A 144,179-nucleotide genomic window follows, 5' to 3' on the forward strand; every position below is an offset into this window, starting at 1 on the left:
CCGTTCATACGGTAAGAAGGTATACCTTTCTATTTCTTTTCCGGATAAAAGACTATCTTCACCAACTTTGAAAGCAGAACGATCGGAGGTACGTGCTTCAATTACTTTATAGCCGCTTAGACGGTAAGAAGTTGTCTATTACGTGCCGAATCCGATATTAGCCTCAAACATTGGACTGAATTTAAATATGATTATTTCTGGAGGCAAACCCATCGGAGGTATTTGATTCAACCATTTATTAGCCGCTCAGGCGGTAAGAAGTTGTTTTATATGTGTTTAGTCCGTGATTAGCCTCAGGCATTTGATTCATTACGGACGTTATAAATATACTTGTGATATACAAATTAAGATATTTGATACATAACCCTGAAGGATTTGGATTCGAAGAAATCTAACTTTACTCTGGACTGCAAATATATATTTATATATGTCAATTTATTTTGATATTATAACATTAGTACATCAGCTGGATAATATTATATATCCATTACCATCTCAGGCTCAAGGGGTATTTATGAGTAAAAAAAATTATTACATTATCTGTATCAACACCTGTGGTTTAACTGTGGCTTGAACATCTATTCAATTGATCTTTTTTATTGCATTATATATTGTGCACTTATTTTATATGTTTTATCTATCCTCATTGATCCATCGAATAAATATTAGGAGATTCTGCGCAACTTTTTGTTCTTTATTTGCCAACAGGTGTGTAAAAATGGTATAAATGGGGCAATAGAGCCCTATGTAATGTATATATCATCGGTACTTCTGATCCAAAGTAAGCAGTCAGAAGGAACCAGCCAGGAGTTGATATCCTCTTCCAGCAACCAGAGGCGAGATGACAAAGGTACTGATAAGATGGGATGGACAGCACAGGTCAGTGGTGGAAAAAGCAGACGGCGGCAGTGACCAAGGGGATAGCTCAGCAGCAACCATACTGGGGCCTGTAAGAACCTCCCAGAGCCCAGCAGCTGCTCTTCTCCATATCGTGGAACAGAAGCACTGGTTCTTCAAAAGCCTAATGATGGCGGGCTGTTTGGAGCAGATGTTGGTCAATAAGATGCACCTGTTAAACAGCCAGCCCTAAAGGACTGTAAGAACAGTGGTGCAACCCTCCATTATTCACACAGGACGTCACTACCGGGGCCAGCCCGACCATTGCCGTAGCAATGGTCGGACGCTAATTAGTTCAGCTCCGCGTCCCGGCACTATGGGGCAGCCGGGCGCGTGCGCAGTATGCCAGCAAACCTGCGGGCTATTTAATTAATCAGTGGCCAGTCTGAGTGCAATTAGAGAGCTAGGCTCTCATTGGTTCATTCCTGTATTTAAGGCAGGGAGGGCTTAGCCGGTTATAACTTCCAGACTTCTGTTTTCTGCCTGCAGTTGTGCTGTTGGTGTGAAAACCTTTGGACTTCCGTTTGCCGTGTATAACCCCTGCCTGTACCTGGATTTGCCTTTTTGCCTGTGGCCTTGACCTTTCTGGCTTGAACCTTGGATACTGGTAATTTGCTCGTGACCCTGACCCTTGGCGTGTTTTCTGACTATTCTACCAAGCAAGTGACCCCTGACCTCGCCTTGTTCTCTGGATACGCTGTCTGCCATAACTCTCTGTTCCTGGGTTCTCCACAGTCGGTACACATCACACGGCCCTCCGTTTGTCTGCGGCCAAGTCTGTCCCCACCACTAGGGGCAACAGTGAACACCATACTTTCGGAGCAAACTCCGGGTGTTGTTGTACTGGCTGGAGGGGTTCCTAACACCCAGCCAACTCTTTGACTCTGGAAAGACAAAATCCCCAAGTAAAACAGATGTTGTTGTTTCCAGAAAGTCTGATTATGTGAGATTGCCCACTGATACTTTTGTTCCTAATAGCTCCAGCAGTGGGTAGCGACGACTACCATGACCTCCCTATGACTGACCCCATCAGCAAAAGGGAGCAACTGGAGTCAGTGTTGCAGTCCTCTGAGGCCAGGTCAGTAGGAAGACCACACAGACTTCCTTGGTGATGCATCACTTGGATACTGGTGAGCATAGTCCAATTAGGAAACATGGGGTGATTGAAGGGATATTGAGGTGGGGCAGTAATAGCAAAGGAGAAAGCTAGACTGCAAGTATACAGAAGAAAGTGCACAGATTATGAATAATCAGTAGTGAATAGGAGAAGGCGCACCTGTGGTGGGAAGGGATAAGTAGTCTACAATGACCAGCAATAAAGGTAAGGTCCATAGTAATAAAGCAGGTAAACAAACAGTTCTGTAGACTGTCCAGGCAGTGAATGCAGCAGTAGTATAATGACCAGCAACATGGGCATAGGTGTTTTAGATTGAGGTACAGTTGCTTGGAGGATTAGGCATGGAGATTCTGATGAGGTGTATCAGATTAGAAATAGGAGTCCCGGATAGCAGGCAAAGATGATGCATACAGACATCACTGAATCAGGTTCTGGTGCTCTGTTAGGCCATTTAATGTGACTGTCTTAGCAGTGGTGGAAGGCTGAAGATGGCAATTGTCCAGTGGGGTCACATGGTGAAATGTGTGAAAACAGCTATTTATCGAGGTCACAAATCGGTCCGTAAGCAGAACTTGACTAATGTAATAGTGATTGGTGCCAGGTTTTAAGGTGTGCAAATGGGGTCTGTAGTGTAAAATTAAATGGTGTCAGGTCTTAAAGGGTCTGTACAGAGTAGTCACACCATCAGAGCTCACAGATTACCACGCTTGCCATGAAGTTGTGCTGGTATCCTGGGTATCCTTTCCAGATCCCCGCCACTTGTGTCCCGCCTGTCCAGTGGTAAGGTAGACCACATGTAAATCTCACACCACCACTATAGCATGTTGCTGAGCGGTATACTGTTGCTTATGGCCAGGCCCAGGAAGAGCCACTTCTGGTGCCTAATAGGCACTCGATTGTAATGAGGGGTCCAATTCGAGCCAGAGATTTCTACTGTGCTAGGATTCAAATCCCCGCTCTGAGGGGGAAAGAGTTGGCGGTGCACACAATAGCACAGGGATTATGTGCTCAGTACATTTAGCAGCAACATACTGCCAAAATGTTTAGAGCAGGTAGTAGCTGCAATGCAAGCATGACAAGCCATGGTTTTATTGAGATTTAGAATGTAGAAGGCAATAGAAAGCCAACAAATCGTTAAAAAATGTGTAAAATAACATGTATCAGGCAGTAATCTATGACATGATGGTATCAATCACTACCAGTGCTAAGTAACAGATTAACATGTGGAAGTTAATAATATATGGATGTTCATGTGTATATGCATTCCCAATGTCTATTATTATTTTTTTTTAAAAGAGATGGTCTGGAGTTGTTAATAATGCCATTGTACATAACTCATTGCATAGAAAAGCCAGATACCCTAGAGTGGTACATACCTCTATTGATCATGACATTTGTGGTATGATTGAGCTATTGATGTTTTACATAACAAATAGGGCACATACAGACAATGAGGAGGGCATTTCATGAAACCAACACATGGTTCTCTAAATGGTAAAACTCCTGCAGTTCCATAAAGAAATGTGCCATTATTACCATTATTTTTTTTTAGAAATGTTCTTCATTCTTCATTGTTTAGTTTATATTGTTTTAAAAAGTTGTGACACAGCAGCAACCATGTACCCATATAACTGAATTTACTTTGAACCCTTGGGCAGCATTGGAGTGATGGGTTCAATTCCAGCTAGGACCTGTCTGAGTGGACTTTGTATGTTCTCCCCATTTTGTTGGTTTCCTCCGATTTCTTCCCACAGTCCAAAAACACATTTTTAGATTAATTGGCTTGTGATAAAATGGAACGGTGTGTGGGATAGGTAGTTTAGAATGTAAGATCCAATGGGGGCAGGGACAGATTTGAATGAGTGCATATTCTTTGCACAGCTCTGCTTAGTGTTTGGTGATATATAAACCATAATATTAACCCTAAAAGGAAATCGCTATCTAACAAAGATTACAGGATGAACCATTTAAATCCATAAACAGAACATACACATCTTACAATGTAATTTTGCAGTTGCTGGATAACTGGAACAGATACTATGGAGTAAGCTTGCTTCCGGTTTCTGATTTTAAATGGCTGACCTGGCAATCCAGGTGACTAAATCAACAGAATAGCGGATACACTGGGTTGGGACCTAGCTTGAAAGTGTCCTGAGGCATCTCCAGGTGTTTTATTACTGTACTACTTGTGAGTATTGTATTCACTTTTGAAATTGGCTTTCTTATGACCCAAGAAATGTGAAATTTGTTTTACAGTTGTGACCAGCATAAGATGTCCTTTCTATAACGGCACAATTTTAGGATAGATTTATTCAATAAAAATATTCTCTATTTACATTTATGTATACAGGATCCTGACTGAAACAGTGGCCAAAAGCAACATGGCTGTGTGGGTAATATTTTGCTGCAAAGTTCCTGGCATTATTCATATACTAATGGGAATATGTCAGGACTGATTGAATTGAAGCATTGTACAAAGAATCTCAACATGTCTAATCGGGGGAACCTATAATTTGTCAGTTATGACCAAGTCCCCTTTACAGATTTATAAAAAAAATGCATTATATGAATACTGGTGACCCTGAAGAAATAATTTTCCATAAATATCCTAAAATGCTGATGCGGTCACATCCATCAATCAGTTAAATTACATACGGTAACACTATTATTTAAGATGAGATTGTTTCAAGATTCAATGCAGGTTTGTCACCTTCTGTTCAGCTGAAAACTGAATGCATTATGTTAGTGATTTGTAAGACTTCTAGCCCAGCTAGTAATTCTTCTGGTATTTCTGTCGTGGCAAGCAGTATTTTGTATGTATAAAATGACTAACAATGACTAACTAGGAGGTGTATCTTTGCAGTTCCCAGTTGATGATGGCTGCATTTTTGGATGTTTCTATTGGCTAGATTTGAAGTTGCACGTATTTTAAGATATGCAGAAATATAAGTGTATGGATACAATTGGTTGTTTACACAAAAGTAGCCATTTTAAGTTTAACTTTTAAAGCTGGCCTAAAGTGTGTATGTACAGATAAGAGGGGAAAATATTTATTTTGTCCAGTATAGGTGATGCATTCATGGGATTTTTGCACATTCATTTTTAATCAAACTTGCAATGACTCAGCAAGAGCATGTTTATGGAAGTTTTATCCAAAAGTGATCAATGCCTCCATTGCATTTAGGTGAAAGATGTTCTTTGAAAAGGGGTCTTTGAACAATATTCCAGATTAACTGTTTTAATAGTAAAATGATATTCTACATTTGCATTGATGTTTCAATCCAGAAAAAGGTTGTCTCCATGTTGTTTAGGTAAAAAGAGCACTTGAAATGTCTGAACAAAATTACTTGTGTTTTAATACCCACCACAACACACACACACACACGGGTGTTTAGCACATGTCCCCTCTGTTTCAACAGACTGAAAGCTGCATGCTTTTGTCACGCATTCATCTTGCTCTGCCCTGGGTGGCTGTGGGAATGGCATTGCAAACCCTAGTGGGTTTTATGATACATTTCTAAAATTTCATTTGTGCCATATTCTGTTCTTGCCAAATATTTAATTCATGAAAATAAGGTGATCTCATAAATCTACCCCATAGATTTCCAGAGCAGACGGATAACGAATTTGTTACTTTTTTCACCTTAAAGGGATAACCTAGTGATGTCATCACATGATGTATCTTTCTAATGCTGCAGAAGTGTGAACGCATACAACATCCAGATAAACATTGTATGTTGCAATTGGGGTGGGGGGCTGAGAATCGGGAAGAATATTTTGTGGACCCACAAGCTATCATTATCTTCTTTAATGGCCATTTCAAAATGACTATTTGTATATATGGTATCTCCAGGGTTACAGCACTAAGAAGGTGTTAATTGTGTTTTGTTTCTTTTGATGATGGAAAGAATATATATGTATATAAACAAATGAACACAGCAGAAAATACAATTTTCAGTTTATATTGTAAGCAATATACCTTATATGTTATACAATTGTCTGTTTTTACCTACATTTTTACAGTGAATGCATGTTAATTTAAAAAAAATCAGAGGATTTCAGTTTAACAAACAAAAAATGAAATTAGCATAGTATCAGGTGTTATTTCCAATGTGTCCTCTAAACAAATGACAGATATAGATTAATAGTGTGGAAGTCGAATAATTGGATGGAGTCGTTTCAATTAATAATCAATTTCATTTTTGCTTTATGTGAAAATATGCGAATAGCACGCTACAGTGTGGAATGGCGTATTTAGCAATAACACTTGCAAACACTTCTGCATACACATACATTCACTTGTAAATAGTTCACTTTAATAACGTTCCAACACAGTCATTTATAATCGAATGTAATAGATTTAAAAGTTTAATATAATAATGTTAAAATCACTTTGTTACTATCTAAGGTTTGGTATTTAGAAAACATATCATGTTTAGTGTCACTTTAATCCACTTTTCCCCATCAGACATCAACTATTATTGGCTAAGCGGTCGCATCTTGCGTATGCAACTTATGGATGATAGAGGATTAATGATCAGAATGATATTGAGTGTGTAATGCAAATAGACCAGTTTAAACTAGCTTTTCGGCGGCAAGACACGTATACAGCTGTTGGAGATTTGACCCCCACCCTTGGAGGACATTGTTTGAACCTACCCATGACCTACATTATACTGGACTATCCTGAACCTATGGAAAAACGCCAAGACATCACTACTGTTTTTTTTTTAATGTATCACAAACTATATAAACCAGGCTCTGGGTCCACTATACAGTCTACTTGACCACAGACTTCAGGATTGAATGACTGTATGCTGGATCCAGGGCGCTTGCGTATGTATCGGCTGTACTTATTCTATTGAACTGTTATATATTGCATCTTGCTATTAAATTACTTTGCGCATTGGAACCACACCAAATCGCAGCGGACAATCTTCATTGATTGCGACTAAACGAACATAACAATTGATATAGCACAGTGTTTGTGGTATGAAATTCTTTTATTCATGAAGGAAAGTACACAATAGTTGGCACAGGTTAAATTAAAAAAGAAAAAAAAAATACTGTTTTAATGAATGGGAAATTCTCTTCAAGATCAATCCCGATATACATTATAAAGCTCCATTTCCAGTGTCTCAGGTGACATTCACTTACTGAGGTGACTGGAGCACTGCATCAGGTTCTTGTATACATACTAGCAAGAATCGTAATTACTCTACATCGATATTTTATATACACTGCATTTTGAGATTTTTATTTATTGCTGGTAATATTCCAGAAATACTTCCCACTTTTTGGCGAATACTTTCATGGCATTAGAAAACATTTTTGTTACATTTCTACTAAGAACTTCAATTTACAGCAGTTGTGCATGCAGGATAAAGACCCATTATCGCTTAGAAACTGTTGTGCTGATTAAAAAAAAACAAAAACTAAGCACACAGTCAAAACTGCTTTTTTATTATTCAGAATCCCCCTCCTCTTTCCTACACCGTTGATAGAAAACACACTAGTTCACACACGTTTTCGTCATGAAATTACTCCAATACACAGTTTGTGTAAATCAGCAAAGGTAACTGTAGAACAGTGTGGGCAGGCGTTTGGCATTTAAAAGGTCATTTTAGTACAAGATTCATTTTTGTTGCTTCACTAAAACTCCAGGATGTAGCAATAACAAGACGCTCGCACTCATGCTGTGTGAGATTCACTTTCATCACTAACTTCAGAATTGTTTTTTGCAACAAGGCTGGCGCCTGAAGGTACAGAGTCCACATGAACGTCCTCATCATCTGACTGAACAACAGGTGACTCCCCTCCATCTTCACTGTTTTCCAGACTAGCCGAATCAGTGCATGTGGAGGACAGAGAGGAAAGTTTGTGTCTGAGCTCTGCTTGACTGGGAACCTGAAGCGTTATCTCATTTCGACAGGCATCAAATTCTGGACCTACACCATTCGACATGAGGAAAGAAGATGAAAAAGATTAAAAAAGGTTTGACGTCTGCTCTATGGAGTAAAGAGTAAACTACTATTAGACAGGTCTTGTGATTTCTGGTTTAAATGAATGTAGTTAGATATTCAAACAATGATATTGGCAGTGGCACCCAAAAGATACTTGGCTTGGTTATAGTGGGAAATCAAGTATATTGTACCAGTAACGTTACAAAATCAATCTATTCAAATGCAACACCCTCTGTTTTGACCCACCATAACTTGCTGCGGCCACAGATCAAAATGACAGCAGTTACCATATGGTATTAGCTATACTATTAGCAAAATGTCAGAAATGATTGCAGGTCAGAAAATCACAAACTATCTGTCTGAATCCTGCAATCACATATGAGCATCTATAGCTCGGCTCCTCAACACTGATAGAACACTGCATTTTTTCACATGTTCTGTCATTAGTGCATATTCTCAACAACTAGTGCTCAATCAATATAAAATCGGGTTGTAGAACTGGATTAGGAGTCCCCTAGTGTAGAACAGATTTTTCAGAGACGTCTGCAATTCTACTAGTGTCCCATATACCAACCAACATTGTAGAAACTGAAGAGCTTAGATAAGGCAGGAGGTCAATATGCAGAAACACTAACCTTATGGTGACACTTACCCTCCCCCCTCTGCGATCCTACATTTTACATAAACATATAACTTCATGGTACACATGAACACACATCTTCATTTTATTAGAATAGGGAATATTGATACCGCTTTCACACTGCCACCCTGGGTATATGAATCCAGGATATTGCCAGGGGAAAAATTCCTGGTTTGACCGGGTTCACACTGAACCCGGGCAGACCCGGGTCTGCCAAAAATAAATAAATAGATAAGTTGGAAAAAAGAATAGAAGAGTCCTCTTAATACCTTAGTATTTCCTCCACGCTGACTGTCCGGCAGTTTACATGAAGAAATTACATCATTCCTATTGGCCAGGGAGAAAATTATGCATTTAAAGTGGCAATAGCGGACCTCATGCCTGTATAATGTAATCCAGGCGTAGGGTCCGCTGTTGCCGCTTTAAATGCATAATTTTCTCCCTGCCCAATTTCTCCTTGTAACCAACTGGACAGTCACCGTGGAGGATATACTAAGGTAGTAAGAGGACTTTTTTTTTTTTTTTTTTTTTTTTACACTAGTCGGTGTGACCCGGGTTGAAAAACCTGGTCTCACTGTTCATAGTGAGGGCGACCCGGGTCGGACACAAGAATTACCCCATCAAAAGACCTGGGAATTAGACCTGGCAAAAACCCGGGTTAAGGCTGCAGTATGGAAGGGGTATGACAAGATATTTAACACTAAAAGCCAATAATGTAAAAGATACATAACAGAAAGATTTAAAAAAGTAATTCCTGCGGCTACACAGCTGTCAGTAAAAGATCATATATGGCCTAATGCCCAGCGATTTGTAACAGTAGCTTGGGTTAATTTTTTTCTGTCAAATTTACAAAACTCAACACCTACTATAAAAATAAGCTTAAAGGGTTTGTGAAAAAGATTTAATATTCTAAATGTACAAAAATGTGGCAATTACTTTCTATTCTCTCTCATGTGGTAGCTGTTTTTTGCTTTTGTAACAATCCCATCAACAACATTGTGGCTAAATTGCACAGACCATTAAACATTGCTTTATGGATAGTATATCTGTGTAGTTACAATTCTACACAAGTTTCTTTTTATTGTTGTAACATGTATCCCTCTAATGTAATAATTACATAAAATTAAATATATATATATATATATATATATATAATTAGTTATAACTAATACAATACGACTACCTGATTAATATAACTATTGCCCAATTACTGTTCATATTACTAATGATAGTTACATAGAAAGAAAAAGTATATTGAGAGGCAGAATTAGGCTGAGAAACGGATGGCGGTGAACATTTTAGTATTTTTAAAATCACTGACAAGTGAAGTGAATAACATTCTTTATCTTGTTACAATGGCACCTGTCAAGGAATGAGATATATCAGGCAGCAAGTGAACAGTCAGTTCTTGAAGTTGATGTGTTGGAAGCAGGACAAATGGGCAAGCGTAAGGATCAGAGAGACTTTGACAAGGACCAAATTGTGATGGCTTTACAACTGGGTCAAAGCATCTCCAAAATGGCTCGTCTTTTGGGGTGCTCCTGCTACGCAGTGGTTAGTACAGTGGCTCCCAAACTGTACTACCTGGCTTCCTGGGATGCCACAGCGGTGGTAAGCTGGGTAAGTAAGACTACTTGCTAATTATTTTGGCTTAGGGGTGCCTTGAAAAAAAAAAAAAATATGGAGACCCTAAATGTGCCTTGAACTGATACGGTTCGGGATCCACTGGATTAGTACCTGCAAAAGTGGTCTAAGGAAGGACAACCAGTGAACCAGCAACAGTGTCATGTGCACCCAAGACTCATTGATGCGCGTAGGGAGCAAAGGCTAGCCCGTCTGGTCCAATCCCACAGAAGAGCTACTGTAGCACGCATTGCTGAAAAAGTTAATGCTGACTCTGATAGAAAGGTATGAGAACACACAATGAATCGCAGCGTGCTGTGTATTGGGCTGCATAGCGCAGACTGTTCAGTGTGCCCATGCTGACTCATGTCCACCACTGAAAGCACCTACAACGGACATGTGATCGCCCAACTGGGCTGTGGAGCAATGGAAGAAGGTGGCTTGGTCTAATAAATCACGTTTTCTTTTACATCATGTGAACGCTCAGGTGCGTGTGCGTTGTTTACCTGGGGAAGAGATGGCACCAGATGCACTCTAGGAAGAAGGCAAGCCAGCGGAGGCAGTGTGATGCTCTGGACAATGTTCAGCTGGGAGACCTTGGGTCCTGGCATTCCTGTGGATGTTACTTTGACACATACCACCTACCTAAACATTACTTCAGACTAAGTTCACCTCTTCATGTCAACAGTACTCCTTGAAGGCAGTGGCCTCTTTCAGCATGATAATGCGCCCTGCCACTCTGCAAAAATTGTTCAGGAATGACAAAGAGGTCAAGGTGTTGACTTGACCTTCAAGTTCCCCAGATCTCAATCCAATGGAGCATCTGTGGGATATGCTAGAAAAACAAGTCAGAGACATGGAGGCCCCACCTCGCAACTTAGAGCACTTAAAGTATCTGCTGCTAACATCTTGGACACCACAGAACACCTTCAGAGATCTTGTGGAGTCCGTGCCTAGATGGTACAGAGCCGTTTTGTCAGCACAAGGAGGACCATACACAATATTAGGCAGGTGTTTTTAATTTTGTGGCTGCATGTCTACATTATTAAGTACACTTGCTCGTTAATGCAAATATATAATCAACCAATCATGTGGTAGCAACTCGATGCATAAAAGCATACAGATATGGACAAGAGGTTCAACTGTTCCCCATTCTGATGTTTGGCCAGATCTAAGTGACTCTGACCAGGGATTGACTGTTGGTGCCATATGGTGGTTTGAGTATCTCAAATACAGAAAATGGAGGCTACAGTGGGCACAGGTTAACCATACCTGCACAGTAGAAGAATGGAAAAGGTCACCTGGTCTGAAGAATCTTGATTTCTGCTGTGACATGCAGATGGTAGGATCCATCCCGTCTTGCATCAACAGTGCAGGCTCATGGTGTTATTACCAACTAAGCATGATTTAAATGCCACTGCCTACCTGAGTATTGTTGTTGACTACATGCATCCCTTTATGGCCACAATCTACCCATCTTCTAATGGCTACTTAGAGCAGGACAACGTGTCATCTCAAACTTGTTCCTTGAACATGACAATGAGTTCAATGTACTCCAATGGCCTCCAGAGTAACCAAATCTCAATCCAATAGATCACCATTAAGATGTGATAGAATGCGGAATTCACTGTATGAATATGCAGCCGACAAATCTGCCGCAGTTGTGTGATGCTATCGTGTCAACATGGACCAGCATATCTAAAGAATGTTTCCAGCACCTTGTTGAATCCATGCTAAGAAGAATTCAGGCTGTCCTGGGGCAAATGGGGGGGGATTTCTACACAATATTAGAAAGGTAATAATAAAGTGGACACCGCGTTCATATGTGCAAGATTTTATAGGTGTAATTGATGAAATATGTGTATTATAAGTAAAGTACTTTGAATAATATACAGTATCTATATACATGCTGAGTGTGAGTTATGTATAACAGGTATACTGCATGCGATTGGTTATGTATCAGCGATGCTCTAAAATCCAACAGGGTTTATTCACTTAACCTGCGGGGTCCAGACACTGCCGCTTTAAATTAACCATCATCTAAGTTGCGTTGACATCAAAGTGAAGTGCCAGAGTCCTGTGTCTTCAGAATCACTGCCTGTCAGCATGACGCTTCCAGCGGAGATTCAGGTAAGTCTCTTTAGTTTCTATTCATTTTTCTCACATTTCATTTTTTTTTTTTTTGTAGGAATAAACCCTGTTGAATTTTTGAGCAACGGTGGTACGATTACCACTGACTGTATGGGTATACTGTGAAATACCACTTTGATACAGCAACTATTGAGCTTGAACTCTGAGGCGTGAATGTTATTTAATGTGGTTTAAAAGACTGAAATAGGCATGGATTTCTAAGGAAAAGTGTGAAAAAGGCATAAGCAACGAGACGATCTAGAAACAGTATTATAGCAATAACAGGCACATAATAACATTTAATATGCGCTATTTCCCTTTTACACAGCAGTTCAAGTGGAACGGTAGTGGTGGTTTACAATGGCACCAGTATAATTAACATGTACCACATTTTATGTTAGTTTTCACAATACTCCAATAACAGTGGTAGCCGTATTATCAACAAGTACCTTATAGAGCTGCCAGTAAGCTAGGCAGCTGATGCCTAAGAGTGAATGGAGGTAAATAGCTCATTGTGAGAAAATTAACATACAAACACCGTAAACTCAAATAAAATAGAAATATACAGGAAAAAAAAAATAGGAATTAGACTTGAATTGAGCTGCATTTGCTCTTTCCATAAATATTCATGGAGCTATGTATAACAATTTCATGTCTGCTCATCTTGAATAACAACACATTAACACTTTGGATATCGCTAAGCATTTGACAGTATTTTCCCAACACCGTACTTTAATAATTTCCAATGCATGATTTCTATGGCTGGCATGACCTAGCCATGGATGGTCAGTGTGGTGTGTCTTAATACTTGACTAGCTGATAAGATTTTAAGCTTATTTTATAGCCCACATATGTTGCAATTTGATTGAAAACAATGAAAGATCAAACCGACTGGCAAAATCTGAATATGTGTGCACCTCTGTAGAACTTGTACACATTGTGACTGGATCGCTGATAAATAGCTTTTGGTATAAATGTATTTATAGGAAATAGCGCAGGGCGCTTATTTATATAATTGAACATGCACTTATTTTTGATATTGTGAGATAGGAAATTGTTATTTCTGAGACCAGGGTAGAAAATTTGTTTTTTCTCTTTTAACCTTTCAAAAGCAAATACCTTATTTCTGATGCATATCTGATACAATAAGTCTGTTTTGAAAGCCTTTTGCATATCTTGGTGCAAGGAAATGCTTTGCTGTACCTGTCTTTGGGAATGTGTATCCTGCTACTGTCTAAAGAAAGGATTCATGTTGATTGGACCTTTTGATATGCGAGGCCTTTTGAAGGCAGGAAGGGTTAATTAAGACCTTGTTACTAGATTTTCTGTGTCTAAAAACAAAGATGCAGGACATCACTGAATTTTTAAGATCTCACAGATAAGTATAAATAGTGTTAGCTTTGCAATGCATGTAAATCTATGTTTTGGTAAACAAGTTACAGCCTGATTCTAAAAATAGCCTGCGTCCAAATATGTATTATTATTATTATTATTATTATTATTAATATTTATAAGGCGCCACAAGGCATCCGCAGCGCCGTACAGAGACAAACAAAATCACAATACAATGGGAGACAGCACAGTACAGTAAACACAGCAACTCAGTACGCTCAATGCACAGCTAGAGAGGGCGGGGAAGGGGGAGGGAGGATCCGCAAACGACGGGGCCCAAGAAGGAGGGCGCGGAAGACAGGGAGACCCCCAGGGGGGAGGAGGGAGCGAGAGTGGACATGGGGTGGAGGACCCTCGAGGAGGAGGGCTAAGTAGCTGGAGAGCAGAGTTAGAAGTGGTGGAAACAGGAGGAGAGATGGTTCTGCTCAGAGGAGCGTACAATCTAATCTAATGTATAAAATGCATTGACTTGTACACTGAAATGTATCATTCTGATGTTCCATCTGACCTGACCACTGATACCTCTAATCACTGGAACTGTCCTTGTCAGGACACTTCAGAAATAAACATCACTCTGCTTCAAAGACCTGCTTGACAACCTCTTCAATATTGCTGTAATCCTGTGACCTGCAGATTAGACCCTAAATCTAATTTGTTATCTGGCTGATTCTGAGGTTGGACCCAGCTCTCCAGTACCACCCCTCTGCCTGTTACCCATGCAGCCCTGGTCAGTGTGATAGGCCAGGGGGGATCCATCCACAGCAACCCTGATCTAAAGTAAGAGGTCAGGAGTACCAGCCCAGGTACACCAGCAAGGAAGTACGGTAACAGCGTCAGTTACCCAGAAGGAACGTAGTTCTGAGTGTCAAAGGAGCTCAGTGGTGGCAGGAGGGGGCGTATTCGGAATAACGAAAGGGGACGGTGGCAGAGTAAGCCTAGCCGGTTCCCAGCAACAACAGACAGGGTGGCATAGGCGGTCCATCCTGTCACACACATTATTTGGTTTCATTAGACCTTCTGATAATGTATATACTGTGATTGTTGTGCAGTCTTTGGACACCAGGTAATAATCATTTTGCATATTAGGAATGTCACAAGATAGGTCTCTGTGTCTTAGTCATTGCACCATATACGGTGCTGCATATAATTTAGCTATATTACCAGGTGTTTTGTGCAATATATTGCTGCCAATATGTCATGCAAAAGTGCTTTTAACTCCTGTTTCAGAATTCACCATATAGGAGGGTCCACCATGATTTCTGCCCACTTCCCCATTTAGTCTAACATGATCACAAACTCCATAGGCAGAAAATTGGCATCTTCAGTCCTGAGGGAGAATAAAAGCAATCCACAACATACACGCTTGCTCTAAGACACAAAGCCTGTGCACACACTGGATGAGGTAGCAGATTTCTAATAAGAAATAATAGAAAGAAAATGTAAAATATTTCTGGCACTACATTCTTTGCCATTTGCCGAACTTTTCTTCTTTCCCCGCTTGAAAATCTAACTTGCACAACTCCTAGTTGACAGGGTTCCAGGTGTCTCAGTTTTTTCAGTTTGCCCACTGGGAATGCTTAGATCAACATTTATTTTACATTTCAGATCATTTAGAATGTGGTTTGCCCTACATTAAAGAAAATAACAGTGAAAGTTGCCATTAAAATTGTTGCTGTATATGGCACTCAAGAAATCACAGACCGTTTTCCTTCACATTCATGTCCATTTTTCCCTTTTCAAAATCCTGGGAGCACCAAGTATGCTGAACATTGTAGATTCTAATCTAAATCAATTGGAGGGCCGCGTTGGGGGAAAATATTAATTTGAAGGCGTCACATAGAATTTACTACTGGAAAATAGGAACCTCTTGGTAGCTATGACATATACAGCTCAATATTGTTAAGCCTTAATCAGGATAGAAATGTGTGCACTGCAGCAAAGCAATGGTGAGCCACCAGATGGGGCATGGCCATTCCAGTTAGTATATGGTCACGTCCACTGGGAGCAGGCCCTGCACACCACACCTTTAGTAACACATTTCTCCCCTCACGTCTGCAGTAATATTTGTTCCCAGCCCTCCTCTAACACATTTCACACCCCCCCCCCCCCCATACTGTTGTAGAATATCTTTCCAGCAACACCTTCCCTTGCACAATTTCTACCTTTCCATCCTAGTCTCTTACACGAGGCAAAACTCCACAATTGCACAGGCACATTCTGGCTGCAAAGCAGAGTGAAGCTCATTCCTTCCAATTCCAGACAAACGCCCATTCTCACTGCGGTGATGGTCGACCTGATACAATGAAGGACAGATAAAAGGGTGACCAAAGGATGACAAGACAGAAATACTGCAGTATGTTTTGGCCAGATTTCCCCATCAGTCCTGCTACCAGCGGACCAGAAAAAATGGCCTTGCATATCGTGTACCTCTGCAGATATTGGAGACTCTTGGTGTATAGATCAAAGTACTGATTTCACTGCAATGTCTATACTGGCTGTACAAACTGGATTGTATATAACAAGACTTAAGTATATGCTTGTCTGCAGGGCTGCAAATACAGTCATGGATAAAAGTTTTGAGAATGACACAAGTATTGATTTTCACAAAGTTTGCTGTTTCAGTGTTTTTAGACCTTTAAGTCAGATGTTGCTATGGTATACTGAAGTAGAATTACAAGCATTTCATGACTGTCTCAGACTTTTATGAACAATTACATTAAATTTATGCAGAGTCAATATTTGCAGTGTTAACCATTCATTTTTGAAGACCTCTGCAATTTTCCATGGCATTCTGTAAATCAATGTCTGGGCCACATAGTGACTGATGGCCGCCCATTCTTGCCTAATCAATGCTTTGAGTTTGTCAGAATTTGTGGGTTTTTGTTTGTCAGGCCGCCTCTTGAGGATTGACTACAAGTTCTCAATGGGATTAAGGTCTGGGGAGTATCCTGGCCACAGACCCAAAATTTTTATGTTTTGATCCCTGAGTCACTTATTTATCACTTTTGTCTTATGGCAAGGTGCTCCATCATGCTGGAAAACACATTGTTTATCACCAAACTGTTCTTGAAAGGTTGTGAGAACTTGCTCTTAGAGGATGTTTTGGTACCATTCTTTTTTCATGGCTGCGTTCTTAGGCAAAATTGTGAGTGAGCCCACTCTCTTGGCTGAGAAGCATCCACACTCATGAATGGTCTCAGGATGCTTTACTGTTGGCATGACTCAGGACTGATGGTAGCGCTCACCTTTCCTTCTCTGGACAAGCGTTTTTTCAGATGCCCCAAACAATCTGAAAGGGGATTCATCAGAGAAAATGACTTTACCCCAGACCTCAGCAGTCCAATCCCTGTACCTTTTGCAGAATATCAGTCTGTCCCTGATGTTTTCTTGGAAAGAAGTGGCTTATTTGTTGGCCTTCTTGACACCAGACCACCCTCCAAAAATCTTCGCCTCACTGTGTGTGCAGTTGCACTCACACCTGCCTGCTGCCATTCCTGAGCAAGCTCTGCACTGGTAGTGCCCCGATCCTGCAGATGAATCAACTTTAGGAGATGGTCCTGGCGCTTGCTGGACACTCTTGGATGCCCTGAAGCTTTCTTTACAACTATTGAACCTCTCTGCTTGAAGTTCTTGATAATACGATAAATGGTTGATTTAGGTGCAATCTTACTAGCAGCAATATTCTTGCCTGTGAAGCCCTTTTTGTACAAAGCGATGACTGCACATGTTTCCTTGCAGATAACCTTGGTTAACAGAGGAAGAACAAATGATTTCAAGCACCTCCTTTTAAAGCTTCCAGTCTGTTATTCTAACTCAATCAGCATGACAGAGTGATCTCTAGCCTTGTCCTTGTCAACACTCTCACCTGTGTTAACGAGAGAATCACTGACCTGATGTCAGCTGGTCCTTTTGTGGCAGGGCTGAAATGCAGTGGAAATGTTGTTTTTGGGATAAAGTTAATTGTCATGCAAAGAGGGACTTTGAAATTATTTGCAATTCATCTGATCACTCTTCATTACATTCTGGAGTAGATACAAACTGCCATCATAAAAATTGAGGCAGCAGACTTTTGTCCATGATTGTAGAGGTAGTCCCTTATGGTTCATTGAGATGCCTATTAAATATGTTGCTGATATTAAAGGATTCAACACTGTTTTAAAAATATTATACACCAAGGCAAATCAGGGAGATCCTCTGAGGCTAGACACCCAAGACAAATGCCCTCATCTTTATCTTAAAACTAGTCCTGCTGGGTTGATTAGCTTGCAATGTGATGGAGGAAGTATAAATGATTTAGTAGGAAAGCATGCAGTACTCTTTTTCTGTCCTGCATAACGGCATTGACTTTATAACATTTTATTTAGCACTTTCAAACATGTATTTTTATTTTAATATAACTAGAAAAAAAGACCCATTAATGTCTGTTTTCATCCAAAACACAACAAAATACAGTTCACAGGTTTTACAGAGATGGGCATGGATTTGGTGATATTCAGGCAGATTTCCATCTGCAGTTCTTCACTATTCAGAAAAGATCTAACTCACTGGTGATGTCTAGTGGTCCATGCGACTAGGGTGTAGAGACTATTCCTACAAATGTAGCAGAATCCAGGCCTGATTAAATCATAATATACATTCTTAATGCATACATTATATATCTAATATCTAAATAAATTAATGCTAAAAAGAGGAAGAGAGGACTGGTATGAATGTCGAGTGCTGTAATACACTTACACATCTATAGGACTACTAACGTCAGCAATGTTTCAGACATGTTAACACCCATCCAGAAAAAGCGGGAGTACTTACAGTCTGTCATCACATACCCCAATTCTCTGCCCATATTTATATTGGATTACTGGATTTGCAGATCCAGCATGGTAAGAGTGTGTGGAATATTAGCCTGATACATAAGACGTATAGACAGTAATGCCCTACTGCAGTGGTTTAGGCTATCCAAGCAAGCTAGGACTACATGGTAAGTAAAGTGAGAACAGGAGGAAGGAAGAGGACAATAGTGGAGAGACTGAAATGGAGATTAAAATGTGGGTGTAACAAGAAGATATAGATGAAGAAACAAGGTCCTGCTTGGTATAACTTTGTAGCACATGAAAAATTATTACAATTGTTTTCAAATGATACACTCTATAAGCACACCAAACTTCCAGTAAAAGGATACTGTAAAACTATGATTATAGGTGTACAAGGTATACAAAATCTGGCATTACCTATCATAGGAGACAGCACACTGTTGTCTTCTCCTCCAGAATTTAAGAAGACATCTAGTGCCTCCTGGTCAGACATATCCATCAGGTCCATCTGCTCCAACATGTCCACGTTGACTTCCATGGAAGACATGCTTCCAATTGGTTCTTTAAAAAAAAAAAAAAAACAAGACCATATTTAGGGTACACAATTCTGTAAATAGATATCGCTCATTTTGAGGGCCTGTTCCACGTGTCAATAAATTACTTATTTTGCTAAGCTGGCACCAATTATGCCATAAAAAAAAGATAATATATGTGACAAATACAGGAAGCTCATATTTTCAGGTCAAAACAAAGTCAGTGTCTTTGTTTCGCATAGACAGAAAAGTGGATTTATGTGTGTGTCTTATTAACCTTGCTGTATTAGGATTTCTCTAAACCTGTGTGTCAGACCTTTATAACACAGTTACATTATTTACAGCAGTAATATAGTCCACAATACAGAATCCAGCTTCGACTTATCATAAATGTTGGGTGAAAAAGTGGAAGGGAGTATATATCTAATGCACACTGTGCATAAGCAAAATGTGCTGGTGACAGTGCACAGGAGGATGCAGGATTTTCGTTTAGGATCCAGGCTAGACAAGTTGTATTGTAATTTTAATATAAATCACTTGATAAAAATCTTTTAAACATTGCAACTACTATTTTTTTTCTTCAGACAACCCAAACAAACATTGACTCAATGCGTAAAAGAAACAAATCACTGGGTAGAAGTCAGTGTTTTATGGTCACTTGCCTCGTCTCTCGGTTATCTGCAGGTATCCAGTAGAGAGGTACTGCTCCATGTCCTGCTGGAAAGCCTCTTCAAAGAACTTCTGCCGTTCCTTTAGCTTCATCTGCTGGGCATATTCCATGTCCAGGACTCTCTGTGTGTGCTCTGCATCTAGCTCAGCTATATAATATGGAGCAAAATGATCCCATATAAACTCCATGGAAAAGACCACATGCAGCATTATTCAAAACTTCTACATATCACGATCATTCCAGAAAATTAAAGCAGCAGCTGTGTCACTGGGTGGGGTACGGCATATCGATGCCGAGAAGAGCAAGACAAGACTTACCCCGACCTGTGGATTCTAAAGGGGCTGCTTCCCGACCTTGACCGATGACGACTCCTCTTCACCCCGACTTCAGCCAATGACGATGAAACAAGAAGGCGGCTGCAGTTGATGACGTTATTGAACATGCCGACGCGATTATCACTGTTGTTAAGGGGGTAATGTAAGTATGCACAATGTACAATCCTTTGTAAACTCCTTCTTGCTTCATCGTCATTGGCTGAAGTCGGGGTGAAGAGGAGTCGTCATCGGTCAAGATCGGGAAGCAGCCCCTTCGGAATCCTCAGGTCGGGGTAAGTCTTGTTGGGGTAGTCAGCATCGATATTCTGACTACCACCGGTTTCATTATAGGGTGATGCTCTCAACTAGCATACAGCAGACCAAACAAGGGGATTGTCCACGGAAGATGCAAGGCTCACTAAGTGGTCTGGAAAAACACAGCATGAAAAGTAGTATTCATAAGTTGATGTCCTGCATTTTCCCTGGCAGCATCAGAACAAAAAAAAAATCTAGATTCTGAAGTGTGTATTGGGTTAAGCGTCTTTATAAAACACTTGTAGTTTGACATTTGTGACCAAAAATTCTACAACACAACACCTTACAATTGTAAGATATGAACATTTATACAGTAAAGTAGTCTTGTTAAACCATCCAATTCATTAAGCATATCCACCCATATTCTACCATGGCTTTGAGACTCTTGAGTGCAAAGTTCCCACTTAAACATACTGTAGACAGTAACTGGACGATTTCATTTAAAAACATTTTTATCAGCTGCATTGTCACATGACTATCATTCACAGCACCATAATCCCAGTACACAACAACTAAATGTAGACAAGGGGCATTTCATGGTACCGGATTACAAAATACATAGATTCTAAGGGGTGGGCTTTCTAAACTATGTTGTAGTAGTGGTCTGTAATCCATCATCATCATCATTTATATAGCGCCAAAAAATTCTGTAGCGCTTTACAATTGGGAATATACATTAATAAAAATACTGGGTATCACATACAGAGAGAGGTAAGAGGGCCCTGTTCGCCAGCTTACAATCTATGGGACAATGGGAGTTTGAAACAGAAGGGCACGTGCTACATCATATTGCACATTGGACCATCTAGAATGCAAAGCTATAAAGTATTGAGTGGGCTGTATGATTAGTCACCAGGGCCGGACTGGTCATCTGGCACAGCCGATGGCTGTATGGGCCGGTTCGATACTCTGCGCTTCCGAGACCCGCAGCTTTTCTTCTTTTTTTTTTTAAACCTTCATGTGACTGCGTGGTGCGACGTCATGCACAGCCGCGTAGGAGCCTTCACAATGCGCGGTCTGTTGGGGGCGCAGAGTGTTGAGGTAAGTTGGTGTTCTTTGCATTCTGTTTGGGGGATAGGTAAAATGGTGCAGGGGGGCGGGGGGATAGAAGTAAAAGACAGTGAGTGATAATGTCTGCAGGGGGGGAAGAAAGTGAAAAAAACTGCATGGGTGGGGCAATGGTTGTAGGAGGGGGGAAATAAAAATGGCCAATGTGTGTGGGGGATAGTATATGACTATAGTGTGTGTGTGTGTGTGTGTGTGTGTGTGTGTGTGTCTGGGGGGGGGGGTGCAGGTAGGGGCTAATTATTGGGTGCTATATTATTTGTGGGGTGATGGTGGGGCAATTTAATATTTATAGTGGGGCCTATCAATTTAAGATGGGTTGATTGGGTCTTTAATTTAATGCTGGGGTGGGTTGGGAGCTATTAAGTGAATGTGGGGCTGTTTGGGGAAAATGAGTTCTATTTATTAAATGTGATTATGAATTATTTAATGCCTGGGATGGTTGTGGGGAATGGTTATATTTATTAAACGTAAATGCTATTTAATTTCTTGCTGGGGTTGTTTGGAGGGAGGGAAATAGATTTATTTATTAAATGGGAATACTATTAATTTAATGTTGGGGCTGGATGTAGGGAAATAAGAGGAGATTATATATATATATATATATACTTACGTTAAATCCGTTTCTCTGATTCCGTCTGGGGGACACTGCTTACCATGGGTTGTGGAGGGGAGCATGGGAGTTGGCACCTAGCTAGTTAATCTTTAGTACTGCTGACAGACCCCTCCCCTCTACAATCCCCCCCGCCTCTTCCTCCTCCGTTAATTCAAAAAGCCCCGAGAAAGGTCAATCAACCAAGAGCATACAGAGGAAAGGCAGAAGGGAGGACATCGCAGTGTCCCCCAGACGGAATCAGAGAAACAGATTTAACGTAAGTATATAAATCCTCTTTTCTCTTTCATCCAGTCTAGGGGACACTGCTTACCATGGGGACGTTCTAAAGCAGCCCCCTAAGGGTGGGACCGCTCTGAAAGCCCCGCTCGTAGAGCACTACGAGCGAAATTTGCATTCGCGGATGCGAATACATTAAATTTATAGAATTTGGTAAATGTATGGACAGAAGACCAGGTGGCTGCTCTGCAAAGCTGGTCAGCAGAAGCCCCATTTCTCACTGCCCACGACGCCCCTACCGATCTGGTGGAATGGGCCGTAAGTCTCTCTGGCACAGGACGGTTAGCCCTTATGTAAGCTTGCTTAATGCTTGCCGTAATCCATCTTGCAATGGACTGTTTTGAGGCTGGCCAGCCTCTTTTGTTAGAATCATAAAGAACAGACAGAGAATCGGTATGTCTAATCTGAGATGTTCTTTTGACATAAATACGGAGAGCCCTAACCATATCTAACTTTTCCATAGACTGCTCATCAGAATGAGAAGTAGATGAAAAAACCGGAACTACAATTTCCTGGTTCAAATGGAAGGAGGACACTACTTTAGGAACAAAAGAGGGGAGTGTTCTCAATACCGCTCTGTCCTTGTGAAAAAACAGATATGGTTCCCGGCAAGACAGAGCTCCCAATTCCGACATCCTACGTGACGATGCAATTGGCAAAAGAAAAACAACCTTCCAGGTCAAACACCTAAAATCTGCCTCAAGTAAAGGCTCAAAAAGGAGGCCCTTTAAGCATATCCAGTACCAGGTTAAGATCCCATGGTGCTGTAGGCGGAACATAGGGAGGTTGAATATGTAAGACTCCTTGAAGAAAAGTCTTGATATCTGGCAACTCCGCTAATTTCAGGTGAAAGAAGACTGAAAGTGCTGATACCTGAACCTTTAGGGAACCTAAACGAAGCCCTGCTTCCAGCCCATCCTGAAGAAAAGCTAATAAGCGAGGGAGACGAAAGGAAGACGTGTGACATGTCCTATTTTCGCACCATCTGATATAGGCTCGCCAAATCCGATGATAGATGCGAGCTGAAACTGGCTTTCGAGCTCGCATCATAGTGTCCACTACACTGGAGGAAAAACCCCTAGCCCTCCAGAGGCTGGCTTCAACAGCCATGCCGTTAAACTGAGCCGAGGTAAATTCTGGTGACGAAAGGGACCTTGAAGAAGAAGGTCGTCTCGTGATGGAAGACGAATCCTTGTCCTTCCGCCATTAAAATTATGTCCGCGTACCACACTTGACGCGGCCATGAGGGAGCTATTAGAATTACTGGCAGACCGCGCCTTGCCTTACTCATCTGAGCACGCGAGGAAGCATGGGAATCGGAGGAAACAGGTATCACAACTTGAATTCCCATGACATCGTCATTACGTCCACTGCTACCGCTAAGGGGTCTCTTGCCCTTGCGCAAAACCTGTGAACTTTTTTGTTGTGTCTGGAGGCCATGAGATCTATATCCGGAAGACCCAATCTCTGAACTAGAGACTGAAATACTTCCGGATGGAGTGACCACTCCCCCGGCATCATTTGATTTCGACTTAGGTAATCGGCCTCCCAATTCTTTATTCCCGGAATGAACACTGCCGAGATTGCTGGAACATATTCCTGAAAAAGAGAGAGACATCCCCCCACCAGCGCCACCTCTTGGAGAATAGAGTGGGAGTCAGGATGCAGGCTTCTCCTGAGTCTTGGAGGACTGGCGCCTAGCTGCAAACGAGGACCTGCCTCTGACAGATGAGCCTCAAAAATTTGGTTGTCTATCCTTAAACGACTGTCCCCTGGGCAAGGATGTTCCCCGAAAGGACTGACGAAAGGAGCTAAACCGTGGGGTCCGGCCTCTACCGGAGAGAACCGGCAAAGAGGTGCTCTTGCCCCCCGTTGCCTGGGAAATCATATTATCTAATTCCGGGCCGAACAGACCTGCTGCAGAAAAAGGAATGGATTCCATGGATTTCTTTGATTCTGAATCCCCTTCCCAGGATTTCAGCCATAACGTTCTTCTTGCTGAAACTGACGCAGCCTGAATAGAGGAGGCTACAGATGCTGTGCTCTGAGTCGCCTCATAAATGTACCCCGACGCCTCCTTTAAACGTAAAGCTAGGGTAATCAATTCTGGGTCCTGTAAGGTCTGTGCCAGTTGCTCTGCCCATGCTTCCATGGCTTTAGCAACCCAAGCTGAAGCAAAAGTGGGTCTAAAGGAAGAACCCGCTGTTACAAATATAGATTTTAACTGGGATTCCACTCTGCGGTCAGTGGTATCTTGCAGAGTTGCTGAGCCCGGGGCTGGAAGGAGAGTGTGTTGGGCCAAACGGGCTACTGGAGTATCTACTTTCGGAATTTCCTCCCAGCGAGCCACGTCCTCCTCCTGTAATGGATACAGGGAAGAGAACCTCTTTGGAACAGAGACATTTTTATCAGGCCGTTTCCAGGCTCCCTCAGCAATATCTTTGAGTTCTACAGAAGGGGGAAACCGAATAACCTTCCTTTTGGCCTTCTTAAAGAGACTTCTGTCTCTAGGACTAGGATCCTCCCTTTCTGGGAGGTCCAACACTTGCCTCACCGCTAAAACCAAATCATCAAAAAATGATATTTAGTGTTTTCTTCCTGTTCCAAGGATTGAACCTGGTCAGAATCCAAATTTGATTCTCTTTCCTCTTCTGAAAATACCTCTGAATCTGAAAGGACCATGAGAGGATTAGCGGATCTAAGCCGCTTTCTTTTAGGCAGGTTTGGGGATTCAAGTAACTGGTTAAGGCTGTCCAAACCCTTTATAAATGCTGAGGACCATGCAGGTTCTGTGGGTACAGGTGGCTGGTCCGTAAGCAAAGAGGAAGGTCCTGCTATAGCAATTTCAGTAGAAACCGTGGCAGCAGGGAGCACCACAGGCTTAATAGCATCATTAGTCACAGAGGCTACCACACTAGATAACAATTGAGTAGATTGGGAGATCATTTGTGCTAAAGAGAACACCGACTGTGTCAGGGAAGCTACCCAGGCCGGTTCCTCCGTCAGTGGGGCTGGAAGGAGCTGGGTTTGCGCAGAGGGGACCTCTCCTTCGCAGACTGAGCAGAGCGCCAACGGGTCTTTCTGCCCATTTGGTAATTTAACTTTACATCTGGAACATGTAAACTATTTTGCCATAGGGCCTTTTCCCTTTTCTGACATTTTAAAAAGGAAAAGCACACCAAACACACTTAGATAAAGATATTTTGAGAGAGACAGAGTAGACAACAAGTAACAGACTAATGTGTAATAAAAGCTGTACTTCTATGTGTGTAACAGATTAAAAAAGGTATATGTGCAAGTAAGAAGATTTCAACAATCCTACTAGCCTCCCTCCTGTAACCACAAAAACAGTCTGTAAATGGTTAAAGAAAGGTTTTGGTACTTAGCCAAAATGGCCACTCAGAGGAGAAGTCCAACAGCAGTGTCCTGGTGCCTGCTCCCTTGAAGATAAGTTCCTTCCCGGGCTTCTGTTTGGCGCCAGAGGACCGGACTGTACCATCTGTGCTGAAGAGCAGGGGAGCTCTTGTGATAGTTCCCCCTCTGCAGCTTTCTGTCTCTCCTACTTTTTTTTTTTTTTGGAACTTATGGTTATTTCTGGAGGCCTCTTGAAGAGGTCTCCTGCAGCGTGAAATACCCCAATGCCCCCTCCTATTCACCTGAGGGGGGATCTTGGTATGGCCCCCAACTCTACTCCTTTTTTCGTGTACCTCCGCGGTCCGTTGATGTAATCATGGCCGCCGGCGAGGTAATACAATAAGCGGCGCTCTATGCCTAATGGCAGTGTCGGTTATCGTTGGAGCCTGCAAGAGTGACAGCGGTCCTGAGACCGCTTGTCCCTCTATACTGTGACCGTTAATGCTCTGCCATTGAGAGCAGTCTGCTCTCTCTGACAGAGTCCGGCCACCGCTGCCCAGCTTCTGTGAGTGTGTTCTCTATATACAGAACACACTCCCAGCTCTGCCCTAACCTAATTCTATTGTAAAAAATAAAATAAAAGTTAAAGTTATATAAAAATAAATTACTAGCTATTTCTAATAAGCCCAACTCCTTTGGGCACCTAGAAAAAAACTGAGGAAGAGGCGGGGGGATTGTAGAGGGGAGGGGTTTGTCAGCAGTGTTAAAGATTAACTAGCTAGGTGCCAACTCCCGTGGCCCCCTCCACAACCCATGGTAAGCAGTGTCCCCCAGACTGGATGAAAGAGAAAGATGTATTTATCAAATGTGAATACTATTATTTTAATGTTGGGGCTGGAGTGAGGCCTAATTTTAAAACGTGGGTGCTATAATGATTTAACACCGTGCTGGTTGGAGTTTTCTAAATTTTATGTACCCATTTTTTTTTCCAAATAGGGCCCACAACATTTCAGGATCTGGACAAGCAGCAACTGATCTAAAGACACCAGCAGCCACAAGTGGTGAAAGTGACAAGACAGGTAGCAGAGAGCAGGACAGTCTGCCAACTATCCTCAATCTGGTGGGTGACTGTCCCGCTTAGTCAGGATTTGGTCTGACTGCAAGGATAGTTGGAAAGTATGTCCTGCATCACATTGTACTGCTTGTGAAGGCAGAACTGTGTGCACCTAACAGTAGTGCTCACAGTATTGCTTGTGTATTTGTTGAAAATGTGTCTAATAACCATATTACATCATAGGAGCCCCCCTGTCTTAAGTGCCCTGGGCCCCTCGAGCCTTAATCCAGCTCTGGTTAGCAGGAGAAATCTGATAGTTACTCTCAGTCCCCGGACAGGACACAGCCTGCAGAGAAAGATTGAGATTTATTAATCTTGTGAGACTAAGAGCTTCCCTGCTCACTCTACAGGAAGTTCCCACCCTGATGGATGTCAGCAGCATTAGAAGCATAGTGGACTGGGGGTGTTGTAATGTGTTTCTGTGGATGGGGAGGGCCTGATAAATGTAATGTTTTATTGAGGTATATTATAAGCTTTTCTAAAGAGGTGGGTTTTCAGAGAACGCTTGAAGGTTTGAAGACTAGAGGAAAGTCTTACTGTGCGAGGTAGGGAATTCCACAAAGTGGGTGCACAAAAACAGTCCTGTAACCGGGAATGGGAGGATGTGATGAGAGTAAGAGACGCAGATCTTGTGCAGAATGGAGGTGTCGAGTTGAGATGTATGTCGGAGTAATTTTGTTGACGGCCTTGTATGTTAGTAGTAGAATTTTGCATTGGATTTGTTGAAAAACAGACAACCAATGTAGAGACTGACAGAGTGGCTCAGCAGAGCAAGAATGGTTTGCAAGGAAAATCAATCTAGCTGCTGCGTGCAAAATAGATTGTAGGGGTTCAAATCTAATTTTGGGAAGACCAGTAAGGATGGAATTGCAATAGTCGATCCAGACTGAACATTTACAATGTCGAACACAAAATCAGACAAGGGTTTAATACACATGATACAAAAGTTATTTTAATACGCTTAGATGGTGAGATTACTTACCTAGGGACCCAGGTCAAAGTGTGGTATAGGCTGGTTGCATAAACCCAAGTAAAAGTCTCAAACCAATTTTAGTAATTCCAAAAGTGCACACAAGGGATCGGATACAACATCTGTAGGAAGACAATTGTCTCCCTTGACAGCAGAGGAAACCGTATGCTTATGGGACAACCCCTCTGGTTGTATATGAGAAGGCATGAAATTAAACCACTGGGAATACAAATTTAACAAGTTGGGCTGGTGCAGTGTGGCACATATATTGGGAGGGGTTGAGTAACAGTAATGGGGGCAGAGGGGTGGCTGGGGCAGTGTGATGGGAGGGGACAAGAAGTTGGCGCTGTATGATGGAGGAGGTGGGCACAGGAGAGGCTGAGAAAGTGTGATGGGGTTCACATTAGAGGTTGGTGTAGCATCAATGGGGTACAGGAGAGGCTGAGGCAGTGTAATGGGGATGCTTGTCCAAATACCTCTATTGAAGCATTATGCATGTCTTTTGGTGTGCTCCTTTTCCATGCAGGGCTGGATATGTTAAAAAAGGGGTTGCGCAAAAGTGTATTGCCCCATTGATTGTTTTTTTGTTATAGGGTTCGCATGTTGCCTATGATTCTGACAAATCCAGTGTTATCCCATCAGAAATGTAAACAGCAAGATGAATTGTCAGCTATGTTTAGACCGTTTAGTTATAAAGAAACCAGCTGCAAATATGTTGGGAAAAAATAGAATATAGCAATCATGTGCAGCTTGACTGTATCAATACTAGCAATGTTGATAGCAGAGGAGCAGAGTCCCCAGTAACCCTGCAGTGATGGGAGACTCCTGTCTGATGCAGGAAGACTGTGCACATCTATATGAAACAACGTTATTGATTCCAATTTGTTTTAGTGTGGCCTCATGGAATTGCCTAGCAACAGTTCTTTGAAATAAAAGCATCATTGACAAATGGAATTGATGTGTTCCATTAAATGTATGTTATTTAAAAGCTGACAAGGATGAAGTATAAGGCCTCTCAACAAATGTCTTGTGAATTAAGTCACTAGATAATTTGAATCATATTTCCCTTTTAATAATTGTATCACGAAGAAACCAAACAGGACGCTGAACAGATGGAAGTGCATATAGAACACTGACAATATTTGCTCCAATCTGGGAGATAGAGGACAGGAAACAAGAATGACAGAAAAATATAGATTAAAAAAAAAAAAGATCCTGTACATCTCTTACATAAACAACTGCCAGATGACAATACAGTGTAGGTGAAATAGCAGAACAAATGCTGCTAATATTAAGCACCAGTGGGAAAGTCTGCACATATCAATGAAGATAAGCAGAGCAGTGATGGAGGAAAATCATGTATAATTAATCCTCTGTCCTGAACAGGTCTAAATTACTCCAATGTGTAATCACTTTATTTATATAATGAATTTATCTCAGTAGGACCCAAAGCACTTTAAATTTTCAAAATAATATTATAATTTCAGAATAAAACACATGATACAAAATAAACACATTAAGGATTAACAGAATACAGAAAATAGAGCTAAGCATTGGATATTACGACAGTAGAGGTGCATTAATGAAATGCTGAAGGGAGAGTATGAACGGGGGAAAATTCTAAGAAGAAATAAAAATAAAAAAAAAATAGGAGAGGGGAATATACAGTGGGGTAAGAGATGAGGTTTTAGAGACTTGACACTTGATTGAGGTGTTGGGGGAGCAAGAATAGAAATGATAACAGATTATAAAGCTTGTAAATGAGATAATATTGTACATAGTAAGAGACTGCAGAGTGCAACACAGATGAAATAGGGCATCAGGACCAGAGTTTCCACTTTTAAGGACAGTATAGGATGTCCTTAAAAGAAGCTTCTTTATTTGCCTTCAGTCCTTTTGGCAGATGAACCCTCACTCACAGCTTTCACAAGGCATGTAATCCACACTAACTACCTTGTACCATTGTCCCTTTATTAACAAGCAACTGTGAAGGTAGACAAATAAGATTATGTTATACTTGCCTACCTTTTCAAACTCCCCTCTATGAAAGGACAAGTGCGAGATGGGGGTGGCAATTTTCGACATAACAACCCCCACTGTGTAATGACTTGATCATGTCAGGAAGCAGTGGGGACATCATGATGTAAGTCGGGTCATAAGAAACCACCCAGAGAGACCTGATGACACAATTCGCATTATCAAGGCCCCATCCTGTCCTCCTTACAAGATGGAGAGGTCGTCTACTCTCTGGGACTCTCTGAGTCGGAAGAACGCTCCAAAATTTCTGGAGTCTAAGAGTCTCTAGGACAGTAAGCAGGAGTCAGAGGAAGTAAAAACAAATCTACACAGATGATTTCCATTCTCTGCACGGGTATAGAGAACATAAAACCAACAGTGAGTACTAAGGATATTGCCAAACAACATGTTTTGACTTACTATTATAATTAAATTCATTAAAAGATGAAGCACCAGTTATCCTAAATGGATTGTCACCGGCTTTTTGTTCAGCTTGTTATCTCTGAAACCATTTGTTAACCTCTATTACTAAGTGATATCTGGATTAAGATGGCTCAAGATGTGCTGGGATCATGTGGAAAACAAAACTAATACTGCATCTGTATTTAGGACTCTGTTTGTACCTTGTAAAAGCTGTGGTCTACCTTTAAGCAACCCTCTCAATATAACTTGGTTCCTCCACAGCAAATAAGAGTTCCTCTCTGGAACACCCCAAGTTATCAGAAACTAAGAGTTGGATCACACCACAGCTCATAGTGCTGGTAAATAGACCACTATTAAAAAAGAGGACTGGAATACTAATACTAACATGTGATCTGCACAGACGTCATAGTGCAAATGAGTAGTTTGAAGTGCAATCCATCTTCAGGTGGCCACACTATCATGTGTCCATTATATTAAGGGGGTTGTCCAAAGCTACAACTCCATTAATCCCTGTGCTATATATTGATTTGCTCTCAGTTGTTTCACTGATGAAAACTGAGCAGGTCTAATTCTACATCTTCCTCTTGTTCGAGCTGGCAGATTGCTTTAAAAAAGAAGAAGGTGGGGGCAGCAAACAAAGGCAATGAGAAGTCTAAAAATGAATTCAAAAGTAAATTGTCCATACTCTACTAAATGGAAGCCGTATTGAAAATATTTATTTTCTGTTAGCAGGTGTGTGTAAAAAGACTATACACTGGAAAACTTTACCAGTATGTATATTATGTATATGGATGGCAGGGTCCAGATATTACACATACAATTGTTTTACAATTTACAATTTATCATTTTACATTAGTTTTCACCAGCGAAGCACAATAGCTACCCGGTATACAGAAACAATCAAGTAGGATATCACTCTCCATAGAATCCTCACTCCATCTAGGGAGAAAGTATTAACATAGAGCCGTTTTCCATAAGGAGTGTGTACCTTCACATAATATAAGCCCTAACCATGACCACATACAATAAATGTGTTTAGCTCTTATATTTTGTATTCAGAGTCCATGTACTTATGGCATACTATCAATCACATCCAGTACAAACACTACACTCTGCATCTTGGAAAAGTCACTTGGCTATCAGGGATGAAAAACAGAGCTTGTGAAGGACAACCCCCTCCCGTCCTCCCAGGCTCATATTAGCTACTCAATCATTGAACAAAGTCATTTCACTCAAGAATATATTTGCTGTATACAGCTCCACAAGCAAATGTGGATAATCAAATATTTGAACAACACAACACATTCCAATGATCTTACAAGGTTTCCATCTAGTGCTAGCATTGCTGGACTGTGTAGAAAGGAAAATAGCTTTGGCTTTTTGCAAATAAAATTTACCAAAGAAATGAACCACTTAAAAAGCCAAAGAAGGACATATGCAATTTGTCTGTGATGCGAGGCTTCACGCATTGAGATTTATAAAACATACAACAACTGATGTGTCCAGCACTGCCACTTTTAGGAGTTTTGTACACAAATTTATTTGTTGATATTAACATATCATAAAAATTCAACTCTGACTCCACCCAAAACACACCCGGGGTTAAATTAATCAAGCTATGGGTTTGAAAAAGTGGAGATGTTGCCTATAGCAACCAATCAGATTCTAGCTGTCATTTTGCAGAATATACTAAATGACAGCTAGAATCTGATTGGTTGCTATAGGCAACATCTCCACTTTTTCAAACCTGCAGCTTAATAAATCTACCCCCCAATCTGTCGATACCACACCTGTTTCAAGCAAGACTATGATTTTTGAGTTTGGCAGAAATCATGAATGACCTGCGAATTTGTGTATGTTGGCAGGTATATTTCAAGTTAAACAACATTCTGGACTATTGGTCATATCACAGTGAAGCCAAATCGCAGCATACGTACCCCACATTTACACTAATTCACATGGACACTGCTGCTGAACAGCTACATCCAAGCAAATCAGATGCGGTATTATTATAGATGAGCCAATCTGCAGTACACAAAGAATAGATGCATATATAAAATGATAATGGCATCAAATGTACATAATTAAAAGGTGTTTTATTTAGGCCCTTTATATCCAGGAAAGCAGAACATACTAGTAAATTAATTGGCTGAAAAACTCAATTGTGTATTTTGAATGGTAGAGAATTTTGATTGTAAGCTCCATTGGGACAAGGACTGATTTGAATGATTAAATATTCTCTGTAAAGTGCTACATAATATGTTACTGCTATATAATAATAATAATAATAATAACACATACTGAGAAAAATATACTTGTGTAATGACTAAGCTTGTTTATATACTTGTGGAATGCTTAAGCTTGTTTACTAACATTTTTCAATCTTCCTTTTATTTGGACCTCTCTATTAAATGATGATGAATAACTAAAATGTTCCTTAAACTTTAAAACACCACTGTCAGTAACTGTCAAAATCTGCAATCTTTAGATGGCGATTAGGGGTGAGAGATGGAGAGGAGCCGAGTGGAAAATATTTACGGACGCTTCCCATCTATGTCACCAACAGAAAAATTCCTGTTACACCTAATTACAAAATCTGCTACGAGGCAACTTCAGTGGACTTTAAATGGTTAACATAACAAGCAGAAGGCTGAATGTGATGACACACAGTGCACAATAAGAACTTTCTGGACTCTGCTCTCTGTAAGCCTCTACTCTTCTGCTCCTACATGATTAACAAGCTGCAAGAACAAACTTTATTTTATTTCACTTCCTAGCAGAAAATTAAAAGGCAGGGTAGAGAAAAGTTACATTTTTAAAACAAGGAGTAGGATACGTATATTAAAATAAATGATGCTCTAACAATACAGACTCCTCCTTATCACTAGTATTTCTTCAACAAAAGCATTAATTAATTTGTACTGGAGCTCACCAGCCATGCTGGTTAATGTTCAGTCTAGTGTCATATAATTGGTTGGTCATCATAAAAACCATAAGAGCAGTCTGTTTAAATGCTGCAAGTAACCCTACACAGAACTACATAAGAACGGACCCTGCTAGGTGGAAACTGGCAGGATTAGATCGGTTATACTTGGACTGTTAGCTGGAGAGAAGGGTCTGCATTCTGAACACTGAACACTTCAAGTTGTAGAAATTTTTCAACAGAACTATATAATGAGCGTTGCTGCTTTTGTAGTTTAGTTTGTTTCCTGTGTCAGAACAACCTGTAAAGTGTGTTTTAAAGGTAAGCGAAAGAAACTTCTCATTCAGTCACATTAAATTTCATGTAAACATTTTAACCATCCTAGTGTCTGGCACCCTGTCATACTGCACCACACGTCTACGCTGCCACAAACACCTTTACACCTTGAGTCCTGCCTAACGATGCTGGGATTGGAACATCCTGGGCTGTGTATTAGGTCTGGAAAAACATATTACAGGCCAGGACAGGAATAATGTAATTAAAAATTTGAGCCCGCCAGTGCCCCCACAATAAAAAAACAAATACCAATTAGCTGGTCTGCCCTCACCAAAGCGTTACACCACAACACATGGCACCACACAAAAAAAAAGCATTAGAACACATTTTGTATCCCTAGAAAACATCAAGTGTGACGTTGTCCCAATTTCCGACAAGAGCAGTAATAGTAACAGTTCTACCTGGAACCATTAGCATTGGTACTCAGTATTTAGTACCTTATAGACGCAGCTCTGAGATGGAGGTGCCATCCAGAGCCTATTACTAGTGCCAGGGAAGACTGAGCACACAGAATGGGGACTGTTCATAAGGTTGCATTATTTTCATTTGCCATAGTGTCCAGAATTTGACTACCATTGACCTAATAAAAACATAGGAACCAGATTCTAGTTATTTATTTCGTACATTCTACAAAATGACAGCTAGAATCTGATTGGTTGCTAAAAACAACCTCCACTTTTTCAAACCCGCAGTTTAGTAAATCTAGCCCTTAGAATGTGGTAAAGTAACTCCTTGGTATTTTAATTTACACTTTGAAAATGCAGGAAGAGATGCCTCATATGTAGTTTTAATATATGGTTTAGTGTGTTTAAGTATGAACAGGTAACAGGGGAAGAAGAGGGACACTGGGGGATGGCCACTCCATGGTGGCACTTTTTTTTTATTTAAAGTGGACTATTTCAGTTCAGAATTAATCTGTTAGTTTTACAAGGGTCCAATGCATCACTGAGCATTCCTACAAGACATGGCTTAATTAACAACTGCTTAGGGAATAGAGAGCAGCATGAGCACACTTGTTACTTACATGTATGTTGAGTGTACAGAAAATTTTTTATAAACAAAAACTTAAGGTAAACTACCTGTCCTTAATCGCAAGGTTTGCTTATGTGCATGTCAGCAGTTTACACTCTCTATGTAAAGGCTATATGTAAACATTGGCATTTATGTCCTTTGCATGTTATCATTTATTTTTCAACCTTCTAGCTGTGCTGCTTAGGTCATTGACCTGCCCCTTCTGGTCCTATGAGCCAGACACAATGATCTGCTATGCAAAAACAGACTTTTTAACACCTTTACAGATGCTTAGTCAAATCCTACATAATACAAGTCATACGTTCATCTTTTGATATTTACATTAAAATGTAAAAAACATATTAAATTAAAAATATATTAATAAAGTGAAAATAAAAAAAGATTACTGTGACTGATAAAGTTAAAACTGCTATATTCCTGTAATTGTATTGCTTGTGAATGACTTGGTAATTTTATAGTAACAATTTTAATATATTGATTAGACACCATCTTTCGTTTCAGCAACCTTGTTAACATGCAAACAGTGATAAACAAAATAGTGGTGGAAAAATCTAACGGCTATTCAGAAACATCCAGGCTTACTGAACAGTATACCAATTAATGTTATTGCATCCAGATATCTCTCAGGTCTCGCAAGGAATATAAACAATCTGATTTTTTTTATTTTAATAAAAACTTGAAAGCAAAAAAAAAGTAAACTGGCAGATTGTAAAGTGTTCTGCCCTGCTACAGCATTGCTCTGTTAACTACCTTATTAGCTACATAATTAAAACATTTTAGACAAATCCTGTTCTGAAACCAAATTAACTCAGCCAAAATGAATGGTATAATAATAAAAAAAAAAAACCCCACTGTACAATAAATCATGTAATCTACTGCCTATTAGGCAAACCTACCCAGGTATTACATTCACAGATTTTCTGGTCTATAAGTACTACTTACTATGTTAAATGATGATGCAGAGACTTGACAGGAAAAAAGTGCAGCACATTACAATAGCTATCTCTGAAACCACTTGCTATGATCTAGTCCCTAGGCCAGTGTTGGCTAACCTGTGACACTTCAGGTGTTGTGAAACTACAAGTCCCAGCATACCCTTCCAGCAATAAGCTGCTACATATTGGCAAAGCATGCAGGGACTTGTAGTTTCACAACATCTGGAGTGTCACAGGTTAGCCAACACTGCCCTAGGCATTAAAGTGGATACAGACACTAAAGCATCACAGGTGATACTGAGCAATTGGCCTTGATACTGTATCAAACAAAATATCCGATAATAACCCAACAGAACTTCAAAAGGGTCTGTGTCAGGATGTGCTTACTCTGCCACCCTGTATTTTATCACAACAGTTTATTTGTGGTTTTACTGCCTGTCTTGGGGTTCCATCTAATCTCCAGTAATCTGCCGTTACAGACCAGTCATACTGGTGTTACGCAGCCAAAAGACACTCATTGACTATAAATGGCAACTGCAAACTAATTTTAGGAAAGTAGTGGCTGTCTTCACCAGACTCCTTCAGTGGTACCTGGAACCACTTACTTGTGGTTCAACCCAGAACAGGGGAATGGAGTGGAGTTTAGCTCACAAGATTACAGCAGATAATCGGTGTCGTGCAGGATCTTGTAAGAATTGTTTTTTTGCTCTTCAAGAGGCCTTACAAGGACTGCTACACATCAGTATGTGGTAGTATTGATTATCAACATGGCACGGTAAACCTTTACAATGGGCTGTACTGCCCCTTTTTATACAGCTTTTACACACATTGGCAGGGGGTAATTCAGCCCCCTGCCCCTTTATTAACCAATCCAGGCTGATTCACACAGCTAGCATATGATTCAGCCTGTATGGATTCACACTTTTTAACACAGTTCTCAGTGGCAGAGGGGGTGATTTCCTCCCCAGTCTACTCACCGCGAGAGGCATGGGGGGGCGGCACTCAGCTCCTTCTATTTCCTGGTGCAACTGTGCCTTGGCTGCAAGATTTCATCATATCCTGCCCAAAATAATTTCAGGACACCTACTCTGGGATAGAATTGTACAGTGAAGCGAAAAACTGCTCCAGAGGATGGGTGCTTAGATCCCGGGGGAGCAGTCTCCTAGTTGTCACTTGTGGAGCTCTCAGGGTTCCAGTGTGGCGCTATGCCTCCTGGCACTTTAAAGAAACCCAGGAGGCTCCACTGCAAGTCACTTTGGCTGCCACTGTACCGCGGCTGCCAGCAGGGCTACAGTATGGCGCCTCCATGCCACTAGACAGCGCTGCTCTTGCAGCCCCCTACGGGACCACCATTACTTCTCCCAGTGCTGCAGTGCCATATCTGGAAGTTAAACATTCAAAAAGATATTTCTTTTGAAATTAATGGTTTTTACAGTAGGCGCACAGCGCTACAAATTGACCTCTTTCGGGGGCCACAGCATCGGGCATTAACCCTTCCAGTGTTGTGAAGGTCGTTTTCAAACCAGCACATGAGAGGTATGTGGGCGATCAGGCCACGGTGTCATTATTCAGCAAGCTGGAGAACTAGATCAAAGACTGCTTTTAGCCCAAGTGTGCATTTATCTTCTCATCACACCAAAAAGGTCCCAGAGTGAGCTAAAAGTGACCCAGCCTAACTGGGGAACCCCATAATATTGTCATTGCTCCTTTCTTTTCAAAATCAAAAGTACATTTTTGCAACAGAAACATTTTATCTGTAATAATTTTAGTTTTCTGCCATCCAAATACTAGTATATGAAATCATTCATATTTAAACTTGTTAATCTCACAGTATTATAAATGGCAATGGTGTTGTATTACAAAAAAATTAAAACAGAGTGTTATAAACAAATCATAATTGGAAGTTTTTGACACTCAAAAAAGGTCTTCGTAAACAGTAACTCTCTGGCCAGTCCACTTCATTTTAACATTTAAAAGCATACAATGTTACTCCATCAGGTCACATCTCTGTCCAGACTTAAAATAGATTCTAAATAAGCAACGGATGTACTGCCTAATAGATTTCTAACTGTGACCTGGATTTCTTCCAGAAGTCCTGGGGGATCTTTAGCCACAGAAGCACAAAAGACCCATTCATTGTAATTACAGTTAGACCAGTTAAAATTCACAATGTATTGTATGGAGACATCACAGAGCAATACCCAATAATGAATGGAACATAACAGTCAAACCTAGTCATACTTTAAAGAGTAGAATAATATAAGCACGATAATTGCGAAGACCTCCATCACAATATAGACAAGTGTGACTGGATCACTATTAAATAACTTTTGGTAAAAATGTATTTAAAGGAAATAGTGCAGGGCGCATATTTATGTAATTGCATTTGCACTTATTCTTGTTTAGTGTAAGATAGGAAGTCGTTATTTCTGAGACCAGGAAAGAAATTTGCCTCTGTTTAACCTTGCTAAAAGGATATGCCTATTTATGATGCATATAACTTATACAATAGGCCTTTGTGGATGGAGGTCTGGTGTGTATTGGGATGTATTTAGTATGGAAGTGTCATGCCTGCTCTGGCCAAAGACCTCACCAGGGGGTCGTTACTGTGTGGACTGTGCCAGAGTGAATTTCATAGCTAAGTGTAAATTTTGTTAGCCTTGAAATGCATGTAAATTTCTGTTTCTGTGTGAATAGAGTATATCCCGTTTCTAAAAATAGACTATTTCTGAACTGTATAAAAGATGTGCTCTGTGAGCATATAGTTGTTCTTCTGACTTTATCTGACCTGACCACTGATACCTTAAATCAGTGGAACTGTCCTTGTCAGGACACTTGAGCAATAAAAATCTTGCTTTAAAGACCTGCTTGGAATCATCTTCAATATTGCTGTTTTCCTGTGATCTACAGATTAGACCCTAAAATCTAATCCGTTCTCCGGCTGTCTCTGCGGTTTGGACCCAAGCTATTCCAGTGCCAACGCTCTGCGCTACCCAGCAGCCCTGGTTTGTGTGATAGGCCAGGGGAGATCCATTCACAGCAACCCGGATCCATAGTAAGAGGTCCGGAGTTACCAGCCAGGTACACCAGCAAGGAGACACGCTAGAAGCGTCAGTGATCCAGAAGAAACCCGGTACGGAGTCCAGTGGTGGCAGCTTGTGTAAGCCCCTCCTACTGCGGCAAGAGGGCGCTTTTTGGATAACAAAAGGGAACGGTGCCAAAGTAAGCCCAGCCGGTTCCCAGCAACAACAGACAGGGTGGCATAGGTGGTCCATCCTGTCACAACAAGTAACAGATGAGTGTTGTAAAATGCATTGCTAAGAGGTGAAACTAATCACATTAATAGTGCTATTTCACCAAACTTGATACTTGAATCAAAGGCAGACTAATTCTATCAACTGACTGATTTAAGAGGTAGGAGTTCTCCATGTGCAGCATTCATCTCCCTGTGCATACTGTTATTAACTGCACAGCATCATACTCCCTGTGCATGTTTGCTGTACACAGCCTCCCTTCTTGCGCAAGTTACCGTTCGCTGCACAGCATCTCCCTCCCTGTGCAGGTTGTTATTCTCACCATAACATCTTCCTCTCTGTGCAGCTTTTTACTACACAGAATCTCCATCACTGTGAAGGTTGTTACTCACTGCATAGCATCACTCTCCTTGGAAAGGTTATTCACTGTACAGAATCTCCATGTGCATGTTATTTGTTGTAGGCCACATCCCTCCCTGTGCAGGTTATTTGCTACACAGCATCTTCCTCTGTGTGCTGGTTATTTGCTATATAGCATCTCCCTCTCTGTGCTATTCGCTGTTCAGCATCACCCTTCCGATGTGGGACGCAAAGGAATCCACTGTTCCACCTAAAGTATGAAGCCAGGAAAGCCCACTGAGCAGACACGAGACCCGCCGATGGTCTTGCAGGATCATGGACCACCTTCTCTGGCATGTCTGGCGGCCAAGGGAACATTATATTGCATGAGTGAGACTACAGATATGTGCAGACCTGCTTACGATGGGACATCCATCTATATTCAGTTAGTATTAGTGTGACAGGATGGACCGTCTATGCCACCCTGTCTGTTGTTGCTGGGAACCGACTGCGCTTACTGTGCCACCATTCCCTTTATCACAAATGGGCCCTCTAACCGCAGTAGGAGGGGCTTAAGCCGCTGCCACCAATGGACTCCTTACCAGCATCCAGAATCGGGTTCCTTCTGGGTAACCGTCGCTGCTAGTGTACCCCGTTGCTGGTACACCTGGGCTGATACCCCTGACCTCTTCCTATGGATCAGGGTTGCTGTGGATGGATCCCCCCTGGCCTATCACACTGGCCAGAGCTGCTGTGTAGCGGGCAGAGCGGTGGTACCGGAAAGCTGGTTTCAAACCTCAGAAAAGCCAGGAACGGATTAGAGTTGGGTCTAATCTGTAGGTCACAGGAATTTCAGCATGGAGAAGTTTTCAAGGAGGTCTTTGAAGAAAGTGATGCTTATTCGCTTTCACGCTGGTGTAAGGTAGCAGTAATCAGGAGGTCAGATGAAACAGGAATGATTTTTTAATACAAAACAGTGCCTTTTTTATACACATCTGGAGACTAGTTTTTAGCAGGAGGTAATCCGTCCTCCTGTCCCTTTAACCAATCTGGCTTGATTCATGCAGTCTGCATGTGAATCAACCCAGAGAGGTCAACTCCTTTTGAGATACTAGTGGCAGGGGGGAGTATACTTCCCACGAGCTGCCAGGGAGAGAGGGGGGCTCAGCCCACTCTCCTCTGCTGGTGCCTGCCTGTGTGTCTGTCTGGGTTGGGAGATTTATCTTTTAAGTCTCCCGCCCAAAATTACTTCCATGGACTCTGCTTCGGGGTCTGGCTCTGGCCTGGCTGAAAATAGTACCAGAGAGCTCCCTGCCTGTCGCTAGCTGAAGCTCTTTGAGCTCCAGCTAGGGACTTGGCTTCTTGGGACCCCCAGGAGGCGCTGCACCTCCTGGAGTTGTTGGATTGCAGGAGGCTAGTTTGGAAGTCCCTCCGGCAACCACTGAAGCCAGCTTCCGGGGGGTGAAGCCCCTTCTGGAACCCCAGGGAAAGGATAAGTAATTTTCTTTATTTTACACGAATACATTTTACATCTTACATCTAAAATACATATTTTAACATTTAATACACCTAGTTACACACCCGGTGCCTAGTGCCAGAAGTTAACCCATTCAGCGCTGTGAGACGGTTTCTTACCGGTGCTGCAGCACCTACATATTTCCATTTTTAATTTTTCCATTCCATTTTTTTATTATAATTACAAATTTACAATCCCCGGCGCTTAACCCTTTCCCTGCTATAGTGCTGGGTGCTACCCACCCAGCGCTGCAGCGCACATTTTAAAATACATTTTTATTTATATGTAAGACATTTTTAGTAATAACATTTCACGCAGCCCTAGCGCCAGTGATTTAACCCCTCTGGTGCTGGGCATTAACCCTCCAGGTGCTGGAGTCCATTTCAAGATGGCTGCCGCACGGTACGCCGGAGCCAGAGTTAGGTTTAACAACGTGTCACTAAGATTGAATAACTGATAGCTATATAAAGTTTTACCTATTTAACTATATTCAAACTACTTATCACTTTTATATTGCTCCATACTAATCATTGATTACAAATATTTATATATGTACATTTACTTATGAATACCGCGGCCACTACTGTTTATAATATTTGCCACTTAAAAGATGCACCGTGGTGGTTTAGATAGTTTGCTTGTGTGCACTCAGAGCTTTGTTGATAGGTCTGTATTGGCACAGGGGATCGCCCAAGTCTTCCCACAGAACTGCTGAAGAGGACTTGGATGATGGCACCACATATGGAGACCTGTAAGAGGCACACACAAGTTCTATACTCCATAATACTGTTCCCTAATCGTGAAGACGAAGGTGAACACAGGAAGATACCAATTCAATTTGTATTTAACTGAATAATTTTAAAGTTATCTTTAAAAATGGCAAATTCAATGAATCAGAGTAGATGACATTTCAATTTAATTTAAGCGCAGAACCAATTTGTCCATTATTTCATGGAAGCTTCAGTTCAGCAGACAGATTAAAAAACAAAAAAACAAAAACACGGACTAGATTACACAAATCAATTTGTTTCTAAATACATCTAAAATGGTACGAGCAACTTTTCTTGACATTTGAAAGAAATGCTGTGTTATACAACGTTTGAAAAGAAATATGCTCCCCACTTTTGAACTAGAGATGAGCGGGCTCGGATATCTGAAATCCGAGCCCACCCGAACCGGATCCGAGACAGATCCGGGTATTCCCGCCAATTGCAAAACCTGAAACCGAGGCTCTGAGTCATAATCCCGCTGTCGGATCTCGCGATACTCGGATCCTATAAATTCCCCACTAGTCGCCGCCATCTTCACTCGGGCATTGTTCAGGGTAGAGGGAGGTTGTGTTAGGTGGTCCTCTGTCCTGCTATATCTCGTGCTGTGCTGTGCTGTGTTCTGCTCAGTCCAGTGGTGCTGTGTCCTGTGCTCTGTCCTTCTGAGTTCAGTGGTGCTGCTGGGTCCTGTGCTGTGTCCTGTTCAGTCCAGTGGTGCTGTGTCCTGTGCTCTGTCCTTCTAAGGGCATTGTTATTTCCCCATTATTCCCAAATTAAAAAAATTACATAAAAAGAAATTATAAAAAAAAAAAAAAAAAATATCCCAAAACAATCCTGCAGTATAAGTCCAGTGGTACTGCTATATTACAAAGTTCACTGATTCAGCAGTATAAGTCCAGTGGTACTGCTATATTACAAAGTTCACTGATTCAGCAGTATAAGTCCAGTGGTACTGTTATACAAAGTTCACTGATTCAGCAGTATAAGTCCAGTGGTACTCTCCTGTGCCGCATATAATTTTTAAAGGCTTTGCCGAGTGTGTGTGGCTTAGGGGTACGCTCTCTTGTGCTACATATAATGGAAAACCAAAATTTGGAGGATAAAGTAGGGAAAGATCAAGACCCACTTCCTCCTAATGCTGAAGCTGCCACTAGTCATGACATAGATGATGAAATGCCACCAATGTCGTCTGGCAAGCCCGATGCCCAATCTCCTAGTACAGGGCATGTAAAATCCAAAAAGCCCAAGTTCTCAAAAAATAGCAAATAGAGAAACTTAAAATCATCTGAGGAGAAACGTAAAGTTGGCAATATGCCATTTACGACACGTAGTGGCAAGGAACGGCTTAGGCCCTGGCCCGTGTTCATGACTAGTGGTCCAGCTTCACCCAAGGATTTAAGCCCTCCTCCCCCCCCTACAAAAAATTTGAGAGTTATGCTGTCAGCAACAACAACAAAACAGCAAAGAACTCTGCCTTCTAAACAGATGACATCACAAATCCCCAAGGCGAGTCCAAGGGTGTTGGTGGTTGTCAAGCCTGACCTTCCCATCACTGTACGGGAAGAGGTGACTCCATCCAGCATTTGCAGCACGCCCTCTGCATATGCTGGAAGGATCACCCACAGTCCAGTTACAGATTTGGCTAATGAAGGTGTGAATGTTGTACACCGGGAGCAGGATATTGATGTAGCTGACCCTGAGGAGGATGTTGATGATTATGATGCAGACAGATACCAAATTGCCTTTCTCAATTTCTATTTATATTCTAGATTATACAACGGCTGAATAGTTTTCTATTTTACTCCTAGTCGAGAGGGGATCTGATGCAGACAGATACCAAACTGCCTTTGTCCTTTTCTTTGTATATTTGAATTTCTAGTTCTACAGTCTATGCAGGCTGCTTTTTTTATATTCAAAGTATTTACAAGCCTTGCAATCTAAATTAACTAGAGGTAGTGACGTGCTAGAACTCCACCCTCTATATGCTGCAGAGGATGGAGGAGCATCAAAAGGCCATTCAAGCCTACACAGCCACCTACGACATAGGTAAAGGAGTGGGGATGCGCCTGAGTCAAGCGCACTGGAGAATGATTTCCGTGTTGTGCAAGGTTCTGCAGCCATTTGAACTTGCCACACGAGAAGTCAGTTCCAACACTGCCAGCTTGAGTCAGGTGATTCCCCATATCAGGCTTTTGCAGAAGCAGCTGGAGAAAGTGAGGGAGGAGCTGGTACACCATTGCGATTCCACCAAGCATGTAGCTCTTGTGGATGAAGCCCTTCGTACGCTTTGCCAGGATCCGAGGGTGGTCAGTCTTTTAAAGTCAGAGGAATACATTCTGCCCACCGTTCTCGATCCTCGGTTTAAAGCGTATGTTGTGTCTCTGTTTCCGGCGGACACAAGTCTACAGCGGTGCAAAGACCTGCTGGTCAGGAGATTGTCCTCTGAAGAGGACCGTGACATGCCACCAGCTCCACCTTCATTTTCATCACTGTTTGTGCAGTTCCAAAAAAGAGGAACTGCAATTTCTAGTACTACCTTCTTTCTTTCTCTATTTAAAAGAAACTAAATAACTGACATTTATAGTACTACCTTCTTTCTTTCTTTCTATATTTAAACTCCCCCCCCCCAAAAAAAACCTGCCATTTCTAGTACTACCTTCTTTCTTTCTATATTTAAAACAAAAAAAAAACCTGCCATTTCTAGTACTACCTTTTTTCTCTATTTAAAAGAAACTAAATAACTGCCATTTCTAGTACTACCTTCTTTCTTTCTATATTTAAAAAGAAAAACAAAAAAACTGTCATTTCTATTACTACGTTAATTGTTTGTGCAGTCACAAAAAAGAGGAACTGCGCCCTTAACTGCTATGTTGGTTTTAGACGTCCATCCGGTGTCCGCCATCTGTTCCCTGGAATTCAGACCAGTTGAGGTTTTTTTTATTATATTGTGGCCCCGGTATCAAATTGGGTACTGGGGCCACTCCACTACGCAGTCCAGATACTTGTTTGGTGGAATTGAGACCAGTTGAGGGTTTTTTATTATATTGTGGCCCCGGTATCAAATTGGGTACTGGGGCCACTCCACTACGCAGTCCATATACTTGTTTGGTGGAATTGAGACCAGTTGAGGGTTTTCTTATTATATTGTAGGGACCACTCCCCTACGCAGTCCAGGTACAATTTTTGGTGGGATTCAGACCATTTGAGGGTTTTTAAATTATATTGTGGTGACCACTCCTCTACGCAGTCCAGGTACAATTTTTGGTGTAATTAAGACCAGTTGATGGTTTTCTTATTATATTGTAGGGACCACTCCTCTACGCAGTCCAGATACAATTTTTGGTGTAATTAAGACCAGTTGATGCCGGTTTTCTTATTATATTGTGGTGACCACTCCTCTACGCAGTCCAGATACAATTTTTGGTGTAATTAAGACCAGTTGATGCCGGTTTTCTTATTATATTGTGGGGACCACTCCTCTACGCAGTCCAGATACAATTTTTGGTGTAATTAAGACCAGTTGATGGTTTTCTTATAATATTGTGGGGACCACTCCACTACGCAGTCCAGAAAGATACCTCATTGCAACGTTTTGGACTAATAACAATATTGTGAGGTGTTCAGAATACACTGTAAATTAGTGGAAATGATTGTTGTTGAATGTTATTGAGGTTAATAATAGCGTAGGAGTGAAAATAAGCCCAAAAACTTGATTTTTGAACTTTTTATGCTTTTTTCAAAAAAAAATCCGAATCCAAAACCTTAAATCTGAACCAAAACCTTTCGGCAGGTGTTTTGCGAAACAAATCCGAACCCAAAACCTCAAGCAAATCTGAATCCAAAACACAAAACACGAGACACCAAAAGTCGCCGGTGCACATCCCTATTTTGAACGCATGAATGCTTCATAATGATAGTGACATTACAGAACTCTTGTTATTCAGTACCGACAGAAAAAATGTATAATGCCCAGCAATGTTGTTATTGTGACAAATTTGATTTGGTAAGTTCTATAAATTAATGCCCAACGGACACCATTTTATCTGAGGTTACTTGCACAAGAACAGCCTCTAGCAAGGAATGGTTTGACATCAGTCATACAGCAAGATTATTATTATTATTATCATTTATTTGTTAGGCGCCACAAGATTTCCGCAGCGCCGTACACAAAGCAAACAGTAGACTATACAGGGTATAACAGTACAGAACAATAAACAAAAATACCAATGCTTCAGAAACTCCAGTTAGGTTAATGCAGTAGAGTCGGAGTAGAAGAACAGGTGTGGAGACAAGAGGGAAGAAGGCCCTGCTCATTCGAGCTTACATCCTAAGGGTGGGTGAACGAAACAGACACAATTGGAGGAAGTTGAAGTGTGGGGAGAGGGACCGGGAGGAGAGAGGGTAGAACGTTTGGAGGAGATGCGGGTTAGGTAGAAGGTTGGTAGGCTTTAAGGAACAGGTGAGTTTTGAGTGCTCGTTTGAAGGAGCAAGATTTCATTCTTCTCATGCCAGTTGAGCTAGAACAGGCATTTTGTGCACAAAATAGCTGAGAATTATATTCCAGGATTGGCTGTTGCAATCGGAGTTACAGCATACTAGTGCCATAGAGAATGTTAATATTGTAATAAATGTCCCAGTCTATACTTAACACAACTAAGGTGATGTATCATGTTCTTGTTTAAGCTTTTATAATTATTATTTGTTATAGTGCCAACATATATGCAGAACTGTACACTAAAGTAACCTTCTGTTTCATATCATTGTACGTGATTTGTAAGAATGGTCCTGCCCAAACAAGCTTACATCCTAAAAAGTGGTGGGGAACAAGTGATACATAAGTTAGCAGAATAGCAATTGTAGCTGGTGGCGAGGAAAATGCATGTGGCCACTGTAAGACAGAAGAATTAGCAGTCACCCACATTAAAGCATCTACTGCCAACTGGCATTTTATGCAGTAGAGACATGAACAATGAATTATTCAATGCAGAAATCTTGAGACAGTTAACTGCTGGCATGGCAACCGTCACTGTCCCTCACCATTTATCTTAACTGAACCTCCTTCCTCTTCGGGTTCTGGAGAAGGCTTTCACTATTTTGCTGCACGGGCACTCATGTGGTTATCTGCCAGTTTGGAGTAGCTGTGCGTTTGCCATTTTTCTTTGGCTATATGATCAGTGTTGGACACAGAAGTCAGGATACTTGTGTCCCCATCTTCAGAGAAGTTGCAAATACTATAATTTCTAATAAGGCCCTCTGTAAAGGATAGTTGATAAGTGTGACAGGATGGGCTTACTTTGCCATCTTGTTGTGGGGGGGGTTAGTTTTACATATTTGCTTTGGTCGTGCTTAGATTCAGTAACTTGTCATTACTGACAGCTCCTATTGGTGCTGCTTGACCACCAGATACTTACCAACAGTGTAAAATAAGCAGTACCATGGTGCCCCCAGTTTTAGGAGACTAGTCACACCCACAACCAGATTCCTTCACTGGCACCTTGCTTCTGGGTGCTGTAGGTAGTTGCTTCACCACCGCTTTAATGGTTACTCTGGCTGATTTCTACTGACCGCATACTTTGGATTAGGACTGCTGGGTAGTGAGGAGATTGTTGACTCAGAACACTGGGTTAAACATAGGACAGCTGGGGTATGGATTAGAGATTTAGCTCGACTGGGCCAATGGAAAGGCACTTTTTGTGCGTTTATCTTAAAACTATGCAAGAGTACAGAGCCATCCTCTACAAAGCTTACTTGCCATCAACAAAGTGACAAAACATACTAACATTTGGCATCAGGTTGTAGCTTTGGCCACTGGGAACAATATGGTGTCTAAATATGGGATTTAATAAAGTTTACTGTATTCTGTGATTACACAATAAAAGCAACTGCTTACGCAAGTTTGGTTCATCATTTTGTGTGTCAAGTTATACTATCAGTCAGTATGTGTACAGTGAATGTAATTCCTGATCAGTGGCCGTGTCTTTATAAACCTCCTCCTAGCTGCTTAAAGACAAAGGACAGAGTGGGTTCACCAGCAAGGGTGTTCTTAGTTTGACTATCAGCTAAAATCTAACTAGTATGGACCAATCCTCATTGAAAAACAATGACTGAATACAAAGATTTTATTTTACTCTGGCGCTTCGAGATGTTTGTCTACTTGGTACATCCTACTGCAATTTTGAAACACCCAGGGCCCGATTCGATAAGGCACGCAAAACAAACAAACTGCTTACTTTTTAAAATGTACGGAAATCGAGCATATGCACGTCTGTATTCAAGATACGTGTGTTGCTGAATATGGGTCTGAGTTGCTCTGCTCTACCAAACAATGTCACCTATTAATAATATAGTCATTGTGACTGGATCACTTATAAACAGCTTATGATATAAATTTAGTTAAAGAAAATAGTGTAGGGCGCTTATTTATACAATTGCAAATGTATTTATTTTTGATTTTGTGTGTATTTTGGTAAAGGAAATATCTTTATTTCTGAGACCAGGGGAAGATATGGGGATAATGTTTTTGGTTTTAACTTTGCTAGAGGAAATGCATTATTTCTGAGGTATATGCCTGATGCAATAAGCCTTTGTTGGTTAAGTCTTTTGTGTACTTTGGTAGGGAAATGACTTGTTTGGGGTTTTGCAATTTTTCTTTGGGAATGTGTATTCTGCAACTGTCTTAAGAAAGGACCCATGTTAATCTCATGTTAATTAGACCTTTTGATGTGTGAGGGTCCAGCACCTGAAGACACAGAAAGGTTTAAATAGACTTGCTGTTATATTTCTTGTGTCTAAAACAAGATGCAGGAAATCACAGCAAGTTTTAGGATATCAGATAAAAGTGTAAATATTGTTAACTTTGCATTGCATGTAAATTCATGTTTGGGTAAACAAATTGCATCCCGATTCTAAAAATAGCTCAGACCTCAGGGGGCTGGCTTACCCTGTGAGGCTGTGTCCAAAACTGTATAAAAAGCATTGTTTTGTATTGAAAATTATTCTTCTTGTTTCATCTGACCTACTCACTGGTACCTTCAACCAGGGTGAGCAAATAAACATCACTTGCTTCAAAGACCTTTGAAACTTATCTATCCCTGTGACATACAGTTTAGACCCAACTCTAATCCGTTCCCGGCTGTTTCTGAGGTTTGGACCCAGCTTTCCGGTACCACCGCTTTGCCCGCCCCCCAGCAGCTCTGGCCAGTGTGATAGGCCAGGGTGGCTCCATCCACAGCAACCCTGATCCATAGGAAGAGGTCAGGAGTACCAGCCCAGGTACACCAGTAATGGGGTACACTAACAGCGTCAGTTACCCAGAAGAAACCCGGTAAGGAGTCCAGTGGTGGCAGCATTTGTAAGCCCCTCCTACTATGGTTAGAGGGCGCATTTGGGATACCGAAAGGGAACAATGGCAAAATAAGCCCAGCCGGTTCCCAGCAACAACAGACAGGGTGGTAAAGGCGGTCCATCCTGTCAGTCATTAATAAAAAATAGAAAAAAGTATTTTTCTCCCTCCCTCATAAAGTGCAAATATTAAGAGGTTATGAATGTGTACTGTACATAAAAGGCATTTTTACGGTTGCTACTGATTGCAAACACATGTACAGGGATACATACACGACAGTCATTACTAGTAATCAGCACTTACACCCGACCTATAGCTGGTGCAAGTGTTACGACAGAAAAACATGTACCTTTGAGATGTCCAATGCTTGAACTGGACGCTGTTGCGTGTGCTCAAACTTGGCACGCTGTTACTGTACATTGACTTAGTGCATGTGCCTAGTCCCCTTTTGATCTGGCCGTTAAATCATACGCTGTAGTAAGGGCCATTTGCACTGTTGCTGCGTTCACTGGTGTACGGTCCAATTCCGGACATGCGCAAAGCGATTTTACGACATTTACATTCCTTAACGAGTCAGACTCACAGTATATATTTTTGAAACAAACAATTCACTGCAATGTGCACAGGCTTCTGCCAAAACCATAATTGCTTTTGTTTAGTAGAACAACAAATTCCCACAGATGCATTCATACATGCATGACTTGGGATCTTGTTCTGAGGCAGAAATATCTTTTCGCAGCCAAGAGTTTAACAGAATCAAAACCTTTGCTTTTGCCAAATAACCAATGTAATACATTAAATAAATTATTTAGATCCTTAATTTTCATGGTAGAGAATATTGAAGTCCAGAAATAGGTCTGCCTGGCATAAGCTAGATCAGAGTTAGGCAACTCGTAACACATCATGGCCGCACGTTACTATTAAACCCGGTAATAGGTTAAAATTACATTCAAAGGAAGAGACACCAATCTTTAACAACATTTCAGACATTTTAAAGATAAATAAGTATTTGAAGCTATGACAAACAAATCTGACAACTCCATGTGATTTCTGGGTGACCAGATTTTCCACCAGGTTTTGAAAGTTAGGTGTAAAGCTGCAATTTTGCAGAGAGGTTTCCATCTGTCAACCTGTTGTGCTCGTTTTTTAATGTGCCCCATGATACAAAATGTTTGTTCACATGTGTGACACTGAAAATCAAACAATTTGCAGCATGATCGTGATCAAGTTTAGTCTTAACCCCCTGCTTTATTTACCATCCAGCTTCACCCTCTACCAGAGCTCTTATTACATAAGCGCAGGGGCTGTGGAAGTATTCAAAGGTCCTACAACAGAGAATTGGAGTTGGGGCTGACTTGGCATAAAGCACAAAAAAGGATGAAAGGGGCAAAAAGCAGGAAAGAAGTGGTGACCAAGGAGAGGCTAGGCGGGACGCCTGTTCCCCCTCACTGAACTAGATACATAAAACTGACTATTTAGCAACAATGATACAAGCTCTGCAAAACAACAGTAACAGAAAAAGAAACAGAAAAAAACAGAAAACAAAACGGCTTTTATAAACAAGTTATGTTGGACATGAGTGCTAATAGGAAGGCCCCATACCCACTGGCATGAGATTTACTAGTGTTTTTAATACTGCAACACAAAAAACAGGTCTGAAAATAAAATCCACTGTTTCCAATGACACTATATCCACTTGTGTTTTTATTGGCAATGCTGGATTTGCCATACCCATTGAACTAATCATTTCCATATCCCATTGTACTAGTCAATGAATTTACATCAAAACTTAAAACACAGTGGGAGGGGGGGGGGGGGGGGGGCTACGAAAGCAGCTAATAAACATTGTGTTGACAAAGCAATGAACATGCATTTTTTAAAGGAATAGACAAAACACACCAGTGGGTAAAAGACCTTGTACACAGTGCAGCATCAGCAAGAATGGTAAAATGTTAGTCAAAATGTTTAGCCTTAAAAATAAATATTCCTTTTACAATTGAAGCTTATAGTAGAACAAGAGCAGGTAAACGTATTCCACCTTTTATATCCAAATGTTGCCTATGGTAGCTGTGCAATAATGTCCTTCGTTAATAGAACAATTTAACACAGTGATTGGTTTTTAGTGAAAGCTTGACGAATGCGTTTGTAATATAATGTGGGAAGATGCCAACCTACGCAATAAAGGATTAACCTGGGTGGCATCTTTGCATACTGAGAATATCGGAACTATACGGGACATGATGCTTCAACAGTCAGCGAAAACTCACCAGAAGTGCCAGCAGGATGGAATTTTCCTAAATAGACTCAAACAGGTTAAATCAGGTGAGAAAACAGGACAGTAACAATAAATAAGTCCTTAAGCTTAATCACTTTGTCTGTTTTCCCCTTCTCTGATAGACAGCTCAGAACCAGCACTACAGGGTGGTGCCACACCACTGGAGCTAGCAGATCAAATGATGCTCTGGATCGCTAGCTAGAGTCATCCTTCTACCAACCCAACACCTCTGTGGAAAATCTAGGGTGTATAAAGGGGGGCGCTAGCCAGGGAAATGGGTTGGTGCGGATTTGACTGCCTCAGGATTCTGGCTCCAGTGGCCTGGAAGATCAATCACTATACAGCAGCAGTAGAAAGGCTCCTTGATATGTGCAAAGCTGTGAACCTGCCAGAAGCAGAGGGACAGCCAGCAGGGAACGTATCGAACAGATGGCGGAAGGCGGTGGATACCTTGGGGAACCAGAGACTGCTGATGGGTTTGGACTGCTGAGTATTTGGGGTTACTGTGATGCATCTATTGTTAATTTTCCATGTTTGCTAAGCGTGTGTAGTTTTTCAATAAAGTCATTTTATTTGGCTTTATTCAACTGGTTCTCTGCCTAAGCAAATCCAAACTCGTGGTACCAGGTCTGAAAGCTGGCAAATAGGCCGCCATAGGCAAACTAACCAAACTATTGGCCTGGCAACGTTGTTAATTCCAGGTTTCTCCACAGCATCTTTAGTAAGTAATGGCTTTTGAATATATAGGTGGTAATGTGCTAACATATTGGAAAAATTTAAGTATACAGTAACGGACGGAGACCAACCCGCAATTAGCACAGATCATCACTTATTTACATAGCGCCACTGATTCCGCAGCGCTGTATGTACAGAGAACTTACTCACATCAGTCCCTGCCCCATTGGATCTTACAATCTAAATTCCCTAACATACACACACACAGAGAGAGAGAGACTAGGGTCAATTTTGATAGCAGCCTACCAGTATGTTTGTTTTGGAGTGTGGGAGGAAACCGAAGCACCCGGAGGAAACCCACGCAAACACGGGGAGAACATAAACTCCACACAGATAAGTCCAATCTAGACTGATGACAACCAGTATCTGATTGGCTGCAATGGGTCCCTACACATTTGCACAATGTTAGCAGCATCTCTCAGAAATGGGATCACACTAGCATTCATTTAGGAAGAGCAGATCTGCTGTACATGTGTCAATTCTACTCAATTGGTTCATGTATATAAAAGGATTAGTAAATAAGCTTGGGGACCTTTCTACATATCATACTTGCCAACTTTTCCTCGTTGGCTTTAGGGAGATCCCAGGAGAGGTGGACGTGTGGGGTGGGGTTTGACGATTCGCATCATTTTGGCCAATTACAGAAGGGGGCGGGGCTAAGATGGCAACATTTGTGTCATTAAGCCCCGCCCCCACAACGTATCTATTGCAGGGGCGAGAACCGGGAGGTTGCCCTGTTCTCCCGAGAGGTCTCCCAAAAATGCGGGAGTCTCCCGGACATTCCCGGAAGAGTAACTAATAGTTAAAGAAAAGCAGCTAATGAATCTCTAGAGACTGAAGTGTCTTTTACATTTGTGTCTCCATTACTGAAGTCATGTTGACTTACCTGTCAGTGTTTGATTAAATCTTGGTCTCCATGAAAATGGCCACCACCATATGCATCAATACATGGACATAGGGACAATTTCTGAACTGTGTCATCATGCCACAGATGGCAAAGCCACACACGTCTTGTACTGGCTCAGCATCAAAGAGTGAGGGAGATCACCCCTATTTCAGGGAGTCTCCCTGACATTCAGGGAGAGTTGGCAAGTATTACATATATAGATGTGTATCTATAATATAACTTATATATTTAAAACACAGTGTGCTACTTAGCTTTTCAATAAGTGGTCCAAATAGACAGTACAGAAACTACATTAAAAAATATAAAGGAAAAGTGGTTTAAAAGGCAACAATTTTAATAAGTAAACAAGTTCAGAGACCCATTCGCATTGCAGATAAATTCTTAAAATTCTTTATGTCTGATATAAAAACTATTAGAGTGGAGATCAGCAGACACATGTTTTGTTCTTTATGTAGGAAATGTTTATTTACGCATGGAATGAGAAACTGCACCTATCCATTTGCTTTCTAACCTTGCACATGAAGGCAAATTGTTCACAAACCACTGCAAGTGTGTACCTAAAATGACCGGCAATTACAACCAATATCTAATTGTATTTACAGGCAGCGCCAATCAATAACTCATCAATTCCAATCAGCCAATGATCTTCCAGTTCATGGGGTCAAACAACATGGAGCTCAGGTGGTTCATCAAATTGGGTAACCCCAGTGTGTATGAGCAGCTTTAGAGCCTGAAAGGGTTTCAGTGATTTCCAACATATACTATACCATCAAAACGTGTGATTTACCAGTCAGGACCGCATGTAAACCAACGCCGCATACGCACTGAAAGCGCACAGGCCACCTGCTTTCCCCTCCATGCAAATTATCACACCAATAAGGCATTGATGATGTAGTGCACCCTGAATCAAGCCGGTTAGTCTGAGAGCATGCCCAATCTGAGTGGTCTAAGCACAGAAATCATTGGCCCATTCCCCCATACACACGTCATTTAGAGCGCATATATATGTACACCTACAATCGGCTGTCTGAGGACGTTGGAATATTCGCACTCAGACACAGGCACGCATTCATATGTGATATGAGACATGCACACATTATGACTGTTAGTGACAAACACCAACATTGTCACCAACACTTTCACTGATGATGGTTACCACTTGCTAAGATGCTCCTCTCTCCGCCTGATACACTATTGCTTGGCAAGAATATAGGCATGAGCATAATTAGGGCACAAGCGGCACCGTCCAACTGGCATTTGCCAGAACAATCAGGTGGCCAATCCGGCCTTGTTACACTGAATAAGGGATACAAAAATGTAAACAAACTAACACGTCTATAATTACGCCAATGTTGGACTTCAACACTAATTAATGGTTACAACACCATGTTTTTGCTTTTAAATTTACATAATTTCAAAATGTTATTCTCCTACCTTCCTAACACTTTATGATTAATAGATTGACTGGCTGTCTCCTTCCTGTTAGATGGTGCCATAAACTAATGTATCTGTATTCAGATAGGAAGACTGCAAGATTTCCAATGGGCGTCACATTCAATATACAGGAAGTATCAGCAAAAGTAGCATGTCCCATATTCTGTAATAAGCATACTGTAGACCCCCTAGTGTTTTCAAACATAGATAAACTACAATTTTACCAAGACCTCTGTTTCTAAATGAGAACAGAAGTTGCTTTTATACCATAAACCACCTGTCCCGGGGCAAAGGCAGAGAATGGAATATGTATTCTGTTCTGCCATCATCCTCTCAGTAGTAGGCGACATGGATATTCCCCCAGCCTTAAAATATATTGATGTGACCCTTGCCATATAGGATATATTTCTATTTATTGTGTACAAACACAGAATTACTGATAAGACTGTAAAGTGACTAGATTTTAAATTGCACAGACTGCTCTGCTATAAGGGATGTGTGCAAGATATAGAAGCATAAGGTAAACAAGTACAGCACACATTATTAATGAAATAAAAGTGGAGGAATGAACCAGTGAAGACTAGAAGTGGGAGCAAGATAGGGTACAACTGGGAGTAAAGCAAATACTGCAAAAATTGTACAAAACAACAAAGTTACATTTAGAAATAAAAAAATAAAAAAAGCCTACATGTTCTCCTGCAGCATGTGTAAATGTAACTTATATGTTCCTATTTAAAATTGTATACACCAATAACTAAAAATACATTCCATGTGCTTTGTTTTATACAGGCTAAGCATCCTGTATACATTTAAGAACTGACAACATTCCATTTCTGATTTAACTTGTGCAACAGGAACACGGTCCTTGACCACTGACAAGTACTGCTGTTCCTGTGTGTTATAAACAGATGTAGGCAGTGGTATTGTATTATATGACTCATCCCTAGGGGCTATTTGTTGCTTATGTAGATTAAGCCTGAACATAATTATTTTATGCGTTAAAAAGAAAAAAAAAGATCAGTAAAATGAAATATATGAAGGGGGGGAGGGAACCTACAAGCGTTTAAGCAATTAAGCTCTCAGCAAAGACAAAGCAATATAATTAAATTATTTTAAAAAAGATTTTAAATATTAAATAGGCTAAATAAAAACAAATACAAAAAAAAACAATTCTATAATAAAATACTTCCTTATTAAATACAGTTGTTCAGACAATTTAGCAATAGAAAACAAAACTGTGTCAAGAAACATAATCCTAATGTCACACATTTACCGCATGCCTTTTAATTTTGGTTAAAAAAACCCAATGAGCTGTAATTACAATGTCATAAGTATGAGGAGAAAGCAACAGCATATTTCTACTGGACCAAATCAAGGGAAGTCATGCACCATGAAACACATACTTCCTAAACTAGACTATGCCATTGCCAGCACTGCAGTGCAGCGGCCGTGTTCTAGACAACTAAATCTGCACCAGTATCAAATATCCCCTAGGCATTCAAGAGACAATTCGCAAACAAAAGTTGCACCTACAGGAATTTCTCTGGCTGCTCCCATTGGATCCTGAGGATGACATTGCCGAGAGGTTTCAATGAGTAGAGACAGAGGATGGGAGCTGTCCAAAAGCCTTCAGTTACCAGGCAGCTCTACTGAAGTGCATTCTCTGTGCTGAAGAACAAAGAGGCTGGAGAAAGAGATGCAGACAACCTTCTTTTTTAAATGAATAGTGCAGAGCTTTACAGTTTTTCAATTGGCTGCTGGTGCACACAGACTCATACATGGACATTACTAGCTCTGCCTTTACGAAAGCTGAATATGAACCGTCAGGCTTGCTGGTGCACACATATTCATGACTCTAATAGGGAATGTACCACATGCTGTTTGAAAGAAAGGGGTGGCCAAAAAGCAGCACTATTTCTTAGCAATACTACTCATCACAGGCATCGTCCATATCAAATGTAAAGCCCCAAAGTTTTGCAGAGAAACAAAATCACAAAACAAATGTAGGAACAGCTGAAGCATTTAAGAAAAAGCCATGTGTATTAAGATTCTATCACCCCTGCCATGACTACAATGAAGCAATATTCCTTCGCCTTCCTTTATGGTCTTTGACATTCTTGTCACTGCCTGTCCCTATTATATTATATTATATACCAGGGTTTTCTCCATGCTCATTAAAAAAAAGGGGGGAAAAAAAACTTGCTACATTTGGTTTTGATATGTCACAATGCACAAATATTATATATAGAAAGGTAAAGGTTTTCCCTTTCAGAACATATGTAAGGCAGGTTGCTAACCAATATGGCACACACACTTATTTAGCAGTTTCTGCAGCCTGAAATACTATACTTGCCATCACATAATAATTGGCTAGCCCATTGAGCACAGGGCATTACAGACGGATGAGAACAGCTACATTGAATACACTTAATTCCAGAAGCATGCTCACTAAGGGGTATATTTAATAAACTGCAGGTTTGAAAAAGTGTAGATGTTGCCTATAGCAACCAATCAGATTCTAGTTATTATTTATTTAGTATAGTCTACAAAATGACAGCTAGAATCTGGTTTTAATAAGCAACATCTCCACTTTTCCAAACCCGCAGTTTAGTAAATATATACCCAAGTCTTGTTGCCATGGGCAAGATTCAAAGGCAAATAGAGCAAAGAATTTACTATGAGATAAAGGTTTTATAATAAAACAATATACATACACATGAAATTAAGATGGCATACACTGAATAAATGGAGTAATAACCGAAGCGGGTAGAGGGGGGGATATTTACTTGTTGACAGACAAAAAAAATCACAATGAATAAAAAAAGTCTGCACTCTGAGCGAACACTTTTAGGGGTATATTTACTAAACCGCGGGTTTGAAAAAGTGGAGATGTTGCCTATAGCAACCAGATTCTGTCATTTATTTAGTACATTATACAAAAAAACAGCTAGAATCTGATTAGATGTTATAGGCAATAGCTCCACTTTTTCAAACCCGCAGTTTAGTAAATGAATGCTTTTAGGGGTATATTTACTAAACAGCGGGTTTGAAAAAGTGGAGCTGTTGCCTATAGCAACCAATCAGATTCTAGCTGTCATTTATTTAGTACATTCCACAAAAAAACAGCTAGAATCTGATTGGTTGTTATAGGCAACAGCTCCACTTTTTCAAACCCGCAGTTTAGTAAATATACCCCTAAAAGTATTCATCTTCCAAATGCATTTACTAACATGCCCAATAACGATCCCACTAATTTCAATAGGATCATTATCGGTCATCATGCTTGTTTTTGTGTTGCACACAGTTTTAATTAGCCCGATTATCCAATACCACCTGCGCCCTCACAGTGTGTGTAGTGCCCCCAGTAGTCTTTTGTCTAAAATGACTGTTAAGAAAACAACTGCTTGCACTTTGTTGCATCTCAAGTGTAAATACAATGTTAAAATCTCAAGTATATGTTATACACTGAATATAAAAACATAAAATTGAACCAAACAGGGCTGTATATGACATTAGAAAACTTATTTCTTAGGGTTAATTAACAGCAAAGCCCGTCTCATCTACTTATTTTGCTGTGTTGTGTTAGCCTTCGACATGTCCCTGATCTAATTAACCTAAGGGTCTGTGGAAAACAGTGGGATAGAGCTGCAGTCGACACAAATACACTACAGCATCACTCAAATTAGCAACCCTTTATGAGCCAATGTTTAAAGCCCCATTAAACCTAAACATTGCAAAAATGATCTTGTTACAATCATAAATATAAGTTAAAGCATCAGTTACAGTCAAGTGTTATGAAATTTTGTTTTCACATGTAAAAAGCATTGAAAAACAGAAGAGGGTAAGAAAAATAATAACTAAACATGAGGACATAGAAGAAAACAGACAAAATGGAGTAAAAAAAATAAATCTATTTCTGGGGCTTCCCAACTGGGGAGGGAGAGAGGTATTACTAGGAAGACAAGACCAATGTATCAAATTTTAGATAATTGGTCAAGGCTGAATTAATGCAAGTTGTACTGTATAAGCGATCAGTCACAAAGTACCTTCCTTGCATCACAGGGAATACCTACATCAAACTTAATGTTCTCTTGTTCTAAATTCTAATATGTATCTATAGTGAGCATAAGAAGGAGATGACTTCACTAGTGATTGGAGGAGTATCTACCTTTCAAGTAGGGGAAAGGACAGTACTGTGTAAGGGGGTTGCCTGCTCTGAACAGGTGATCCTGACATAGACCGACCTCAATAGGTGGGTCTCTGTACTATCACCGACAGGCTGTACTTTCCTAGCTTAATTTATATTGGAAGACTTAGTACTTGGCCAATGCATACCTTCCAATTTTTGAAGTTGGGGAATAGGGACAATGTGCGTGCACAACCACAAAGCGCCAGAAGAGGCCTGTTGGCAGTAAGCAGGGATTCCTGAGAAGGGGAAGAGAAACAAACATGGGGATAAAAAGGTTCATTTGACTGCAATTATTTACCCCACCATCCCAGCTATGGAGGTGCGGTGTCACACCTATTAAAACAAAAATAAAACATGATGCTCACACATTATAAAAGCTAATGGAGTCTTCATCATCATCAGCTATTTATATAAAGCCATTACTTGTGCAGTACTGAACAGAGAACACACTCACATCAGTCCCTGCCCCATTGGGGAGGGAGGGAGTAGAAGAGAGACACTAGGGTCAATTATTACACAAATGACAAGAGTGCCAAACTGCATTGTATATTTATTACTGTGTCATACCAGTTATCCATTTATGCAATGTGTGATGAGAATGGAACAAACGTAGACATATGGTATTGATTTTATTCATTTTTCAAAGGAACCACAATTCGCTCTAGGCTATAATACAGGCATTTGAAAACACTGGTTACTCCAAGTTCTCATCATCATCATCATCATCATCTATTTATATAACACCACTAATTCCGCAGCGCTGTACAGAGAACATACTCGTATCAGTCCCTGCCCCATTGGAGCTTACAGTCTAAATTCCCTAACACACACACACAGACAGACAGAGAGATACTAGGGTGAATTTGAAAGCAGCCAATTAACCTACCAGTATTTCATGTAAGCAACAGTATGGGGAAGCTAAAGGAGGTTTTCTTCAGTGAACTTTAATACAAGAAGCCGCTCGCATAGAAAAAAAAATGGAACAAGGAAGAAAAAATATATATCGACATTCATTTGTGAATGTTGTATGTAACAGGTCTGAAGTTCCTTCATTTCCATATTTGTATAAAATACATAAGCGTTCTGTTAGATAGGTTTAATGGATTGAACTACAGATGGCAGGAATAAAAGCTGCTTAGCTTACTTCATTAGCACTGTATACATGCTTCAATGCTGAAGAAAGGCTTTTAGCAGAGTACACAGCAATCTACTTCATCATTTTCATCAAATAGAACCTGTTATGGAATGGTATCATATATCAGAGCTTTATATAAAACAGAGGTAAATAATATATCGGATGTAAAAAAAAAAAAGTGTTTATGTTTTGCAATCAACGCCTGGACCACTGCACTCTACTCAAGTCTACCAGAAAAAGCACTGCACCGCCTGCAGCTGGTATGGAGCAGCCAATCCAGCCCCGTTCCTGCCACTTAACACCTGTTCTCGACTGAATGCTAAAAGATGGCAAATCTATTTAAACACTGGTTTATTACTATTCAAAGCCCTACATTATCTGGGTCCTATATACTTGAAGCAGCATCTGAAACCCTATACTCCCACTCGCTCACTTTGATTCACAGGCGAAGTACTCCTACTTCTTTTTGAGCCGGAGCTTTAATGTTTGCAGCTCCTACTCCTTATCTCTTGCTGCTTTGCATAGTTTGAGATGAGTCCTCTCTAGAGATCTGTAAAGGTCTGAAGACTTACTTGTTTACTCAAACACCGACTATCATAATACCCAATACTTAGATCTCTGTTCTTTATAACATTAATCTCTTCTATGTATGATTATTATTATTATTATGTAATTGCAAAGTGCTTTGAGCTCTACTGGAAGAATAGACCTATATAAAATACAATTATTAATATCTATATGTAAATAAATCTGCCCAGTGTCCGGTTCTTTTGCTCAAAGCAGACATGTTCACACAGCTGTTCAGAGAGATGGTGGTACTCTGAGTTGCATCACTTTGGCGGGGACTGTGCACAATAGTATACAGCTTTATTTCATACTTCTCCCTACTCTTCACAGCGCTGCTCTTCCCTGTATTTTTCCTGCTGTTTTGGTGTAGGGTTTGCAATAGGCCCTAAACTAGCTGCTGTGGGGAGTGGGTAAAACCATCTTCATGATATGAACATTTTATTATCCCATGATTGTATGGATTAAATGTGGGTGTTTTTAGACTACTGCTATTGTTATAGGCTATTTCCCTTCTCGTGAGTGCCAGTTTGTGGCCCTTGGTGGGTATTAACTTGTTAATTTCATACTTTCCTACTATCCTAGAATGTCCGGGAGATTCACAGATTTCAGGTATTTCTCCTGGACCCCACGGAGAGCAGGCTCCCACCCACTCCCTAGTAAAGTGGGGAGGCCTGAATGACGCGATTCACAACAAGTCGCGCCTTTTGACAGTGCCTCCACTCTGCAATAACGAAATTGTGGCATTTTGCCGTGGGGACAAGGCCAAAATGACACAATTTGAAGCGTCTCCTTTCCTCCACTTACGCTTGTCACTGGATCTCTCATTACAGTTGGCAGGTATGCTTAATTTGTCTTTCTGCTCTCATTGGTGGTGAAAATGCTCTAAACAAACTGTAGAACACATAGCGCCAAACATTTCTGATCCCCTTCATTTATGGGACATAAAACGCAGAGGTAAAATGAACACAACAGGAGCTGGCAAGGGAATTAACATTGACAGACAAAATAATGAAGTGTCTACAAATCAGGGTACAGATTTATTTTTCCACCCATCTGAGTCACTTATGTGCCATCTTCCCTCTCTCTTAAACCCCACTAAATTCCATCTATATAAAGCAAAACAATAGAAATAATTCATATGTAACCAAGCCATTGATAAAGGCTTACAATAATTAAGTAATGTATAAAAGCAAGACAATCAGTAAATTGAGTAGACAAACCCCTGCCATCAGAGACATGAGGTTCTGTGGGTTTTCCACAAATCACATAAATTCTACTATACCTGTACAGTAATGATGGCACTATATAATAAATGATAAATAAATAAAATGAACAATGCAAAAGTGAAACCTATAGAGAAAGTAACCTAAATGGCTAGAACAAATAAGGAAATAACTAATTCTCCAAGTATTTTTCATACTGTATAAACCACCCATACAAGTAATCAGGACAACCCTTGCTTATGTTAACACTTAGCTCAGGTTCACATTCTCTGCAATTTGTATTTCAAAATAGTTTAGCACACGGCACCGAATGCTGAATTGTAATTAGTTTTACAGTTTTGTTCAGTAACGGAAATGCCTTTTCAATTAGGAAACAGTTTTATAAGCCCAGAGGGTGTGTGAGAAAAACACAATTCAGACTTGTTCAACTAAAACTGCTTATTTCAGGAAAATATCTTTCAACCTTCTTTGTTAGGCTTATTGCATATAAATACATAGATTTGCACCACGTTACATCGAAAACTAATAAATTGCTCAAAATCTTTGGCCGGGGGGAAAAAATAAAATAATGAAACCATTTCATTATTTTATCTTTCTCCCTTGCCAAAAGGTTATTTTGGTAATTACAATTACTCGATTTTCTTTGACTTCTATTAGTGAAATGTTATGACATTTGGACTGATCATGCAATCCAGGAAAGTATTTTCTTAATTTTTTTCCCCCCAATATGCACATTTGCCAGCAACAGATACACACTTTTAGTGACCAGAAGCTTGATTTGTACATAAAGAATTGAAGATTGCAATGTCTGAGAACCTTCAGGACTCACTCACACCTTTTCACTCGCTAATGCACGTTTCAGCTGCTCTCTCAGGAAAACTGGGAAAAATAGGACAAAAGGTTTCTTATAGGTTCAAACCCATTATTATTAATGCTATTGTTAATTTGTAAGGTACCACATTGTTCCATTGTGCCAGACATTGAGGAAAATAGGGCACACATAAAAGGAGGACATACAAGTCAGACAAAATAAATACGGACAAGAAAACAGTGTATGGAGGATCCTGCTCATTAGAGAGCTTACATTCTAAGTCAAAGAGGGCACAGCTGAAACAAGAGGAGCGAGTTGCTTAGAGTGGAGATTGGGACAGTTGTGAGGGTGTACTAGAGTGGGCAGTATAGGTGGGTGTAGTGTAAGCAATAGTAAAGAGGTGTTTTCAGTGAATGTTTAAAGATTTGAAGGCTGTGAGAGTCTTAACAGGAGTGGTAAGGATTTCCATAAATGGGCAGCAGAAAGTCTTGAAGGTGGGAGTGAGAGGTGGTTACTAGAGAGGAGGCTCAGGTCAGAGGTCAATTTAAGAAGGCAAGAGACGGAGAGTATCATGAGACATTTAATATGTATGAAGGGATGGTGCTGTTCAGGGCTTTGTATGCAAAAGTGAGTTATTTGAATTGTATTCTGAAGGACATGGGGAGCCAGGGAAGCGATTTACAAAGTAGTGCAGCAGATGTGGAACGACGAGAGGAATATCGGTCTTGCTGCGGCATTTAAGTCTGACGGAAGCGGGGATAGATGGGTGAGGGGAATGCCAGATAGGAGGTTGCAGCGGTAAAGGAGGAAGACGATGTAAGAATGGGTAAGAGTTCTGGTAGCATCTTGGGAAAGAAACTGGTGTATTCTGGCAATATACATACTTGCATTCTAAATTGAATGACACATTTGAGATAATAAATCACAGTACAGTAGATGGTACTGGTAAAAGCGCAACACAGCTAAAGTGGAAAATGTATTAAAAACGTATTCATCGCACATGTCAGATTTCCTGAGCTTTTACCCATTTTCCCAACAAATGTGTGCACAAGCCATCAGATAAAAGTTATGCGACAATAAACCAATGTATGATTTTCCCACGGATACCAATTTTCAAATGATAAATCATTGTATATGCATCTCATTAGTTACAGAGATGATCTAGTGTATCTTCTGAAATTCAGTGCTCAAATTACACAGAAAATACGGAGGCCTTTAAAAAGGGAAAACATGCAGACTTGCTTGTGTTAAAGCAAACAGCTGTAATACGGACAGCCCACGGGCAGATTTATTTAGCAGCAGGTCATAATTGCAAAATTAAGTGCATCTATACATTAACCTTTTTGTCATGCCAACATGGAAAGGACATTTTTAGTTCAGTTATATGCTCTGAATTTTGTTCTTCCAATGACACCGCAAACCACCATTTATGCATAAGATGAGATGTTACTTCCTGTCATAAGGTGGCGACTGCTCCCAAATAAGTGTGATAAAAGGCCAATAAAAGCTTACAAAATAGTCAAGATCAACTTTTTTTGTATTGCCCTAAAAGTATCCCTTTATCACTCTTTCCCTTACATCTAATAATTAGTTCACACCTGTTAGGTTAGTTCCTGATCGAACTTATTCCAAATGTGCATTATTAATAATAGTGCTAAGTGCACCTACTTGTCCACCTAGAACATTTCAAAGATCACACCCACCACAGGCCTTTGTACCTGCCTTCCTTTTGGGAACTTGACATCACACTGCATAGATGCCAAAATTCCAAGATTGGAAAACCTGGACAAATCAGCCGCCCTCTGGTCCATCAAAGCCATGTACAGATCCACTCATAAAGCGAACATTTAGGCCGAGAGTTAGTACATTCATGGACGTCAATGCTTGTATCTAGCGAAGGTCTGGCGAGACAGCACTAGGATCTGAATCTAAATCAGAATATACTGTGTTTTTAAATATTAATGTATTTTAAATATTAACCTCTGAACCCCAGAAATAACAATCTAAGAGGCAGGAAAGGGAATTTTATTGTTCAGTTCGTCAATACTTAAAATAATGGAAATTGTTCTGGGATGCGATACTGGACCACTAAGCTGTCGATGAAACATAAATCCAAAACACTGGCCTATTTTTTATGAAGTAACAAGGACACTGTCCAGCTACACTGGAAGTTCTAGCTCGCTGTGTGACAAGACAATGAAGTAACCGGGACTGACAGATTGACGCTTATAACTAAGTAATACCTTGGGGCCGTCAATGCTTTGATAAGCAGCTGCATGTCCCTGCCATTTAACAGCGGAAAGTAAATATTTCTGTACAGTGGCATATACTACATATACTACAGTATATCTTTACTTATTTTAAATTTTTTATACTAAATAAGATTATAGAAATGAAAACATGAGTTTCTATTTATAGGAAGGACAGGTCTGCTACATAATGTTAAAGGATAGCCCATCTCAAAATGTTTCCATTTGTTTAAGTTGTCTGCAGGAAAGTAAATGTAAATATACGGTTTACGTATTTTGTTTCCACAGCTAGAAGAGCTCTATTACTCCCTCACCGTCATCCTTGTTGCTCTAAGCAAATGTGATGCAAACGGGCTGTTTAACTGCTACTAGCAGCAGACATTCTTATATAATATATAGAAAGTCTTTCTGTATTTCTTTATAACTCCAACAGATAGATTGCAGGGGAAATTTTTAATACCAGGGTATAGTGTGCCTTTAACAGAGGTTAATATTTCACAAACTGAAGGGCTGATGCATAGTTAGTACTACACTAGCATGTGTAGTGTATCTTGAGTGAAATCGCTCAACGCTTGCCCAGAAAGTTGGCTCATGCATGTGGGGCCTTAGCAGATTTACATGACTGATAACGGAGGTTGAGAACAGTAAAGACATGTCCGCACAACTGCAAACCACGAAAGACACACATACGCCTGCAAAGCTGTACTATTTGCGGTTTGTCGGGGCAGATGCAAATAGCGGATGATGATAACAGTCTGCGGCACTAGCTAATCGCTTGCAATTGGCTGTTTGCCATTGCACCAATGAGGCGGATTTTGTCGTCACTCAAGCATATACTATGCTTTATTGGGCATGGTTAGTGTGGTTTTTAATACACAATGCACTTTGTTGTACATAAAACAGATGGATAAAAAAAATTGGGCACAAGTGGATGTGTCTCTGGTGTGCTCCTGGCAAAACCTGGGCAAATATGCTACTAGTGCAGCCTGGCACAAATTTTTTTAGAAGCATACGCCTCAGCATATGGGTGTAAATACGCTATTTTTACCTGTAACTTTGAGTGTAATTTTGCCCAATTTGCAACTCAGCATCAGGTCCTGTATGACTAAGACAGTAGGTAAGTTATATAACATGGTGATGGATGTCATTTATAACATTTGCTGTAATGTTTACTCATCATTTAATGTACTGTGGGCTGCTTTCCTTATGCCCACACCCATGTGAATATAATTAAAAGGTCAATTACAACTTCCTAATAATATCAATTGTAAAGTTAATATTTGCCCATAAAATGTGTCTTATCGTAACCCCAGAAATACATTTTCTAGGAGCTTCTTGAACCCCAAACGCAGTTTTCAGTACGCAGTTCTATTGGGGATGGGTAACCAGCAGTGATATCTATAACTACATCTATATGTGTACTATAACTATGGGCAATGACTGTGGCAGCAAATTATAATTCAAAGTTCAGTGCAAATATGCATCCAATAGCAGCAATTAGCAACGTCTCTCTCTTATGGCAGCATCACCAAGCTGCCTGTAACCTGCCTGTGCATCAGCTGAATCATCTGCACAGAAGGCAACATAAAATGGAGTTGGAAGAGACGAGACCAGACAGTTCTAAGAAGCATACCAGCGTCTTTTATCCAAGTTAACATACCTAAACCTTATTACTTCACAGTAGGCCAGTCAATAATTGTGCTGTATAAGCATTTTAAATAACATCACTGTACCCTCTAAACTGAAGCTCATAGTTACCATGATGTATTACCAAATGTGTATGTTTAATCCGAATATATTTAATGGAAGCCACTTGGATGAAAGTGGTACTATCCTTTATTTCCTCCTAATGTTAAAGGAACACACAACGTTCATAACAAAACAGCAATGAGACATGATTTAATTCAGCTCAAGAGACGTTAAACTGGTTTCTGGTGATCCCAGGGAACAGACGTTGGTCAACATTGCTGAACAGTATCTTCCCATGGAAGTAGTAAAGTATGTGAATTAAACAACATAATTACATGTTTCTTAAATGTATGGCTTCACACAAGTCTATCATCACAATCCAGTGCTGACTGCTTTTTATGTCAATGACAATTACTATGCAATATCATGAATCATCACTGCATGAATCACAGAACATGTTTCTGTCATCTCACCATCTGATTAGGTTTGGTGCCTCAGTGCTTACTGAAATTACAACATACAGTTATCTCTTAAATACTCTTCTATTTAAGGAAAATTCAGAAAATGCATCTGTGACGCTTACAGATAAAACATAAATCAATGGGGTAAAGATAATTTATAGCAACTGTAGACACCATCCATTATTTACTGAAATATATACCAGTACCACATGAAATGTACCAAACCAGTATTCTTGGTGAGTAAGTTGTGGCAACATTTCATGGAGTACCAGGATGGGACAGGCACTTTCACAGAGCGGTCATATTCAAGAGATACAATGTTTAGTGGAATGAACACTGCATTTTGTCGAATATATAGTCAATAGAGCTGGGAAAACGACTTCGTTCTGCTTTGTGGTGTGGCTGGGGTAGGACTGGGAACACTTAAGGTCAAATTCTGCCAGTAAAAAGTGCAACATTTTGCGGCCAAATACATGACAAGGCAAATATTTTATGGAACAGTTTTAAAAATTTTGCCCATGTGACAGCCGATAGTGACTACTCCAATAATTCAGGTAATGTTTCAGATGCTAACAAGTCAACAAGAAACAGACATGCTGCAACATGTGACAACAAACCAACATGAGCAGATCAGCAGCTACTCGAGGTACACTGCGATTCCTCATAATTAAACTGTTAAAGACTCTCTCTCTGGTTCTTGAGCTGTAATGTACCATAGGCAATTAAGGAGCTATTTGTGACAAAAGGTTTTAGATAAAGCATCACTCCGACACAATGCAGTATAATCACTCCACAAAATGTGCCTAAATTGAACAGAATGGGCCATCTAGGATGTACCGTAGCTAAATGCTCAAACACAAGCAGACTAAAAGCACCACCAATTATAACAACAATGCAGATAGATCCACATGTAAGCAAAGCGGTGCTTTTAGTTTTGAGATTCTTCTTGAGATGTACATTACAAAACAAACACAACGTACTTTACAGCACCATGAAAAGAATTAACTCCATGCAAAAATTGATTACTTAGAACAGGTGGCAATATTTTCTCTTCTAACAATTAAAAACTGCAAAGCTCAAGCTGTCGGAGTATATCTGGAAAATTTAGTCCATCAAAACTCGAAGTGGTAGATTTAAAGTGTACCCGTCACTGCAATGCAATTGCAGTAGGAAACAAGTGGAGGTAAGAGAACCAATCACAAGCCACAAAAGTATGAGAAGAGAAGGAGGGCCAGGAAGAACGGCTGATCTGAGTAATCCCTGGGACTTCATCTATTGGAGGGAGGAGGTTGGTAAACTATCGTGTAGGTGGTACTATAGCAAATTATTTTATATTAAGACAATTTGAACCACACCTACTGCAGTATATGAGTGAGGAAAGATCCAAGACAATTTACCAGCATTGCTTTATACTTGGCTGCCATCAACACATCAGTCCATCACCACCATTGTCCTATTGCAAAATCACTTGGTGGGCCTTTAAGAATTTAACAAATTTCAACATCAGATTGATCAATTTTCCCAAATTTAAACTACCACTTCACTTATAACAGGTTTGTTAAACATGGTTATACTGCCCTTTTGAGGCATTATAAATATTCCCCTCTTGAGCTATTAAATTACAAGCTAAGAAAATGAGAATGGATAGTGGGCATTGTATCCAATATACAAATAATCTAAATTGTATTGGGCAATTTGTCTTAATTGAAAAATAGGGACTGTACAGGCACAAATCTTTAAAACCTAGAAAGGTTCATAAAAGTTAGGAACATGTGCAATGCAGATGTATTTTTTTTTACATCTTTCTGACGTCTTCAAGATGAACAGTAGCAGATTCAGTCTTCCTTTAAAAACATTTCTCTATAGTGATTACGTATTCACCCCATGCTATAAACCATTCTCCTGTTCCCTGCTAATGATTTTACAGTCAGTGATGATAAGCATTTGGGCACTCCCACTTCAGTTCCATCTTGGAATACATAAGTGCTTCTACCCACTATCGGTGCACATAATGGGTATTTATGCTATACTAGCACAAGCTAAGTTACCATAACGACAGCAACATCAGGATTCCATGGGAGCATGCTCTGAATAAGCATACTGCGACCACTATAATGGTTGCTTATAGAGCAGTAACGGATACAGGGGGGACGACTGGAGCAATCACCCCCCCCTTCCCCCTCCAACAGGGGCGTTCTGCCTGCAGCTGCACACTATGTGTTTCAAACACAATCAGAGCGACCAGGCAGCATACTCTGCCTGCCGAGACGGACCTGCAGCACATAGTGTGTGGCCGCATACAGTCCACAGAAAAAAGTTTTTTTTTTGCTTTTTTTGGGGGCAGTGTCTAAATCCCCTCCGTCTACCTAAACTTTTTTTCTAGATCTGCCCCTGTTATAGAGAGACTTTAGATATGTTACAAGATTAGGGTTAACAGATCAGTCAAGTAAATATAGAAACATAAAAGCACATGTATTGCATTTTCAGAAAAGAAAAAAAAAACAACATTTATTTCATCTGTCTGTATTTACATAACTGATCTACTATGTAACATCAACCCACCAACAGTTACACAATCCAGCCCTTGCGGACAGGGAATCAAAAAGAACAGATGCAAAAAAGATAGCACATAAAATAATATTATTATTATTATTATTATTATTATTATTAATATTAATAAGCAATAACACAAAACAGAGCATGCTGTTCATTCATTCTTAGCAGACTTTATAGAGATGTTACAATGGATATGCCAGTTTTGAGAATCACATATCTTTAATACAGGAAGAAAAAAAAAACTAATCTGACATTTATAGATATACTCAAACAAGGACATTGTAAACAGTGATTTATTAAGACAAATTCATTTACCTTTAACATTCTCCAGTTCCTTCCTGTAAGAAAATACAAGAACATGTTAAAGAGAATCACTGGTGATGGGCAGATAATACATGCAGTGCTCACATACAGCTCATAATGCTTGTTGCCAATACAAAGCAGATGCATAAAAATCAAGTGGAACATATTTCTCACTTGATATACAAATTAGCAACCTTTATGAAGAAATTTAAAAACCCTCAATGGTAAAACCTTTTTTTTTTTTTTTAAATTAAATTTAATACCATGATTTCATGGTTATGAAATCCACTTCCCTTTATTTGTTAAAAGGAAAACTAAAATGTGTTGGCCTGTACATAACTTCTGGCAACTTTATCTTTTCCATGTGCACTTTTTAGCCATGGATTTGCAAATTGTTTTTCTCCCCTAGTGTGATGATTATTACTGATTGTTATTTTATGTTGAATTCATGTATGACAATGTGAATATTTTATGTAACCTTGTAATGTAATGTCAACGTGTGCTTTGCTAGATGACATGAGTTTGAACGTCTGCAAGTGTCCTTAATCTTTTGAAACTAGCCAAGCCCGGGATAGATGAGGGTCTTGGAAGAGTTTGAAGCCCCAAAGTTGTAAACCATCTAGCTACTCAAGCAGAGCAGAGGTGAGAGATTCTCTGAGGTGCCCAAACATATATCTTAGTGAGATATACTTTACTTTGGAAAGCTCTGTGTCATTTTGGGAATCAATCTGATTTAATTGAAAATGTAATTCCTAAGGTGGGGGGTGAAGAGACTGTAAAAAGGGTTTAAAATCTTCTGACAGACAATAACGTGTGCATTTTCATGAGTGGTCTATCAGGACTGAAATTTCCCATTTTCCTCAATTGTGCTTCCTCACACATAAAGCCAAGCCTTAACTAGTAAGCAGTGACCCTGATTTTATATCCCATTTTATTTTCTGAAACTTATTTGTGCATATTTATTGTATATATTGTTATTAATTTTTGTTACTAAGCTTTGGAACCATTTTTCAGATTAAATAAATTTAATCTAGTGTATTCTCTGTGATTCTTTCTGAACTTACAAAGTCCAAGGAGGCTCATGCTACATGTGTATGTGATTTAAGTGTGAAACATTAATAAGTGGTTCTCGTGAACGTAAGGGCACCATAATAAATCCTTTTGGTGGCAGAAAAGGTATATACATTGCTAAGTGACTAAGGTGATGCCAGTCACGGCCAGCTGTACAGATTGCTGTATCTGGGACAGGATGGGCGTTCGTGACACCTAGGTTATGAGGACACACTCCTGGGATCTCTAGATATGTGGAAGCAGCTTTGTGTCCTATGCTAGGGCACAAAATAAGTAACTGATGATATAGATATACGTGGGTAAAATCACACAAGCAAGCTTGAAATATTATCTATTTAGTAAAAAAGCATATGCAAGCGAATACATTAAAGTGAAGGTGGCAATCATGTTCTCTCATTGTTATTAAATCTAAAAGTAGATGTCATTTTTCAGGCTGGACTAATAATGGGCAAAATTGTTTAGTTCCACTTATGGCCAGCAGAGCCATCTATCAATGTATATTTTTTGCACTATTAGGGGGGCATTCAATTGTGCGCGATGTGCCGCTGAACTTCATGGCTGCGCACATTTCCAGGTACTACGGTACTTCAACATTGCAATGTTACATCGCCACAGAGTGCCTTCAAGACCGTTCTGGAGGAACTCTGCGGCTAGTTGAAATCCCCTCTTCAATTTAATTTATATAAAATATTTTTAATTTAATGTTCAATAGGATCTCAACAATAATAATTGGTTATATAAACCTATCTAGTGTGTCAGACATAGAAATGTTAAAGTAACATAGCATAAGCTAACAATCTGTACATGAGTTTACATAATACTAATACAAGTTTCTCCAGAGATTCGACACCTAAGATGTCTGATAAAGACATTACATGGTTTCCTGCCACACTCAAAAAACATACTGGTAGGTTAATTGGCTGCAATCAAAGTAGACCCTAGCCTCTCTCTGTCTGTCTGTGAATGTTAGGGAATTTAGACTGTAAGCTCCAATGGGGCAGGGACGGATGTAAATGAGTTCTCTGTACAGCACTGCGGAATCAGTGGCGCTATATAAATAAATGGTGATGATGATGATGATATAAGGACAAGATTTTACTTACTAGGAGTAACACGTAATTTCATCAACATAACTCGGTCATAGACACAAGTGTCCGTTTACTGGTGCCATTTGAATTCCTAAATAAACACCCTGTGTCATTGTTTTAATTTTGGACCAATGTTAACTCTTTGTATAATTTATGTATGACTTTTTAGCTTTTTTTGTGTTATGTTTATCAATGTACACTCTACCTGTTAGACAGCAGAGCTATTCAGTAGTGAAGGGCTTACATGGACTGTCAGTGTGTTGGTGGACCTGCTTCTATACAATGAATCTTACTTTACCTTTTTAATACAACAATCAGATGGGAAAATTATTTTACTTTAAGAGTACAATATAATAGTTTGGTTTACATATTAGGGCAGAATACTATACATTTTGCACCCCATCATTGGCCCCACCATCTCAAGGTGGTCTAGACTACGGACTAACTTATCCTCACTTGTTTTGCCACTGTCTCCCATATTTGAGAAGCCGCTATTCCCACCATGTTCACAGGTCGGTGCGTTTAAGACTTGGGCTTAGGAGGGGATCACACGTGTCGGCCAGCTGATTACTTTCTCATGTGTGTCTCCTTTTGGCCAGGTCCAGGCTAAATCGGAGTTACCGAACTTGAAAATATGGAGATATCTCCAAATTAAGCACTTCTTGACCGTACGGATACACCTAGAGACCTCATGGTATTTGAAATGATGTGCATGGCTACAAGTTGCCCTCCACTTACTCCACACTATTTACACACTTCTTATAGAAAACCTGTTTAGTTCTATGCCCAGGTTTACTATGGCTTGGGAACAAGATCTAGGTGAACTAGTTCGGGGGGCTGACTGGCCAGTTATCTTTGATATCACCCATGCATGTTCCGCCAGTGAGACACTGGCGGAACTGTTGTAGAAACCCACTACAAAGTTCTGTTGAGATGGTATAGGTGCCCGATTAGCAAAGATCTACTGGAGAGTTCCGGACTCCTGGTGAAGATGCCAGAATGCCCCATGCACTCCTTTACACATCTGGTGGAAATCTGCTGTATTCTGTTCCTTCTGGACCCAGGTCAGAGTTATCTACTGAAATATTAGGGGACAAGGCTACCGACAACCCTGCTTTTTGGCTCCTTAAGAAGACCAATTCCCCAATATCTCGCTCCAAAAAAACCATTCTGAAACATTTCATTTCAGATGCAAAAGCACCAATACCGACCCATTGGAGATCATCTACTCCCCCGGTTATTAGGGACTGGTTCCAGAAACTGGAATTCTGCAGATCAATGGATGAGCTGTTACTCTCAAGTTTTCAGATTACTATACAACTTGGTGTCTCTGGTTCGAATTCCAGGACTCAGGAAAGTTTGCTTCCCTGACCAACTCAGCCTCCCTCCACCCACCTAGAAGCGGTCCGAGTTAACCTCTTGCTATACAAAGAACCCCCTCCCCTTTCCCTCCGATGCCCAAGTGGTATTGTCACTCTTTCTCCCTTACATTGTCATCATAATTTGTTTCTGATTGTTTACTACTATGCACTCATTTTGGTGGTCTTGCTATCCTTGTCTATGCTTCTGTATTCAATTGTTAATACCGCCTGAAAAATTTAATAAAGAAAAATTACATAAAAGAATACTATACATGTGTGTGTTAAGCCATGCATAGATAACTAATTTTTTTTTCTTTTTTTAAATGCAATTTGTCACCCAAGAAAATCCTGTAACTTGCTTCTGGGATAGATGCCATGTCATGGATTTATTGTATGGACCTTTTATAAATCATTCCTGCAAAAATCCTTATTACTGATAAAAAGCGGAGACTGCACCAGCTTTAATATGCTACCCACATATGCAAGAGCCAGAGTTGTGCTATGTTCACAGACAGCTTCATGTGATTATTCACAGCATAGTGATGGTACTAAAGTACCACAATTTAACATTCTCATAGGCAACTATTACCCCTATTCTAGTGAACTTCTAGTGAAATGATCATAGACTGTATAGATAACAAGGGGTCATTAATTGTGAATGAATGAAAGACAGACAATTTACCATCAGCACAGTTTTTTTCACTAAGCGTGGAATACCTAACAGGAGGTACTGCTGCCTGCCAGCATTGAAGCCGTAGCAGAGAGGTTCATACAATTAATCAAACAATCGCAAGAGCATAACAGAAACATGGCTAAGAAACCATAAATGTTAACATGAATACAAATTGTTTATGATCAATATTAAAATATATAAATTCTCAATTTAAAGTGAAAATGTATCATACCCAGGTGCTACATGTGGGGAAATGCATAGATGAATACAAGAGGCACATGTGTATAAATGGAATTCTTGCTTTAAAGCTTATCTGGAATATTTCACTTGCAGAACAAAAGGAATGACACAGAGCACTGGAAACTGGAATTATCTCACTTCCTGCCTCTCTGCAGCCTTATGGTAGATGTTCTAAATCTATCCACGAAGCACAAGTGTTCTGTACTTAAAGATGACAAATGGAGTCTAAGTTTAACATAATTTAAGAGAGTCTTAATCTTGTCTTTTTTTAGGTCAAAATTAGTAGGTAAAAAGCCTATTGTGCACGTACTTATGTTTTTTTAACATGGCTTTGCATTTTATTTATTTTTAAAGCTGTACAAGTCTTTACAATCAACCTGACACTAATGAATATTTTATTTAGCAAATGCATGTTGCTCTTCCTAGTAGGGTCAATCAAATTTCAACCAATTACTTTCTATTAAAAACAGGACAACACTATGTCTAAAAAACAAAACAAAAAACAACAACTAAAATTAATAAATGCATTTTTAAAATCTACATAACTATTGCTAGCAGATGTGTTATATACCTAGTAAAATTCATGTATATTTTTAAATATTTAGCTTGTGGCAAGTAAGGCACATGCATGAAGAGCATTACAAAAATAGTATTCTGACATATAACCACCTCCTGCCTTCTACTGCCAAATTACTGCTCAGTGTGACACGCTTCCTCCACAATAACACCTTTCAAGCATACATTTAGAAAGGCAAGCCACAAATGTTTGAGGTCTGTGGCTTCTGACTGGTTTCTCTAGTATAAATAGAGAATAAGCTGCAGCATACAGAGAGTGCAAGATGAAACTCATAAGACAATATAAAATCATTGCACCAACACTTGTGTAAAGAGCCTAACAAGCCCTTTGGTGGACAATGTTCAGTGAAAAAGATTATGTCTGGAAGGATCAGCAGTAGTGGTGCAGCAGTGTTGTAAAATCTGAGGCACCCATTGACGAGCAAGAAATTCATGGTTATTGCTCCTTGTTTATGTGGTGTAATTTATAGCTGTGAAAAGATTTCCAGATGCAGAAGCACAGTACTTAAATCTGTCTGAACACTGTTCCATCCTGAAAAAAATTGACTACTTTTGGCATGGATGTAACTATAGTTGTGTAGTTGCTCTCAACAGAAATACTGTAAGAAATGTGCATGGACATTGCATGTCTGCTAAACTGCATTAATTGATCTTCACTGTGCACAGCAATGCAATATGAGCTTTGAGGTCTGTTTATAAGGAGTGCCTGCACAGTAACCTGACCAATCAAACCTGCAGAACGTCCAGGTATTCTACTAGCAGTGGCATTAGACGGCTTCAGCTGGTGCAAATGGAATACAGGCACATACCACACTAGAGTTTGATTTCTGTTTGGTTACTATGCATAGTAATCACAGAAGCCGTCAGGCATGACAGGTACACCACGGTAAAGAGGAGGGTAGGCACAGGTAAGTAGCTGTATCTCACACACACTAAATAGTAAGATATAAAGTATTTTTACTCTATTTTCAGGCTGACATTTTCTACAGTGCTGTACACAATGGGGCAGACATTCAGTAATCCGAGACAATCGTAGACCTAGAAAGGTACTGGGGGCTTACAACATATACGTCTTTGTTTGCATTTTAAAATAAACGATTACTAGTATGTGGTGACAATGGTCTCACCTGCACATCCTGGTACACTAATCTGTGGACATGACCTTGGCACTGACCTTTTCTTTTTCTTGTAGTTCTCTAGCTGCATGTATTGCATGTACTGGAACCGCTGAAACTCACATTGCTCACATAACTCCTCCAGCTCTGACAGGCGTTTCTCTACGTCTCCAAAACTTCCTTCAAGCATAACTGAACAGTGAAAAAAAAAAATATATAGAAATGACTAGAAGTATAGCACAATAATTAAAGTAAATACTTTATTTTTATTTGTTTATTTTAACTTTAAGGCAGGAAGCCAGCGGCAAGCTACATAGAAACCGTGTAATGTTCCACAAAAACAACAACTGCAAAGGGCAATGGACATTGGCAGCATATAACGTATGTTATAGAGCAGTGTTGGCTAACCTGTGACACTCCAGGTGTTGTGAAACTACAAGCCCCAGCATGCTTTGCCAATATATAGCAGCTTATTGCTAGAAGGGTATGCTGGGACTTGTAGTTTCACTGGAGTGGCACAGGTTAGCCAACACTGTTATAGAGAAACTACATTTAAAATGGAGCTGCCCCAAAGGAAGCTTCCCCACATCCAGGGAGAAATCCAGTGGAGTTTTCCTGTTCTAGGACTGTGTCCTATACCTCCCAACGGGCAGCGGTACAGAGCCCCACACAGGCTGCATTACATGAGCCACCAAGTAGAGTAAACCTCCATGGGTGATGTTGTCTTCCCCGAGCTCACCTAAGGACAGGTGCACTGACAGGTGTACCGCCCCAAAAAGTGTACTGTAAACACCCTCTAATCGAAACACAGCTGTCCAATGAAGTGCTGCTTTCACTGCATGCGCCATTAACTGCCATTTGAAATTTTATAGTTATGTCACGCTCAGAAAACGTCTGGTCCAGCTTTAGTTCTAGCAGCAACTGTGTGGCAGGGTTTCATCAGAGGGAAACCAACCAGACTTCAACCCATTATGGAAACTTTCTTACAAAAGGTGATTGGGGCGATACTTGGGTACTCAATTTTAGACAGAGTTTTCCTTTTGTGAAGGGAGAAATAAAGCACATACAAGCAAAGACAGGATTACTTGTATGATTTGTAAGAGAAATCTAAACCAATTTATTAAAATAAGGATAGTATTATTACCGTGCAACTCATCATTTTGAAGCCATTAAATTATAATGTGTAAATCTATTTATAGATTGCACTTTATAGACTAAATGTGTCAACTGTATCCACAGCAATGCACAGGTCAAGCCATTAGCCACATTATTTCTACAGACAACTGAAACAAGTAGTGTACATTATTTAGAAAACAAATAGTTATGAACAAGAAACAAAACAAATCTGATTGGTAATTTTTAAATAGAATACACTTCAGAATTTAACATTTCGTATTCTTATATTAATACGACAAACTTTAAAAGGTTCCGATGTCCCCCCCCCCGGCTATATATCAGGTAAACCTGACAAAGAGTAACAACAAAGCTAGCATAACTACCTGGTATAATATTTTAACTTCGCAAGTCGTTATCACCAAATCAAAAATTCAACTCCAATGGGAGGTAGATCTCCAGGTAGTATTCACGGAGGAGGAATGGGAACGTATTTTTCGAAACTCTTTCACAATGTCTGAATGCCTTAATCATACTAAAATGTTCGTGAAGCTTCTGAATAGATTGTACATGACCCCTGAGAAAATGCACAAAATTTGGCCCTCAGTACCCCCGACATGTTGGCGTAATTGCACTGAGGGGATATATTCCATATTTTTTGGGCATGCCCAGTCCTACAACCCCTGTGGTTAGAGGTTTTCCAGTTGTTGGTAAAGGTTTTTAGATATCCTACATCTCCTTTCCCAGAGTTTGCTTTGTTACATCATTATCCCCCCTCCGTTCCCTCCTGGGACAGGTACGTGATGGGCCAAGTGCTCATTGCAACCAGAGCTGGTATAGCTCAGGCCTGGAAACAACTGTCTCCCCCGTCTTTGGCTAAGGTGATATCTAAAGTGAACTTCAGCTTTGAGATGGAGACCCTAGGAGTTCCGTATTCCACGGCAGCTACTTCCCCATTAGTGAAATGGCGTAGCTGGCATAATTACGTCACAGACGGAGGTGGGGCCCCATCCCAGTCCCCCCATAGGCTGGATATCTCAGACTCGGTGGCTCGTGCCTTGATCTAAGAAATATTTGCTTTTGGGCCTAGGTACAAGGATGGAATGGACTAGTCTCCGTATTGTAAAGTTAAAGTGACTTATGTTTAGAGTGCCAATCTTTAGTTTTACTTGTCAACTGACTATAATTATATTTAAATACTACAAAGTGATACATGTCTAGATTGCTGGTGTTTTATGACATATTGTTGTGTTTTGTCCCCACTATGTACCCCTTTCCCCTTTATGTCCTACCCTTTCCCCATTTCTTTTTTTTTTGTATCCTTTGCAATTATCTTAGAAAATTCAATAAACTTTATTTCAGTTAAAAAAAAAAGGTTCTGATGTCATAATTTATTTACTCACTAGGTCACTTGTGTACTATAAAGAATGCCAAGTTGTAAATTATTACAGTATTATTAGCAGTTAACGTAGAGTTTAGCATTAAGCCTTTATTTGGTCATGTAACGCCTAGTAAATTACAGTAAGTAACATTGCCAGAGCAGGCACTGGAACCACCCCAGCATTTTATTACATAGTTCTACTCTAGCATTGGGGGGCAGCACGGTGGCTAAGTGGTTAGCACTTCTGCCTCACAGCGCTGGGGTCATGACCTTATCTGTGTGGAGTTTGTATATTCTCCCCGTGTTTGCGTGGGTTTCCTCCAGGTGCTCCGGTTTCCTCCCACACTCCAAAACATACTGGTAGGTTAATTGGCTGCTTTCAAAATTGACCCTAGTCTTTCTCTCTCTGTCTGTCTGTCTGTGTGTGTATATTAGGGAATTTAGATTGTAAGCTCCAATGGGGCAGGGCCCGATGTAAATGAGTTCTCTGTTCAGCGCTGCGGAATCAGTGGCGCTATATAAATAAATGGTGTTGGTGATGATAGCATTGGAAGAGTCACAGATTTGCAGTTAAACCAGTTCATTTCATCCAGGAGGTGCAGGAAAAAAAAAAAGCATAATTGAGGTCTATTTCCTATTGCTCACTACATGTCGTTTAGAAAAGCATGTCAATATGTAGGTGAAAATGTTTCTTTAAAAAAGTTAGACTAAGTAATAGGATTAATAAAATAGCAATAAGATAAGTCAATTATTGCTAGAAGGTATGTAATTCCTATTAAAATTTATATTTTTTTAAAAATAAGTTAGCTTGTGGCAGGTAAAGAATATAACCCAGAATAACCGTGTAATTTTCACAACATATACTACATATAGCTCTATGCCCAGCATAACAGCCTCACGCCCTGCTACATATAGCAAAATGCCCATTATATACAGCCTTGCGCCCCGTTAACTAGTCTGTTGTTTACCAATGCCAAACATATACATTCTACCACATACATACTCAATTACTAGCCTGATCCCCACCACAGTCCAGTGTGCACCATATACAGCTGCCTATCAGCCTCACCCAGGCTCTTTCTGACACAACACAGCCAGAAAAGTGTGATGTCAAAGTGGCCAGTGAGAAATCTTCGCATCACTGAGACCGCAGAGCGTCAGGAGCTGTTTTCTAGTTATTATGACAGCACTCTACATCCTTTTATTTTGATGTCCATTGATGTGTATTATAATTATTCTACCCTGTTACATGTTATCTTTTAATGATTACATGTGGCAAAAAAGAAAATCAACTAAAGTGTAAGCTAGAGATCAGGATGTGATTAAGGGCACTGGGTGTGATATGCATTCCTCTGCAGCACAGAAAAAGGAGATTGTGCAGTAATCAGCAAGATTTATTTATCTGACTAGAGCTGAAGATAGACTGAAACAACACCTGCATGAAAATGAGATCACACAGGCCTGCCATCATAGCAACAAACATAAATTGAACAAATTAATGTGCAGGAAAAAAAAAAGAATAGCGGAAGGTAATGCAATAAAACAAATTGCTCTCATAATAAAGAGCATATGCGTGCAAAGTCTCCTTTACAGAATCCTGAGTTTAACAGCTGACAGTGCCACTTAATGGTATCATTAGACCATTAGAAAGGCAGTGTGGCAATATAGGTACCCGCACAGGTCACAGCACGTATACAAGTGCAATCACACATTGGCTCCTCAGTGTCACTCAGCCCCCGTTTTCCACTTCTGTTTTTCGGCTTGGGTTTGTGAGACAAACCACAGACCCTCAAGGAAAATGGCTGAATACTGCATCTACGGGGCTTTGTCGATTTTCCACCCTATTGGCATTAAAAAGGCATTACATTTTATTCACTTTTATTTTTCTTTACTTCAATAGTGCTTTGCCATCATGTCAATTACTATATTATACTAAATGCAAGATTGATTTTTCCTTTCATATAATATTGCAGGGATGCAGATTCTATACGAGGAAGAATTATCATCACTATTTGGAGGACCATTATTTGTTTGTTTTCTTTCAAAGCTACTGTTGTGTCCAAAAATACATGAATTTCTGACACCTGGGGGTATTCTTTACTAAACTGTGCGTCTGAAAAAGTGGAGATGTTGCCTATAGCAACCAACCAGATTCTAGCTGTCATTTTGTAGAACGTACTAAATAAATGACAGCTAGAATCTGATTGGTTGCTATAGGCAACATTTCCACTTTTTCAAACTCACAATTTAGTAAATATATTCCCAGAACTTTCATGGCTGAAAGAGCAAGATCTTTGCTAGGTCTATCATAAAGAAAGTCTAGAACATAAGAGATATTTAGCCGAGGCTGGATTCAGTTCAGGTTTACACAACAGCATAAACCTCTTCAAATTTTATAGCAGACTACCTTAAGAGTTCTTCCTTGCCTTCAAAAGTATGTCAGCCACTTATGTTTTAAGTGACCACTTAATCTCCATGTCATCAAAGATAGCCCCTCTTAATTCAGGTGAGGAATTGGGCCTTGGTATAGGAGATCTGGCCAAAGATCAAGGCTGTTCTAGAAGCAATTCTCAGGCTACTCATGTGCGCAAAATGGAAGAATTGCATTGACTTCTGCCTTTATAAGCAATGGGAGGAAAACGAGGGAAGTCCTACCCTAGTTGAAAGGTCTATGAGACTCAATAATGCAACTATGCGTTCTGCTAATAGAACTTTGGGGCAAAAAAAAAAAAATCAAGCTACTTTGGAGTTCTGGTTTGTCGACATTAGATCTATTTGGGGGAAGACCAAATTTCTTTGTTGGTCTTTAAAAAAATCTCTTGAAGTAGACTCCATTCTCCCAGATGAACAAGCCTTCGACCGATATAATCGGCTATAACAATCTACCTGCCTACAATCCAAAGTGCCGAGAGAGAAGTCAGATTATTCTCAAATGAGAATCTTCATGACTGTTGATACTTTAGCATAATAATGATAAAGAAGGTCAATGAACTATTTATGAATCATTATATTACCCTATGATTAATAAATAGGGATAACCCGATATTTCATCAAAGGAGTCCCTATTGTTTTATTACAACATTTTAAACACTTTATCCTTCCATACTACTATCACTAACTCTTACTGTATTTTAATACTTCACCATTTACTTATTTTTTGTGTATGCTAGAAAAAACAACATTTATTGACGAGCCAGTGAGTACCCCCACTACAAGAGAACTCTCTTGTAGTGGGGGTAAATTCAGCATAATGGTTTTGCTACTGGTGACTCCTTGATGGTTTATGAAGGAGACTACATTCCAGTTGAGATAATGGTTTTGTAAAAAAAAGGAAAAAATAAGTGGAACTGCATTCCAGATTGCCCTCATCTCCAAAATATTCACATGTAACCTTGTCCTTTGAACCACTTTTGACAAAAGATGGGCCCCTAGCCTGTGGCACTGTAATCTGTGGTGAAAATTGTCCAATCTATTTTAAAAAAAAAAAAAAAAAAAAAAAAAAAAAAGAGACACTCTCTACTCTTAAGTTTGGATTCTGCCACCAGTTGAGGGACTCCCTGGTATTTCAGGTGAACAGAATCACTCCAGAGAGGTTTGCTTGCAGTCCCACTTACTTGAGAAACCTTCAGTTAGATTTACTGTCACCTCACCCAGGTGAGAATACAAGTCTGTATTGTAATCCGTAGTAAGACTGGATCTTATTACCTCTCTCTTTTGGTAAAGACACTCTGTTGTGTCCCGTGTCTATATGAACACCCAGGGATATTATTTGCAGAGACGACTCTTTGCCCTGTTTATGATCTAGCTATGTTTCAGCAGAAATTATATTACATGTGCTGTCCTGGACACAGACAATATGCTCTGACCTCCACATCACTAGGAGGTTGTTGAAAGAAGGCCAAAAAGTGATTCCTTGCTTCCTCAACTCTGCCACAAGATTAACTAACACCTCTGTGAAAGTCCTTAGGGAGGTAGAAAATCAAAGGTAAGATGAGTGAACTGGAAGAGATGGCAGAGTATAAAGAATCTGAGGAATCATTGGCGATGAGCCAAAAATTTGATATGAAAATAGCCATCCAGAAGTTCTATGGACGTCAGAAAATCTTGATTGTCTGACATTGTGAAAAGAATGTATGGACTCCATACAGAAAAGCCTTGCCTGTACATATTGATTGGGTCGCCTTAGATCTAACATAGTTTGGAAATCCTTGTGGTTTTCTTTCCCAGGAAGAGCCTGGAATAAAAGCCTGCAACCATCTGGGAGAGCGGAACAAGGGAGATTACCTGTTCTTTCATAAACATTTGCAGATAGAGGCATAGTGCTTCCAATTGCACTAGAAAGGATGGAGTCCATCCTGGATGCGAAAGTATTCCCTGGGGACATAATTAAATTCTATCTAGCATCCCCCTTGCAACAATATCCAGAACCCATTGGTCTTGAATCAAATGTGTGCATATATCTGAATTGTCTGCAATTCTAGCACCAAAGGAGACTGAGGTGGGCTGAGCCAGGCAATAGTTATTAGGAGGATTTTTGCCCTTGTCTCCCTTGTGTACCTCCAAAAGAACTGTCTGGATGTACTGATGCCACCTTGCCTAGTGTATTGCCTCCAAAGTCTAAAGGAAGCATAAATAAATTATTCTTTAAGTGAGCAACTGCTGCCCCTGGATGCAGCCCGAGAGACCTTTTATCCTTCACAGCTTAAGCCACAGTTTGGCTGAAAAAGTGATGGAATCCAAAAATGCCAGACAAAAAATGTAATTCTTCTCTGCATAACCCCAATGCTTGTCAGTAAGTGTTACGAGCTGCGGCGGTGCCCAGCCGCCGCGACTCTCTTACCTGCGTCCCGGCCGTCGCTATGGCGACCGGGACGTCACTGCCGCCCATGACCCGGCCGTTGCCGGGGCAACGGATGGACGCTTCAGCGCTGCGTCCCGGCAGTGAGAAGGCGGGCGCATGCGCTCAGTAAAGTTAATAGCCTGCGGGCTAATGAAATTAGGTGCAGGGGGGCTGGGAACTATCAGAGCCAGGCTCTGATTGGCTGTGCTCACTATTTAAGGCAATGAGGTCTGCTACAGCTTCTGTCTCCCAGTCTGCTGACCTGCTTGTTCCTGCTCCTGTGTATTGAAATTCTGCTGACCTCTCGTGTATGACCCTTGGCTTGGATTTGGACTTCGCTTGTGTATCCCGTGACCCTGACCTTTGCCCTGTTTACCGTTTCTCCTGTTTGTCTGTGACCCTTGACCCCGGCTTGTTAACTGGACTTGCTACCTGCTGCCGGCCCTTGACCTCTGCGTGGACCTCACTCCGCTTGCCTGGGTTCTCCCCAGCCGGTACACACTTCACGACCCTCTGTCAGTCTGCAGCCCAGTCTGTCCCCACCATCAGGGGCTCCAGTGAACACCTGACTGGCAGAGTAGACTCCGGGTTGTGTTGTGTACGCTGGAGGTGTTCCTAACAGCAAGTATTATTAATGTTAATTCCTCCAGGCTGACTACTGTAAGACCCATCCGGATCAGCAAAGGATTTTAATGGAGATGGATCTAGCCCATTATCTAAGTCCATACTTGTCTGTGTCCTCTTCATCACCTAACAAATAACTTCAACACCCAAGAAACAATTTTTTTTAAACTGCTCAAGGTACATGGGAATTGTTTCCTTAACATTGGGAACTGCATGTTCCACAAAAGATCCCTTCACGATCTGCAGGTAAAGATTTATTACAGTCTCCTCAGACCAGGTGCCTTCGCTGTTTGGGGGTGGACTTCAGCTCAATGATGCTGTCCCAGAAGTATCCAGCCATCTGATGTGTACTGTGTCTGTTCAAGCTGCACAAAGTTCAGTAGTTCAGAATTCAGCAAAAGGTAGCAACTGGTGGCCCCACAGTAGCCATCTCAAGTCCTAGCTTACACCACAATTGTTGAATCACCAAAACTTATAGGCACTAGATAAATCACAGCACAACCAACACTACCTGACCTGTTCTATCCTCAGCTAGAGACTAGGAAAATACACCAGGGAGGAGGAGGAGCTACACTATATACTACCTGAGGTGTTGCTTTTTCTTGTGTCTACTCTTAGTATAGAAGGGGTTTAACCCATTGTTAATGGAGTATGCCATGAAGTACTGGAATGGGAAATTATTTAGTGCCTGAAACAAACAAGTGTCCAAAACAGCTTAATTCTATAAATTACAACACCACCACCATAATAGTTGGAAGAAGATTTAATAATTTGGGACTAAAAGGAAGACTGAATGGAAGCTGGTACATAAAGCCTGATCCTTGCAGACCAATATGTTATGTATACAATGCCAGAGGAATACAACGGTTCTGTGTTCTATTCAGCCCAACGACAAGCACAGTGATAGAACTTCAACTGTTTATCTCTCAGCAGCTGAACACAGAAACGAGCAGTGTAATTTTAGCTCAGCTAACAGCAATTCACAGAACTCTAAATCACGTTATGGAAAAATATCCTGAGAAATTACAGCTTTGTGCCATTTAGGATTAAGAAATAGGCATTAATGTCTGATGAAAAATATCCCTTAAATTTGAACGTTTGGAGGGGTATAAAAACACAGAGAACACCAATACTCTGTTATACTGCCTTATGTACCAAGCATGTAGATTTTTACAAAATTATATATGTATGTATTTAAAATGAGGGAGGGAGGTCTTCATGTCCCCTCAATTTACCCATGAGATCGCCTCTAAAAGAGAATGCATTCCATGTCCATTACTTGACTGGGCTTCCAAGTCGAGATTCATATAGCATTATGCTCACAAGACCTCACCCGTGCATTGCTAGCACGCATGGTTCATGGGAAGTTGTATTCCCCATGTAGACCTGCTCCTGCAAATGAATAATAAAAAAGTTAACATGAATATTTACTACTGTAAACGATTGCCAATAATGGGGAAATTTAAGTACTTCATGCAGGGCCGGATTAACCCGAAGTCTAACTGGGCTACAGCCCAGGGGCCTCGGGCATCCAGGGGGCCCTTCAAAGTCCTCAGCAGCATTATTGATCGGTCCAGGGGCGGGAGCGCCCCCAGCCCGATCAATGCTGCTGAGCACTTTCACTGCAGTTATCCGTCTCCGGCGCTCAGTAATCTGCTTACTGAGGAGATCTCGCGAAAGTGAGACTGAGTCTCACTCTCGTGAGATCTTCTCAGTAAGGAGCTTACAGCGCGCCATGGAAGGAGGTCTGCAGTGACAGGTAAGCGCTTGGGGGGCATCACGGGGGACGGGGGGCCGCGGGTGGCTCACATTGGGGGCCTCACGGGGGAATGGAGGCCCCCTTAGCCCAGGGGCCTCCATTCCCTTAATCCGGCCCTGACTTCATGTGACAAGATGGACCACCTATGCCACCCTGTCCGTTGTGCTGCTGGGGGGACCGGTGGACCATGCTTTGCCACGTCCCCTTTCTTTAACCCAAATACGCCCTCTAACAGCAGTAACAGGGGCTTAAGCTGCTGTCACCACTGGCCTCCTTAGCTGCATCCAGAACCATGTCCTTCTGGATAACTGTCACTGCTAGTGTACCCCCTTGCTGGTACACCTGGGCTGGTAACCCTTACCTCTTGCCTTCAGATCCGGTTTGCTGTGGGTGGTAGCCCTGGCCTATCGCACTGGCCAGAACTGCAGGTAGGGGGGCAAAGCGTTGGTACTGGAAAGCTGGGTCCAAACCTCAGAACAGTGGGAAAACGGATTAGATTTGGTCTAATCTGCAGGTCACAGAAATTAGGTGTCAAAGCAAGTTCCTTAAGCAGTGATGTTTATTAGCTCAGGAAGTCCTAAAAAGGACAGTTACAGCCACTAGTTGAAAGTACTAGTGACATTCAGAAAGGTACAGATGGAATGATACATTTCAGTACAAATCAGTGCTCTTTTTATACACATTCTGACATGTCAGCAGGGGGGTAAAGCCAGCCCCTGATCTGGGATGGCTCCGCCACGTCAGAGTTATTTTTAATATCAGAATGCAATATATGTTTCCCAAAACATGGATTTAAATGCTATGCGAAGTTAACAAAATTTACCCTTATTTGTTATATCCTAAAACTTGCTGGTTGCATTATTCGGACAGGATCTGAGATGCCCAATGAAAAGCCACACAGGCAGAGAGGCAGCGCCCCCCTGCTGTGTATACAGGCTAAACAGACATGTTGACCACTGAGATGAAAAGTTCTAATTAACATGAGGGACTTTCTTTAGAAAAGTTAAACAAATCCAATCATGACATTCTGTGTCAGAAGTTACAAATCAATACCTCAGAAATGAATGCATTTCCTATACAGAATATAAGAAAGTACAATATAATAAAATAATTACATTTCTAATACACAGTATCGAGAATCAGTACATTTGCAACAATATAAACTGGCACACTATGCTAATAATTTAAATATATTATTGCAATAAGTTATTTATAAGTGATCCAGCCACACTCCACTAGAAACCTGACCCAAAAAAATATGGCATCATCTAACAAAGACGACTAAATGAAGCTCATCTTGCAACCTGGGAAAAGTTAGGCAAAAAAGTGCATTACCATAACGTATGAGAAATAGGCTTACGCTCCACAGCATTGAACAGAAGTTGTAATCATGACAAAAGCAAACTGAAGCTTTCAATGCATTTTATACTTCTATTTAAAACAAATGCATTAAGCAATCACTACAGCGCCAACCTTTCCACTATTTTATATGTGTAGAGATTTTCAGTGTCAGAACACATTAATGCAAAGCTGCCAACTGTCCCTAATTTCCAGGGACAGTCCCAGGATTTAATGATTTGTCCCCGGATATTTTTGCCCCTGGAAATGTGCCTTGTTGTCAGCACAGACCAATTACACAATAAAAAGGTCTCTTTCTGCATGTTAGATGTAATTCTTACAATCTATTCTTACTATCTAGGCTCCATGTGTTATTTTTGAATATTATTTTTCCACATGAGGGGCACTGTAGTGCTCCAAAATCCACAGAGCCTGTATTGCTCCTGACAAGCTTAGATGCATTGCTCAGCAGGAAAGTGTTCCTGGAAGTGATTTTAAAATGTTTGTGTCTCAAATGTCTACAACATCAAGTTACTACCAGGTGGTTGTGCTCTCAAATCCTGGATCGAGCCAGACCAAATCAAACCAAACAGTAGGTCTATTTGGAAGGACCTTATGACAAAATTACTGTCACTTGCTCACTCAACTATAGGCCCTACCAATGCTGAAAAAGAATAACGCACCACTAGTGTCAAATCCTAACTTTCCTGCGGGTCTGGAAGTCACCACGTACTCTCAAAACCTGGTTTTGGGCTGGCGTCCGCTCACGACATGGTGGTAGGCCAAAATGGAGTCTGCACCTTTTTCCATAAGCTCTGAAAATTATCGATGTCCTCATCGGACTACTGGACATGCCTTCAAATTAGACAATATTTGAATAAGGCAAGCTATGTTTCAGCCCTGGGGAGAGAACAGTCTTCTAAACACATGATTTCAAAAAATATATAAAATCCTGTTGAAATTCTACTTTCAGGGCCTTAAAAGAAAGACTTTAAAAGATCAATTTATGGACCTCGGTAGTCAAAGATGTTCAAATGTACACAAAAGCTAGTTCCTCAAGTACTTCTCTGATTGAAACACAATTTAAAGTTCTTGCAAGGTAGTGTAGATTCATAGTGGTCAGCGCTCCAGGTTCACAAACTTATTAATCAAAAGTGTTATTTGAAACCAATTACGACATCAGACGAGTCAGTCGAAAATCAACATTGTTTATTATGCTACTGAAGAACCTTCATAAAATTCTACAAAGTGTGTTTCAAAAGAATACAAGTCTCAATATAACATGACTAAATACTGCAGGGAGACTTAAGTAATACCAACCATGGAGTCACCACTTTATAGCAGCATAGTCAGTACACAGAGTGGTCAATGAAATGCTTTTCTTGTTTTATTTGATCATCCGGCACATATAGGATCCAGTTATATTATGTCCCACAAAAATATCACTTACGCCTTCTTATGAAATTATTTTCTCCTCATTTATGAATGCACATTCCTTTTGTATTTATATCTACCATTTGTACTGCCTAGTTGTACTTTATGTACCTACAGGCTGCCTATGCAGCTGCGTCATTGACTAATACAGCATTGGTCCCTTGGGTGTCCTGTTGGACCAATATTGTGATTGTGAGTGACGCAACCACAAGACTATGACTATAGTAACCATATAATCTAATGGGAGCCTCATCAGTATAAGGCTCCCATTAGTAGAACAGAAAGAGGAAAGACTGAAAGAGAAAGCGGAAAGACCGACAGAGAAAGCGGAAAGACGGCATTCACTTTTATTTTTATCTAGTTAAGTACATCTTCAGTACTTTAGTATACTAAATGTATTTTTACGGTTAAAGAAATAGCATTTCAGCCGAAGAATATTTAAATATTTAAATAATAATAATAATTATATATTCATTTCAATAAGTTTATTTTTCATTTTTTATACAGACACCATAAGGCAGCATGCTGCAGCTCAGATGAGCTGCACAGCTTCTTTTACGGATTTCAAATCTTGCGCTTGAGCAAATCTGGTCTTGAGCCAGACAGTGTGAGATTTAAAAACAGCAGTTCAAGTGAAAGCGGCGTGGTACGGCACTGATGATTTATAGTGACACCCATATAATTAACAAGTACTTTTTTTTCTTAGAAATCAATATAATATAAATACTACAGAATTAGAAAAAATCATTTACTCCAAGAATAAAGCATCTGTTCTTTTAACACCATTATCAAATAATGTTACCAGAACAGGGAGTACCTCCTCAATGCTTAATACATAGGCTCCACCCTCTTATAATTCACCCTTTGATAAATCAGCCCTGTGTTACATTCTTAAAACCACCATTTAAGAGTGGACTGCTGCTATGTGCTTGCCCCCTAAGCAAAAATGTTGGCAGCTAGCCCCTGAGTCATTAAGGAGAGCAAAGCAAAAAAAAAAAAAAAAAAAAAAAAAAAAAGAGGAGGTAACTTTGCACTTTGATAAAACCATGTTGCATTGGACGGGGATGTAAATTTAAAATGTGGGAACATATTTATAGTTGGGGTAGGGCATGTCCTAGATCAATTTGAAAGTTCACGTGCAAAAATTAAGCTATAAAGGATTTGTGTGCTACATGAAAAAACAGCCAGTATTTTCTTTATGTGCAAAATAAACTAATATGCACCCCTTGCATGGTTTTGTCCAGGATCAAACTTACTCCTTTTTTTGCTTTGCCCTCCTAAATGAATCAGGCCCTATGTGTTTAGGGTAAGTGACCGTAGATGAAGAAGGTGGATGTAGATGGAGAGGAGGGCGAATGAAGAGCTTACAGATGATATTGCAGGCGCAAAGATATCCAGTGACCCAGATAACTCAATGACAATTTGCAAAGCTGCTTTCCTAGGTGAATATAAAGTATGATGAATCAAGGTAAAATAAATGGTTTTGGGGAACATGTTGAATGCATTTGGCAGTAAACCCTATGTGCCCCAATCTCCACTTTGAGAATGTATTCCTATACAGGTCTGCGCGCCATTGAAAGGGTGATTGAGAGGAAAAGTGGGCGTAGTCACGTCCTGTAGCCCGTCTGGTCCAATCCCACAGAAAAGCTACTGCAGCACACGTTAATGGTGGCTATGATAGAAAGGTGTGAGAACACACAGTGCATCGCAGCTTGCTGTGTATGGGGCTGTGTAGCTGCAGACCGGGCAGAGTGTCCCAGGCATAATCTCAAACACAGGCCCACCTATTTCTGAACACACCTCTGTTCCTATTATAAAGCAGGTGCTGTCATGTTGCACCATTTCTAGAATATGGGGCCACAGAAAACACTTGTGACGAGTTCAGGTAGAGTGAACAGATTCACTTGTTCCTCCTTAACACCTATGAACAAACTTAATTTCCTACATATGATCATCCTTTAATTTTCTAAACCCTCCTCTTCCTATCCCTCTGTTGGTGGTTTGGATTTTTTTTTTTACATCATCTTTTGTGCACTGGATAATATGGTATTAGGTGTATGGCCACTTTATGGTTATGGCTTCTTTACTTCTTTCTATTGCTTCATGGATCAAGTTCTAGTGTACAGCAAGTTACGTTTATAATATGAAAATGAAAAGCTGACTTAATACTGTAAACGGTTATAAATGGTTACAATTATATCTGTTATATTACACTATTTGAAAAGGCTTCAATAAAAAGATTACAAAAAAAAAGAAAGAAGAAAGGGACACCTAAAAGTTAGGCACCAACAGCAATTGTTTTCCGACACATTGGTAAGTGGGACTTGTCCAGACATGACTTCATGATGAGCATCAGACATACAAATGGCCGTGTCATATCATGCCAGACTGGTAGCTTTATCAGTAACAATGCATGTGTGAGGTGGGCACATCAGTGTAATAGTGGCTGCACGCAAGCTCTCTTGCACTTTCCTACACAAATGATGTCAAGATTTCAGGATATAGTTTACACTGAAGCACCATAGAGTTCACTAGCAAAAACCATGCACACTGCATAGTTAGAATAGCGTTTTAGCAATGTTAAAACACATTGCTGTGCAAATGGTGGATACATCATAAACACAAGCTACACATTGTCCTCACTTTGGATGCTCAGTAACCCAGCAGTTTGCCCATAATCTGTATATTGTTTAGACCTTCTCTGTGCATTTGATGAAACGGCAATACAACACTGTGTTAAACAATGTGGCACTTACATGCAATATTACAGACGTGGTCTTTGCAATGCCTCATGCCACTGTGAAACCTAAAATATGCAGGTTCTGATCATGACAAAGACAACTGTACAGTCCTGCCCAGAATTAGAAGATTCCAGTGCTTGAAGCCCGGTCAAGCACTGCCTACAGGCCACTCACCAAGCTTAGCAGTCACAGACTCAAGATCCGCAAGAAATACAGGTATGTGTTGCAGCTGCTCCTGCAGTTCCACCAGACCACTTTTCTTCTTCTCCCAGTGAGCAGACAGCATCACCACCTCACTGTCTACCTGCTGAAATAGGAAGTAACAAGGCAATGATTGTAATGCTACAAATGAAAATTAAAAAAATAAATAAAAAGATCCATAGAACACAAATGTAGGACAATAACTAAATGCCTTTGGGCTCTGACTAATTAAATACTTTGTGCCTAACCTAAAATAAATATATAATAAATCAAACTAGACCCATGAATCAAATTTTACATGAAAAAGATTATTGCACATGATTGTTCTTCACCACTGCCAGGGCAGATCCTGACATCTAGTGGTAATAAAAAATAAATGCACTCAACGCCTTCATCTGGTTCATAAGAACAGCTAGAACATTTGTGTTTGAAAACTATTTTTTTGCTACTATTATATACACATATAGCAATTTATGAATGCAATATTTTAGGACCAAAAAAAATTGATTATAAAAGAACATGCTTGAGTGATGTCCACAATTGCCTTAACGAACTGAGTTAGACCAAGTATTACACACACACACACACACACACACACACACACACATATATATATATATATCAGAGTGGAGGCAGTCATTTTATAAGATGATACAACATTCAGTATAATGAAGGATATACCACAGGTCTGTACAAATGTATAGGCTCACTTCTCATGAACAGTGGCTGAGCTTACAAATTGGCTGCCTCCACTGTGTGTGTCAGGCGCCGCTCGGCGGCCGCCTGTTCTTTCCGCATCGCGCGTCTGGTTGCCTAGCAACCAGACGCGTCACTTCCGCCCCCGCTCGGCCGCCTGGCTACAAGGTTAGAAAGCGTTCCCGTTGCTAGCAACGGGACGCTGCATGTAGGTAGCGCTACGGTGCCAGGAGGATGACAGCACTACAGGCGCTGAGGCTCATTGGCTACTAGAACTATTTAAGCCTCTCTGGATCCCACCTCCTGTGCCAGAGTTTCAGGTCCTTTCCTGTCCTCCAGCGTTCCAGTGATTGTTTGTCTCCTGACCTTTTGCCTGTCTCCAGATTATTACCGTATTGCCTTGACTACCCTTTTGGATCTCCCTTTTGTACCACGCTGCCAGAACGCTACCGACCCGGCTTGTCTCACTACCCCTTTGGATTCTCCTCGTGTACCTGCCTTGCCCGCATTGTTGCCGAACCGGTCTGTCTGACAACTCCCGTGCCTCGCTATCTGACTCGTGGAAAGGACCGCGACCTGCGTGTTTCCTGTAGCTGAGTCCATACCTCCTTGCAGGGGGTCCCTGGTGAACACCAGGGGCACGTTAGACTATGCGCCTTCCTTCGAGTAGTGCCAACGATAGCAGGTACGCTATACTCAGTCGTGACAGTGTGTCAGGAATGTCACTGGTTCCTATGGAATGGATAAGTATTTTGTGAACCTATTTGTATTAATGATAATGCAGACTGTATCCTGTAGGTAGCAAGTACATTTACAGCAGCCAATGACGATTTGTTGAGGCTTATATTAATATTTTCTCCAATGAGGATACGCTAACAGTAAATGATTTAGGCCTCAAGGTTCCTTCACTTTGTGCAACCTTGTTATTTAATGTATCTGGGAGCACTTTTCATAATTCAATTACTAAAGTTTATATTCCCCTTTCTCTATTCTACTTCCTCATTAATCTAGGAGATTGTAGAACCTAGACCTTAACCCCTTCACCACTGAAGCTTTTCTCATCCCAGTGCTGACCACTTTCATCACATATTTAATGATTGCTGATGAAAACCGATCAGCAAGCAAGATATAAAACAGATGTTAACATCATTTGAAAGAGGGGACTTCCCTTTTTCAAACAATGGTACTCTTAGGTTTCTAAGCACCAGGGATAAGGAGATAGAGCCTTTGATATAGCCCCCAATCCCTGGCATTTCCCACAGACTTTAATGGACTGTGCTGTGACATATGCACAGTTCTAAAGGTGCAAATATGAATTCCCTCCAGCAGCATCAGAAATTCCACAAATGACAGCGGGAAGTGATCTGTGGATTTTCTTAACCCTTTAAAAAAAAGCAGAGGATGAGTGGGACTTGTCCGTAGCACTTTAGGGGGGTCATATAGAAGACGAGTTCCACTTGTTCTTGGAACTGAAAGGAGTAAAATGTAACTTCCTATTTCTTGGCAGCAGGCGGATTCCTAATGTATCATCAACACAACAATCAGCTCTCCTTTTATCTAACAATAACAATGTAAACAAACCAATATATAATTAAAACACACGTTGTGCAAGGGGAAGGGAGGGGAATATAACCCAAACATTTGAGCTTCTATTTTATAGCATTTGCCTAAAGTGTCAGTGAGAGGAATATTCACTTTAAGCAACTGCATCTCTCCAATTCATGTCCTAATAAGCAGCATTGTGTATGCTCCCCCTTCAATGGAGTTACTATGGATTACAGTCACCTCTTGGCCACCAGAATGGTGTGTGTATTACTGCTGTACTGCATACACTTTACCACCTTTAATGTGACCTTGTAAAGAACAGACTTCAAGTGACAATCAAATAGATTATTTTTAGGAAACATAAGTTAAAATAAAAAACTTGTAATACCCTGGTTGCATAAATGTGCCCGCCCCTTTATAATGGGGCTGTAGCTGTATTAAGTGTTAACCAATTACATTCAAAATCATGTTCAAATATATACACCTGCCAGCAATGAATGGGATTGTGATTAAACTGAAAAATTAAGAGCAGTTCATTGCCTGTATGTGGCAATCTCCCATATTATGCATGTCTGACATATGGGGTAGGGTGGCAAGATGGAAGCCAATCCTTTCAAAATGCTTAGCAATAAAAAACAAAACAAAAAACAAATAACTCCAAAAACAATACACCCAAAGACAACCATACCTACTGTGCAGCATTATGGTGGCAGTATCATGCTTTGGAGCCGCTTCTCTTCAGTCGGGACAGGTGCTAGTCAGGATAGAGGGCATAATGTATAGCCCCAAATATCAAGATAAAGAGAAACTTTACCTTCAAACATAATAACGAACAAAAACACACATTACACACACACGTCAACGATGGAATGGCTTCAGAAAAGGAAGGTCAAAGTGTTGGGGGTAAATTTATCAAGCTGTAGGTTTGAAGAAGTGGAGATGTTGCCTATAGCAACCAATCCGATTCTAGCTGTCATTTTGTACAATGTACTAAATAAATGATAACTAGAATCCGATTGGTTGCTATAGGCAACATCTCCACTTTTTTTTTTTTAAACCCGCAGCTTGATAAATTTACCCCTTGCAATGGCCCAGTCCTTAGTTGCACTGAAAACCAGTGGAATGACCTAAGAGGCTGTGCACAGGAAATGGTCTCGCTAATTGATGGACCTTTAACTTTGTTTTTCAGGAAACAGTGGAATACAACTGCTAAGTCAAGTTCTTCCCGATCAGACTTGGATATCACTTCTGGGCCTCTTGTACTTAGATTTTACCCGATTGCTCCAGAGACTTCTTGCTCTATTTCTCCCCCCATACCTTTATCCCCCCTAGCTCTTACGCGTCTCCATCTGTTACCCCCTCCTTTGTTTAAAACAAAATCCAGGCATCATCATCATTTATTTATATAGCGCCAGCAAATTCTGTAGCGCTTTACAAACATTGATAAGACAATACTGGGTAATACATACAGATAGAGAGGTAAGAGAACCCTGCTCGCAAGCTTACAATCTATAGGACAATGGGAGTTAGAAACACAAGGGCATGTGCTACATCATATTGCACAATGGACCAGCTAGAATGCAAAGGTAAAAGTACTGAGTGGGCTGTGTGTGTGGCAATGTTGGTCAGAGGGTTGTTGTCTTGCGTTAGCAGTGTAGAGGATGGTAATAGGGTAATCTAGGGAAATTAAGATGGTGGTTGAGGAATATCATAACCTTGTCTGAAGAGGTGGGTTTTCAGAGAACGCTTGAAGGTTTGAAGACTAGAGGAAAGTCTTACTGTGCGTGGGAGGAAATTCCACAAAGTGGAAGCAGCACGGAAAAAATCCTGTAACCGAGAATGGAAGGATGTGATGAGAGTGGAAGAGAGACGTAGATCTTGTGCAGAACGGAGGTGTCGAGTAGGGAGGTATTTCGAGACCAGTGAGGAGATGCATGTCGGTACAATTTTGTTGATGGCCTTGTATGTTAGTAGAAGAATTTTATATTGGTTTCGTTGAAATACAGTCAGCCAATGTAGAGACTGACAGAGTGGCTCAGCAGAGGAATAACGTTTAGTAAGGAAAATCAATCTAGCCGCTGCGTGCAAAATAGATTGTAGGGGTTCAAGTCTGACTTTGGGAAAACCAGTAAGGAGGGAATTGCAATAGTCGATGCGGGAGATGAGGAGTGCATGAATTAATGTTTTTGCGGTGTCTTGTGTCAGATATGTGCGTATTCTGTAAATGTTCTTTAGGTGTATGTAACATGATTTAGATATAGAGTTGATGTGGGGAATAAACGACAGTTGTGAATCAAGGATTACACCTAGGCAACGAGCTTGTGGGGTGGGATTTATGGTCATGTTATCGACAGAAATAGAAATGTCAGGCAGGAAGCTTCTGTTTTTGGGTGGGAATATTATTAATTCAGTTTTTGAAAGATTGAGTTTGAGTTGGCGAGAAGACATCCAAGATGAAATGGCAGAAAGACAGTCAGTAACGCGAGACAACACAGATGGTGAAAGATCAGGAGAGGATAGATAAATTTGTGCATCATCCGCATAGAGAGGATACTGAAATCCAAAGGAGCTTATTAGTTTTCCAAGAGAAGTGGTGTAGATAGAGAATAGCAGAGGACCTAGGACTGAGCCTTGTGGTACTCCAACTGATAAAGAAAGCGGAGCAGAGGTGGCCCCAGAGAAATAAAACACTGAAAGAGCGATTAGATAGGTAGGATGAGAACCAGGATAGGACAGTGCCTTCAAGACCTAGGGATTGTAGCGTTTGTATGAGGAGAGAGTGGTCAACAGTGTCAAATGCAGCAGAGAGATCCAGGAGAATTAGAAGAGAGTAATGGTTATTATTTTTTGCTGTGATCAAATAATTGACAACCTCCATCTGATACTTAGTTTAGTTATCCGTATGTTTTTGCCACATCTATAACATGTCTATTTTCAGAAGTTCTTAATATTGTTATTAAAAAAACAAAACAAAAAGGTGCTTAAGGTGTGTACACTTATACATATGCAACCATGGTATTGTGTTTTTTTTTATTTTCAACTCTTTTCCTAATAATTATCTATTTGTTTTTCCACTTGAATTATGTTTGTTCACAGTCACATTAAAGGTGTAAAAAAGGCCGACATGATTTATGTTTATATCAGACTTCACAAAAACCTCCAATCTTAATAAGGTTGTGTATACTTTTTATATCCACTGTATATCCAGAAAGTTGGCTTTGCAAGTGTTCTCACAGTACACTCATGTAGTACCGCTTACTCCATTGCAGGAGGTAGTAATACACATAACCTTTCACCAAGTAAGAAGTGAAGGCGTATACACACAGGATTTTCAGAAAGCAAAGGATGAACAAAATAGTGGCAAAACGTGTAACCACCCATGTGATTTAGCCCTTAGAAATGCACACACTGCCATCTTCCAATCGTTGTGTGATGGACTAACGTAATCAGCATGGAAAAAGCAGAACAGGTTTCAGCATGGACTGTACAAACAGAAACATTCTCCTTCCCCCATCATAACGCGAGTTTAGGCAACTGACTGACTGGTCCCAGCAGTGGGACTTAGAACGTAGGTGTTCCTTAGTAACATTATGACGGAGACATGAAGAAGGGCCGACATAACAGAATTAGATTGGTACTCGGAAGGTTATACTACACAATACATAACATTCAGTGAGTTGCAGACTAGATATACAACAAGAAGGCTTACCTCCCCGACTTTAGCACATTCTCTCGCACCATTATGTAGGGCGGCCCAAGACTCTTCATACCTTCACAAAAAAAAACAAAGAAAGTTGAAGTATATAATTTAAATACAGGTGAAATTTTGAATATTAAAAAAGCTCAGCCATTAGGTGGATCAGCCATTATGTTTATCAGCCTTCCAAGACAGAATCATTGATGTACTGTAGTTCTCTTTTATGTGTACAATGAGTACATACTATACACAGATGGAAATTTTTCACAGTGCCCAGTAACATTAAAACTATACCCCTGCCAATATCTGAGCTTGTGACATAATATTGTACAGACGAAATGTCAGGTAAAGAAACCCATATCTCTGTACAACATAAAGGGCAGAGCAATTGTGACATTATGGGATAAGACACAGAGGGATACAACTGTTAAACACAACATAGTGCAATAGAGTAGAAACCAAATGACAAATGCTGTCACATGTGTAATTTGAAAAGATCAGATCTATTATAGTTGGTTAGATATATCAACATATTTGTCTTATTAGAGTATTGCTGCTATAAAGCTACAGACACACACACACACACATATATATATATATACATACATACATATACATACATAAACACACACACATATACATACACACACACATAGCAATTTAAATAAATTCCACAGCCCATCTACATTTCTCTACATGGTGTCATCAGTCTCAATGCATTCTACGTAGAAGGAGGAGAGAGAGGGATGAGAGAGATTCTGAGCAGGATCTACAAATGACGAGGGGTTTGGAGCAGGAAGCTGTAGGAAGAGAATGTCATTTTGGAGTAAGACTAATAAGGATAGTGAGAGACTATAGTATAGAGTATAGAGGCTGGCTGACAGCTCCATGCATTTTGTAAAACAGGAATATTTAAGACTTTGTTTACTTTTATTTTACAACTGCAAAAAAAGAATTTAATAAATATAATTTAAATATGTCATAAGATACCAACAATGTTGTAATGCAAACTGCTTCAAGTGCCGAGTCTTAATTGATGCAATTACTCAGAAATGAAGGCATAATTTGTTTGTTTTGCCTCTCTTTGGAACTGGCATATTAAATAAATATAGGGCATGAACAGAAAAAGACCATTATTTCATAAACAAACCATAAAAAATAAAATAAAAAAAATACGTAGGCGCTTTAAAAATAAGTAGACAAACATGCTTTAAAATCCAGCAATCCTATATTACAATAACCTCTGTCAATCTTGTAGCGAGTCTGTTTATTTTTAGCATACATATTAAAATAAAAGTAATCAGTAAAAAAACATTTATAGCAGAGGCGAGCAAATAAGAGTTTGCAGCATAAGAATCAATTTCACAGACGCATTTGTCCATTTCCGTTACAAGGTGTATAGTCTGTGAACATTAGCCTGTGTTGGAGTTTAAATTCTCAGCAGAACAAAAATGAAGGGAGGAATTCTGCATAGAACACTAAAGGCTAAATTATACCACAGGCACTACAGCCAAATGATGCAAATATTCTATACAACACTTCCCCTTTTCTATAATTAATGGGGGTTTATTTTCACATCATATTATTGGTTTCTTATTCTCAAAACAGGTGGATGATCCAATGAGAGAAAACCAGCAACAGGCGGCTTGGTATAGAATTTAATGGTATCACTTTTGCCCCAGTGATTTTCTTGAGTCGAGTTTTATTTGATAACACTGCTGAAGAAACCGCTTGTGTGACAATCCCTCAGGCAGAAGGATTTCATCAGCTTCATCAAAGGGATAAAAAAAATTGGTTAAATAATTACCTGCTAAGAAGTTCCACACCTGCCGGAAACTTGGCTACTTGTTCAGTCGGCCTAAAGGAGAAGCAAACATTGTTCAATATTTATAAAATACAAGTTAACCTGTGCATGATACTCATGCATTCTAGTCAAACCAAGCTACTTAAGGTGTTAAAAAGGTTCTGGTCATCTTCATCGCCACACACACACGCCGCTAGGCTTTTATATATTAGATAATGCTAAGAATTTAGTAGGTCAGTGTAGTATATAACTCCGCCCAGCAGGTGGCGCTGCAGCTTGAGCACTCTGTCACCCGGTAGTTTTTTACACACACACACACACACACACACTAACACACGCCGCTAGGCTTTTATATATTAGATTATAACAGGAATTAGTTTTGCAGACTAATGTTTTTGAAGGTTACATCATTGTTCTATGAAATTTTACAAAGGCAGACAACATATATGTTTATACCTGTGCTGCTTTTTTATCTTCACATCCCTTGATTTGTCACCCAAGCTCTTGAACCTGTAATTGAGACAGAAAACATGTAAGGTTTCACACGTCAACCAGAGGAAATATTTGCTGCATATAGCGAACATAGGCTTTGAAAATGGACCCATAGATATAACAGCCTACAATCTCTGCTGACTAGTAAGTGTTATCATCCATCTGAAAACAGAAAGCACTGTACATGTGAGAGCTAAGAAAATGTGAGCACAATAGTAACACTTCTGATTATCCATAAGAATAATACTAATAAAAAAAAAGACAAAAAATGACATATGGACAAATGCAAAGTCAGCTGCTGCACACATTACTGCAAGGTGGCAGACTTATTCCAGTAAGCGAGTTTCACAGAAACATGGCAAAGGTCAGTAAGTAACATTAAATAATATTCAGAGAAACAACTTAATGCCAGCTAAGAATAGGCACAACAAAATAGTTTACCTTTTTCTATAACATATTAACTATTATCATGTGATCATTGAGCCGTATAGCCATTATACCTGTATTAGAAGAGGAATATTTATAAAAACTGGTGCAGAAAAACCCATAGAAAGCAGCCAGACGGAAACAGTAAATTGTAGGTGCTGTTCTCAGTGTTTTTCTATTAGTAAGCTGCACTTAGCAATGCACATAGTAGCTATAATCTACTTAAAATGGTTTCAATTAAAAATATGTTAAACAAGACAAAATGTGTAGAGCAATAACATGCGTTTTTAAAGTACTTTATGCAATGGAAAAAGGAGTTTGTGTTTACAGGTCACTAGTACATTCAGCAGCACAGTTATAAAATAAACATAACCAAATATTTGTGCTGCTGCTCTGTTATGTGAAAATATTTTTCCACAGGCTGAACTGATTTGAAAGTGTGTCAGTCAGCAAATAAAAACCTCTTGATCTAAAGTAAAAGGAGACAATTAACAATTTAGAGCAACAGCCACCTGAGCTTTGTAACACAGATGGGGAGGAAATAAAGCGTTTCACGATAATTCAAGAAACTAGGAGAGGAAAATACATAATGGAAACAGTGCTTGTCTTCTACATCAAACATTTTAAAGTAGCATCAGTTTTGTATAGCTTTGTTTTCGGAGTACGGTAGAGGTGGCAATTTAGTGACCTCATGTGGCCTCCAGTGTTTGCATGTTAAATCAACAAATCTGGTCACTGCCGAGGACATCTATAACCATTTAAAAAAGGTGTGTGTGTATATATGTATATATATTAAAAACATACTATTATATATTTACAGCCAGACAGATCAACTGACCTGTGCATGATTAAAGAAATCCTGAGCGGATATTACTAGTGCTGGATTATCAGAATGCACCTTGGATAAAAGGTCTTCATATGTTTTGTAATAGGGTAATTGAAGAGTGCTAGAGGAAAGGAAATGACACAGACCAAGTAAATAAAATAAACTGCTCTTTCAAATGTTAGGAAATAACAGCAGTGCGGATCAGGATAATGATCTGTGTCTCTGCTATGTGTTCATAACGGTCTATTCCAAAACGCTTAGCAGGGATACAGATTGTGGTTAACCTGTTAGGCACTTCTTTGGTAGTAATAACTACTGTGCGCTTGGAGTTTCCTGGCATTTCTACATGCAACTTATTCTATTTACTTAGTCAATGAAACAGTTGGCTTTACTTAGGTGTCACTTCCCTCTCGCTAGCGTTCTGCAGTTACCCTATTACTGACAACATATTTGCTTGATTGTGGCTGCACACAAGCATCTGTAGTTAAAGGGCTTAACAACTGTATGAACTGAGTTGTTTCTTTAGGAAGAACCTGTTATCTCCACCAGTGAATTGAAATAAGCCTGTTAGTGGAATGGAGAACAGTTACAGCCCACATCTGTACAGTGCTGGGCAAAAAAAGGGACCAGAACCATGGTTAAATGGCCTTCATGTTATTAACCAACAGGTAAATCAGACCTGGACACAAGTGTCAAACATAGAAAAGCAGCAGCTTAAGATCTTACAAGCATTCAATATTACTCACAGATTGCATGAGCAAATATGTAACATTTCAAGATAAAAACCTATATCTGATTAAGCTAGGAAAATGGGTGCCAGTAAAACATAGGAAAGTAGATGTCTGAACGCTGAGACACTAGTCTCTCTCTTTCTCGTATTATACACACACACACATTATATATATATATATACAAATGTTGTAAGTATATAATGTTATCTCTGCAGAATCTTTGATTCTAATGGAAAAATGGTTTCCCAAGATCAATTGAAACATTACTTTGACTACTTTGAAGAAAGTACTAAGAAGAGAACAATCACATTAGGATTTTAGAAGATTTCACAAAAAAGGACATTAACAAAAAAAAAACTGCATAATGTAAGTTAAAGAACTATATGAATACTTGTCAGAAACTAGTGGTGTCACTGTTGACTCAATTTCATTCACAGCTCCCCATTATGATTAAGGAAGTAGAAGAAACGCCAGGAAATATTATAGAGATAATACACTCAATTGTACCACCATACCAAAATCATCAGCAATGTGTATTCCAACCTCAAGTACCATCACCCATGGGAGTGGTGAGGCTGAATACGCAGCTCAAGCTGCCTACTTACCCCATGGCTTGGTCGGTAGTAAGCGTTATAAATGTAGATTGAGAGAGTTAAAGAGATAAAATGTAACAAAAGACAAGTGATAGTGAACAATGACCAGCAAACTGTACTTGTTCCATAGTTCCCTAAAGGAACTAAGTGTTCAGGGAGGAAATCAAGATATTTTTTGTGTATTACAACCAAAATTGGGCACATTTTAACCAACTTCTCGGACCAACACTCCTAATTGAACTTTGAACTAGTTTACATGAAACAGCTAAGAGGCTTGGACAATAACCCATTGAGCATCAATATACAGGAATTTCAATTTCACAGGGAACAAGTACAGTTTGCTGGTCATTGTTCACTATCACTTGTCTTTTGTTACATTCTGTCTCTAACTCTCTCTCTAAATCTACCCTTATAACTCTCTCTCTGTCTACCTGTTCTAACCCTTACTACTGAAAGCCATGTGGCAAGTGGTGAGTATTCAGCCTGACCACTGCCATGGGTGATGGTACTATAGGTTGGAGTACACATTGTCGATTATTTTATTTTTTTGGTGTGCAAGTAATGTTGCATATTTTAGTTATCACCTGTCAAAAATGCAGTTATTGCATTTGATTTGATGGAATTAGTCCAATATAATAGTTATACTTAATCATGATAATTTAAAGAATACTTGGGAGTCCATAGTTTTAATGTAAAATAAATGAATAAAATATAATTAGTTAGTATGCACATTATTCTGTAATTGAGTGATGTGCATTATAGCGATGTTCCTTCCTTCTGCAGCACTGGACAGCAGGGGAAATAGACAACACCTATGCAGACAAAAAACTAAAAAATAGGGGTGGGGGGGGGGGGGCTGCTCATGAGAGAGCTTAAGATCTAGTGGGAAAGGGGCACAGTTGACACAAGAAGGGCAAGTGTCGCTCACAGTGGAGGTTGGGAAGGTTGAGAGGTTTTACAAGTGTGAGAAGTATAGCTGGGAGTAGGGTAGGCTCTAATGAAGAGCTGTGATTTCAGAGAGCATTTAAAGATTTGAAGAGTGGGGGGCAGTCTGATCAGGTATGATATGCAATTGAATAAGTGGGTAACAATACGGGAAAAGTCTTGTAGGTGGGAGAGTGAGGTCATTATCAGAGATGAGGCAAGGAACAGGTTAGATGTAGATCTAAGAGGGATCAGGAAGAGTATTTTGAGATGAGGTTACAGATGTATGTATTAGTGGTGGTTTCAAGGGTGAGTAATGTGAACTGGATTCTGGAGGATATGGGAAGCCAGTGTATGGATTTGCAGGTGTTAAGTCCCAATTTGTATTTAGTACAGATTGAAGTGGGAAGATTGGATTAGAGTTTTAATTGCATCTTGAAGAGAAAAGAAAAAAAAAAAAAAAGGTATATTCTAGCAATATTTCAAAGAGGAGAGTGACAGTCCGGGAGAGAGACTGGATGTAAGAAGTAAAGCTAAGGGCAGAGCCCAGGGTGACACCAAGGCAGCAGGCTGAGGGAACTGAGAACATTATGATGTTGTTGACTGCAAGTGAGATTGGAGAGGAGGTGATGACTCTGGGAGGAGGGAAGACAATGAGTTCTGTTTTGGGCCTGTTGAGCTTTAAACAGAATTGGGAAATCCATGTGGAGATATCATAGAGACACCTGATCACAGGAGATAGTAGAAGGGGAGAGGTATATTTGGGTGCTGTCGGGTTAGAGGTAGTACTGGAAGCTGAATAAGAGAAGAGGAGTACAGTGAAAAAAAGCATAGAGCCGAGATGGTAGGAGTGGAAGATGTGCCAGAGGTAGAGTGGAAGGAGAATTTGGATAGGTAGGAGGTGAACCAAGAAAAAAAAAAAAAAAAAATGTCGCCAAGATCAATGGAATGAACAGTATGCAGGAGAATGTGATCAAAAAGAGTGGCAGAGAGGTCAAGGAGAATTAGTATGGAGAAGTGACCCTTAGACTTTGCTGTTCATAGATCATTGAACATGTTTGTTAGGGTAGTCTCAGTGGAATGTTAGGGTAGTCTCAGTGGAATGTTAGGGTAGTCTCAGTGGAATGTTAGGGTAGTCTCAGTGGAATGTTAGGGTAGTCTCAGTGGAATGTTAGGGTAGTCTCAGTGGAATGTTAGGGTCAAAAGCTTAACTGCAGAGAGTCGAGACGGGAGTATAAGAAGAGAGAAAGCAAGATGAGGGATTTATGTACAACCGGTTAAGTAGTGTGGAAGTAATGGGGAGGAGAGAATTAGGGCAGTATCTGGAGAGAGAAGCTGGGTCAAGGGAGGTTTTTCTTTACAACTGATAAGATATGAGCACATGTTTAAAAAAGGATGGGAGTATGCCTGTAGGAAGAGGTTGAAGTTGTGAGCTACAGGATGGAGGGTGGGATGATGGGTGGACAGACTTCGTCCTTGGTTACTTTAGAGAATGGACTGGGGGTGTAGGAGAAGGTGGGAGAAGTATGTAGGGTCTGGCATGAGGAGGTATCTTGTCAAATGGTGTTGATTTAGGTGTGACAATATATAGCACAACAGCTAAAATTGCACCTCAATAAAAGATCCATGCAGCAGCTTTTAACTTTTGATTTGCGAGGTGAGCTCTCTTGGTCAGGAACGGCATCTTAGGTGCATCTAGCACAGCCAATATTCACTCATTAGCTATGCATCAGGTCATTTCCCAATCTCGTTCAATATGAAACCAGATGAATGAGTCAAAAACGCATGTCACAATATGACATTTGCACCGTCTGCCCCACATGATTATGGGTTAAAGTCAGAGGGACAATATGTCAGCATGGTGTTTTTTTCCTTCGATTCCACATCAGACAGTACAGATTATATACAGTGGTCACCGAGATCAATGATTATTATAACCCACAACATATTCACAGCATTTTCCAGGCAGTCAATTACAAGCTAAAATCATGTTCCCCAAATGTTTCCAGCATCAATTTGTTTTTATATGTCTCCTTAAAACAAGCTAAATATAACTTACAAGAACACAGAACACACACTGTATGACAGCGGGAGACCTTGTGACTGAAACGGGTCAACTCAATCATTTATTGGAAGCAGCATCTTATTTACAATCTTCTCTATTAAAAAGAAAACAGTAACTTTCTGTATAAGCAAAACCTCTTTAAAACATTGTTGGCTGGACCTGTGGAGTCAAGCATATATTCCATTTAAAATGTGATTTTTGTGATAAGCATTTTCTATGATGGATATAGCTTTTCACATAGCTTATATAAACATAAAAGTAAAATACTGAATTAAGAAACTGCGGCATTTCGTAAACAAATGAAACCAAAAGATAGGACCAAGCCCCAAAACTTGTTAGACACAAACCATTTGGGTGTGCCACAGTTGTACAAGGTATAACGTAGAGTAGGACCAACAAATTACTTAAATGTTATCTTTTACACAGCCCAAATGACAGACAGACATTTGGCAACGATCCAGCATCTGGACAAAACATGGTGCAAACGCAAATTACCTTTTTTTTTGCACGCAGCAAAAATACAATCAGCTTTTTACATTGCTATTTAGAGTTAAAGTAAAATGCACCCCCTTCTAACTTTAACATATATATGCACATTTTAAACCTGACCCCCTTCTTACAGTTCAACATGGTTTTGTAAAGATGCAAAATTGCATTTAGCACAGCGTCTCACACCATACCCACCGCCATAAAGCACAGCGTCACACACCATACCCACCGCCATATAGCACAGCGTCACACACCATACCCACCGCCATATAGCACAGCGTCACACACCATACCCACCGCCATATAGCACAGCGTCACACACCATACCCACCGCCATATAGCACAGCGTCACACACCATACACACCGCCATATAGCACAGCGTCACACACCATACCCACCGCCATATAGCACAGCGTCTCACACCATACCCACCGCCATATAGCACAGCGTCTCACACCATACCCACCGCCATATAGCACAGCGTCTCACACCATACCCACCGCCATATAGCACAGCGTCACACACCATACCCACCGCCATATAGCACAGCGTCACACACCATACCCACCGCCATATAGCACAGCGTCACACACCATACCCACCGCCATATAGCACAGCGTCTCACACCATACCCACCGCCATATAGCACAGCGTCTCACACCATACCCACCGCCATATAGCACAGCGTCACACACCATACCCACCGCCATATAGCACAGCGTCACACACCATACCCACCGCCATATAGCACAGCGTCACACACCATACCCACCGCCATATAGCACAGCGTCACACACCATACCCACCGCCATATAGCACAGCGTCACACACCATACCCACAGCCATATAGCACAGCGTCACACACCATACCCACCGCCATATAGCACCGCGTCACACACCATACCCACCGCCATATAGCACAGCGTCTCACACCATACCCACCGCCATATAGCACAGCGTCACACACCATACCCACCGCCATATAGCACAGCGTCACACACCATACCCACCGCCATATAGCACAGCGTCACACACCATACCCACCGCCATATAGCACAGCGTCAAACACCATACCCACCGCCATATAGCACAGCGTCACACACCATACCCACCGCCATATAGCACAGCGTCACACACCATACCCACCGCCATATAGCACAGCGTCACACACCATACCCACCGCCATATAGCACAGCGTCTCACACCATACCCACCGCCATATAGCACAGCGTCTCACACCATACCCACCGCCATATAGCACAGCGTCTCACACCATACCCACCGCCATATAGCACAGCGTCACACACCATACCCACCGCCATATAGCACAGCGTCACACACCATACCCACCGCCATATAGCACAGCGTCTCACACCATACCCACCGCCATGTAGCACAGCGTCAAACACCATACCCACCGCCATGTAGCACAGCGTCTCACACCATACCCACCGCCATGTGGCACAGCGTCACACACCATACCCACCGCCATGTGGCACAGCGTCTCACACCATACCCCCCACCGCCATATCGCACAGCGTCACACACCATACCCACAGCCATATAGCACAGCGTCACACACAATACCCACCGCCATATAGCACAGCGTCACACACCATACCCACCGCCATATAGCACAGCGTCACACACCATACCCACCGCCATATATTACACAGCGTCACACACCATACCCACCGCCATATAGCACAGCGTCACACACCATACCCACCGCCATATAGCACAGCGTCACACACCATACCCACAGCCATATAGCACAGCGTCCTTCCAGCCTGCCCCCTCCACACACAATATACACAGCATATTGAGCGGGTGCAGCATGGCACAGCGATGAAAGAGAGGGGGGGCAGCATGGCACAGCGATGAAAGAGAGGGGGACATCATGGCACAGCGATGAAAGAGAGGGGGGACAGCATGGCAAAACGGTGAAAGAGAGGGGGGACAGCATGGCACAGCGGTGAAAGAGAGGGGGGACAGCATGGCACAGCGGTGAAAGAGAGGGGGGACAGCATGGCACAGCGGTGAAAGAGAGGGGGGACAGCATGGCACAGCGGTGAAAGAGAGGGGGGACAGCATGGCACAGCGGTGAAAGAGAGGGGGGACAGCATGGCACAGCGGTGAAAGAGAGGGGGGACAGCATGGCACAGCGGTGAAAGAGATGGGGGACAGCATGGCACAGCGGTGAAAGAGATGGGGGACAGCATGGCACAGCGGTGAAAGAGATGGGGGACAGCATGGCACAGCGGTGAAAGAGATGGGGGACAGCATGGCACAGCGGTGAAAGAGATGGGGGACAGCATGGCACAGCGGTGAAAGAGATGGGGGACAGCATGGCACAGCGGTGAAAGAGATGGGGGACAGCATGGCACAGCGATGAAAGAGATGGGGGACAGCATGGCACAGCGATGAAAGAGATGGGGGACAGCATGGCACAGCGATGAAAGAGATGGGGGACAGCATGGCACAGCGATGAAAGAGATGGGGGACAGCATGGCACAGCGATGAAAGAGATGGGGGACAGCATGGCACAGCGATGAAAGAGGGGGGGGACAGCATGGCACAGCGATGAAAGAGGGGGGACAGCATGGCACAGTGATGAAAGAGGGGGGGGACAGCATGGCACAGTGATGAAAGAGGGGGGGGGACAGCATGGCACAGTGATGAAAGAGGGGGGGGGACAGCATGGCACAGTGATGAAAGAGGGGGGGGACAGCATGGCACAGTGATGAAAGAGGGGGGGGGACAGCATGGCACAGTGATGAAAGAGGGGGGGGGACAGCATGGCACAGTGATGAAAGAGGGGGGGGACAGCATGGCACAGTGATGAAAGAGGGGGGGGACAGCATGGCACAGTGATGAAAGAGGGGGGGACAGCATGGCACAGTGATGAAAGAGGGGGGGGACAGCATGGCACAGTGATGAAAGAGGGGGGGACAGCATGGCACAGTGATGAAGGAGGGGGGACAGCATGGCACAGTGATGAAGGAGGGGGGACAGCATGGCACAGTGATGAAGGAGGGGGGACAGCATGGCACAGTGATGAAGGAGGGGGGACAGCATGGCACAGTGATGAAGGAGGGGGGACAGCATGGCACAGTGATGAAGGAGGGGGGACAGCATGGCACAGTGATGAAGGAGGGGGACAGCATGGCACAGTGATGAAGGAGGGGGGACAGCATGGCACAGTGATGAAGGAGGGGGGACAGCATGGCACAGTGATGAAGGAGGAGGGACAGCATGGCACAGTGATGAAAGAGGGGGGGGACAGCATGGCACAGTGATGAAAGAGGGGGGGACAGCATGGCACAGTGATGAAAGAGGGGGGGACAGCATGGCATAGTGATGAAAGAGGGGGGGGACAGCATGGCACAGTGATGAAAGAGGGGGGGAAACAGCATGGCACAGTGATGAAAGGGGGGGGGACAGCATGGCACAGTGATGAAAGATGGGGGGGACAGCATGGCACAGTGTGATGATGGGGGGGCCAGGTGAAGGGGGAAAAGCCAGCATGGAGGGTGCAGTGTGATCATAAGGGAGCACAGCAATGTGTGTGTGATGGCACAGGGGGCTTGTGGCAAAGTAGTGTGAGGTAGGTGGTGGCTAATTAATGGGTGAAATTTTGTTTGTGGGGTGATGGTGGGGCGGACTACTAATTTAAGATAGGGTGGTTTGGGGGCTACTGAATGTGGGGGAGAATGTGCCTATGAATTATTTATTGTCAGTGATGGTTGCGGGAAATAGGTATATTTCTGAAATTATTGCTGGGGCTGTTTGTAGGGAGGGAAATAGGTTAATTTATTAAATGTGAATACTATTGCTTTAATGTTGGGGCTAGAGGAAGGTCTAATTATTAATTGTGGGTGCTGTTGATTTAACGCCGGGGCTGGTTGTAATTTTATGAATGTACCCCTTTTTTTCCCAAATATGGCCCACAACATTACAGGATCCAGACAAACCGCAACTAAAGAAACCTGCAGCCACAGGTGGTGAAAGTGAGAAGAACAGGTTGGAGAGAGCAGGAGAGTCTGTGAAATGTTGTGATCCTAGTGGGACAATCCCAAGTTTTGGTGACCGTTCAATGGTGTACACAACAATGCAGGTTTTTTTCTCTGTAGGAGGGTGGCCTGGCCACGTCCAGTGATGCATAGCTACGCCCCCAATTGTAAGAACACATCTATACTTTTGTGCTGCCGCCCAAGTTTTTACATTCTCAACTATAAGGGGGGCCCCATGAAGTTTTTGTACCGGGACCCTGAATGCCTCTTGGCAGTCCTGCCCTCGCCCACAATATACACAGCATTCCAGACTGCACCCCCCTCCCCCACAATATACACAGCATTCCAGCCTGCACCCCCCCCCCCCACAATATACACAGCATTCCAGCCTGCACCCCCCCCCCACAATATACACAGCATTCCAGCCTGCACCCCCTCCCCCACAATATACACAGCATTCCAACCTGCACCCCCCTCCCCCACAATATACACAGCATTCCAGCCTGCACCCCCCTCTCCCACAATATACACAGCATTCCAGCCTGCACCCCCCTCCCCCACAATATACACAGCATTCCAGCCTGCACCTCCCTCCCCCACAATATACACAGCATTGCAGCCTGCACCTCCCTCCCCCACAATATACACAGCATTGCAGCCTGCAACCCCCCTCCCCCACAATATACACAGCATTGCAGCCTGCAACCCCCCTCCCCCACAATATACACAGCATTCCAGCCTGCAACCCCCCTCCCCCACAATATACACATCATTCCAGCCTGCACCCCCCCTCCCCCACAATATACCCAGCATTCCAGCCTGCACCCCCCCTCCCCCACAATATACCCAGCATTCCAGCCTGCACCTCCCTCCCCCACAATATACACAGCATTCCAGCCTGCACCCCCCTCCCCCACAATATACACAGCATTCCAGCCTGCACCCCCCTCCCCCACAATATACACAGCATTTCAGCCTGCACCCCCCCTCCCCCACAATTTACACAGCATTGCAGCCTGCACCCCCCCCTCCCCCACAATTTACACAGCATTGCAGCCTGCACCCCCCCCTCCCCCACAATATACACAGCATTCCAGCGTGCACCCCCCTCCCCCACAATATACACAGCATTCCAGCCTGCACTCCCCTCCCCCACAATATACACAGCATTCCAGCCTGCACCCCCTCCCCCACAACTTTCAAGTCTCTAACCCCCAAAATAAACACAGCATTACAGTCTGCACCCCCCACCATATAGCAATCCAGCCAGCACACAAAATGAACATCAGAGACTCTACAATGTATTTTCTTAGAGCCATTACATCTTGTTCAAAGTAATTAGAACTGCTGTTTGTACAGCACTTAGAGCCACTCTGGCCCATAGCGAAACCCTGGTCATGACTCATTGGCGTTTGAAACAAAATCAAGACTGCAGCTCTGTAAGACAGTTGCTGAACGCTGCTGTGCCTGTGGATCAGCAGGAGCCAGTTGTTGTGGTTCTTGGAAAATACAAAATAATGATAGGTTGGTATTTACTATTTTCCCTTGGTTTGTTTCTTCAAGCTGCCATTAATGATTTATAATTCTGCACAGTGTTCTGGAATACCATGACAACTACAGTCATATGACACATGATATATAGCGAGTACTGTAAAATCCTCCCTCTCCCTCCACATGATATGCTATGAGCTGTGTGTGACTGGCAGTCATACTAGTCACCCCAGAGAGTTTTTTAAAAGGGGATAATGCTTTGTAGGAAGACAGCTAAGAAAAATTACTTTCAGTTGGATGCTTAAAAGGGTACTTGCTGTTTCGAGAAATATTTCAAGAAAGAAAACTGTGTGCGATTGTTGCTTAAAAAGTTCCCCCAAAAAAAACCACAATAAAAACACCCCATGTATATAAAAATTTTGGTTGCTTTGTACTGAGCTCATCTTTATCTCTAGAACAGAATACAAGTACAATAGGCCTAGTCAGAAAGCACCTCAATTAACTTACTGTTCTGGGCCACACCTAAAGCTGTAAACACATCCTTTAATCCTGTTGAGGTGTTCAGGCACAATTGGGTGGGTTAAGTAATGCTGCACATTAATCATGCCGACTATCAGAAATAGCAAAATATCACAATGCTGGGATAACTTGTACACAGACATTGCATAAAAACTATTAGAACAGATCAAGTGCATCCACAGTGGAGAAAGGACATATCCCATAACAGATTTCTAGAAATTACACGTCAATGTACAGTGTGAGGTAGTCAGGGGAATTGACAAAGCAGAGAATTTCTGATCTCTCAAAACATGGCATGAGTTACTTCACTGCAAGTCTTTACAAGACTAGCAAGATAACGGGCATTTATGAAAGGAGAACAAAAATTAGATTGTTCTGTCATATTTCTAATGCAGTGCAGAAAAAAAAAGTAAAACCAGCTAAATACGTTTGTTACAAAACAACTAAGCACTTTGTATCCACAACATCTGCGATCATAACTCACTTATAATGTAATGCTAGCCTCATATGCTGCAATATTGCAGCCAGTAATAAGCAGTTTACAGTTTATCACATTATGGGGCAGCCTTAACTCTGCACAACGGAACGCGATGTATCTCCAGAACAGGCCGCTCATTTTCCCTTCGCGTACCATAGAGATGCAAGGGAAAGTGAGTGGAGATTTCTGTACGTAATAGTTGGCAAGGTGCGCAGCCAGACACAGAGGCGATGTTCAACGGTGCCCCACGACTAACTGAATATGCCCAACATGTGGCCCGAATGCAAACATCAAAAACAATAAGAACACATTATCCTGCAAGTTGATAAATGCAGTCAGCAGATGACAGCTAATGGGCCTGTGCGTGCAGTTATCTTCCAAACACAATGCAAAAGGCATGGCAGAATCTCACCCATCATCATCATTTATTTATATAGCTCCACTAATTCCACAGCGCTGTACAGAGAACTCACTCACATCAGTCCCTGCTACATTGGAGCCTACAGACTAAATTCCCTAACACACACACAGACTGTCTGATGGCATGAGATGGACAGACTAGGGACCCTTCTTTCTAAATGAGGATGAAACACCTACAAATGCAGGGAACTTACTAATTTAGAGCAGACATAGATACATTCATTAACCAGAAAACTTAAATGTGCATACATCTATAGTTCCATCCAATCACAGATGTTCAGCCCTTCTGTAGCATAGGAATAATTTTGCTGGAATTCTAATTAAATTCATGTTTAGCTGAGTGTAGTGAAAGCCAGACAGGGAAGACTTTGGTTTAGTTTGGAATGATTAACATGTATTGCAAGATAATTAACACTCCATGTTTTTAGCAGAGTGCTTTAAAAGTAGCTAAATAGCATAAAAAAATGTATTGCTAAAGGGAAGCTCAGAGGAATATTTCTTTCTTGTCTATTGTATGCAGTCACACCCTTACTGCGCCCCACTTTCTGTTTAATGGTTGTGACAAGCGCAATATATATCTATTTTTAAGGAACGTTTGGAGCAGGGCCGTAACTAGGGCTGAGGGTGCAATGCTAAAGGGGGGCACAATTTAGGAATAATTTAGGTTAAAATTGAGGGCTAGGGGGGCGGCATTTGTCTTTCTTGCCCCAGGCGCTAGAATTCTAAGTTACGGCTCTGGATTGGAGTAATGCAGAAAGACCTTTGTGGTTTATTTTACATTATGCTCATTAAGTGAAAACTTTGTATGTAGAGTATTCAAGTCAGTTTACAATGGAATCATTATTCCTGAGTTGCATTCTTCTGTCTTACAACACCCATCAGTAGTACTTCAAAAATGCTTCCAATAACCAATAGCTTAGCCACAGTCAGTTGACAGATACATTTACATTTGTATGATGTGCCTCAAGGGGGTATACAGAGTAAGCTGTGTGCTTACTTTTCATTCAATACAGGTAAGTAGGTATAAATGATAGTTAAAAGTCCAACAATAAACTAAGGGACAAAGATAAAAACGTGTGTTTTAGAGCTGCTTAAACCAGTAATTACTATATTGGAGAGGACAAAGCACATCCTACCAAATGATTAATGAGCCTGTGGGACCTCTCACCTAACATCACTACAATAAGCTGCTTCAGGGTGAATCTGTTAGTACGACTACTTCTATAAGTGTAATATATCCTGAGCTGCACTGGGTCCAAAGAGTGTTGTTGTGATGAAAGCGAGGGCAGCAAGTAGTTACATGCTGATACCAGCCAGAAGTAGGCAGCAAGCGATCATATGACAGCACAGATTTACCCGCTGGTGAGGTCCTGCTGCACAGTGAGCAGCCGCTCTCGCAGGTTCTCAAACATCCTGCCGTGACTGTACCCCGCAGAGGATAAGCGCGGACTATGCGGCACTGAGCGCTGTCTGCAGCCGCTGCACCATGTCCTCTATCGCCTCACAACGTCACAGTCACAAGGAGAGAGGAGGGACCGGAACAGCAGCATGCCCCGCCCACTCTGCCTGTCACAATACGCTGTTGGGAAATAGCTATACTGCTTAGTCCTTGTCGTCACAGTTATTGTCTTGCGTCCACTAGAGGGCAGCACAACCCTTTATGAAAAAGGAACCTGCACATCACGTTCAAGATCTCTACTTTGAGACTGTGTACAATACAAACTGGCATTAACTAAATACATTAAATTGTCTATTAAGTTGCAAGGAGCCAGAGACCTGGAGCTGACAGATGTTTTCTCAAGAGAATGGCCATTGTACCTCATCTTTTAATCTTTCAAGAGGTTAAACCCTCTGGGCCTGAGTCAATAACGAACTTAAGCAAGAAATTGAGTAAGTTTTCTTAAGTTTTTTGGGACAAAACCATGTTGCAATCAAAGGGGTGCAAATTAGTTTATTATTTTGCACATAAGTTAAATATTGGCTGTTTTTTCATGTAGCACATAAATACCGATGATATTTGTGTGCTATATGATAAAACAGGCAGAATTTGTACAGTCATATATATAATATGGGGAAATCCCACAGCCTGAACTGAAATGTGAAATGCTACATCAGGCCCATAGTTGCTAACTGCAAGGTGAACATTACACTTCTGAACATTTGAATATAAAGTATATGGGGCTGATTCATTAAGGAAAGTTAAGTAAAAAAAAAATTAGTAAGTAGTCTCCTGGACAAAACCATGTTACAATGCAAGGGCAAATTAGTTTTCTATTTTGTTCATATGTTAAATACTGTCTGTTTTTTCATGTAGCACACAAATATCAACTTTAAATTGCAGTGTACAAATAAACTATCAAGTATGTGTGTGCTACATGAAAAAACAGACAGTATTTAACATATGAACAAAATAGAAAACTAATTTGCACCCCTTGCATTCAGGACCGTCTCTTCCATTGGGCACGATGGGCAGGTGCCTGGGGGCCCTGCAGGCAAGGGGGCCCATCCGAATCCTTTTTTTAAAATACTTACCTTGCGGTCACATCAGCGGTGATCCGGCTCCCTCCCTGGTCCCCTCTTCCATGCTGTGCTCGCAATGAATGCTGGGCGTGATGTCACGCCCAGCATTCACTGCAACCACAGCACAGAAGAGGGCAGAAGAGACTCAACGGCGCGGAAAAAAGTAGAGGATCGGACTTAAGGTAAGTTAAGGGGGCCCCTATATATATATATATATATATATATGTAAAAAAAAAGTGATTATATATATAATCACGTTTTTTTTTACACACATATATATTTTTTTTACACACACACACACACACACACTATTTATATATATATATATATATATATATATATATATATATATATATATATATATACACACATATACACTGCATTGCCCGGGGGCCCATAAAGTTGTTAAGGTGGCCCTGCTTGCATTGTAACATGGTTTTGTCCAGGAGACTGCTTACTCAATTTTTTTTACTTAACTTTCCTTAATGAATCAGACCCTAAGTCTTCAGAGGTGCTATTTGGATCTTAAGCACGGTTGTGGTTGCAGACAATTATTTTAATATTTACTTTACCAATGTCATGTTTGCTACACATAACACATGTTTACTACATTTTACAAGAGCCCATGACAAGTTACAGTTAGACACTGCATATTTTAAACACGGTATCACCGTTTTTTCTGAGGCAAACCCAATGCAGAAAATCTATTTCCACATAGTGTTCATATTGATTGCCATGTAACAGTGATCCCCTGCTGAGGATACAAACAAAATTGTTCTTGGTCACCGGGCTGGAACCGCATACTATCATTATCTAGATCTAAGATGAGAAGGCCCCTGAATTGCTGTCATTTTTATACTCTATTTTAAAGCAAGAGCTTAAGCTTCATTGAAGTCTATGCTGCCATGTTAAGTCATTTGCTTCAGGAAACAGTTACGTTATCCATAGTTGCAATCCCTTATTCATAACTGTTCCTGTTGAGGTCCTGCCAGGGCCCTCTTAAGAACATCTTGGGCCCCCGGGCACAGCAGTGCACCGGGGCCCCTATATATACAAAAAAAAAAAAAAAAGATTATATATATGGGCCCTGCAGCCCAGGGGGGCCCGTCGGAGGTAGGAAAAAAAAACTGAAAAAAAAGAAGAAAATACTTACCGTGCTGTCAGCTGGCGATTCCGGCTCCCTCCATGGTCTCCTCCTCTGTCGCGCTCCGCAATGGATGTCGGGCGGGCGTGATGACGTCACGCCCGACATGCACTGCGAGCGCGACAGAGGAGGAGACCATGGAGGGAGCCGGAATCTCCAGCTGACAGCACGGTAAGTATTTTCTTCTTTTTTTTCAGGTTTTTTTTCCTTCCTCCAACGGGCCCCCTTGGACTGCAGGGCCCCCGGGCACCTGCCCATTGTGCCCAATGGGAAAGACGGCCCTGGGTCCTGCAGTTTTGCCTGAAATGTGACTATAACTGCCTAAGAAGATGTGCTACAGCCTTACCTATTGTATGATGGCGTTGTTCTATATGGTAGAGTAGCCCATGTCATGCCCATATTTTTGAAGAGGGTGGATGCCTTAGTTTTATACTATAATGAAGGGCATCCACGACCTATTCACAAGAAGAGAAGATATGTGGCTTTTACTAAGAGGTTTGTTTGTGAGACCTCTGATAGCAGTAACACACAGACTACAGCCATCTTCTCAGAAAGACCCCCAGTGCTTATTGATCATCTCAAAGAGTAATTTTTTACTCCAAAATAATTTTTTATATATATGTTCTTTATTTTCGTTCTTTCTTTATAATCTGCTGCACCACGTTGCAAATCCCTCTCTGTGTCCTCCAGAATCCAATTCAAATTACTCACCTTTATCTACAAAGCCCTCAATAACACAACTCCTTTATACATCTTAAATCTCATATCAAAATACTCTCCCTCCCGCCTTCTTAGATCTACCACTGACCTGCGTCTTGTCTCGTCTCTGTAACCACCTCTCACTTGCCTACAAGACTTCTCCCGTGCTACTCCCCACTTACGGAATTCCATACCACACCCAATCAGGCTTTTCCACAGCCTTCAAATCTTTAGACGTTCTCTAAAAACGTTCTCTATTCACACTAATACACCCTCAGAGGTTTTCCAATCTCCACTCTAAGTCACACTCACTCCTCTTGTTTCAGCTATGCCCTCTTCCACTTAGAATATAAGCTCTCTAATGAGCAGGGTCCTCTACCCTTTGTTTTCATATCTGAATTTATTTTGTCTGCCTTGTATGGCCTTGTTTTATAGATCCTTGCTTTATGTATGTCCTTGTTTCCCTACTGTATGACACTGCGGAACACTGTGGCGCTTTACAAAGATACAATAATAATAATAGTTTTCAAATTGTAGTGCAAATGAACAGCGGAACAATAAATGAAAGGTTAGAAAGGTGGAGTAGCATATATATAATCATCTTTGCTAACCAATTTTGTTAAACACGTACATAATAAATAGAAAAGAATAGCCAGATGGGAACAACCTAGTCATACACAGGGAGGGGATAGAATGATACACAAGATAAAAACAAGATGGATAGGGGGAAAATGACGGGCGAGCATAATACCAATACCAATTGTGGAGCTTGACAAATTAATTTTACAGGTGAAGCTTATGTGGTGGACCATGTGAGGCTTAACTTATTTGTTGGAGATATGAGGTCAATCTAAGAGGTGAAATATGATTTGCAAGTAGGTACCTTTGAACTTCATCCAAGGGGACCATGTAGAGGAGAATTCCTAAAATGTATCTATACCTGATAAGGGGAGTTTGTCCATAGAAATATAGTGATTGAGTCTGTTGAACCACTCTCTGATAGAGGGAGGCATAGTGGACCGCCAGTGAAGGACAATGACTGCCTTTGCACCACTATTCAAATGTTTTATGAGAGATTTGTTTAGGTGGGTATTGAAGAATTGGAAAGCGAGAGAAGCCAAAACAAAGGATCTTCTGGGATCTCAATTCCTACAATTTCTTTGAATAGACTGATCATCAATTTCCAGTATGCACCAAATTTAGGACAGTCCCACCATATGTGTAGGAGAGATCCCAGACTCGAATTGCACCTCCAGCAGGATGCAGAGATATCAGGGGAGAATTTGTGAATTTTGATAGGAGCCACATATCACCATGATAAAATCTTAAATTTGGTTTCACTTATTGATAAGCTGAGAGAGCTTGCGTGTGGCTAGAAATATCTTCTGCCATTCATTGTCGGTTAGGGGTCTAGGTAGATCTCAGTTTCAAGCCTTTACAAATTGTGGGACTGAATGAGACATATCATCTAAAAGCATTTTATACTGGATGGCAATGGCATGCCTTGGAAGAGTGGGAGCTAAACACATTGGGCCTGAGTCATTAAGGAGAGCAAAGCATAAAAAAAGGAGTAAGTTTGCACCTAGGCAAAACCATGTTACATTAGAGTGGGAAGTGAATGTAAGATGTGGGGACAGATTTATAGTTGGGATAGGGCAACTATAAGTTACTCATTTTTTTGCCTTACTTTCCGTAATGACTCAGGCCCATTGATTCAAAAAGTGTTGTGTAAGGAATTACTCTGATATTTGCACCTCCGACCACAAGAGATCTCTGTATTCATAAACTTGCCCTTAGATTTGCCATTATTCAAGATGGCCAGAATGGCATCAAGGATAAACCATCTTGGATCCTATTTCCTGTTTGGGCCTATAATAGGCACTTCCTGGATCAGACATGTGCTTGAGTATTGTGTCTGCTCAGCTCCTGCTACTTGCGACACTTCCTTGCATCTGTAACTACCTGCTTGTGTACCGGCCTGGCAAACGTCTGACTACCTGCTTGTGTACCGAACCAGCAAACGACTGACTACTTGCTGTATATCTACTCTGCTATTGTGCTTCAGATAAAACCATCAGTATTGTTACACGTTGGGTCCCTTCCAAATATTATGTGAGAGGTAAAGTGACTTAACTGATAATAGGCCCATTGCTCACAAGAGGATAAAGTGAACTTCTGCTTTATGCCAAGGAATGTGTACACACTGCCACGACCAACCTGCTGACCAACCCTGGTCACCCCAGCCCTAGTCCAAGTTGCTAGTGAGGAACACTGTATGCCTACGGAAAAATCTGGATTGCACATAATGCGGGTAAGTGGGGAGAAATTGGATTAAAGGTTGTTCAGAATTTGCAACTGTCTCCAACAGTCAAGTGTTGGTCCCTTTGTGTGGTGCGAGATATTGGTAAGCTATGAGATTCAAGGCAGGATCAGAAGCGGATATATACAAAAAGAAATGAAAACAAAGATAACACTGCTGATCTTAGATATCTAAGCCTTATATTTGTCTTATTTTTGGGTCAAAAGCCAGAAAACAGAGGGAAGCTTCCAATCATCTAATTGATACACCATTATATACCTTGGGTCTGATTCATTAAGGAAAGTTAAGCAAGAAATTGAGTTTGTTTTCTTACTCAAGTTTTCTGGACAAAACCATGTTGCAATATAAGGGGTGCAAATTAGTTTATTATTTTGCACAAAAGGAAAATACTGGCTGTTTTTTCATGTAGCACACAAATACTTGAGAGTTTATTTGTTCAATGAAATTTAAAGTTAATCTTAATCTCACTAGGTTACCCTATTACCACCTTCTACACAGCTAACACAAGACAACAACTCTCTGATCAACATTGCTACACACACAGCCTACTCAATACTTTTACCTTTGCATTCTAGCTGGTCCATTGTGCAATATGATGTAGCACATGTCTTTGTGTTTCAAACTCCTATTGTCCCATAGATTGTAAGCTTGCGAGCAGGGTTCTCTTACCTCTCTGTCTGTATGTATTACCCAGTATTGTTTTATTAATGTTTGATCCCAATTGTAAAGCACTACGGAATTTGCTGGTGCTATATAAATAAATGATGATGATGTTGATGACATACCCTACCCCAAATATAAATTTTCCATCACATTTTAAATTTGCCTCCCCTCCAATGCAACATGGTTTTGTCTTACTTACTTTTGCTTAACTTTCCTTAATGAATCAGGCACAAAGTGTTTAATTTAGGATATGAAGTGGAGTTGGAGATTGGGAGCTCTCCATCAATCGTCCTTTGTTTTTCACCACCTGGTGACGACCAATCCAACATTTTCCTAAGTATTATTGCTTTGTAATAGAGGAAAACCATAGGTAATTGTAGGTCTCCTCTATCTCTCCATCTGTACAGTAAATCGTTACTACATCTGGGCCTTTTACCTCCCCATACAAAATCTCAAATGGCAACTTGGGTGGGACCCTAATGGGAACCATCTGCATTATATATAGAAGTGTGGGAAGGACATTCACTTTGATAATATTTATTCTACCTAATCATGAAAAACTCTTAGATCTTGATTATTGGAGATTGATCTGGACTTTGTTTAATAGGGGTGAAAAATTTACTTACTTTACTGACCCTCAGATTTTTAAATTGTGATGGATGCCAAGAGAAACGAAATGAGGCTTGAAGATTAGAAGCGTTCAGACATATTAAGGCCCAAAGCCACTGATTTAGTATAGATTATCTTAAACTTGGAGAGCTGCAGATACACTTTAAATGCTAGGATCATTTGGAAGCATAAAGGGCCCAGATCCATTTGCTCCAGTACCCCATCATAAAAGTTCAGTCTACTCGATCGAAAGCTTTTTCTGCACAGGTAGAAAGCAATAGGACTTGAATCTTATTAACTGAGACATGGTGGATAAGATCTATTAATGTAGTAGTATTGACTCAGGCCTCACGGCCCAGGACAAATCATACTTCAGAGTGGATAATAGAGTCATTTGTTGTAATGGTAGCATAGATACAGCAGTTAGATATTACTGCACTTTAGTCCAGCTCTGTGCTCTATATAATCAGCATCTCACAAATATAAAACCATTAAGTCAGGGAAAAACTGCAGAGTAGAACCGAGGACTGTCCTCAAACCAATAACATGTTTGTTTTGAAGATCCATCTACTAGAATACCATCTCAGTTCAGCTGCTGAATCCAAAGAGTTCAACTGTCATTACTGTTGCCATCTTTGTTCCTCCTTTGGTGATCTCATTGGCCTTCTTGGTGGTGGCAGCTGCCACCACAACTTCTGCGTAAATGGTACAAATGTCTTGCAGCAAGCATGATTTAAAAGAAAAGTAACAGACATAAAGCCAGTGGTTCTGCTTTACAGTACCCACACACACACTTTCCTTACCACCAACAACAATTGTTAATCAACTGTCTTATGTATCAATTGTTCCTCACATCGCTAAGCTCATTTGGGCAGGACCATCTTTACCTTTGTTTTATGTTGTTGTATGTTATCTATTTGTATTATAAGCCGCTCAATGTACAGTGCTACATAATATGTTGGCGCTTTAAAAATATGAGATAATAATAATTAATACTTAAAAAGCACATGCCATCTTTAGTGCTATTGTTGAAAGGCACAACTAATATTACATAATTAAACTAAAAATGTTTATTAAAAAAATATTGAATAAGTATTGCAAAAGAGCAGGGTATTTGGGAGAAAAACAGAACAGTTAGATGTTCATGGACATTTATCTGTAGTAGAATTCAGTGGCATAGATCACAGATGTAGATTCTACTGACCTCCTAGGACTTGAACAGGCAGATCATTAGAATCACAATGGCGATCGCACTTAAAGAAGCACTGGTGCTGGTAATTGGGCTTAACACTACATATGCTAACCAGTTAATTAGTGTTGTTTATACAAGACGTATACAGGTATTTATATATGGGAAAATAAATGATCTTTTGGAGTCATTTGCGACCTTGAAAACATTTTATCCCCTCTTAAAATGGATTTTAGGGATTACGGAATTTTCACTGCACTTAATCCTCGATTATGAAGTACAAAAAGGCTGTCAACGTGGTGAATAATAGGGTTAGATGCCTACATGTAACTACTAAGATATGTTCCTTTACCTTTTCTTTTTTGTATGTCATATTCCATATACTGTACTGCTTTTTGTTGGGGATCATTTCATACTTACCAACTTTTGAAAGTTGGCTTCCGGGGCCTGCTGGGTGAGGTGGGCGTGATGGGGGGCGGGGCTCCAAAAGTCGCATGATTTTGGCCCCACAGCGATTCCCGGTGAATCGCGGCATTTTGGACCTAATTCTGCCCACTTCACTAGGAAGTGGGCAGATCCGGGAGAGATTGCCACACTCTCCCGGGAGTTCGTGAGACTCTTGCGAAATGCGGGAGTCTCCTGGACATTCTGGGAGAGTTGGCAAGTATGGATCATTTGCATACCAGAAATAACAGTAAATGTGCAATGTATTATTTCAGACATAATTGCACGTACTTTATTGTACAGCCAGAGGCGGAACAACCAGCGGTGCGGCCGGTGCACAACACCAGGACCCATGCTGATAATGCCTATAATGGGGCCGCTGCCGCCACCTAGATGTCCATTAAAAAAAAAAAAAAAATGATACCAGTCCCAGGCGCCTGGGACCCAGCATCCTTCTCCCTGCTCACTCCTCCCTGTTCCCTTCTCACTGACTGTCGGACGTGAATTCATCCTGTCCGGCATTTTCAGTGAGGAGCAGCGCAGAGCGGAGCCACAAGCATGAAGAAAGAAGACAGAAGAGAAAGAGAGGAAAGAAGGCCAAGTAAAAGGTAACTAAAGGAACGCAGGCAGTGGGCACAGTGTAGTGCAAGGGAAACTGATGAAGGAGAAACTGTGATGGAGGGCACAGTGTGATATAGAAGGGGTCCAGGTTATGATACAGAAGGGGGCCTGAGGCACAGTATGAAACAGAAGAAGGGGCACAGTGTTATGGAAGGGGCACAATGTGATACAGAAGAGACACAGTGTGATACAGAAGGGGGCCAGAGGCACAGTGTGTAACAGAAGAAAGGATATAGTGTGATATAGAAGAAGGGGCACAGTATGTTACAGAAGATGGAGCACAGTGTGTTACAGAAGAAGGGGCACAGTGTGACATAGAAGAAGAGGCACAGTGTGATACAGAAGAGGGCCAGAGGCACAGTGTGATACAAAAGATGGGACACAGTATGACACAGATGGTACACAGTGTGACACAGAAGGTGACCAGAGGCACAGTGTGTTAGAGAAGAATGGACACAGTATGATGGAAGGGGCACAGTGTGATACAGAAGAATGGGCACGGTGTGATACAGAAGAAGGGGCACGGTGTGATACAGAAGATACACATGTTATATATTTATATTTCTTATACTTTAAATTTGAAATAAAAAAAAAGAAAAGTGTGTGTGTGCTTGTGGGGGGGGGGGGGGGGGGGGATTTTTGGGCTCAAACCAAATGTTTGCACCTGGGCCCACAACTTCCTAGTTCCACCTGTTATATGATGTATAGCAAAAGCATGAAGTAAAGTAAGAAAATGGAATATAAATTGAAGACTACAATATATGACAATCAATCCAGATATTGACTCTTCTCCCTAGCCCTTCTGCTTTGACTAGAATTGTGCTGTTCTCTGCTTCTGATCTAGTGTAGGCTTTAAACACCATTTTCCTCATATTTGAGTGAGGGGTATTTGAGGACAAAATTATTATGATTTTCCTTTATTTATAAGGCGCAACAAAGGGACAGCAGTGCGTACAAAGAGCATAGAACAACACAGTACATAGCATTACAGGGAAATACAATAAAAGCATTGCAGTTCAAATCAGCACAGCTATGAATAGTCACACAGGGCAGTACCCTGTAAAAGTAGAAGAGGGAAGAAAGAGAGGTGGGGGAATGAACCAGAGCAAGCTGAACCTGTGCTCATCAGTGTGGGCACAACTAACAGGAACAAAGATAGTGATTGAGGTGCGAAGACAAGGGAGATGTAGAGACCAACGACAAAATATAGCTGGTTTTCAGAAGGCAAAGGTAATGAGGGGAGGACAGGAGGGAAGGTGGCTCTGCCTGGGAAAGCTTACAATCAATTCTCATGCTGTAGTAGTTTTTCTTACATTATAAATAGAAATTACTGTCTGTGTAACTTACAGAATATTATGTATCAAATCATCAAATGTGTAATTCACATGAATGGATAGCATTTTCTATGATCTTACCACCCTCCACAGATCTAAGCATTGTTAATCATGAAAGAAGACAATGTCCACTTGTTGTAGAAAACTTGAGCTGCTAATACAATCAACTTCACTTCATAAAGAGTAGCAATCCCTCACGGATGATAACACGAACTGATCTGCAAATTTGACACTTATTATGTCACATATTATATATATATATATATATATATATATACATATATGTGTGTGTTTGTGTGTCAGTGTTGCTTACTACAACTTACATGTTGCTAACACATATGCACAATAAGAATAGGGAAACTGAATGAAAACGATTGCTATATGAATTGGTTTTAACTAGGGGTGTGCACCGGCCACTTCTGGTGTTTTGTGTTTTGGGTTCTGATTAGCTTGAGGTTTTGGGTTCTGATTTGTTTTGCCAAAACACCCCACGAAAGGTTTTGGTTCTGATTTCGGGTTCTGACTTTTTTTTAAAAAAAAAGCATAAAAAGTGCTAAAAAACAGTTTTTGGTTTTTTTTTTCACTCCTACACTATTATTAACCTCAATAACATTCATTTCCACTCTATTCTGAACACCTCACACCTCACAATATTGTTTTTAGGCCAAAAGGTTGCACCGAGGTAGCTGGATGACTAAGCTAAGTGACACAAGTGGGAGGCACAAACACGTGGCCCAAGACGTTGCAGGATCAGTGGAATTAAACAGCAGTACCACTGGACTTATACGGCAGGATCAGTGCCTTGCTTGCAGTCTCCTAGGTAACGCAAATTTCACAGCTCCTTCAACACGTTTTACAAATAAACTAGGTGCTAGGTGAATAGACGCAAGTCTCCTAAGACACTGTATAAGAATAGGATATTTATGATGTTCCTTTATCTCATATTTGTTAGCAAATTGTCACCATCCACCCAGCAATTAAAACAAAAATCAATTATTGCAATTAATAACCCCCTAATCCCCCACCCCCACCCCAATTACATATAATGTACTGCTTACTGCTCAGTTTAGGCTGCAGAAATGGTATTAGGCAGGAATACAAATACCAGATTTCTGCAGTTAGAAATGAGCACACTAAGGATGGTAGTGTCAACGCTACATAGATAGATAGGGTAGAATTCTGCACATAATATGGATGCTTTACATAGGCAGAGATTGGATAATACGAGGACTGACCTAAAACCACTGCCACTACGGTGGTCAGGAGCAGCCAGTTGTTCTTCAGTATCCGTTTGCAGTCGCAACCTTTCTTCATCTTCTTCCCCATGTTGCGTTGCTTTTTGCCTGTCTATTGGTAATGTAGTCGGAGGAAGGATAAGGGAGCAGATCTCAATGGAGGCAATGCAGAGAGGTGTCAGGGTATGTTACGCTGCAAACATCTCCTCCAGTGTGCAGGCGTTCAGAGCAGACTCCTTCTTTCCCCTGTGCCCATAGGAGACTGTCACTTTCACTGCGGCAGCTTCTGTACCGGTGTGCACTGATCTGTCAGCTTCGGGCAAGGGCTGGCTTTTATCTGTGCTGCAAATCGCAAGCTACTCACCACCCTCTCTCTAGTGATAATGAAGAGTACTATTTGTATATCTATCTATATGTATCTATCTATATGTAGCCTCTGCCTCAGATATGCTGCTGGGTGACGAGTCATAAGGCACTGCTAAAAGGCACATGAACCTGCTCGACTGTCACTGCCTCCCTCCTTCCTCCTAGTTCTCACCCCCCTGTCATTCACACTCAGGATAAATAAAACCTCGTCATCACGCCTCACGAGATCCGACGGTCCAAGTGACTCAACTATGCACGAAAACATAGGAACTGGGGTGCAGAAAAATGGCAGCAGGTGCTCTGGACTGATGAGTCAAAATTGGTAATATTTGACTGTAACAGAAGGCAGTTTTGTTCGCCAAAGGGCTGGAGAGCACTACAATAATGAGCGTCTGCAGGTCCATTGCAAGTTTGGGGCTGCATTTCAAAAAATGGAGTTGGAGATGTCACCAGCATTAATGGTGACCTCAATGCTGAGAAATACAGGCAGCTACTTATCCATCATGCAATACCATCAGGGAGGCGTCAGATTGGCTCCAATGTTATTCTGCAGCAAGAGAAGGACCCTAAACATACAGTTAATGTCATCAAGAACTATCTTCAGCATTAAGAAGAACAAGGAATCCTAGAACTGATGATATGGCCCCTAGAGAGCCCTGATCTGAACATCATCAAATCTGTCTGGGATTACATGAAGAGACAGAAGGATTTGAGCAGGCCTACATCCACAGAAAATCTGTGGTTAGTTCTCCAAGATGCTTGGAACAACCTCCCTGCTGAGTTTCTTCAAAAACTGTGTGCAAGTGTTACTAGAAGAATTGAGGCATTCATACTGTTTTGAGGCAAAGTGTGGTCACACCAGATATTGATTTGATTTAGATTTCACTTAAGGGTTGTATTTTGTTAATTGATACAAATTGTTGATTTGTTGTTGATTCTATTTTTGAAAACATTCTCCCATTGCAGCATATTTTCCTCACCTGCCTAAAACTTGTTTGCAGAATTGTATACACACACACACACACACACACACACATATCTAATATATAAAAGCCTAGCGGCGTGTGTTAGTGTGTGTGTGTGTGGAAAAAACTACCGGGTGACAGAGTGCTCAAGCTGCAGCGCCACCTGCTGGGCGGAGTTATATACTACACTGACCTACTAAATTCTTAGCATTATCTAATATATAGAAGCTTAGCGGCGTGTGTTGTTGTGTTTGTGTGTGGAAAAAACTATTTTTTTAGAAAGGGCTCATGCAATTGACCTGAAATTTGGTATACTGACATTATTTGACAAAAAAATTATAATAGTGAAGTCAGTTAACTTCCATCATCCCCCTTCCCCCCGTGGGAGGGGTAGTAAAGGCTAAATTTACGAGTTGAGGGCTCAAACTCATTTTTGTGAGGTAATTTAACCTCATGAACACACATGCTGTGTTAGTGTGTGTGTGTGTGGAAAAAACTACCAGGTGACAGAGTGCTCAAGCTGCAGCGCCACCTGCATGCGCGGAGTTATATACTACACTGACCTACTAAATTCTTAGCATTATCTAATATATAAAAGCCTAGCGGCGTGTGTGTGTGGCGATGAAGATGACAAAAACCTTTTTAACACCTTAAGTAGCTTGATTTGACTAGAATGCATGAGTATCATGCACAGGTTAACTTGTGTATATATATATATATATATATATATATATATATATACACACACACACACACACACATATGTCTATGAGGGATGTAGTTCTGTATAGACAATTTGCAACTATATGTGAACAAATGAACACATGATTTTTTTTTAATGAAAAAACCTTATGTGTACTTGCAACTTTTAACATGCTCTCCTAGTGGGTTTTCTAATCCCTGTCCAGAAAGACTTGAGGTTTTAGTATTTAGAATAGCAGCTCTCTAGGTTAAATCATTGAATGTGGCACATATTTCAATTTATGAAATACATATCCTCATTAAGGAAACCTTTTGCTGTAACACCTGATCTGAGTAAATGTCCAGGGATTCACATTAAAGCCAGCTGTGATAGGTTTCAATGAATCTTTAAAGCATAAAGTCTAGCGCAGAGCAATCACCATAGATAAAAAATGAAAAGGTTCAAATGTTATAAAATATCAAATGGGATGAAGATTTGATTTCCTCCAGATAAAAGTTAATGCTGGCGTTTCAGCTGAGCAAATTCAATTTTTTAATAAGAATAGATCCCAAGAGCCATATTCGTAAAGGAATAATTTATGGGCTGCTGTCAAATTATGTCATGCAAATACCAGCATACAGTTTGGCCTCATGTGATCTCCTTTCATGCCAGTTTAGACCTAAACTTTGAGCTGACATTCTTGTATGAAACATGATTTGGAAATTAATTCAACCAAGCCTAAACCACCACTGCTCAAAATGATGACAGGTATAAACATGACAGACTAACGCGTTCCCTTTTCTACAATGCTTGTTTTGTAGCTACGGAGAGCGGAATCAATGTAGTGTAGTTAAATAGTCAATCTAATTCTAAATTGTTCTAAATAAATTACAGTGCTCTACCAAATTCAGTTTGTTTTGTTAATGATATTGATATGGTATGTCTGCTTCCGCCATGGATGGTTTAAAAATAGTCTCTTGGAGCTCTGTGTACTAACTAACATGCACAGAGCCCAAGTGCTCAGTATTTTTAGAGCACAGTTGCACACATGTAATATTGAGTTATTACATATAATAGAGATCTGCTCAAAAATGAAGCAGAAGTGATAGCAAATGTTGGTGCAGTGAGGAGGAGACACAACATGCTGGATGGTAAAGCTGACATCTTGTGGAAGTCAAACAATTGGATGAAGTCGGCTAAATTCATTAATATTGGTTTACCGTGCAATTGTGATCAGTACACCATGTGTAATGATGCAATAGCACGGATTAATAACACACACACACACTTACATTCACATTATCACTTGTAAATAGTACACATTTTCTAAAAATTCCAATTTACACTCGATCATTTAATAAATTAATTCAAGTTTATTTATACAGATAATATTATAGTAAAGGTATTTATGATTCAGGTCCTCTAAAATGTAGAGTTTGATCTCATATTAAAGCATATTTCACCAGCATTAACCCGGTTTCGACAGAGTAGTGATTGCATCTAGCGGTCGCAAGTTATGAGCAATATGAGATTAATACTCAAAAGCACTCTTCTTAAACCTCTTCTTCGGCGGGAAGACATGTATTATTATTATTATCATTTATTTGTTAGGCGCCACAAGGTATCCGCAGCACCACACACAGTACTAACAGTAGACTATACAGGGTGAAACCATACAGAACAATGAACAAAAAGTACCAGTACTTCAGAAACTCCAGCTAGTCATATACAGTAAAGACGGAGCGGAAGAACAGGTATGGAGACAGGAGGAAAGAGGGCCCTGCTCATACGAGCTTACATCCTAAGGGAGGGTAAACAGACCAGGCAAAAGAGGAGCCAGTTGAGGCAAGAGGAGGAGATGGGGGTTAAGTAGATGGTTGGTAGGCTTTGAGGAAGAGGTGAGTTTTGAGTGCACGTTTGAAGGAGCACAGAGTAGGAGAGAGACGGATGGAACGAGGGAGGTCGTTCCAGAGAAGAGGGGCTGCACGGGAAAAGTCTTGGATTCTGGAGTGGGAAGAGGTGATAAGGGTGGAGGAGAGGCGGCGGTCGTTGGCCGAGCGCAGGGAGCGGGCAGGAGTGTGAATGGAGAGGAGGTTAGAGATATAAGGGGCAGTAGAGTTGGAGAGAGCCTTGTAAGTGGTGGTGAGGAGTTTGAAAAGGATTCTGTAGGGTAAGGGGAGCCAGTGTAAAGCAAGGCAGAGAGGGGAGGCAGAGGAGGAGCGGCGTGAGAGGAAGATGAGTCTTGCGGCCGCATTGAGTATAGAGCGGAGGGGGGAGAGACGGAAGTGGGGGAGGCCAGTGAGGAGGAGGTTACAATAATCAAGGCGGGAGATGATGAGTGCGTAGATGATAGTTTTGGTGGCATCCTGAGAGAGAAAAGGACGGATGCGGACGATGTTGCGTAGTTGGAAGCGACAGGCTTGGGCAAGGGAATGAATGTGGGGGGCAAATGAGAGAGAGGAGTCGAGGGTGACACCCAGGCAGTGAAGTTGGGTGACAGAGGAGATGGTGGTGTTGTTGACGACAATAGAGAGGTCATCGTGGGATGGGAGTCTGGGCGGAGGAAAGAAAATGAGTTCAGTTTTAGAGATATTGATTTTGAGAAAGCGCTCGGACATCCAGGAGGAGATGGCAGAGAGGCAGTCGGATACCCGAGCGAGGAGGGTGGAGGAAAGATCAGGAGAGGAGATATAGAGTTGAATGTCGTCAGCATAAAGGTGATACTGAAGACTGAAGGAGGAGATGAGAGCACCAAGGGAGGAAGTGTAGAGCGAAAAGAGTAGAGGGCCAAGAACAGAGCCCTGCGGGACTCCTACGGGGAGCGGGTAGGGGGAGGAGGAAGAACCAGACATGGATACAGAGAAAGAGCGATTAGCGAGGTATGAGGCAAACCAGGCATGGACAGAACCAGAGAGGCCGAGAGAGAGAAGAGTTTGCAGCAGGAGGGGGTGGTCCACGGTGTCAAAGGCTGCAGAGAGGTCAAGGAGGATGAGTACGGAGAAATGACCCTTGGATTTGGCTGATAGGAGATCATTAGTAACCTTGGCCAGGGCAGTTTCGGTAGAATGTAAGGGGCGGTAGCCAGATTGGAGAGGGTCAAGGAGGGAATTGTTCGCGAGGTGCCTGGTTAGGCGGCTGCATGTAGGCAACAGTTGGAGTGGGCAGCTCCATCCTTTGGGAGAAGATCAAATGAACTGACCTTTGACCAGCAGTCTACTAGAACATCTTTGACCCTGGAGCAATGAAGACCTCTCTTAGTGTTATCTGTGCATATCCTGTGACATCATCAGTGTTTTTTTTCTAAACTTAACAACATAAAAGCAGCCACTGATTTAGGAACAGCCTCACTCTTTGCCTACAGACATCAGGATGAACAGACTGTTTCTGGATCCATGGACTGCGCAGTGCATGTATCGGTTGTACTTTGTATTATCATTGTGATCTGCTTAATTTCACTATTAAATCTATTTTGTGCTTTGGAACCACATTAATTGCATCAGACAATATTTATTAATAGCGACAATATGAACATTACAGTCCAGAATCAAATATGGAGAAAAGAGTGGAAATGCATTGCTCTTTCTTCCATATTTGCCTTAATGCATAGGCCTTTTAGGATTCTTTGTATTCAGTACTTTATATACATTTTGTGTACCAGGTGTATTTCAAAGGATAAACTTTGGTTGGTCTTCTATATATATAAGCATAGACACTCACACAGTTCCCACCAGACTTCTGTGAAACTAAAATATAGATCAACCACCTTATTTATAGTGCCACCAGATAATATAATTCCAGTGGCTTGAGATCACTGTACACTTATAAAAAAAACCAGAACCATTGCCAAAAAGAGGAAATTTTGGCCACAGTGCAGTTATCTCTGGCCCCCCTCCAAGCTGAAGCCAAAAGCAAAAGCCGCTTCTCTGCAACCAGCCTAGGGTTATGCAACCATGCAGACCAAATGGAACCTATTGGTCCATGCAGGCAATTGTCTACATTTTCCCATAGCCAGTAATCTGGGTTTGCAGGCTACCAGTGTGGTTGATGTTGGAGCTGCAGGCCATCAGGATCACAATAGTAGAGTTCATACAATAGCAAACCATACAGCATAAGGATCTGGGACTACAAAAGGAGCTCTTTGGATGCTCAAATATTGCAACTCTGCCAGTAAATATTACAGCTCTGCCAGAAAATATTGCAGCTTTTCCAGTAAAGTTTTAAAAACAACTGTCACAACAAGAAATAAAAAAAGGTTTTTGGAGACTTAGCTACTGCTAAATCATTTGATAAATATAGCAGCAAATCAATCAGTCCATTAATCAATATCTATTATTTAATTATACTATAATAATGCCAATACAGCATGACTAGTATAATAAATATGAATTCTGTGTTAAAAAAAACCTCAATTTCAAATATACAATTTTTTTTCCCAGAATATCAATTGATAAAAGCACCAGAGAGAGAATGAGCAACATTTATATAAGAATTGTGAGTGATTTGTCACATATTCAAGTGTCTCACAGATAATTTGACAGTGATGGAAAGTGAGAAATATATACTGAATGGTAAATATGCCAAGACTGCTACAAGAACTGCAATTTAACATAATAAAATACAAAAGCACAAAACAAATCTATCCTTTTGTGATGACTTGTTGCAGAAAAATAAGTTTTACTTTCTTATTATACACACTGAATTTATATGACACAAGACTTTTACCTTTTTGCAATGTTGTTAATACAATGTCTGTTTTGTTTGTGATAAAAAAAACAATTAGATTTTGAGCTAAGTGATCAGGTAAAAGATTGTTTTCACTCTAGCTCTATGTTGTTAGCAGGAAGCACATGTGAATGTTTAGCTACAAACTGCTGCAAAAGGGTACAAATTATTATCATTGCAATTTATGTATCTTGGCACAACAGTGCTGTACAACAGGGACGTAAAACAAATATATATGTAATAATGTACATCCTTCTGTGAATTATAACAGAGGTTAGCATTGCTGGCTGACAGTACTAGGGCTGTCTGTGTGCAGTTTGAATGTTTTTCATATTCCAATAATATACTGACAGTTTAATTTGCTTCTGATTATATTATTAACAAGTGAGTGTGTGTTTGTGCATTAGGACATTTAGATTCTAAGCTCCACTGTGACAGGGAATAATGTGAATGATTAAATATTCTTTGCAAAGTGCAGCGTAATATGTAGGTGCTTTAAAAATAAAGGTTAATAAATAACTAAATTCATAGTTGCCTAAAATTGATATTTTATTAACAACCTTCAATGCCATTTACGTCAATGAATGTCCTGCATTTTAGAACACTAACAATGGAAACCTAAGTTGATAATCATTTGTTCCCTTAACGTTTTGAGGATCATGGAGAACAATATACCCATGGTCTGGGTCTAGTAACACCCACATCCCTTCTGACATAACGCCTTTAACGCCAGACCATATATTTACATGCTCTATTATAAAGCTGGATGTTTATGACATATATGAACACATACTTGGCCTGTTAAAAGATTATAAAGTAAATAAAGTGGTAAAAAAGGATTTTTACTAATTAGTTTAAAAACAAAACAAAACACCATGGGCTAGATTTACTAAGCTGCGGGTTTGAAAAATTGGGGATGTTGCCTATAGCAACCAATCAGATTCTAGCTTTCATTTATTTAGTACATTCCACAAAATGACAGCTAGAATCTGATTGGTTGCTGTAGGCAACATCCCCACTTTTTCAAACTCGCAGCTTAGTAAATCTAGCCCCATATCTCTGTAAATGGTAAACTTCTCAGAATAAAATATGATGTATATTTATTGAGATTAATTAATTTCATGGAAGTAGCTAAATGAAGAATTGTTGGTATGAATTAAAGATATATTTACTAGACTATGGCACAATTAGAAGACCCAATGTGATTGGGTGTAGTAAAAAATAAAAAAAAGTTATTTCTGATTAAACTGATGTAGTCGGTAAATGCTCCTTGAGGAGCAATTTCGGCATGGACCTCAGTGAAATGGTTACGTTATGTTTTTGTATATTTACCTTTTTTTCAAATTAAAGAAAGGAAAGTTGTGCGCATGTTAGAGTACCTGGGTCCAGGGAAAGTGCTGGGTGTATTGCGGGCGGTGTAATCTCTGGCTGGCGCAAGAAAAAGAGAGGAATGAAGCTTAGAGACTCTGAGTGTCATTTAAAACACAGTATGGGGGTATTTTGAGTTTGGATGCATGTTTGTTATTTTTTTCTTAAAATAAGAATTTTTTTTACAGAACATGCACATCAAAAATGCATGTCCATCCATATCAAGGTTCTTGTGTTTCCCTGACTCATTAAATAAATAAATAAATAAATAAAAAATGTATTCTCCCCCCTCCCTAAAAAGTGAATTAAGGTTCAGTGCTCATAGCCTTTGCTGGTTACCGCTAATATGAGGGATGAATAAGATGGCATTCCAAAGGAAAAGATGCAATCAGCACTAGGCTATGAGAGTTTGGGCTGGTCACAATATTATTATTACATTTATTAGTGTTTATTTATGGCACATCACAAAGTTACGCAGCACCGTACATGGAGGTAGTACAAACAAGGTATACATAGTTCACATAAGCTCACAAATATTTACATAGCACAAGTAGAACTGAAAAGCATAGACAACAAATACAAGCAGTAATACAAGAAGGGTAACATAAATCAAGTCATATAACAAAGAGAAAATTGCTGGTCAATTACAAAGATATCAAGGGTAAACGAAGTGAAGGGTACACAAGTATCTGATAAGTGGTGGTCTGAGATATAGTCAAGTACATCTGGTACACAAGTAGTGGATAAGTGGTGGTCTGAGGTATAGCCATGGTCTGGTACACAAGTAGCGGATAAGCAATAGTCTGAGGATAAATGATGATCTGGTACACAAGTAGCGACTTACAGTGGTCAGAGATATAGCCATGGTATAGTACACGGGAAGCACACAGCCTGGAAAACTATTGGTCAAATGTGATGCAATAATTTGGCAACCACCAACTCCTGTTGTCAGACACAGCCACAGGTGTATGCCCGGCACCTGTAATAACGTTACCAGCCATTCATTAAAACATTCCCTCTGTGATCCTCCACTCTGTTACAAACTTTGGATTGGTGCAGATGAAATTAATCACTACCTTATGCTAATGAAGAAAATATATTTGACCTATATTTGTTAGTTTTTTTTATACAAACTAATGTTCATTAAATAGGCAGCTCTATGCCAATGGACACAAATAACAGCGACCAGTGTGACTGATGGTAAAGAGGGTTTAGGCAGAAGTAGGTAGGCTTTGGTGAACAGGTGAGTTTTGAGGAAGCAAATGAATCATTGGAGGCAGGGGGGAAATCTGATAGAACAAGGAAGCACATTCCAGAGATGGTGGCCTGTTATGAAAAAGTCTTGGAGGTAGGAAAGAAAAGTGATAATCAAGGAGGGGAGGAGAAGTGGTGGTTATTGGCAATGTGGTGGGCATGGGAGGGAGTGAGGTTGGAGATGTAGGGGGGCAGAATAGTGGACAAGAATTTTCTAAGTGAAGCTGAGGTTTTTGAATTGAATTTTATAGTGAAAGGAGACAGTGTAGGAATTAGCAGGGGGGAGGCAGAAGCATACCAGGGTGAAATAAAGCTCAATCTTGCTGCAGGTTTAAGGAGAAATTGAAAAGGAGGGAGGAGCATGAGGGTGAGGCCAGATAGGAGAAGGTTGCCATAGGCGAGAGACAGGGGCGGGCTGGGCCGGGGGGCAGGGGGGCATCGGCGTGTGCCCCCCGGGCTGACGTCGGTCAGCCCGCGCCTGGCGAGAGATGAAGAGAAAGTGGATTAATATTTTGGTAGCATCAAGGGAGAGGAAACATTGAATCCTGGTGATATTAAGAAGGTGGAAGCAACAGGAGTGGAGAAGCATTTGGCTGTGGGGAGGGAATGAGAGAGAGGATTTAATAGTAATGCCCTGGCAGCAGACTTCATGAACTGATGAGATTATGGTGTTGTCAACAGTGAGGGAAAGGTGGGGAGGGAGAGAAGAGAGGAGAGATGGGGAAGGGTGGTAACTTACAGTCATGGCCAAAAGTTTTGAGAATGGCATAAATATTATTTTTCAAAAAGTCTGCTGCCTCAGTTTTTATGATGGCGATTTGCATATACTCCAGAGTGATCAGATGAATTTTAATTAATGACAATGAACTTTATCACAAAAACAACATTTCCACTGCATTTCAGCCCTGCTACAAATGGACCAGCTGACATCAGGTCAGTGATTCTCTCGTTAACGCAGGTGTTGACGAGGACAAGGCTGGAGACCACTCTGTCATGCTGATTGAGTTAGAATAACAGACTGGAAGCTATAAAAAGAAGGGTGATGCTTGAAATCATTGGTCTTCCTCTATTATCCATGCTTATCTGCAATATCATAATGTCTGCAATATTCGGTTTGTATGATTTTGTGCACTATGTTATAAAAATGTTATATGCTTTCACCATATTCCGGGCTCCATAGCTGTCATATCCAGCTCTCAGCATAGAAGTGTGACAAAGGAACAGCAACAAGCCATCAAGAGCTATGCAGCAAGCATGAGATATGGAAGGAAGAGACATCTTATAATACTTTACTCCAGCACACATTAGAGTACCCTTTCAGTTGTATGCCACCTGCTTAAACTTGAAATAGTAACATGTGATGTGAATCTAGATACTACCAGTCTGTGTCAAGTCATATTCATTAAACCTCTGTAAAAAGCAACTGGAGAAGCTGAAAGCTGAACTCTATGAAAATAAGTTATTCTGCTAAGTGTCTTGGCCTTGTATCTCAAGTTATATATTCACTTTGCCAGGATTCTAGGATCTGCAGCATCTTTAAATCTAATCCCTACCTTTTGCAACCATATGTGATCCTAAGTTTAAGGCATATGTGTCTTGGTTTTCAACATGCACTGATATAAAAAAAATGGAAATGGATCTTTGAGAATAAGTTGTTAACTGCAGTGGCACATGAAACTTCTGCTGCAAATACTGCTGCTTCTGCCTTTTAGTATATTAATATAATATGTGTGTGTGTGTGCTAAATTAATGTCTGTATGAGTGTCAGTATGCTAAATTAATGTCTGTGTGAGGGGTGGCCAGTATATGAATGTATTGTGTGTGTGTGTGTGTGTGTGGGGGGGGGGGCAGTAAATGAATGTAATGTGTGTGTGTGGGGGCCAGTATATGAATGTATTTTGTGTGTATGTGCAGGGGGGGGGCAGTATATGAAAGTTTGGGGGGGCAGTATATGAATGCAGTGAAACGGGGGCAGTATATGAATGTATTGGGGGGCAGAATATGACTGTATTGGGGGGGTGGCAGTATATGAATGTATTGTGTGTGTGTGTGTGTGTGGGGGGGGGCAGTATATGAATGTATTGTGTGTGTGTGTGGTGGGGCCAGTATATGGATGTATTGTGTGTGTGTGGGGGGGGGGGGCAGGGGCGGGCTGGGCCGGGGGCGCAGGGGGGCAAAGGTCCCCCGGACCTCTCAGTCTAACCACTGTTATGGTTGGTTTTATCATCTCATTCCTGTCATGCCACTACAGGAAATATGGTACAACGCCTAGCTTCCCACTGGATAAAGAGGCTCAAGAGTTTAGCAATCCCTATAGAGGCTAGGTTTGTTGTTTTCTGTAAAACAATTTTATGTTGCTTTACTATGGCCGATAAGTATAGCTATTTTATATTGCAAAGCCTGATTTATCGATGTTTTGCGCCCAAGCACTTGGCTACTGACCAAAATGCTGCTACCATTGAGGTGAAACCTGTCATAATATGATGGAGATTACAGGTATGTGAAATATGTGGGAGATAATCTATATGTGAAAATTGTAGCATCTGTAAACTTGGATACTTTGTCCTACGAGTGAAACAGCAAGAGTGGGCCATTTTTGTCATGCATTTTACTTGTATGTTTTGGAAGCCAATTCATCCAACTCTACAAGGGGCTCCATGTTTGCAAAAGTGAAAGCAATAAGAAAGCATTTGTTTTAACACTGGTGAAAGCAAAAATCTGTATAAGGAAGTTATGGACTGCAACGCAGAACTGTTCCGTTTCAGTTGACAAACAAGTGGTTGAGTTCAGACCCAAATTAAATTTACTTATCTTAAAGTCTCAAATCAAATGTACTTTAAAAAAAAAACAACAACTATTGCTGGGTGTTGTAGTGCCACTTTTTTTTCATCAAGTTGTTATGTTGAAAGAGCCAATGAATATGAACGAATCTGTTGCTTAAGCTACAAATCAAAACCAATGAATATTTCCAGAGTGTACTGGGGTTTTGTCTAGATTAAATATATGGGCAAGAAAAAAGATTTCCCATAGGTGTGATAGCACATATGTCTCCGTGTAGAAGGTTACGACACAAGGAATGTAAGCTGCAGACTGTGTGTAAAGGAAAGGTGTTGCATAAAAAGTGATTTAATGTTTATGCAACACCTTGTGTTATGTTGAAATGTGATCCTGTGCTAGGTTGCATAATAATTTCAGAAAATAAAACTGCAAGTAGAGCAAGAACTTTCGACTTTAAATCGAGGCCAGGGAAGAGTGGTGTGGTGATTTGTTTTTGCCACTCCTCGCCAATCCTGAAGTTTAAAATGGTCACACATTCTACCCATTCTCTATGTGGCTAAGTAAGGGCATTAATAACATATAAGCATTGGTGGATGCTTCATCTAGAAAACCTTTGCTAATCAAACCACTTCTTGAGGATCCCAAACACTCAAATATTAGCCTTCTATCAAGCCCAACATTATACTAGCTCAGTAATGAAATCTCTATTACCAATGGATTAGTCCAGTACTTTGGATGCAATGTTAACTAAATCCCATACTGACAAAAGAGCTATTTCAGCTCACTGTAAACCCCCCTGGATCATATGAAAATTAATCAGGCCTTCCTACAGGCAGCACTAGACAAAATACTTAAAACTCTCTTGTTGTCGCACATTGCACCAGCTCCCTTTCATTCTGGTCACTGTTCTTACCTGTTTCCCTTGGTTCTCACTCCTTGCATTCACTTGCTGGTCTGAACTGAGCATGCGCACACCTTGGGCTAGATTTACTAAACTGCGGGTTTGAAAAAGTAGAGATGTTGCCTATAGCAACCAATCAGATTCTAGCTGTCATTTTGTAGAATGCACTAAATAAATGACAGCTAGAATCTGATTGGTTGCTATAGGCAACATCTCCACTTGTCCAAACCCGCAGTTTAGTAAATATACCCCCTGGTCTTTTTCAAAACTTCCTGCATTCTCTTGATTGGCTAATTGCCTGTCAGCTCTGTCTATTTAAAGCACCTGCTTCTCTACTAAGTTGCCCGATCTTCAGGTCTCCTGGATGCTGTTCTCACTAGCTCCTGTCTGCACATCAGCATCCTGTGTTATCTGTTCCACAATCAAGACCTGTGGTATTATTGCAAGAACCTTGTGCCTCATCATTAGTCCCGTCCTCAAGCTATTCGTTATCCAGGGATCTCAGTGCATAAGTTCTCTGCAGTTCACCACCTCTCAGGTGGTATCCTGTGTTACCTGTTCCACGATCAAGACCTGCGGTATTGTTGCAGGAACTTCGTGCCTCAGAATCAGTCCTGTTCTCACAGCTATTAGCTTTCTAAAAACCTCAGCGCTTCGGTTTACTGCCGTTCACCTGAACCTCTGCATTGATTGTCCAGCAGTCCTGCTCCACTCCACGGTTCCATCTCACCCTGCTCTAATTCCCCTTAGAGGACCACGACCTGTGGCTAGAGAGTAGCTAAATCCATATTCCCTTGCAGATAAAGATGAATAAGTCTGTTTTATACAAGTCATCTAAAAAGTATGTCACAATAATATGATGGAAAAATGTAATGTTATCCCTGTCCTCAGCGCTGACCTATGTTGGGGAGACATAATACAGGGGCAGAGAGAGACAGGACATGAAGGGGAAAAACTGGCAACCCTTGGCTACTGCAGACTACATCCAGCATGCCTGGTGCTAGGGAAAGGAAGAGGGACCTATCCCCAAACTATGCTGCAGAGAGGGAAAGAGGATGAGACAAAAAGGCATAAGAGATAAAGTTATGGGAGTAGCCAGGAGAGGGCTGGAATGGGCAACCTGGTGTATTCCTTCCCTTATAATGTGTAAGGCTACAGTATCACATGTACCTAGTGCCCAGTATCCACGGGATATCCAGTGTTCAGTGGTGATTCTGTATCCAAAGGGTGTAAAGTTTTCAGCGTTGATTGTGTGTCTGGTGGGTGTGCAGCGTCGAGATGTGTTCCTGTTTCAAATGAAGTCAAGGAATTCAGTGGATGTGTAATGTCCCATAAAGGTCTTGTGTTCCGGAGTTATTTATTTTTATTATTATTATTATTATTATTATTAATAATAATAATAATATTATTATTATTAATAATAATAATAATAATAATAATTGTTGTTGTTTATTTATAAGGCACCACAGCGCTCTGCAACTTCAGGCAGTGGGGGAAACAGAGCATATGTAAAACAGAGGCATATAAGATAGGCCAAATAAATGCAGACATGAAAACAAAGCACCAGCCATTACTATCAAGATGGTAAGCTGAGGATTCTTTTCTAGTACAAGCACCTTTCATCTGTTTGGGACAGTCCATGTACAGATTGTGTTGTATTATGCATCTTGGAAGCTAGTGATTCTTACCAACTGCTGCTCAATTCTTCAACATGTGGCTCTGGTCACTATCATCAAGTGCTCCAATAATACAATATAGGTTGAGCTCATTAATGTTTAACTATTGATACAATTCTCATGTGTTACTTTGGTCAGGTTTGCTTAACCAAATAAGGGTGGGTGTCTGAAGGTATGAGAATGTGAGGAGTGAGAGTTTAAGTGCCCATAAGTTCCAAGCAAGCCACCGCCTAAGAGTCGGGGGGTTTGTGATGATCATGCTTTGATTTCATAATGATAGATGTATGATACCACTTTGTATCTGAGTTATCTTATTGAATATATCCATTGACCTTAACCTATAGTTATTTAGCATAGAGTATGCTGATACCATTGATTTCTGATTACATATTTATTCCCTGCCCTGCGATAGCAAAATGGTGGCCATCATTTCCTATTAATGCCAATTCTCTTTTGCTAAAGTCCACCTGCAATACTCCTCGCTATTGTATGCTAATAAAGCAGATATGGTGTATGCTTCCTTTACTGTATAATCACATTCCACAAGTTGGGCAGTGATTTCATAGAGGAAACTTTGGTAGGAGCCTGTATTACTACCTGGAGGACTGCAAGCAATATTCTGGTGGAGGCACTACCTAGAAACCAAAGTGAGACATCATTCATACACGCACCTTAGTGTGGAGGTTAGGATGTTAAATGGTCTTATTGTGCTTATCCGTACTGAGGGACTGTAATAGGAAATACACCGCTGGTATCCTTCTAATCCTGTAGATAAGTTCTTACAGGAGACTTTCCATTTTTCAGAGGAGTGCAAAGGTAAGTGACCATCCACAGGATAAATTTGGCCACACATGATGATATCTCATTTGCCAATTTTGAAATTTCTATATATGGCTGGCTATTATTTGATTGTGCTGAACAAGAAATCAGGTTGGCAGATGTCTCTATGGGTCTGTAAGTTCATTGACTGAAGTTATAAATGCAGACTTTACTATGATATTTTTGTAATTTTGCCCTGCACAAATTGTTCATATAAAGGGATATTAACCCCTTTACTTCGTGTCTGTCTTCTCTAATCTATTGTCTGTCTCTTATGTCTCAAGTCTGGCTTGTCTATCCCACTGAGCTAGACTCAGTAAGTAAATAAGAAAATACCCTTTCCCTATTGCAGGTGTGTGATAACCGGGAGGGGTGGCCATTCAATCCACCTCAGATGGCATTGTGGAATGACTCATATCTTCCTACACTTGTTTCATATCTGCCACAATCTTTTCTCTGCCACCTTGTCTCATTTATTAATATTGTCGCACTTGCTACTTTAGCCCCCCCAATTCATGATTGCCACCCTAGTCTGTTGTAGCCTCTTCTTTCCCCACCCTAACCTTGTCATTAGACTTGTAGGAGCTCCATTCATTGCACAGCACTGCACCGAAAGTCTAATTTCCTATGAACAGACTGATTAGTAACCCAATATACTTCAAGGACCACATGAGCAGACCTCAAACCTTCAAAAGGGAACACATTTCCCTAAATTTAAAGAATGAATATGGAGTCCTGTAATGACCTCGGCACCATCATGCCCCTCACTTGCTTCAAAATTACATCACATGTCACTCAGACATCTCTTTTTTCCACATTAGCCCCCCTTGATTTCACTTTCCACAAAATGCCCCTTACATGCCACTCAGACCTCTTCACATGCCACTCAGATCTTCCCAGATGCTACTCAGATGCTCCTTGACCACTCCACATGCCCCTCATATGCCGCTCAGCCCTTTCCCCACAAGCCAATAACGCCTCTCCAGATGGACATGTGCTGAAGCCCATAGAGAAAGCAGGGAAAGCGAGTGGTGCATAGTTAACTGCATACTCTCCTCCTCCCCTAATTGATTGTGCTGTATGACCTCCCTTCAGTGTGCATATAAGTCAGAGAACTGAGGGGCGCTTGTTGCCGACCTCTGCTGTAAAACTATAACTGATTTTGCAGCACCTCTTCACCCATAGAGTAAGACAATTGTTTTTCCTATACAAGTACCCTTTATAAAGAGTTGAGGGATTGTGACTCTTGCTGTTTGCACTGTTTCATTAAAATGATGACCTATCTAGGTGAAGAAATATACAGTGAATTCATAGTTATATCGACCAGGGTATTAGTTAAAACACTACAAGCAGAAAATGGTCAGATTACTTGACTGAGATAAAAGGGAGTCAATACTTGTGCATTGACAAGAAATGCTTGCCCAAACTTTTCAGTCACTTATACACCAAGAAAAGGAAATATGTCAGAATATATATGCATCAGTGTGTTCACAAGAAAGGCAGTGGTGGTGATCATAAGAATGAAATTCAGCAAGCTGTCACCAAAACTCTCGCTTAGAGAAAGAGAAAATCTATTAGCAATCTAAAAAAAAAAAAATCTGTATCTAGATTTTGAGTATGGAGAAGTTTAAAAAAAATGATCAAGACATCCAATATTGTAACTTATAGACAGAAAATGGTGTAAGCAGTATTGGTAGAAAAAACCTGTCCAGTATCCTGATTTATGGAGATTATCTATTGAAATGCTTTCCTGTCTAAGTTCCGGTGTGTTGGCTAAACATGTGTTGCATGCTGCTAGTAGGATTGTAACCAAAAAGCACTGTCTGTGGTCTACTGATAATGTGGAAGTGCTGACATTTTTAAAATAAATCAACAATGGTTAACCTTAAATTCACCTTCAATGCAAGATTCACAAGAACAGTACTAGGGTTCCAGGTTGTTTTGAACCTCACAATCAGCGACTGATAACAGAACCTATGCCGCGGGATGTTTTTCACCATTAGCAGTCACCTTTCTTGGATTCATACTGTTCACTGGTACTCGGATGCATCCTGGACTTGATCCTAGTAGTGTATAGTTGTTAACATTTGTGAGCGAGGTCGAATCAGGGAAACTTGAATCTATGGAGCCACACATAGACAAAACAAGACAGAACACAATAGAGAATAGTCAACTGGCAGGCTGGGTCAGAGCACAGGAGAGGTACACAGGGTCAATAAACAGGCAGAGAGTTCAAGGACAGGCAGAACTCCAACAACAATGCCCAGTAAATGTAGCCAAGGTCAAACACACTAAATCCAGAAGAAAAAGATATCTTGATCTATATAGAACAAAGTTACAGAAACTAGCCTAGGTAAACCTAACACTAGCATTGCAATAATGGCAATGAACATATGTGGATCCTGACCAATCAGCTGCTGGGTAGAAATCATATGAGCAGATGTGTGAATGATCACAGTTCTAATTGTTGTGCAGCATTAAATGATGAATGTTATATAACATATAGACCTATGGCTTTTGTTATGTTCGTTTAGACGCTATCAATAAATATTGTCTGCTGCGATCAATGTGGTTCCAATGCACAAAGATATTTAATAGCAAGATGTAACAAATAACAATAATCTAATATAAACTACAGCCAATACATATTCAGCGTACGGGATCCAGCAAACAGTCATTCAGTCCTGAAGCCAGTGGTCAAAGTAGACTGAATGTTGGTCACAGTGCTTGGTTTATATACAGTTTGTGGTACATAAAAAACAGTGGTGATGTTATGGCATTTTTCTATTCGTTCAGGAGCTAGGACAGTACAGTACAATGCAGGTCATAGGTCGGTTCAAGCGATGCTCTCTAAGGGTGGGGTCAACTCTCCAACTGTTGCCTACGTGTCTTCCTTTAGGAGCCCGCCAAAATACTAGTTCAAACCAGCCTATTAGCATTCCAAACACAATATCAATTTGAGCATTAATCCTTTATCATCCATAACTAGCATACACAGGGTGCGATCGCTTAGCCGATTGTAGCAGATGTCTGATGGTAAAACATGATACATTTCCTATATTGTGAACCTAAGATATCAATAAAGTGGTTTTAACATTATTATATTAAACTATTAAATCTATTACATTGACATATAAAAGATTATGTGCTGGAACTTTATTAAGGTGAACTATTTACAAATGTATGGGTGAATGTAAATTAATTTGGAAGTGTTCGCTAGTGTTATTGTGTAATACGCCCTTCTATGCCATAGCGTGCTATTTGCATATTTTCACATAAAGCCAATTAAATCGATATTTATTAATTTGAAATGACTTCATCCAATTATTTGACTTTCACACCTTATTTAGAATTTGAATTATTTTCTACCCGAACGAATGCACAAAACATCTATAAAAAAAAAAGCATCTAGATAATGCTGTTGTGGCATCATCAAAATGTATCTTTACACCAGTATCTGCAAAACATACGTTTCCTAAGAAGCTTTATGTTCTGCCTCCCCAGGAGTAAGGAGTCACAACCTTAAGATATGCTGAAATCTAAATATGGATGCATTTTGGTATGCATGTGTAGAATGGACATGCATATATTTATGCAGCATAAATGGAGTTCCGCACATCTCTATATGAGGCCCTAAGTGTTTGTCAAATGGAATTTCTGAGAACACATTTTATGATTTTGTATGTGAATGGTTAAAATAGAAATTCTATCCGTATCTCCTCAGTATAAATGTAATCATAACTATTAATTTTTTCCTGTCTAGTGAGAAGAGGTTTGATGCGTTAAGGATAAGTAATAGGGCCCTCTATCAACCTGGCACATGGCCTGCCTCATATAAGAGTCACAGGTCTTGAAAGTCATCAGTCTGAGCAATGTGAACTTTTCAAT

The 144,179-nt window shown here is 40.8% G+C and overlaps 1 protein-coding gene across 1 annotated transcript; it reads right to left on the reverse strand.

Annotated features, from left to right (window-relative positions):
• Nucleotides 1-6,998: 6,998 nt before the first annotated feature.
• Nucleotides 6,999-113,505, reverse strand: DTNBP1 (dystrobrevin binding protein 1). Its single transcript, XM_075213103.1, has 10 exons — nt 113,339-113,505; nt 98,971-99,024; nt 98,518-98,568; nt 96,723-96,783; nt 90,746-90,878; nt 75,401-75,533; nt 69,230-69,252; nt 19,769-19,924; nt 18,991-19,134; nt 6,999-7,962 (listed from the first exon to the last, which is right to left on the reverse strand). Exons 1-10 carry the CDS (start codon nt 113,392-113,394, stop codon nt 7,706-7,708), a joined length of 1,068 nt encoding a protein of 355 aa, XP_075069204.1. The 5' UTR covers nt 113,395-113,505; the 3' UTR covers nt 6,999-7,705.
• Between the last annotated feature and the right edge of the window lie 30,674 nt (nt 113,506-144,179).

Source organism: Mixophyes fleayi, chromosome 5 (assembly GCF_038048845.1).
Source record: "Mixophyes fleayi isolate aMixFle1 chromosome 5, aMixFle1.hap1, whole genome shotgun sequence".
Taxonomy (NCBI): domain Eukaryota; kingdom Metazoa; phylum Chordata; class Amphibia; order Anura; family Limnodynastidae; genus Mixophyes; species Mixophyes fleayi.

Excerpts from the sequence above, each read along its gene's own strand:
- DTNBP1 (XM_075213103.1), bottom strand. The coding sequence starts at position 113,394 with ATGTTTGAGAACCTGCGAGAGCGGCTGCTCACTGTGCAGCAGGACCTC. Across the intron at positions 19,925-69,229 it reads GGAACTGGAGAATGTTAAAG|CTGAGCTAGATGCAGAGCAC; the intron begins GTAAATGAATTT and ends CATATTATATAG. Across the intron at positions 19,135-19,768 it reads GCAGATAACCGAGAGACGAG|AACCAATTGGAAGCATGTCT; the intron begins GCAAGTGACCAT and ends TTTTTTTTAAAG.